Here is a 144,179-nt window from a genome sequence, read left to right on the forward strand (position 1 = left end):
AAAGGGTCACAACCCACAGGTTGAGAACAGCTGTCTTAAGGCAAAGAGCCACAGTCTGAATGAAGCCATAAGATAGTCAGGCTTACCTGTCAGCATCATAGATTAGTGGATGGGAAGGATATTGTTCAGGGATCCTGAGAACATCAGGAGCAGTTAGTTCAAGGATGATGTGCCTAGGGATCAAGAAGCGCCTGTCCAGCTCAGCTACCAGCCAGATCACAAAGGGAGGAAGAAACTCCCAGAAATAATCCACAGTCAAGGGCTTGCATAAAAAGAATGAATTTTATCTCAAAACTACGTATCTTAAGGAGTTCTGTGTGTGGAAGAAATAGTCTTCTCCAGGAAGAGCCCTCAATTGGTTATCCAACACCAAGCGGTCAGTCCTGAAATCATATGCACACAAGACACAAGTAATATTATACAGACTGATCAAGTTGAATTTATATATTTAGGAATAGATATATATGTATACATATATTACATATATCTTCGTGTGTGTGTGTGTGTGTGTGTGTGTGTGTGTGTGTGTGTGTGCAAAACAACAATGAAAGAAAAAGAGGCCTCGAATGTAAGAGAGAGCCAGGGAAGCACCTGAGAACATGAGAGTAGTTAGAAGGAGGAAAAGGAGGGAAGACTTGGTGTGATTACATTATAATTTCACAAATTAGGAAGTCTTTTCTTAACTGGAGTAAAATACAAAATTATTATAAATACATAAAAAGCCTATATATCAAATTCTTGGACTGTCAAATGTTTCTTTTTTCTTTTTTTTCAAAATATGTTCAGAACAACTTTAAACTTTATTAAATAAAAATTGCATAAATACAATTGCAAGATAAAGAACAAAAAAGTTAAATACAATTTATCACATGTAAAATGGATTATTGTATAATAGCAATATCAACCCTAAATCCCCACCTCCACAGTGGGAATGGGATACAGCAATATTAATCTAATTAATTAAGTAAAAAACATCACTTTAAACTGAATAAAACTTTTCAAATAATTCAATATAGCCCTAGCAAAGCTGAGGTTTGGATTCAATGAGACCTGGGATAAAAATGGATATTTACCATTATAGTTACTTTTAATCAACTTCCAAAAACTAAGGCAACTCTCCTTAATTCTGGGAAAGAATGTGTCTTCAAATAACCATGGTGCTTTTCTCAACAGTCCTGGACAGGCAGTCAATAGCTTGGCCACAGTTCTGATCCTATGCAAGTCCAGTAGCGTGTGATGGGTCAGAACAGCATCAGTCTGTGCAGTTCATTGTCCTTTCTTATACTATTTTCAAGTTTTAAAAAATACATTAAAAAAAAAAAACCTCCTGCAGCTTCAATTTAACAGTTACAACTCCAGCATTAGAGAGGCTAGTCAATACTTCCTGCCTCTTCTTGCTGATGTCCCTCCTCATCTTAAGCAGGAAATGACATTGTGATGGGTATTCCTTTCAGGAATAAACAGTTCAAACAAAGAATGGAGTTGGTAATTACAGAATATTGAAAAATGACAATTGCCAAAGTTTGCAAATGAGTTAGTGAAAACATAAACAATCATTGGTACGGGAAGCAGACAAAAATATTCACAAACTAAATCCAACATTAAAACAATTTGTAAACTAAACTCAACATTAAAACAATGTTTTCTGAACATGTGTTCTTGTGTGAGTTGAACAGCGGTTTCTAAGCTTGCAGTAGTTATGTGCAGCCTATAGATGGCACTGGGCAGGACTCCCCAGGTCAGGACTACATTGAAGAGAGTGGGCTTCATCCATGTCAGGCAGTTCAGTATCTGTTTTAAATCTTTTTAACCCATCTTGCTTGAGGTATATAGAAACATTGATGGAAAAGTGCAGGAGTGCCATAGCAACCAGGTGGATGTTGTTACAGTAATTGACTATGCAGGATTTCCCGTACCATCCTCTTCCTAAAGATGGGCATGTGTTCCTGAGAAAAGGTAAGTGATTGGTCTCTAGAAATGTAATCTGCATATTTACAAGTAAAAATTCCACAGTCACTCCCATTCAATTGTTGAGGAAACTCCTTTGTTGTCATACTGTATCACTTCCACTCCAGTGGGTCCAGCTCAATGTTCCTTTTGCTCTCATTTTGTAAATAATCAAAAGATGGTTGCATGAATCCTCTGCCCTGTCTGTCCCACCGAGTCAAGTTATATGATACTCCGTTTTCTTAGGTCAATTTCTATCAGGCTCCAATGTACCTTCTGGTGAATGGGCATGAGAATAATTTCTTTTTCAAACAGTTTCATTCCTTGAGTCCATCCTTTAACAGAACCGTAGCCACCATGCTTTAGTTTGGGATAAAAGAAAGTACTGAACATGTGAAGAGCCGGGTAGCTTTTATTTTTGTTTCTCTCAACCAGAAGATTCATGTAAAAATTGATGACCTCATCATTGAGCCATTGACCATTCTTTAGTGTCTGGATATCTCCTCTAGTAATTTGCAACTTAAATGCACTAGTTAAGATTTCTTCCTGGGGTCCTGGACCTAGTGCATTTTTTATTTCCTTTTCCATGTCCTCTGTAACATCAAGGACTTCTTCCATTCCTTTGCCCTTTTCTTGGTCTACAGCAGGCTTTTTCTCTGCCATAACTATTGGCATCTTGTTGGGGAGTGACCTAATGCTGCCACTATGCAGGAAGACTTGAGCCTCTGCTCCTAGCAAGTCAGGCTCCAAGTGGTGTCCACTTCTTCCTTCAAGGTTTACTGCATCTTTCTTCTGTGTATCAGAAGAGTTCTCTGTACACACCCTCACTCTTTGTCTGGTGAGAGACACTCTTTTGTGGCAACAACAGCAGATTGTTTAGGATCGCACTGAGTTGTTCTGGATCCGTGACTGTGCCCTTCCACACAACCTTTGATCTTCATGGTATCCACAGGGTTGTGTGAGCCCTGTGTGGGTCAGATTTCATATGATCACTGGGTGGAAGGTGCTGTAGTAACCTTTGGCGCTTTTGCCTTTGGTGGTTTTCAGCATATTCCTCCATGACACAACAGGGCAGCTTGTGATCCTTGCCACAATCCCCAGACCTTTTCCCAGGTACAGCCTGATCTGGTGGATCTTTGGCCCACTCTAGGGGCATTAGTTGTCTTAGACTTTCTTGCTGGGATTGCCATAGCTGATCCTTGCATGACTGTAGACTTTGAAGCTCTAGGTCTTGCTGTTCCTGAGGTATCCTCTTCCAAGTTTTGCAGGGCTCTTCAAACTCCAAATGCCTTCCACCATCATCCAGGCATTTTGATTTTTTTCTTGTCCCAAAGCTTCAGACTCAATCTACATCCCACCTTCATCTTGGTATTTCCATTTTTGACCTTGTCCAGAAGCTTCAGGCTTCGTCTCCATCCCACACTGTTTAGGTTGCCACATGGACTCACTTCTGGATTTGCCTTTGCTGGGTGCCGGCTCCCCAGTATGGTATAGCCTTCCTATTTCTAAACGAATGCAACCATCTGCCTGACTATGGCTGGGTATTGTCACCCTGATATCTGAAGAATTACTTATTCCAGTAACGGTATAATCCACAAATTGGTTCAAGGTCAGAAACATTTCAGTCCACAGGATGAAGAGCTCAGAATAGATTTTCTTTATAAACAAGAGTTGACTTTGGACGTCAGGGTAAGTCAGAGTATGAAGCCAATTGAGCTGGCAATGGGAACTGACTGGAAAATAATCAAATGTTGGCAGTTCACTGGGGTCCACTGTGGAAAACCCCATGGAGGTCTAGGATTACTTCCTCAGAAAGATCCTGCAAGGAACTGACTAAAGACCCAGAACTTCGAAATTAGATGGATTGTCCTAGCCACCTTAAGACACCAGGCCTTAACCATGCAGCTAACACATTGGAGGCAAGCCTCACAAGTGATGGCTGACTCCGAGGTTGCCCCATCCATAGCCTTCAAGCTGGTTCCATAGCTGATTGTGATGTGACCTGAAAGAACATATATCAACGTTCTTTGGAGGGTGGCAGCCTTGATCACCCCCAAGTGGGTCCAGGAGTTGGAAGACAGGGTTAGAGTATTGCAAACTAATCATACATATCTCAGTTCCCTTCTTTAGAGCACAGGGTTACCTAGATCATCTCAGCATAATCTAGCTTGTCCTGATTAGTACATTTGTCTTTTAGGAAATAGTCCATCATGGTCAATAATAAAAAACAAAATATAATTGCCCTTCAAAATGACTCCACATGATGTGCTTACTAATTACAAAGAAAAAATAGAATTTTACAGTTATAAAATCTAGTAGGTACTGTTGTGTGACAAAAGTTTTCATGGGGAAATGAAACACACAGGTCTACTCTCCCCAGACAGAGAACCCAGGACAGACCAAAGTACAGATACCACCAAAGTCCAACTTGGTGAACTAATAAGTTTTATTGGGGCTACTTACAGTTACATGGGTGAGGGATTATTTACAAGAGCAGAAATGACACAAAGACAGGTGCCTCATCATAGCCCACCCTCAGCATGAGTGACAGCTCACAAAAGCTGGGAACCTGGAAACACTGCACACCCTGCAGGCAACTCAACAGGCTGGAGAGTGTCCTTTCTGAGTGACTCAGTCGATCTAAACCTCTTTCAAGCAGCTGGCTAGTTTCTGCTTCTTCCAGGTAGCTGGCCTGAGGTGGGCTCTTCTGAGAGTCTTCCTTGCTTCTCAGCTTCCTTCCATCTGAGAGGTTCTCTCAACTTTTACTGCTTATTCTGGCAAGGAGGGGTCTAGTGAATCTTGTCAGTTTCAGGGACTTCCTGAGCTCTTGAGTTGTTTGTCTTCCCACTTAAGGAGCTTTCCATCAGGGTAGAATGTTTCAATCTTGGAGGAAACTGTTGCGCAACAGGTACTAACACACCAAGGATAAGTATCTTGCCATAAGAGAGTAAATAAAATCTCAGCATTGTCAATAGGATTGCTTAAGAAAAAGACACATCATTCCCGTGGTGACAGTCCTGGCAATAACAAGCCCTGAACTAGTCCCTCTTAGTCTAATTGGCTCTGGCAGGCTCCGCCAAATGTTTCTTGAGAAGAGACTAAACATTTTATATATAATCTCAATATATAATAAGTCCTCCATATACTTTCATGGTTTCCTTATCTTTGTGCTGAAAAAAAATTCTCAACTGAATAATATATAGATAAGATCCACTCATTCTTCACAGTTCTAGAGGATGAAAAGTCCAACACCAAGTTACCGGTAGATTCTGCTTCCCAGATGTCTTTACATGGCAGAGGATAGAAGGGGAAAAGGCCATATCTAGTGCTACCCAAGCCTTTTTGTGTGACATTAGTCTCATCTATGAAGGGAGAACCACAGAACTCACCCTATAAAGGCCACACTACTTAATTCTGCTACATCAGGAATCAGGTCCCAGCATTAGTCTGGAGGGTGACACAAACATTTAGAACACAGAAAACAACAGGGTTTTGTAGAGAACAACTGAGATCAGCCCTGAAGAGACACTAGGTGCTCTCTGCACATCTAGGAATTGTGTGAGGGAGTTTCCAGCCACACTTGCTGTGTCGATACGAATTTCTTCATTGCACCATAAGCTCACCAATAAGTAAGTGTCAAAAATCACTTCGTGTGCATATGTCAGAAATTGTTAGTTGAACAATGCTGTATTTTCCACTAAAGGTTCTTTCAAATTTGACTTCTGTGTTTCAAATCTGGCTACCAAAGAAAGGCTTTGGAGCATAGAATTTACCTGTAAACCTTTCATGATGATATGAATGCTTGGCATTCTGGAGCACTGGCCTTATATATGTGGTAAATTGGTAGTCAAAGGCAATGTTTAGATGACTATAATAAGGAGTTCCTTGTATGAATCAAGCCAACAGAAGCATAATTTTTTATATTGACTTTAGTTTTCATGTATAACTATGATATGAATATTTTTCTAAGATTAAACAAAATGATGTTTTCATACCATACAAATATCATTTTTAAATGAAGACATTTAATAGAACCCTCTGTGACAATCAGAGTAACATGTCTAAATTATATACCTATTACAAATACTAATAGTTACATTTTAGTATGAAATACCTGCAAATATTTGTTCAAGTAATAGTCTTTTCTATTTATTTAAAAAGATTAAGTATTACAGTAAAATTTTTATTACACTTTTTTGCTAGAAAAATTGTTGAGGTTTAGCAGTTGTTTTTAAGTCCATCTGCTGTACGTGTGTAGTAGATTAAATAACAAAAAAGAAGAGAGAGAAGTGATCATTCTAGAACACATTTGTAGTAGAACTATTAGCAGAAAACATGAGTGATAGAAAATATATGTATTAGTTTTCAAAATTGGGGTCTATGCTGAGGTACCCAGTTAGTAGCAAGAAGAGAGTAATAATACAAATAATATCAATGCTCAAGAGTATCTCAGAGAACTCAAGGATATTTACCTACTCATTGATAGTGCCATTTATTCTGGTCTTATTTATGTAGCCATTTCTAGGAGAGACGGTTTCACACCAGACTTCCTGGTGTTCTGGCTCTTTCAACCCCTTCTTCTGGGATGTTTCCTGAGCCATTGATGCAGGATCTGTGATGTATCCCTTAGCATGAAATGTGATGGTTAGTGTTAGTTGCCAGTTTGACAAAACCTAAAATCATCTGGGAATGGACCTCAGATCATGTGTATGACAGATTATTCTGATTGTAGTAATGGGGGTGGGAATACTCTCCTACTGTGAGAAGTGCCATTTCTTAGGCAGGAAATCCTGTACTGAGAGTCCAGGGCACATGCTGGGAACTAGCATGCATGCACTAATTCAATACTCTCTGTTCTTGGTTGTGGGTCTAATGTACTGACTACTTCAAGTTCTTGCACATTGATTCTACTACAGAAAGGACTGTCACTTGGGAAGGTGAGCCAAATAAATCCTTTTTGCAAGGGATTTTGTCACAGCCACAGGAAAAGAACATAAGACAGGAAATGTCAATTGTTTCCTGACAGTTTGTATAAATGCCACTAAAAATTATTCATTGTTGTAAAAAATTGGAAGTGAGTACCAGAAGCTCAACTGAGTAAAAACGAAGTAAAATGAAAACTAGAAAGATGATGAGTAAGTGTTAATTCCCACCTAAGTATTATCTGGAAAGGGTGAGATTTAGTTAACAGGTTTTAAGTCGTAAGACTCCAAAACTGAATCATCCTTAGTGGTTTGGTTTGCCATCTAATCTGTTGACTAGGATGTGTTTTACTCAATGTTTACAAAATATCTTATTTTTTAATTATCATGGTATTTCAGTATAATAATTGCTGAGTCTTGGTTCCCATCTCTAAAATGAGGATAAGAAACCATTTAAACCTATTGGAATTCACCAGTCACCTCTAACTTACTTTTAGTGTAGACTCTCAGCATCTTGGCTGGAAGATATTGCTTCCCAAGGAAACAGTACACATTCTGCACAATTAGAGAGTAGTTGGCTTAGCTGATTTCAGTAGGTCCATGGGACTATTACTCAGTTTTGGCCAACAAATGATGGATGCAAGTTTTAGGATGTTTTCCTTCTCAGCAATAAAAAGAAGACTCAAGGTTCTTACAGACTGTCTTTTTCTGGCTGTAGATTCTGTAGAGATATGAGGTCTTGCGCAGCAGATGTACTCTGTAACCATGATGAAGCCAAGGGGGTGCCACGTGGACTGTGGGGGGAATGAACAGTTCTGTCCCTTGAAATCCATGTGTTGAAACTGTAATCCCAAAACAATGGCGTTTGGTGGTGAGGACTTTGGGAAATAACTAGGAGGTCTGTAATTAAATTTGTATTTATTACTAGCCAGAGGACCTAGACAAGATTATATTGAGTGAGGTAACACAGGCTCAGGGAGACAATGGACTATGCTAGAAGACTCAAACATGAGCACTCATAACTACAGCCATGTGATATTTGATGAAGTGGTAAAAATCATTCACTGGAGAAAAGATACCTTCAACAAATGATGCTGAGGAAATTGGATGTTAGATGAAGAAGAATGAGATTAGATTCATACCCATCACTCTGTACAAACAATGGAAACAAATGGACCAAAAATCTCAATTTAAACTTGAAACACTACAGTTCTTTATTATAGCAACCCAAAGTAGGCAGTAAAGCAACATTGTTACACAACTACCTCAAACATGCTTCAGACCTGAAGGCATAGGTCAGCCACAAAGGTCCTTTAGTTTCTAGATGATTTTTCTGTCACTTGCAGGTAGGTGGGCCATATGGATACCGAGAGAGAGAAAGGATCACTAATATTTTAATGCAGTTACCTATGATATAAATAAAGTTTAATATATGAAATTTGGAAATATTGAAAAGTTCCATGACTCCTATGGCTGGTAATAAATACAATTTCAATTACTATTCTCACACCCATCAGGGTGTCTTGGGGGGGTGGATATAAAAATATAGTAAGTTTTTTTTTAATGTAAGTTTAGTTTGCGTGGATGTGATGGCTTGTCATTGTCAGCTTGTCTGAACATAGGACCTCCTAGTAGACACACATTTTGGTGTGCCTATGAGGGCATTTCCAGCCATCTTTAACTGAGCTCAGCTAAATGTACCTATGAAATAGTTATGCCTTCTCTGACAGTAATACATTATTTTAGACGTATACATTGAATAGGACTGTGTCAATGAAAAATTATAACACATGACTCTGATAAAATGGAGGTGGAATTAAACAAACAAAGATTCTAGATTTGTGAAAGGCTCTTTGTGTGAGAAACTGAGGCCCTTCAGATAGGATGGTAGGATGTGGAAAATGCCATTAAAATACCATGAAATGTGAGGACTGTGTGATTTGAGGTTTGATCTTCACATTTGCTGTTTTCTTGCTGCCTGTAATCTCCACAGGTAATGTAACTTCAGGTTGGAGATTCAGTATTTGACAATCTTAACCTTAGAACTAGAAGTGATTCTGGATGAGGCTGTTGTAAGAGTAATTTAGTCAATCCGCCTGTAGCCACACAAATAGCCCATAGGATTCTGACACTTTCACAATGTTTAATAAGATCATTGCTTGCAAAATTCATGACCACCTGCTCAGTGGGCTTGCGGGTATGTCTGAATGTCACTGATTTACTTCACATATTTCAAAATAATTTCTCATAGAATATACCTTCTTAAAAATTTCACACAAATATCTATATGCTGTGCATGTGTCAAATATATGCACACATATATTATTTTATAGTGTATCCTGTATACTATATAGAATACAATCATTGTAGTATTCAGGACCTGCCATGTTCTATTTAGCTTCTGGGAATTCATAGCTCCCACTTCTGAGGATAAATTCCTTCCTCCTCTCCTCCTCCTCCTCTCCTCCTCTTTCTTCTCTGTCTCTCTTTTTTAATGAGTATAGTTTATCTCTGCTCCACTAAACACTAAAAAGGCTTCTGCTAGGTTGCTGGCCAGTCTGTTTTTTTTTTTTTTTTTTTTTTTTTTTTTTTTTTTGCCATAGCTTCTATTTCAAAACACTCTATCCTGAATTTATCTCTCTTAATACTTCTAAGATTACATTATAAAAGACTCATTACTTTCAAACAAGTTGAGAGAGTTAATGTTCTAATCATCTTGAAACCACAGCTGCATAGAAAGACCTCAATAAGCATGTATTGAAAGACTTGTTTTATTGAACAATGTTAGGGATTGTAGTCATTTTGGATGCATCAATAATAATCTGAACCTCCAATAATGCATCAGTGTAGCATTAGAGACAGAAATCAATAAAGCACTCTCCCTTGGTGTCACTTGACCAAGAGTGAGCCAAGATTTGAATTCTTTAGTTTCCTCTCCATGTGTCTTCTCTCCTCTGTCTATTGTATGAATCTAAATTTGTTCGCCTGAACACTGTCTTGTGACCCTGTCTGTGTCTGAGTACCTGTCCCTAACAAAAGGGCTTTGCTCTGTATTTACAGAACAGCACATAAAGCATCACATGAGGGAAGAAATGGCATACTTCACAGATATATTTCATAGAGTTTTACAAGGGATTAAGTCACTGCCTCCAATTGACCTCAGCTGACCCAGATAACAAACAATATTACAAATGTCATTGTTTCTCAAGAAGTATCCATATATCAATTCAACATTTATGGTGTATTTTCATTTTATTGGGTTACTTCCAAATTTTAGTTGCTGTTTTCACCAAAGGATTATTATAACAAACACAAACATATATCCATTACCCTTTTGTCAGGGGCTTGAAAGAGTACATGACTTAAGTACGTAACATACATCTATGCATTAACTTAGGTTGTAAAAGTTGATTACATGGGAAATCCAAGACAAGTAGGGTTGGGTATTACATTGCTATTTAAAGGCAAGTTAAAGAGACAGGCTAAATGCACTGTAGGATAACAGTGTTGTCTTAAATGACCTAAAAAATCTATTATTCACTTTGATTGTGAGGTCCAGCAAAAGTTCCAGTCTCTTAGAACATAAGGGATATTTTTATCATAATGCTTTGGCCCAAGAGTTGATAAATATATACTGTTAGATACAGTTCTTAGGGACTTTCTGAAGGTGATGAGTAGAGCAAAGTAAACTTGGACAAAGCGTCCAAGCACTCAGACCTCCAATGCTGTTGAGTAGATTCTTGATGCTGTCTTCAAACAAGTCCAAGCCTGTAGAGTCATTTGGATCACTGACAGAAATAACTGCAACTCAGTCCACTTTTGTGTGTGTGTTTCTCTAGCACTGAGTGTTGTTAACTGGATCTCTTTTATTGGTCCATTCAACGCCCAGCGTCAAAATATAAAATCAGAGACAAGCAAAGAAATAAGAGGAAAGTCACAGGAAACAGTCAGAAGTGGCAAGGGTAGGTATACCATTCACAGGATCTGGGAAGCACCGTGAGATGTCTTTGGGAGATCATTGTTGTTCTTACTGTAGATAGAGAATTTCATTAGAGAGATTTTATGAAAGACAAATGTCCATTGTCTTTGAAAATAAAAACATTGAAAGTAAAAATGTGCAATAAAAAGAAGGAATTCCTTGATGAACTTATTTGCAGAGAAGTAGAACAGATCACATGGGCCAGAAATCATGCTTGGTGAACTTAGAAGTATTAAAAAAGATACACAGCATCTTCACTGATGTAATGGCATTAAATTCTAAATTAAGGACACTAAAATATATGGAATATTCTAAGATATTTTAAAATAATGAAAGCAGTCCACAGATCAAAGCAGCCACAAAGATAATCAGAACTCAGTTTAGGTTAGAAGTCAATGAAAGCAGTACATACGAATAATGCAACAAAAGTCCTTTGAGAAAAATGCTGTTTTATGTCTATAGTACAGAAAAGAAAAAAAAAAAATAAAGTTTATGCTTTGTGTTACCCAAAGAGGGTTCTGTGGAGTCCCAGGTTGGGAATTTAAAATAACTATGATAGATGTGGTAAGAACTGTCTGGATCTCTTCTCTTCTCTAGTTATGACAGACTAGGTAAGTCTGCATAAATAACACCAAGTGGTAATTATACCTCTCAGTTTAACTGATTAAAAATTAAAGATAGAAGTGGTCACATGAATTGGCCTCTGGTGAGAGTGTTGTGACGAAAACACCACCATGGTAAGATCACAGTAGAAAAGACATCATGGCCAGACATGGAGCCAGAGAATTGGGTTCTCTTCCATAGCAACTCACTCTCATGAGAGATTAATTCTTCAAGATCAACATTGACCCCTCCATGGGCACTCCTCAAAGCCAACTATCAAAGCAGGGTGGTGGTGGTGGCAGCGGCTCACGCCTTTAATCCCAGCACTGGGGAGGCAGAGGCAGGCGGGTCTCTGTGAGTTCAAGGCCAGCCTGGGCTACCAAGTGAGTTCCAGGAAAGGCACAAAGCTACACAGAGAAACCCTGTCTCAAAAAACCAAAAAAAAAAAAAAAAAAAAAAAGCCAACAAAGCCAACTATCATGCTGTAGACACTTTTCTCTTTCCCAAATTGAATTCCAAAAGTAGTCCAGAGAAACCAACATCACTTTCTGAAAGGTCTTTCCTCCTTGACATGACCACACTAGGAATATTTTTCAATATATACACCTTTGGAAGACAAAAACAATATCTTAAGTATTGTAAATCATAGTAGATTTTAATGAAAAAAGTAGAAAAAATCATAATAATGATAGATGCTACAAGTAGAGATAAACAAATTCTAAGAAGATATCAAAAGGAAATGCTAGAAATCAAAACCCTACAAGTGAAGAGTTTCACAGATGGGCATATCAGTAGTCTCACCACAAGGAAAAAACACCAGTGAGTTGGAAGATGTGTTAGCAAAAGTGCAAAGGACTGAAGAAAACAGTTTAAGGAAAAGAGCCAAGTATCCCAATGTGGTGGGAGAATGATGAGAACATGATCTGTGAAAGAAAATATTCAGGACTTAGCAAGCTGCTCAACAGGCCAAGTCAACAGTCTCAGCGCGGCAGCTCCCCGGTCAGCAGTTACTGCTCCTGCGACCTTAGGTCCCTCACTGATCTTTGTTTCAGGTTTCCCAGACATGACATTTATTTTCTTCCTGAGCATCGTCATGTGTTTTCCCCCTCCTCCATGGCAGGAGTCTTTCAGTTCTGAGGAGATTGCTTTACAGTACACGTATGCGTGGGGAAAAGCAAGTAACCCACAGTCCTGTGAGTGGCCTCATGTTTTCAGTGGACATGGGCCTCTGGCTGACAACTATGTCGTGGCTCCTACTTTTCCCACACCTTTCATTTGGATAGGAAGTAATGAAGGCTCAGGCTGCAGATTTTACCCTCCTTAGCTTGGTTATATTCCGACAAGGCCTTTATTTGTGAGTTGTAGTAATATGTAATATTTCTTTTCTTAGAATAATAAAAAAGTAATAATTCTTTTCTTAAAGAAGAGGTTCACTAATGAATACAACATACTCTAGTCATATTTGAAAATATCTTTTTACTTCCCTTACCTGACAGGAGAGGAGGTTTTCCTGTGTTCTCTACCCTGAGAACATGGTTAAGCTTCTATGGCTAAAACTCTTGAAAATGTGAGGTCAACCCCACTATGAGGTTGAACCTCAGCTCTTTTATATCTGTTGACCTTGTTCATAATTAATACCCAGCAATTCATCAGTTACTCTTGAGATGTCTACTGTTCTCTATTTCTGTTCCTGGTAAAGTGTGACTCCATGTCCTCTTGTCTATCCAGTTTAGAGGGAACTTGTCCTTTGACATCTGTTCCCTTGGTTGTTAGGAAGACTTGCTGACCTTTACTTTGACTAGCCATTTTCTTGTTGTGAGGATGACAGTGACAGCTAATTAGTGATTTGCATGTTAGGATGAATTCAGAAAGTCTCTCCTAAGGTGTGTTTATAGCAAAAATTCTTATATTGTACAAACAACATCTCCATCTAGTTCAAAGACAAGTTCGCACAAAATAACACAGTAAAGTCATTAATGAAGGGCTCTAATAGACCTGAGCATGGCAAACATGGCTTTGGCAGACCTTGCCCTTCTCCCTGTTCCCTCTGCCTTGCTAAGAACCATTAGATTACAGTCCGAAAGCTAGCCCCCAAGGTCTGTTCCCTTATTTGGACACTTCTTCCCTATGAGGTTGACTATCAAGGTCCAGCTATCAAAATATTGAAGTCCAGCAATCAAAAGCCCCCTTGTGGCTGCCCTAACTAACCTGTTCAATCAAAATTAAACATGTCATCCTAAGACTGGTTTCCCTTTTTACCTTTATAAACCACATTTGACTATGGGCCACGACTGTCTCCCCCAGGACACATACCCCTTCCCCTTTTCCCTGGAAGAAGGGTTCCCTTCCCCTTCTTCCTGGTCTTCTCTCTCCTGTCTTTATCTCTTATTCCCTGCCCTCTGTCCCTCTGGGGCAAATATATCATATCCTCTGTGCTGAGAACTTGGTCTTGGGGTATCTTGTGCCGACACTGGTCCTTTCCATGAGTTTCCTTCCATCCTTACCTAGAGAATGCAGGCTGCCTGTGTCTGAGCGAGGTTACCACCATTTCATGCATGGTATTCACTGAGAACCCACTACTGTTGCTCACAAGACCAGAGGCCAGAGATCTAATTCAAATATCTTTGTATTAAAGGTGTTTATGGTACTGTGAAGAATAGTGGGTTTGTCCTGGAGAGCTGGCTTAGCAGTTGAGAACACTGGGTAGTTTTACAGACGACCCACAGGGCTCTGTTTCCAGTTGGTGGTGTGGTGGTTCATAGCAATCTGTAACTCCAGGTCCAGGGGATCCAACACTTTCTCTTAACCTCTGTGGGCACTAGGCACACATGTGGTGCACATACATATATGCAGGTAAAATCACTTACACACATAAAATAAAATATAAATATAAAAGAAAAAAGAATAACATGTTTTGCTTCTGACTCAGAAGTCTGAAATCTGCCAAAAACCAAGAAACTATTCCAGGCAAGCTTCTTTGACTGTTAAATAGGATAATCTCCTAGATTTTCTCCATCCTTAAACACACACACACACATACACACACATACACACACACATACACACACACATACACACACACATACACACACACACATACACACACACATACACACACACACATACACACACACATACACACATATACACACACACATACACACACACACATATACACACACATATACACACACATACACACACACATACACACACACATGCACACACACACATACACACACATACACACACACATGCACACACACACATACACACACATATACACACACATACACACACATACACACACATATACACACACATACACACACATACACACATATACACACACACCACACACACACATACACACACACATACACACACATACACACATACACACACACACATACACACACACATACACACACACACATACACACACACATATACACACACACACATACACACACACACACACATACACACACACACATACACACACATACACACACACATACACACACACTGTAGCTGGAGGGCTTCTCTCCAGGTTCCCCAAGCCCCTTAGTCCCACAATCCATTTATAAAATAATCACTCAGACGCTTATATCACTTATAAACTGTATGGCCATGGCAGGCTTTCTGCTAACTGTTCTTTTATCTTAAATTAACCCATTTCTATAAATCTATACCTTGCCACGTGGCTGGTGGCTTCCCGGCGTCTTTACATGCTGTTTCTCCTGCCGGTGGCTGCAGTCTCTCTCTCCCTCAGCCTTCCGCTTCCCAGAATTCTCCTCTCTCCTTGTCCCACCTACCTCCTGCCTGGTCATTGGCCATCAATGTTTTATTTATATAGAACAATATCCACAGCACACACACATACACACACACATACACACACACACACACACACACACACACACACACACACACACACACACACGTTATCATTAAATTCAGCAGCCGCCCCTTAAGCGACTGCTGTCTTATTCAGCAGTTACAGTGCCGCAGCTCCAAGTAGCTGTTCAGCCTCACTGGTCAGAGCCAGGCAGGAATTCTGTTCGCTCCGGCACAGGCTCTATCAAGGCCTCTAGCAGGAACATTATCTAGATCTCTATCCCTCTACAGAACTCAGGATTCAAGGGTGGAGGTGAAATTCTGCTTGCTCGGAGAGGCTGAAGAGCAAGCGGCTCACCTTCTCTCCTAGCTTGCTTCTCCCAAAAGACAGGGTGTCCTTCTGCTCAACCCCCATTGAAGATTCCTAGCTACATTTGGTTCCTCCCTACCACTTCCTGTCAGCTACTTGCTGACTCAGCCTCCTGACTGCAGGTTAATTTTATTTAATCACAATGTAACTTGTCTTTGCATCGTTAAACAGATATTTCAAAGTGTAAACAAATGTAACACATCTTAAATTAATATTCCACCACACACACACACACACACACACACACACACACACACACACACACACCAAGAAAGGCTTATATCAGAATGATTGTTTTTTTATCATAGCTACATTCATAATAACAGCTATTTGGAAACATAATACCCAACCAATTCTGAGATTTCCTGGAATGGGATAGTTTTCAGAAATGTAAGGGAGTATATTATGGATACACACAATGACACATGGGAAAAGTTCTCTGAATTATTCAAACTGAAATAGTAGAGTCAGAGAAGTGTAAATCCCGTGTGTTTTTAGAAATGTGAAACTCTGGAGTCATCATAACTAGTTTAGGGTTAAAGAAATCACAATAGTGTGACCAGAAATTTTGATAGAAATGTAGCTTTAGTGAGTACATTTTCATAACAGATTAGAGATTAAACTGTATAATCAAGGAGTCTATAACTAGCTACTATAGAAATTAGACCTTCACACTTACATAAAAACTAAATTATAACCACTAGAGGAATAAAAATTTAATCTAGACTTTCCAAATTGAAAGAAAATCTAACTCAAGTCACCAATATAAAATAAAGGAATATGTAAAAGAAAAAAATAAGAATATATGTAAACAAGCACAAAGCAGAGGCTTGAAGAGTCCCAACATACCAATGCAATGCTAATTATACAATTGGAACAGACGTTTTCAAACTGTGTAAATAGCAGCATAAATGCAAATATTAAAATCCCAGTCATTAACGCTATGCAAGAGACATCTATGAAATACTAAGAAGCCAAAAGAATCAAGGCTAAAGATTTAAAACAATGTACCAGGCAAATATCTTACCAGAAATAAATTATCAGAAATGCTTCCTGGTAATTGCAGAAAACACGTATTTCCAGTCAGATAAAATAAATACAATGTGACAGTTTTATACATTATGTAAGGCACAATATCCCAACGTACTATTGTTCATGAATTTTATATGCACCTGACACCATGACTTTAACGTAAAAGAAAAGCCATTAGGAATTCAAGAAACACCTGACGAAGAAGGTACAATTGTATTTGGATGATTTAGCACAAAGAATAAAGAAACAATGTTTCTGGATTATTCTATTAACATTGCATAATTTTAAAAAGGTCTTCTGATGTTAATTGAAAAAGGTGAAAATTTCACCCATAATAGGTCACAAGTAAAATCGCAATTATGTCCATGAAAATTGTAGAGAAACTCGAGATTCTACACTGTTGACTGCATAAATGATAATGAGCACTTTGTAAGACAGTTTGGCTGAATCTAGCAGGATTCAGTTTGTATATTTTCCCAATGTACTTTGCTTCTTATGTAACTAAATTATACACGCGCGCGCGCACACACACACACACACACACACACAAACACAAACACACAAATGAATATATGAGGGTGTTACATGGAGTGTCAATGCAATAAAACTTTTGAAAAGACTTATTAAGGCTCATCATTAATCGATTGGGTCATACCTGTCATGCCAGTACTTGGGAGACTGAAGTCTGAAGCCAAATTTGACTTCATAGTGAGTCTCAAGGCCAATTTAAGCTAGAGAGTGAGATTCTGTCCTCCCAAAATGAACAAAAGACATGGGGTAGACACATTATTATGTGTAAAGCTATGAATCAATGAGAAGGATTATGTGTGAATCACAGGTTTCCTAACCAGTGACTGAGGGACAGGCACAGTGGCGCACATCTGTACCTCCAGTGCTTGAGAGACTGAGGGAAGAGTCTTACAAGTTGAAGGCCAGCTTTGGTTCCATGGTAAGAACCTGTCTGCGGAAGAAAAATGAAAAACAAAACAAACAGGAAAACAACCACACACATAAATACACATGACCGAGGAGTGAGCAGAAACCACTGGCTTGTTACAGCAGAATCACAGGGACGGAATGACCCAGTCTGGAGACTGCCAACACCGAGAATAAGAGGAAGAGGTGCCCCACTGAGTAGGCAGGTGTCGCTGCTGAGGAGGAAAGGCTCTGGATGGTAGATGATGATGTTTACTCAGTAGGCACTTGTACACTTTGTATTTATGGGTAGTTTATGGCTTTTCCCAAGACATACAGTCATGTATCAAATGCTTTAAAATATAGTTCAATCTAAAATCACCAACTATAATTTTTAAGACATTGTGACCTGCAGGTTAATAAAGAAAAAAAAAACTGTAAGTTTTTTAATTTCACTTAGAATGTAGTTTTAACAGTGGATTTAAGTTTATAATATAATGCAAGAGCAGCCAGGGTTCTTAACTGCTGAGCCATCTCTCCATCCCCGACAGCTCATTTCTAAAGGAGTTGTGTTCCAATGCGTTCATAATTGGCCGTGTCTTCAAATTCAGTATCCATTTGAAGAAAAGAACGCAGACAATTTGAAATAGAAATCTTAGATATTTTCATTGCTGAAGTATCACAAAGAGTTATCAGTGATGTGGGTGTACTAGCTGGGCGCTGTACAACTTCACAAATCTCTGCATCAGATAGGGCCGTGTCTCCCATCCCCTCCTGGTCCATTGATTATCTGCAGTACCTTCCTGTCATCTCAACCTTGGAAGCTCAACTGGCTTTACAAAACTAATGATGTCCTCTAGTGGGTTTTTAACATTATCTGAAACAGAAAACGCCCTGAGCTAGCATTCGAAACAGTCTGACAGATACCAGATATGAGCATGCTTGTTGGAAGTTTTTAAGTAGTCCTCCCACGCCACCTCGGTGAGTTTGTAGCAATAGACCACATTGGCTCACAGTGTGGGAGCAACAGGGCTGTACGGGTTTGCTCATTCTGATAGGCAACTCTTCTGTCTTGAGGGAGGATCCTTGCATAAGAAATTATCCCCTGTAGCAAGTAGATTTAAAGAATCATTACACTCTTTTTTTTTAAATTTAATTTTATTTTAATTTACAATACTCTTCAATTCTACATAATAGCCACAGATTCCCTCTTTCTCCCCCGTCCTGCCCCCCTCCCCTTCCCCCAGCCCACCCCCATTTCCACCACCTCCAGATCAAGGCCTCCCCGAAGGACTGAGATTGACCTGATAGACTCAGTCCAGGCAGGTCCAGTCCCCTCCTCCCAGATTGAGCCAAGCGTCCCTGTATAAGTCCCAGGTTTCAAACAGCTATCTTATGCAACGAGCCCAGGACCTGGTACCACTGCCTAGATGCCTCCCAAACAGATCAAGCCAATCAACTGTCTCACCTATTCAGAGAGCCTGATACAGTTGGGGGCCCCTCAGCCTTTGGTTCATGGTTCATGTGTTTCCATTAGTTTGGCTATTTGTCCCTGTGCTTTATCCAACCTTGGTTTCAACAAGAATCATTACACTCTTAAGGTCTGTGTTCTTCATAATGGAAGACCCAGCCATCCAAAATTGCAGCGTGAGTAGGGGCGGGGCTCATGACGTGCCACCCACGGCTGAGGAGCTAAAGCCAACTGATGGTTACTAGGGAAGGGCATGCATTCTCTTAGGGGAGGCACCCTGGCAGGTTGCCTGTGTGCCAGTGGATGGCTCTACACCCACACATGTGCTGGAGGCACATAGTCAGCTCAGTGGGTTGAAAACTGTTTACCTTTGGTTGGGAGGGAGAAGTGGTGTAGGGGATGGAGAGAGTAGGAAGGGAGGGAGCGAGGGGGACGGCTTTGATCAAAACCACAGTGTGTAATTGTATGACAGCCCCAAACATGCAAACATATCCACAAAATATTGAAAAGCAACATAGAGAAGAGCAAGTGATTTGAAGTCTGGCACATGTGCATGTCTCCTGCTAAGTCTTAGGGATTGGGAAGACATGTAAATTCCCCGAACCTCATTCTCTCAAGTCTAAAATTCAGCAAGGGCTACCCATGCCTCACTGCCGAGATACCGGATGAGAGCATGTACGGATATTCTGTACCTAGCACATTCCAAATGCTCACTAAACATTTTCTATTAAAATGATGTAATTTTGCCATGAGTTGAGTCTAAAGAAAAGTTTTTAAACTTTATATATGTAAGTATGTATTACAAACCAAGAAGCTCGTAATATCAAGCATGTTAAATTAGGACATTGAGATTTAAATGTTCCAGAACTAATTCAAATTGCTCACAGTCATTTCTGAGTGTTTCCATCTTGTTTAACACAATATAACATGTTTTAAAAAAATAAGCAAGGAGGTGGTGGCACAGGCCTTTAATCCTTTAATCTGCACTTGAGAGGCAGAGCCAGGTGGATCTCTGTGAGTTTAAGGCCAGCCTGGTCTACAGAGCGAGATCTAGGACAGGCACCAAAACGACACAAAGAAACTCTGTCTCAAAAAACAAAAACAAAACAAAAAATAGACATTAACCTATGTTTATTGTACACAAAAGAGATTTTTTTATGTAAACATTTCCAGAAAAGTATGGTCCTAGGAAATTATGAACCACACTGATATCATGTTAACTTCTTAACCATTTTTTAAAAATTCATCTTTATTGTTTTGAGACAGAGTCTCCCTGTGTAGCCTGGACTGGCCTGGTTGTTGTTTCTGCCATCCAAGTTCTGGTATTTATAGGTGTGAGTCATCATACCTGTCTTTAACACTGTACAAAATCCATCTTCTCAAGATAGCTAAATTGTTTGCATATCAGATTGTATTTGGTAAAATTATATTTACTATAGCATTGTACTCACTAATACAAATAGAGGATTCAACCTTTTCTTGAATCTCCTGTACTTTCTGTCTTTATTGAAGTTTCTGGAGCTTTCTTCCCTATGTCTGTCAATTTTTCTTTCATCTCTGAGTGGAATAGCTCTCTAAAACGGTGGCATCCCTCTCGACCTTGCCAAGGCACACCACTCCCTGGGAGAGAGGGAAGAAATGAGCCAGGGAGCCAAAGACAGATTCAGAAGCCAAAGAGCCAACTCGTGCTGTGAGCTTGCCTCGGTGTGAGCTTGCCTCGGTGTGAGCTTGCCTCAGTGTGAGCTTGCCTCGGTGTGAGCTTGCCTCGGTGTGAGCTTTCCTCGTTCTTAGCAGTGAGCAGAGCACCTGTAATGGTGCCCAGAGCACCTGTTATGGTTCCTTGCTCACTAAGTGACTTAAATATTAACCTCGGAGCCTCTTAGTCACCAGTCACAGCTGTGTAAACAGCAGGTCTGACTGGAGGGGAAGGATTAGTGTCAAGTTTGCCTACCCATGGCTGAACAATGGGAACTTACCACACAGTGCTGCTCGATCAATGTTGTTCCTGGCATCTTTGACTTCAGCCAGCTGAGTGACAGGACAGCATTCCAGCAGTCTGGAGTGACAGGGATTGTAGAATCGATGCCACTGAGCAGATGGAAAAGACGCTCTGAAACCGAGTGAAATGAATGGACACACTTTAGTACAGGGAACTGAAAGGTAACAGTAACAGCCCCCCATGCTGGAAAGATAACAGGCAAGTGACTGGACTCCTGTGGGTGAGCTGACACCCTGTTCAAAGACTCATAGCACCATGCTCTATGTCCTGCCCATCTCCCCACCTCCGCCGAGGGCCCACACCGAGCTCTGTGTCCTGCCCATCTCCTCAGCTCTACCGTGGGCCCACAACATGCTGTGTGTCCTGCCATCTCCTCAGCTCTACCGTGGGCCCACAACATGCTGTGTGTCCTGCCCATCTCCCCACTTCCTCTGTGGGCCCATACAGAAACAAGAACCACTTCTCAGAGAGTGGTCAGAAAAGAAAGATTATCACGTTTTCTCACAGAGAATCCTTTTTTTATTTTAATTGAAATTAAATCTGGTTGGGGCTGAAAGAAGGCAGACACAGGGAGGAAATTAGCCTAGGGCAAGGGGTGTGAGATACAATCACAGATCATAGTCTATCAAGAGAGACTTGTGATCCATTGTGGTAGCCAAAATCCTTGCAATAGTCCTGGACTTCATATGCCCATCCACGTGAAAAAGTATCCTAATGGGATGAAAACACCATGGGAATCTGTCATAGCCAAGATGGTAGTAAATATAAAGGCTGTTCGTCTGAGCACCGGAAACTGTGAACAAAATGATAATGCTAAATTGTCACACCAAACCACTGTTTTTAAGCAATGTTAAGAGTGCTACAAGTCGACAAGGAGAGAGGAGAATTCTGGGAAGCGGAAGGCTGAGGCGGAGAGACACCGCCAGCCGCCGCCATGACCAGCAGCATGTGAAGACACCGGTAAGCCACCAGCCACGTGGCAAGGTATAGATTTATGGAAATGGATTAATTTAAGATATAAGAACAGTTAGCAAGAAGCCTGCCACAGCCATACAGTTTGTAAGCAATATAAGTCTCTGTGTTTACTTGGTTGGGTCTGAGCGGCTGTGGGACTGGCGGGTGAGAGAGATTTGTCCCGACTGTGGGCAAAGCAGGAAAACTCTAGCAACAAATTGCGCCCAATGAGAGGGCAAGAGTTTCCACCTAATACCTGAGAAAAGATTCTAAAAAGGATCTAAAAACAGCTTCCTAATTGTCTCTCTCAAATGAGCGGCAGCTGCCGGTTTGAGTTACTGGCGGGTTCCTGGTGTGTGCACTCAATCTGCAGTATAGCGGGAATGAGGCCTCTGCAAGTGGCACATTAAGCTGCGTGGTGGATTTAGCTTTTGCTAGTACAAAACAAAAAAAAGAGGTTTCTGGGCTACACGCTTCTTTGATAAAAGCATAGACCCAGGAGGGCTCCCAGAGCTGGCGGTAAACGTACCACCGCCATGTTGGGAAGCTGAAGTGGGAGGAGCCAGCAGCCACAGCACCGTTTCAGGCTTAGAAGGCTGCAGTTTAAAGCAATAGGCTCAAGGTAATATAAAACATAAGCCACATAGAGATGGCTACCACACAGAGAATCTGGATTATGTTCTCTTTGATATTCGTAACTGAAGAGAAACATTTGATTGCAAAAGCTGTTGAGTTATGCCAAAATGTGTATTTTAAAGGTACCTTAACTTCAAAATTTGGATGTAAGGATATGTTGCTTTGGAAAGGAGGCTCTGCTTTTGTTTCCACAGAAAGCCAGAGGCTATGGATTTGTTCCAGATTAAGATACATCAGGTTTGACCAGCTAAGATCCCCTGAAAGGTCTCTGATGACACCATGGCCCAGATGATCCAACATCCAGAATCGTTTCAAGGCAACTGGCTCAGACGATACGGTCTCACGGACTACTCCATGATCCTAAAATTTTCTTTGTGTCCCCATAAGATACAGCGCCCCCCTCCAGCAGGAAGTAGTAAGAGAAGCTACGCCCAAATTCCCAAATATACCAAGCTGACTTTGGAGATGTGTAAAAGTTAAAACCTTCCTTTTAAAAAAAAAGAAAGGGGAAGTGCTGTGGGACGGTTTGTATGTCAAATTGCTCTGATTGGTCAATAAATAAAACACTGATTGGCCAGTGACCAGGCAGGAAGTAGGTGGGACAAGGAGAGAGGAGAATTCTGGGAAGCGGAAGGCTGAGGTGGAGAGACACCACCAGCCGCCGCCATGACCAGCAGCATGTGAAGACGCCGGTAAGCCACCAGCCACGTGGCAAGGTATAGATTTATGGAAATGGATTGATTTAAGATATAAGAACAGTTAGCAAGAAGCCTGCCACGGCCATACAGTTTGTAAGCAAAAAAAAAAAAAAAAAAGAGTGCTACAAGATTCTTAGGAATTCTATAAGGAATGCCAGAAAGTATTTTGGATGTATGAGATGAAGTTAACAATGTTATAAATTAATGAAATCTGAAGAAGTTAATACAAATTGTCTTAAGTCAAGAAAGGGAGCAGTCTATATATGAATGGTACAGTTGCCCACTGACTTGGATATGTATTTTTGGTAACTTAGAGCTCTCTCTCTCTCAACCTCAAGATTATTCTTCATGCCCTATATAACATGCTTCTTTTTATTACAGTGTTTATTTACTATATGAGAATCTCATACACTGGATGCATTTTGAAGATGTTCATTCTCCTCAACCACTCCCTCACACTGCCATCATCCTTCCATCCCTTCTCACCCAACTTTGAGATTACTTTTTTAATGTCTTCATTCCCCATCATGTCCAGCTTATATTGCCCAGTTAGACTTGGGATTGGTGTCTGCTCTGGGGTGTGACCTCAGTCTACCAGGGGTCACATCATTTAAACATAAAAACAAACAAACCTACTTTTTGTCTCCCAGCAGCCATCACATCCTCATAGCTCCTCAGCTAGTGGTGGGATTTCTTCCTCCCTTCCTTCCTTCCTTCCTTCCTTCCTTCCTTCCTTCCTTCCTTTCTTTTTTGTTGATACATTTTCTGAAAATGTATCAAGAGGCTGGACTTTTGCGGAGCCTTGCAGCCGAGTTAATAATACGACTCGAGATCATTTGAGACGGTGTACGCAGCCCTCTACCCTGCTGTATACTTGGCCTGTTTAAGTTTAACTTGCTTGTAAGAGAACAGTATGACCAACCTCACTGTGCCTTGGATTGCCCATGTCATCAGCTTTACAGCCTAAGCTAAATGCACAGCTTTGATCATATGTTCACGCCTCTGACTCAGAATAGTGTGTGTGTTTGTGTGTGTATGTGTGTGTGTGTGTGTGTGTGTGTGTGTGTGTGTGTGTGTTGTGGAAATCAACTACTGAAAGCAGCCAATAGATTGAAAGGAACCTTAAATTAAATATCCCATAAATGTAATAACATGTGGATATAGTTTGATAACATCTGGGTCTGTTGGAGTCAATCAAGTCACTTCTTCCCTCATAACACTTCATTAAAAATCTCTATAACAACTGTCTTTCATCCCTTTCCTATATCATGTTTCCTGTGCTATCCACTAAATACAGAGCAAAGCCCTTTGTTAGGAACAGACAGATGAGACACAGCTGACAAACAGGTCACTAACTGTGCATTACAGAGAGATGGAAGGCGTGGGAGGAAGACACCTGTGATGTTTGTTAGGCAGAATGTGCCCTGGAGAATACACTTTATAAAGGAGGGTCTGAGACACAGAAAGAAATGATCACTAAACTGGGAAGGGTACAATGGAGCTTCCATGGCCTGGGCAAAGTTAGATCTACTACATAGTTATTTAATAACGTTATGTATGCTACATACATTCATGTGTGTCAAATGCCTCACAAATTTGAAAGAGGATCAGACTCATCTAATGAACTTAGCAAAAAATATAATTTGACATAAAATATTGTAATATAGCTATACAAGCCAAAAAAGATTTACTTATAAATAATCCTGGCCAGGCGGCAGTGGCGCACGCCTTTAAATCCCAGTACTCGGGAGGCAGAGCCAGGCAGATAGATCTCTGTGAGTTGGAGGCCAGCCTGGGCTACAGAGTAAGGTCTAGGACTTGCACCAAAACTACTCAGAGGAACCCTGTCTCAAAAAACAAAAAAACAAAAAAAAAAAAGATAATCTTTGTTGTTGAATGATAAAGACAGTTAACAACTAAATCCCTCTGAAGTTACCTATTTTATTGAAAAGTGTTTATTTCTTTCATATAAAGAGTATTATTTTTCTAACTCACAGTAAAAGCACCGAAGGTTAAAACATCAGAATCACTCTCAATATAAACAATACTCAATAGCGATTATGAAAGTGTTAGCAAATATAATCTATGCAGATGGTATGATACCCATTGATTAAGAACATTTTAATTTAGATGCATAGACTGCTTCACATTTCTGATCATCGGCATGGTACAGGGTTGTGGTGCTCTCATAATAGTATGTAGGTAGTAATTTTTATTTTTTTTTTGAGATTTTATTTATTTCATGTGTTTGCCTGAATACATGTCTATACACCACATGTGCGGAGTGCCCATAGAGGCCAGAAGAAGGTGTCAGATCCCCCAGGACTGGAGTTGTGACCTACCATGTGGGTGCTGGGAATTGAACATGGGTCCTCCAGAAGAAGAGCAGTGGTTTTAACCACTTACTCATCTCTCCAACTCCTATAGGTAAAAAAAATTTTAATAATACTTTGTTAACAACTATGATTATCTTAAAATTAACCAGGTATATGCCAAAATATATAGTCTACAAAGATGGTTGCTATGATGTCAAGTACAAAATATTGCAAAAATGTAGTATGTAGCAGGAATCTTAAAAGTTCTTATTAACAAAATCAAACCCGAGGCCAGTTATTGGGGTGAATACTGGAAGGTCAGAGAGACAGAACAAGCCACAGCTATCTCACCTCATCAACTTCTCAGCTGGTCTTGTTTCCTCAGACTGGAAGCCTCTGAGTCCTCATCCAGAATGAATCTCAGCTGAACTGTGTTGCTCCAAAGCCTGAAAGCTTAACCAGTCAAATGTTTAACCAGGCCAAAATGCTTAACCAGTCAAATGCTGCTAGTTTCTGGTCCTCATGCCTTATATACCTTTCTGCTTTCTACCATCACTCCCTAGGATTAAAGGCTTGCTTCCTGGGATTAAAAGCGTGAGTCACCATACCTGGCTGTTTCCAATGTGGTCTTGAACTCACAGGGATCCCAGATGGATTTCTGCCTCTGGAATGGTAGGATTAAAGGTGTGTGCTATCACTGCCTAACTAGTGGCTTTTCTGTTCTCTGACCCCAGATAAGTTTATTGAGGTACACAATATTTTGGGGAACACAATACCACTACAGTAGTATTTTCAAAATATCTCACAAAATAATACTGTTTATTAAAACATCAAGCATGGATTTTGAAAAATATTGTCTGATATGGGAGTAGAATGTTAATGCTTAGTGAAAAGGATATATATTATTTTTTACTCTGAAAATATAATTTTGTAATGAAATCTAAAATAATGTTTTTAGTATGATCATCACAAGGAAAAATTTTAATTCTCCTCTTAAGATTGATTATCTTCCAGTGCTGAGATTACAGCCTACCTACTTCTATGTCTTTGTGTATTAATTCAATAAGGAGGAAGATGGGAAGAAGTGGGAGAGAAATGGAGAAGAGGGGAGGGAGACAGTCTCTGAGCTTGCCTCACCACGAAATGAAGATATACACATATCTGAAATATCCTGAAAAAAATAATGTATGCCAATTCCAAACCAAGTGTGTTCAAGCAAGAAGGACTCATGGGGAGAAAGATGAGCCATGCCTGAAGCTAGCATGGGAAGTCTCCTTAAAGGAGAGACGTCCTGACGAGAGACAGGAGGACTTGGCTTAATGCATCAGCATGGTAAGAAAGAAAGAAGACTCTGTTCTTGCCTGAAGTCTCAGGAAGCAGACAGCAAGACAGTGAGCTCATTAGGATAATCACAATTATATAAGATAAAAAAATAAAATCTAGTAGATTAGCTAATGAAAATGTCTGAAACAGCTGCCTAAGAGGTCATGGGTGAAATACCATCTTGTCTTCAGGACACGGCATATGACTGCATTCATGAACTCACACCAGCTGTACTGTCCACACAAGGGCGACACTCCAGATCCACCCAGCCTAAATCCCCATAGATGGGAATTCACTTCCCTTACTGTGGGTGGAGCTATTGGTGGCTGATAGGTACTGGGAGAGGAAAAATTCTCCTTCCCTAGTGTAGTCATGGGTAGCTCTCCAGGCACAGCTGATGGCCCCTGACCATCCACGTATGGGCAGGAGAAATTGGACTTAGTGCTTTACAAAAAGAAAAGAGACATGAAGTTGAGAAGGGCAACTTCTCAACTGTTGGGGGTGGGCAGGAAGGGTCGGGGGAGCGGGAGAATGGGGAAAAGGTATGTATATGCATGTGTGAGATTCTCCAAGACTAAGAAGTGGTTAATATAATAGTACATATAGAAAATGTTTTAATGAAAAGATAATCACTGTCCTCACTGTACTTGACAATAAAGCTCAGGGAAATTGCAGATGCAAAAAAAAAAAAAAAATCTTCAAAGATAATGGGGGTAGGTGTCAGATTTTATGGGCAATTCTTTAAAAGTTCAGGTGGACATGACTTTTGGCTTTCCATTAGAAACTGTAGTTTGAGTTCATAAATGATCCAGTAATATAGTTATGAGCTGAATGAACTCTGGGCATCCAGGAGAGAAATGATTCACAATTACTTCTGGGTGCTTTGTCTATGATTGTTAACTAGCACAACCTCCAAGAGAGTCTATAAAAATCTGTGTATTGTAGTGAAACACTAAGTAGAATTTAGGAATTAGTTCTTTATGCTATTTTTCATACACATCTTCATTAAATTCATCTGAGAGTTCAATGAAGATAATAGGTTGTAATTATATGTATAAATAATACTGTGGTGGGGAAATTAAAATAAATAAAAAGGCTATGGGACAATGTCATTGTAAAGAGAGGATTATGCTTCTGCACGTCTGCAGTCTTGGCTAAAGCCTGCCTAGACAGAAGTAGCAAGCAGGAGTGGGTGAAAACATGCTGTGATAACTTCAGTCTGTCCAAGGCCCTTCTCTATGCTGCAGATCTTCTCAAATACGCTTTGCTGTAAATATAAATGAGTGGAGATTTTAAAAGGGAGACCTGGAGACAAATGTGTGAGACAATGTGCAAACCCAACAGCAAGGCTGTTGTTATGACTTCTTTACCCAAGTTTGAACAGTTATGTGTGGACTGAGGTGTCTTCAAATAAAAAGCATGGATTATTATGGCATTTTTTTTTTATGTTTTTACTAGGTTTGAACACAAAAACCAACTTTGTGAACATAAGATTTCATTTTTATGCTCAGTAATCTCATTCCTAATTCATGCTGCAAACACAATAAAAATGTCAGACTTCTACTTTGAAAGCCACTTTTCAGGGGAATGACCACTCAGTGTTTGTGTGAGTTTCTCTTTCTATATACCAACAGTAAAGTTTTTAATGTCTTCCTTTGTTTTCTTGGAAAGTAACACATTTTCTATTTTGTTTGGGTAAGAACTCAAATGCTATATCACCCACCTTCAATTTAACCTGCTGTTTCAACTGTTTCAGAATGATTTTTTTTTTTAAATTCTTAATCGACAACCAGATTTTACAGCGAAGCAATGCTAGTTTCCACCAGCCTTTAGTTCCACATTATTTAATACCCATTTTTGTTAAGTTGCATTAAAAGCTTGTTTTTTATTATCATTGGTGGTGGCTTCTAGTGACAGGGTCTCCCTATGCAGCACACTGGCTGAAACTCAAAATCTCTCAGACGTAAACTTGCAGGTACTGAAATCACAACCAAGTGCCATCATGCTTACTTTTTATTTTTAATTGATACATGCAAATTATACATATCAATAATGTATTGTATGAATTATTCTTCTGTGTTTGTGACAAAATATCATGAGCAGAAGCAACTACGGGGAGAAGGGGTTCGCCTTAGCTCATGGTTCCTGAAGGATAGGCTCTATCATGGGTGGGGAAGGCATGGCCCCCGAACAAGACGGCTGAGTGCATTTCATCTGTCCACAGGAAGCAGGGGTGAGAGCAGTCCATAAATCCTTCAAAGCTCACCCAGGGATATGCTTAATCCTATAAGGCTCCACCTCCTAAAAGTTCCAAAACCTTCCAAATCTTTGCCACCAACTAGGAAGTAAGGGTTCAAATATGCAAACTAATGGGGAATTTAAGCCATTATAGGTGTACCATGTGATGTTTGATATATATACGTGTGTGTGTGTGTGTGTGTGTGTGTGTGTGTGTGTATTCATTACATAATGTTTAAATTAAGTTAAATTTATTAATCTCCTTCCTCAAACCACCATCACTTCTTCATGGTAACAGCATTAAAGTCATCTCTTACCATTTTTAAGTATACATAAATGATGTTCCCATCACCTATAGTCATCACCCCTTATAATGACTCAGAAAGTCTGTCTTCCCTCAAACTGTAACTTCGCATCCATGATTACCTTTTATTTATCCCAGTTTCATCCCCCAACTTCTAGTAACCATCATTTTAATTTCTATTTCTAGATGAGCTTTTTGGACTCCTCATATGAATGACATCAGACATTATTTGTTCTTCTGTGGCTGGCTTATTTTATAGAATGAAATGGATTCTGTTTCTATCCATTTTGTGGCAAATGACAAAGTCTCACACTTGTATAAAGGGTGAATGTTTTCCCATGGTGTCTGCACCACATTTTCTTTACAAATGCATCATTACTTTACTTCTGTCTCTTGGTAATGCCAGCAGTGAGATGAGAAGCTGAAGAGTGTAGACATCTCTTTCTCAGGCTGATTCGGTTTCTCTGTATGCATCCCTGAGCGGGGTTGTTAGGTCATGTGATAGTTCTTTTACATTTTTGAGAAACTTTGGTATTTATTCCACAAAGGCTACAATTCACTTTTACACTTTTAGAGATATAGAGCTTTTTTTGTTTTCAAGTACTTCTTGGCCATTTATTTATCTTCTTTGAAAAAAATGTCTATTCTGATACACATCCATTCAAAGCTAGGAACTTTGATTTCTGATCTATTGATTTTGAGTTGGACATTTGGGTTTCAACCTCTTATAAGATGGCTATTTTGCAAGAATTTTCTCCAAATCTGTGGGTTATCTCTTTACTGTTTTGATTCTCTTTTTCTATGCAGAAGTTGTGAGTTTATTGGAATCTGTTTATATAATTTTGTTTTTGTTTTCTGTGCTCGGGAGAATTGTTCTAAAAAAGCTCTGCCTTGAAGAGTTTCCCTTATGATTTAAAAAAGAATTTCATTGTGATGGTTCATTTTGGTTGTCAGCTTGACTGTATCTGGAGCTGACTCAGAGGCAGGCCTCTGGGCTCCTGTGAGGACTTTCTTGATCAGTGTGGTGGCTGCTCTCCATTATCAAATGGACCACATCTGCAGTTAACTAATACCCAGGCACTGGGCACACCTGTTTTTTGATTGGATCATCTGAGGTGGGGAGACCCATCTTAAATCTGGGCCACACCTTCTGATGGCTGCCTATACAAAGGGCATGGAAGAAGGAAGCTCTTACTCTCTGCCTGCTTGCCCTCATTCTCACTGGAAGTCCATTCCTTCACTGGTATTGTACCAGAATCTTTGAGATTCTGACATATACTGAAAACCAACTGAGACACCCAGACTCCTAGACTGAATGACTATTGGATTCTTGACCTTTCCATTGGGAGAGAGTCATTGTTAGAATAGTTAGACCACAGCCTGTAAGACATTCTATTAAATCCCATATATTTAGAGAAACAGAATCTAAAGTCTAGTTAACCCTGACAAATACAGTCAGATTATAGAAATGGGAGGAGCCACTGTTGTACCCGTTTTGCAAAACCCCCAGAGACCACCAAGGAGCCGGTTTCCGGTGCAAGCACATAAGGGTCCTTTTATTCAGGTTCAACCTGGGCCACCACATGGCAGATGGAAGGAAATGTGGTGGCGGCCACCAGCCCAGATGTAGAGAGTTTTTATAGGGAAAAACTACAAGCTGGGAATTGGCAATTTGGGATTGGGTAGAAGGGATATGGGGCAAGGTGATTATTTTGAAACTATTGGTCTAGACTTTGGGTGCAAAACCACATTTGAAACCATTGGGTTAGACTTTTGGTGGGGAACTACAACCCGATAAGCAGGATTATCTGGACTGTTCAACAGGATTATCTAGATATCTTCAAGGACCATAAACCAAAGACTGGATGTCTGCTGGAGGATACTGCTCTGTATCCGTTGTCATGAGTTGCCATGGCACATTCCTGAGGTCCTTCTTGGAACTGAGTACAGCAGGTGGTCTAAGATGGTGGCCCTTTTCCTAAGATGGAGCCTGTAAAGTCAAGTCTAGGCTTTCACACCACCTGAACATGGCATCTCGTACGAGGGAAAAGCTGCTTTTCATCTGACTGCCTTTACGTTGCTTTCCCATGGTTCTGACAAGTTCATTTACCCAGTTTCTGAGGCTGCTGGTGCAGCTCCTTACTGACTTAAGCACTTAGCTTCTTTGGTCTTTCAACTCTGACTGAAGACCAGTGGCACTCCAGGATCTTCCGGGTCTTAAGAGTCAGACAGGGCCAGCTGAGGCAGACATTCAGCCTAGTAGACTGAGCAGCTACTACCATCTCAGCCTCTGTGATGTGGAGACAGCCTTTGTTGGAGTCATCTCTTGTGTAAGCCAATCTAATCAAGCCTCTTTATATATATATTCTATCCTTTCTGTTCCTCTAGAGCAGCAGTTCTCAACACATGGGTCGTGACCCCTTGGCCAAACCTGTAGCTCCGAAAATATTTACAGTATGATTCGTAACAGTAGCAAAATTATGGTTATAAAGTAGCAACAACGAAAATAATTTTTTGGTTGAGGGTCACCACAACATGAAGGGTTGCAGCATTAGGAAGACTGAGAACCCATTTAGAGAATCTTGACTAATGTGTTTTTAGCTTCAAAAATTTAAAATTTGTATTTCTGCCTTTGATGTATTTCAAGTGGATTTTTATATAGGAAGGGAGGGGAGGGAAGGAGGGCTTGGCTCAGTTTACCTGAATGTAAGGTATTCCTGTGAGCTCTCTGCTGAGAACGCTGTTGACAGGTGAACTGGGCACTGTGACAAGTTGTTCTTTTACTGAGTTCTACATGTGTGCCTGGCATGTGTCCACCCCTCCACCCTCAACTAATAAATAAATGCAACAAAATAAGTCAGACAATAATTTCATGTGTGTTTATCACTGTCAACAAGTGTATGTGGCGCAGAGTATTGAAATGTCAACAATATCAGTTTGCCTCTTTATACGCTCCAGTGAGAAACCTAAGAGAGGCAATGTATGAGGTTTGTATTAGATTCTGATTGAGAAGGTCACTTTTAGAAGCCTATTCAGAATAGGTCTGTTGCCAAATGAATTTGCTTCCTGTTTCTATTTAAACCACTTTTCCCTCCTACCGTGTAGCAATTCATGTAGGTTTACATGAAATATGAAATCCTTTCTTGTGTCTCTCCATCTCCACCTTGAACCAGGTGTCATCTCTTACTTTACCATGTCTACACCCAGATACCACACTTCAACACAGTTGCCCATCTGATTAAGAACTAGCAGTAACCTGTCTGCCATTGACTTTGTGGTTTTGACTTTTCAACAGTTCTCTGCCAGCCTGCTGTCAATCACTTTATTCAAATGACTCACGTTTGTAGCAGGGCTGTAATGGTCAGCATGCTTTCTTTGGGGAAACAAGAGCTCAGCAGGTGGAAATTCAAGGTAAATGGTGAGCATCCTCCCTCCTGGTGGCTAAACTCCTGGAAAGAGCCTCCTCAGGAGCCCTCCATTGTTTTCTGTCCTGTCTGTGTTTCAGAACAGCCTGTGTTTCATAAGCAATGGTGTGTAGTTATCAGTCTAGAAGGAGCAGAGCATAGAGGTCGGTTCTCAAGCTAGACTTAAGTTCAAGACCTTACGCATCAGTCAACTGCCTTGTAACATGAGGTGGATGAAAAAAAAATCCATGTACCCCAACATTCCAAAACAAAAACAAAAAAACTGAGCAAAACGGTGAGAGAGAAACAAAAACAGAATAATCTCCCTCCGCTCCGACTTAACATTTATAAAACTAAGATGGTGTCTTACATACCTTGTAATGCTACTGAGGGCACACATGTGCTAACATCTATGCTGATTCGTATGCATGCATAGAATTTTATAGTGTATGTGCCCCAGCAGTGAGTGAAATCAAACTAAAAATAATTTAAAAAATAACAACATAGGACCAAACCACTGTGTAAGACAGACAGGAGCAATAGTTAGCACAGCTCACTTCTCACAGCCCCCCAAGTTTTGAAAAATGAACCCATCTTACTGCAAGGGAGCAAAGGAGAGGGAGGGGGGAAAAGACCTGATGGGGGGGAGGGAGGGAGAGGGAGGATCAGCGCATCTTTCAAATTTGCACCTTTTCAACATACTGTCAAGGAAACTTGAGGTGGGCTAAGCCTCTTTCCAAAGATACAAAGACCAACATCTTCCTGCCCTGTCACCAACCTACCCTCAGGGGGACTATAAACGAGGCCACTGCTATGCACTGATTCATTAAATCATACGAGCTAACATTTAACTTCTTCCTCTTTTACTCAAAAATCTGTTGAAATAATATTAAATCATTTCTATTCTTTCTTTCTTTTCTTTTTTTTTTTTTTGAGGCAGCCCAGGTAAACACTGAACTTGTGGCTTCAGAATCCTAAGCCCTGGCAGATGAGTATGAACCACCACACCCATCTAGTAATTTATTTTAAAGATGACAATCTTTGGGCAATGATCAGGTATTTTCTTTAACTTATCCAACTCTGACTTCCTTGTTCATCCTCTGAAAATTGCTGTTATGGAGATTGCCATGCACTCCAGTTAGTTGCTTTCAGTTCTTCTCATGTTATAATTGTCAAAGTTCTCTTGCGGCAATTTTAAGATTATTTCATCAATCTTGGTCTTTCCTTTTAATTTATGCAGTGGAATTTACTTGCTCATTGGTGTGAGTAATTTTCAATATCTTGCCAAACAGCCTGTGGCAAGTGAAAATACAAGTTGTATATATTAAAATTTTCTGTTTGAAATGCAACAAAAGCAAATTATGCTGCAAAGTCAATGTCATTGGATTGCAGGCACTCATGAGTAATTAAAAACTTCATTTTTTAAATCTGTAATTAAGAAAACAAATTTGCCCTATGTATTTGAGAGGCACTAGAAGAACACAATGAGTCCTGTGGCTACAATGCTCCATTTGACTTTATTGTTATTGCTGTTACTTTTACCACAAATCTGCATAAACGCTTCATACATCATTCAGCATCTTAGTGCAGAACCTACTCTTATATATCTATGGAGTAGCCATATGTATATGTGTGTATGTGTGTGTGTGTGTGTGTGTGTATGTGTATGTGTGTGTGTGTGTGTGTGTGTGTGTGTAGACAGTAATTATACTCCAGTCTTACTGTTTTTATAGACTGAGAATATTCTTTAAAGTTCAGCTCATGAAGAAGTGCTCACTGGTTTCATAAAGTATTATGGAAATTCTCTATTAGCTCAGAACATTTAACACATGGTGGTGGCTGCCGAGGTTTAAAAGTGTATTGTCAGGCAGGGCTGCCTGATCAGTCCTGGGGACAGCCAGAGTGATCTGAATCCCAGGGCTGGTGAAGTCCTTCTGAAAGCATCTGCCTCAGAGGAGCACATGAACAGAAGAGGACACTTTGGGACCTATTGTATCTTCTGGCGGCAGCAACATCTGGCCCTGCTAAGAGGTACTGGGTGTGGTCCATGAAGTATCTTATTGTTGGCCATGTGACTCCTCTACCAGGTGACCGAGTTGAGGCTTGAGGTATAACCTACTTGTTCACCTCTGTGTAACTCACCTGCTGGGATGTTCACTGCTGTTACATCCCTTGATGGAATTCAGTCCTGCTTCAGGCCCTTCTCAGTGCATGCTCATTTGGCAAAGCAGAGCTTCAACTTACCATGATGGAAATGTGACTGGGCTTGAAACTCATTGGCGTGATTCAAGAAAATTCATTATATTGTTGTGACAAAAATGATTCCTCCATTTCGATTTTTTAATAAATGTATTAGCCTCCCCCTCCAGTGTGTGTGTGTGTGTGTGTGTGTGTGTGTGTGTGTGTGTGTGTGTGTGTGTGTAAGTGCAGGTCCTCAGGAGGCCAGAGCTGTTGTATCCTCTGGAGCAGGAGTTACAGATGTTTGTGTACCATCTCAGGGGGATCCTGGGAATGGAACTTCAGTCTTCTGCAAGAGCAGCAAGCACTCTGAACCGTCAAGGCATTTCTCCAATCAGATTCTTACATTTCTTTAAATATAATTTATAATGATAGCAAAATTTTAAATGGTTGTGAAAATACGTGTTTTCACTTTTGATGATTTTGTAAAGTTTGGAGTGACTGTTAACAAAACGTCTATTAGATTTTGTTTCAAATATAAAACTTGATGTGACACAAGATAAGTTTGTTTTCACAAACTTCAAACTTCTCATAAAATTTTTATGTGGAATGCCATGCACAGTTAATATTTAATTATTTGAATATTTTAGTTTTACCATTTTCTAAAACCATACAAAGAGAACATAGCTGCATTTTCAAATAAGTGCCAGGGTCCTTGTTATTTTCTCCTGGATTTCTGAAAAGCTCTGGGAAACCCAAGCCAGTGGGGCTTTTCAGTGATTCACATGCGCGCTGTTTTCAGAGGTGCTTTGCAAAGCTGGGAACCGGGCTCCCGCTGCCCGAGCTGCCTGAGATGGACATGTAGTTGACTCCTCGTTAATGCAATCATTCCCAATTTAAAGATGCTGCTGTAACCATGTCTTGATAAAGACAAGTGCAATGTTTTATACTGAACTACAAATCAGGCTGGAAAAATAATCCAAGAAGGATCCATTTAGTGGAAGTTTACTCTCCTAGCCCAAAGGTCCCACACAGCTTCTAGTAAGAAGAGTTCAGAAACTTCCCTTTTCCAGACTCTGTAGCCGGTCAAGGGTTGTTCTGGAGGACCGCCCATTCCAGACCCAGTCCTCCTGGTGCAGGCTGAGTCCAGGTCTCCGGGATTTTCTGGGGAAGCCTTCCAGCCTTCCCGCAAGGCCAGTTGCTGTAGATGTATGCAACCTGTGAACTCATGCCAGCTCCTTGAGACTTCACAGAAGGCCAAGGCGTTCCAGGATACACAGAGGCTGTGGCCAACTGCCCAGGGGGCGGGGACTGCTCTCTGCTCTCAGTTGCCCTTCAGGTTCTGAGCCCTGGGGGCCTGGCAGTGGCAGAATCATGTGGGCACCTGGAGCGGTGGCCCAGGAGCTGGTGCGCTTGCCGCAGCCTCCTCCAGGATGTTGATCTCCGCCTCAGCTTGGCTCTTTTTCTTTCACTTTTCTTTTAGATGGGGTTGAGATTCCCTGGCTGGAAAGCACAAGGGGAAACCCCAGCTGATTCCCCCCTGGTACCTCGATTGCTCACACTGGCTACTGCCTGCACCCTGCAGCCAGAACTCCATGGAGGTACAGAATTGGAGGTGGTGGTGCTGGTGGTGGTGGATCAACAATGGAATTTTTCCCGAAAGCCTACGCCCGGGGCCCCTCCCAGCTCTGGCTCTGCTCAGGCACCCTTCTCCCCACCAGCTGCGGGCCAAGCTGCCCCGCCCTCTTGACCGAGACTTCAGTACTCAGTGGCACTATATTCAGAGCGTTTTCCCTTCTGCCCAGACATTCTTCGCCGGGGTTCTCCTGTACATCCCGCCCCCCTGCAGAGTAGGGCAGCTTGCTGGTCCTCCTGCGAGTCTCTCCAGCCGGCTGCGTCCCGCAGCTTGCGGTGCACCTCGCCCGGCACTGCAGGGACCTTGCCAGGGCAGGCCCAGCAGGAGCAACGCGCGTCTGTCTGCCCCCGCCCAGTGGCAGAGTTGGACGAAGACAGGATCCTGCTGCTTGGAAGGCTGAGTTCCACATCTAACCGAGCTCAGAGAGGTCAGGAAAGGTACCAGCGCTTCTCTCCTTGCCACATCCCCCTTGCAAACTTCTGCTGGCCCTGGTGAATGGATGCATGCTCTGGACTCTCTCGCTCTCTCCCTTTGCAAAAACCACCTCTTCCTTGATGAAGATGCGTCTTCTAAGGAAAGAAACATGCAGGGATGGTCACAGGCCTGGGTCTGTATTAGCGACAGCTTAGCTCGAATCACCTAAAGCTTATCATCGCAGTTGTCAGTCTGTAATGCCAGATCACAGGGCAGCGAATTGTCCTAAAATCAAATCTGTACTCATGGGGGCGTTAGATGAAAAACCGGCTAACTTTTCAAGTGGTTTTGAGACTGCAACGCTGCAGGGATGCGAAGCTCAAAAGAATTTCTATAACCCCTGCATTTAAGGCTATGCTAACTCCCAAGGACATGTAAACATGTAAACACTGTAAACAATGCAGGTTCCAGACTCTACCAGAGTCGTCGGAGTGGAAATGGAAACGAAGTGACTGCCTGCATCTATTTTCCACTGGCGATTTTAAATTGATTTCTGATACTCTTATTGGTGTCAGGTCTCTGCCAGTGGCTATCATTCACCCTCACCTTTTTCTGTTGTAGAGGAGGTTATCAAACTGGCTAGGTCCTCCAGTATGATTTGGTAAATAATCAGATGAGTAGGATTGGCTATCTTTCTGTGCAGAGGCTGCAAGTTAGATCCTTATCAACGCTGAATAATTTAGAGGATTTCCTACAGAAAGCTTAGTGGGTATCAGGAGAGAGGAGGCTACTCCGGGAGGACCGTCAATAGAAATAAAGGAAGAGGGACAAAGCGTCTTTTGAGACTTTTAGAGGGAAAAAATAAAACCAAGAGTTTTACTTAACGTCGAAACATCAGGAAGTGCTTCAGGCATATTATAAGTGTGTCTGCACGTCCTGATCTTATGCTTCTCTCTTTTAATTTCTGGGAGTTTGGAGTCGGACTTCCATGGGTCCTTTTGCCTTGTGCTCTGTTTTGCAACCTGACAGTGGGTAGGTTTTCCTTAGCTCAGGTCCATGACAGGCTTTTCATGGCTTTGGATGGTATTGCTGATGGCAGCTTTACAGCGTGATGGGAAGCTAGTTCTGCTTGGAATTTTCCTGTAGATTGCTGGTGGATTAAAGGAAAAATACTATGGTGCTTTCTGGTTTCAATTATAGGAAATGTCCTTGGTTATATTGCATGATAGAAAATTTGTCATTGACACATATTTTTATAAACTAATTTTGTAGATGAGAAAACAATAGCTTAAGGTTGTTGAAACAGAATTTGGAGACTGGAGAATTTTGACCTTGGGAAGCACTCCAGCTAAGGTGTGCTGCCCCTCAGCAATTTCAGGAAAGCTGAAAAAAGAATGCTGCAGATTTGTGGATTTTCCTGTTTGTGACACTAATCAGCTCTAGAAATGGGTGTCTGATCCAAGCCATTTAAAACGTTTTAGATTTTAGACATCTGGCTGGTTTCTCCTAAATTTCTCTGCTTTTGTTTTTTGTGTAACTGTTCTTCTGAACGCTGACTAATGACAACACAGGAAATACTGTCTTCAGCCTACAGCCTGAGTTTTGGGTAGTAACACAGGTAACAGCCAACAACTTAAATTCTAAGCTCCAAATAGTGTTCTAAGCATACACATATTTAGAAAGTGTCATAATGGACATATGTAGCACCCAGTAAATATGAGTAATAGTGCATATGGTAATTAGTGTGTCAACTAACTCAATAACTTATGCAAGGAAACAGGGCTTGGGAGGGTTGACCTCTTCCAACCCAGACAGACCTGTGATTGCAAAGCTGATAAAATAATTAATTATTCCTATTAAACTATTTCCCACAGTTTGACAGTGACCATTACTACTTAGTTTGGGCCAATGTTGTGATGCTAGAGTTTTGGTTTCAAATTAACTTTTGTAGCTAATATTATTAATTATACATTGAAAGATTAATTATCACATAATATCTTTATGTATTTGATCTCTTAGGGAAATTTATGGTCCCTGAATGAAAATATCTGCTTAATGTGTATCAGGTTTTTAATATTTAATGACTCATAACGGGCAAATCTGGATTGGTTTCTTTATTTGAATCCCTCTACTTGTCAATCCATCCGTCCAAGTAGGGAGCTAGCACTCAAAGAGAGATGGGAAAAGAAGATTCTCCTATCACATCCTGAGTGAAGATGTGATAGCTGCTTGGTGAGATGGCTTCTTTAGAGGACTAAGGTGGTAGGTTGGCAAGGAGCCATGGTCCTTCTTCTCTCTGCCCCAACAGCAGCTCGTTCATACCTCTATTCAGTGGTTCCAGCAAGAGCAGGAGATGGCTGCAGCTCAATATTGCTGTGGTTCAGGCTACTTTTGCATTGGTAGGAGGAAAAGTTCTGTAGTGGTGTTGAGAGAAAATTAGTGGGTTTTGGGAGAAGTAGAATGCAATTAATAATTATTTTATATTGTGTTTCAGCTAACTAATATCAAAATTATACATGCATGCATATGTGTACATATTTATATATCATGTAGGTTTGAATATATGTGTGTGTATGTTAGCAGCTGTCAGCAGATAGAAGGGCTATTTTAAATTATATCTGGATTATAGTGAATGGAAAAGCAAGGTTAGCCTAGAAATCCTGATTGAGATACTGAAGTAAAAATTGTTAACAATGTATTCAGAAGGAACCAAATGTGAACGAGAAAGTTACTAACAGGGAGGCTCTGGTGCCTTGGGCACTATGTTGGCATGTCATAGGCACAGCCCCATTGAATTCTAATGCATTACACGTTTATTCCTACTGTACAAAACAGAAAAGAGTAAAAGGTGGCACTACCATGCCCTTCCACGTGGAGTAGGGTCCAGCTGGGGAGGCATTGCCAATGTGGAGTAGGATCCAGCTAGGGAGGCATTGTCAGTGTGGAGTAGGGTCCAGCTGGGGAGGCATTGGCCTTCTTAGGGTCCAGCTAGCCAGACACAGAGGTTAAGATTGATTCTATCAATGTTGCTTTTGTGGGTGTCATGATTTTTGTGTTCAGTGCAGTGAGAAATAATGCCAGGAGGCAGGCATTGGCCATCATTTGAGTGATTACTTTGCTTTATATTAAACAATGTTATCTCTTTCCTAAGTGTTATTTGGGGCCAGCAATGTGGCTTGCTGAATAAAGGATCTGGCTACACAGCAAGCCTGGAGACCTGAGTTCAAACCGTGGAATCCATGTAGAGATGGAACGAGAATTCACTCCATGAAGTTGTCCTCCGACCTTACACAGGTGCCAGGGCACACTCCCACCCCATTTTGCACACACACACAATGATAATGCAAGTTAATTGAAAGTAAGGGATCCAGTGCTGGGGTCAGAACAGGAAGTGAGGTTCCTTGAGCCATTTCTGTTGTCAACGTCTGCACACGTCCTCCTGGAGTGTTTGTGTGCACTGGTTGGAAGTGTTTTATCCCACGGCAGGGGAGAGGCCCCTAGAGAGGCAGTATGATGGGCATCTACGGATCTGTTTGTAAATATGTGTGTTTGCTCCAAACGCTCATTTCTCCTATGTCTGCAGAGGTCGCAGAACACATTAGGAGGATGACAGAGATTATTTTGCCAAATGAAGAAATAGAAACTGAAAGCGATCAAGGGTGGGGCCGGGAGAAGTGATGAACACAGGGTTGGTGGGGGAGGGGAGCTGTAGTCATTGTTGTGACACAGAAAGAGGCACGGAGAAGTCCCTGGTGTCCAATAACACTGAGTCATAGTTCTTGATAGACAGTTTACTCTTGTACTTCCCACCTGAAATGTACAAAACGAAGCAGTGCTTGAGAACTCATGACCAAGCTCTGAGCGGTCAAGGAACTTTCCCTTCGCTGAAAACCTTCATAGTTAAACGTATGTTTTTCCAGTTTTGTTTTGTGTTTATATTGGGTATAGGAGTGTGTGTGTGTGTGTGTGTGTGTGTGTGTGTGTGTGTGTGTGTGTGTTGGAGGAGGATAATTCCTCAAGCATCCATCATTTATTTTCTCTTGAGACAGCATTTCTCATGGGCCTGGAACTTATTAGTAGGGATGGGCTGGTTGGTTGTTAAGCTGTAGAGATGTGTCTGCTTCTGCTTTCCTGGCATCAGTTGGATTGCCGATCTCAGGTCAACATGCCTCATTCTTTCGAAACGTGTATTCTGGTGATCAAACTCTGGTCCTCAGGCCTGTAAAGCAAACACTTAAGAACTGAACTATCCTTTCTCCAACCCTACTGTATTCAACTTTTGTTCTTAGCTCTCTACAACAAAGTAAGTACATAAAATTAAAATGAAATATTATAATTAATACATTTTATTATTCAAGAGTACTCTTGGGTTATTTTTCATATTTAATGCATAACTCAAACAACCTGTGAACTTTTAATAAGTAAGAACTAGGCACAAAACTAAGAGATATTGGAAATGTGTATAAAAGCATCAGAGAAGACAGGAATGTCATTTCTTTGATTAAAGGCATCTCCTATGTGAACATTTTGCCTGTCTGTGGCACCAGGGAAGATCAAGGTATATGGTGAGACTGGGTGGGGGAGGGGAAGGGTAATCATGAGATGGGACAGGGAAAGCAGAACTCAGGCTCATCCATCAGAAGCTCCTCTGCACACACTGGGTGTGGCTTGTCAGTTCCTTTGGAACCTTGCGCTTCCTCCCCTTTGTCAGGTCTTGGGTGCTCAGGAGAGCTCTGACCTAGTTCAGCCTCATCGTCACCCTCCCCCGGGCTTCTGGAAAAGCCACCAGAGTGGGAGCATGAAAGACCCTGGTGTGGCTCCTGTGGAGGGTCCCCAGGGATTGAAAGAACTGAGTGTCTGTATGGCTGGCATACACAATGCTTCCTCACTATATCCTCCAGACCCAGCTCCTGGATGCTGCCTCTTCTTGTCTACGGATTTGTCATTCCATCATGAGTCATGCCTAGGTGAATCTGTAAGATGCTGTTTCACAAAACGAGGTGGAAAGTAATTGAGGAAAATGTCTGATGTTCACCTCTGATTTCCACATACACGTGCATACTCAGGCTTGTATACACACACACACACACACACACACACACACACACACACACACACACACTGATGGGACAGTGTATTCTTTATGCCTAGACAGGAGCTGGTCATAGGGTCGATTTGTATTAACTTCAGTAAAAGCCAACCACATCACCCAGGAGTCTGACAAATGAACAGGGCTGTAAAGGAAGTAGGAGACAGAAGTCACAGGGGGGAAATGTTCAACTAAGGTAATAAGATCAATATTTCAGGAAAATATTTTGGGATAGAATTATTGATGGAAAAGACAAATTAGAACTAAGGAAATCATCTGGAAATTCAAGTGTATAGTCTTCTGCCCGTTTTCACTTAAGGACATAACTCTAGTTACCCTTTCTCGCCATCTTTCCCTGCCCTCTTTCTTCCTACTGGACCTTTCCTGTCACCTACATCCTAATTTCTCCTATAAAGAAAAATTAGCCTAATTTTTTAAAACTTTTTTTGTTGTATTTCTTTCTGCTATATCTGGTTTTTAATCCCACTATATGAAAAATTTTATACTGTTGTGGGAGAAGACTTTTCCTGTGGGGATGAAACACACACACACACACACACACACACACACACACACACACACGCACACGCACGCGCACACACACACACACACACCCTTACTCATCCCAGATATGAGGTACATAACTGACCAAACTATGTATCCCACCAAAGTCCTACTTTTTACTTACAGAAATATGGGTGAGGGGTCACTTATAGGCGCAAAAATGACTCAAAGACAGCTGAGACACCAAAGCTCACTTAACATGGATGACAGCTCACAAAGTTGGACAAAGGGTGACAGCCTGCTGGCAGCTCAAAGGGTTGGAGAGTGCCCTTTGCAGGTGACTCAGTTGGTCTGAGGCGTTCCCAGGCACCACATGGGGCTGCTGCTTCTATCAGGCAGCTGGTCTAGTCTGTTTTGCAACACGTCTGTCTTGACTTTTCTGAGAGTAACTCTCAACCATCTTGATTGGTTATTCTGGGAGGGAAGGGCCTAGTGAATCTGGTGGTTTTCCCGGACTTCCTGAAGCAACTTTGAGTTATTTACTTTTTGTCTTAAGGAGCTTCCCTGGAAGATGGAAAGTTTGGATCTGGGAGGAAACTGCTGCACTCTACATGCCCACTTCTCTGAAAGTGTACTTCTCTTGCTAAAGATTCACTGAATCTAGGTATAGTTAACTCCACAGGCCAGTTCTTGGTTCTCTTTGCATGTGTGTCTCCCTATCCTGTCCCATCTATTACCTCACTAGCAACTATTTCACTCTTGAACTAGTTGTTTATTTCTCAACAAGTAGATATAGGAAAGTCTCAGAGCCAGGTTCTTAAACCTGGTCTCTACTTGGACTTCGTCTCCTGGTGATCTCATCCTGACCCCTGACTCATGGATTTTAGTGCTTTCATGAGCTGATGATTCATAAATTTATGCCTCTAGTCATGATCTCCCACATGAACTCCAGACTCACATTCAAAGTCTGTCCATCATCCTTGATTAGATGTTTAATATATTGAATTCTCAACTTTACTCGTAATCTACCTTCCTATGCTCTTTGGTGATAATTTCATTCTTTAAGTTCTGTAAATAACCAATGAGTAAGTCAGTATGAGTTATTTTTAATTTCTGTTTTTCTCATGCCCACACTGACTTTGCCACCAGATTTCTTAGCCATGCCTTTGAACAGCATTCAGTATCTAAACGACAGTAATGATGGACTTTGACGCTCTTAGCCTCCTCCTGCCTGTGACTTATTATATCACTGTCTATAGCTCAGGCTTCAAGTTTTAAAATTAGATCTTTAAATGATGGATATATATTTTTTCTGATGCTGTTTGTTTCCTGAGTTCTGAGATCTCTGATGTAAAAAGATATCCACTTTCTCCTGCCCCCAGCGCATATGACATAATCAGGACAATGACAATAGATAGTGCCATTTTAAAATGAGACAAAGAATGGCTGTGGTAGCCATCAGTCCATAGCAATTCTAACCCAGCCAGGCCTATTCCCTTATTTCTCTCCACCTTCAAAGCAGAAAATGTGCCCAGTAAAAGCTCAAATTTGTTCCCAGAGTGTCACAGTCCAAGAATGGAGTCCTGTGAAGGGCATTCTGGGTAATTTTGAGAAAACTCCAAAATAATAAGACTCATAATCTCATTTTCTTCAGAACACAGAATTTTTCTTGGAATGTACTTCCATATCCCTCCAAGGTTTAGCTGATAGGAGTGAGTTTGCCTCAGCTCTTCTTATTCATATACCTCTATGGAAAAGCATGCTTTATTCAGGTGACTCTTCTTAACCCTCAGTGTATAAACTGTCCGATGCTCTGAATAAAATTGGCCATTGCACAAGACTTTAGTTCACCTCATATTTAGGCCTTGTTTGCCCAGGTTCAAGCCACCAAATAGAGTGCTAAATACCAGAGAACAGTTCTCTTGGCCTTTTATCTTCATTCTTTGGATATTTGGCTCCTTGGACCTTACTCTTTTTTCCCTAAGAAATAGCTGACATTTTCAATTAAATTGTGTGCTTCTTGCTTTCAGAGTTAGACCGCCTGTGCACTCTTTTATGTATTTGCTGGTATTCTGGTTTTGCTTTTAAGTTTAAATATCTTTAAAAATTTGGGCCTTCCTTTGAGTTTTGTTGAGGTCCATTCTGTTAAGAAAAAATACTAGTACAGTGCTCTCAAGACTGGCCCCTCTTTACTTTGTCTCTGAATCAGAATACTATAGAAAGAGCCTATAAAGTGTTTTAGAGCTCTTTAGACTGACCGGTAAGATCTGCAAGATGTGACCTTAAAACTTTCTCAGGTCTTAACAAGAGGTTCAGCTACCCAAGTGATTGATCTTTAACATGAGAGTACACAGTGCTAATGGACCTCAGATACGATCTTTGCTCCTAGACCATGTGTTTCTTTGAGAATTTGTTGATGTCTAGACAAGCAAGGAGAAAAATCAGTTTTGTTTCTAGCTAGGCATGTACTTTGTTTTTGAGAAAGATTGTCACGTAATCCATGCTGCCTTGGAACTTGCTATGTCTCTAGATTGGCCTTGATTTGTGATGCAGCTGTTCTGCCTCTCCAGGGATGTGATTACAAGGATGGCCCATCACAGCCACCTTGAAGCTCCCATATTTTTCTGCTCCTATATTTGGTCTTAGCAGCTAAATTCAGCCAATTGTCACTTTCATAAGTCCATTTTGTTCCTTCAATATTATTGCAGGCCACAGTGCTACCAATAATGTTCTGCAATGTAATGTGGCATGAATTGTCCTTTCTTTAGATTCCAGGAACAGAACATCACCACCTCACTAGTCTTTACTGATAGTGTCTTTGCCTTTTCTCAGCTCTCTACTGCCTGATCTATTAATTTCAGTATCATTAATTGCTTATCTAAATTGCCACCCTAAACTTAGTGCCATAAACTTTAAAGAAATTGATTTTGGGGGTCTAAAGACTTGGACAAAGAACAATGGTAGTGGTCTTCTCCTCTCCTTCAATACCAGTGTCCATTATGGCTCAAGGCACTGGTGGACACAGGGCTGTCTGTATGGAACATTGTATCTGTTGCTGGTCCTGCTGCTTGACTGGCTTAGTTGTCCTTCACAAGGCTTTTCCTCTTGCTGAGTGAACTTCCTGACAGCACGAGGATTTGAGGATTTCTGGGTGTCAGACTTGGTTTTGTTGTTGTTTTTAGCTGAAAGTAATTTTTTGTACTGTGTATTCTTATCCTGTCCCCCCCCCCTTTGTCTTCCCAGGTCCCCCCACCTCCCTCCCCACCCAACTCTACTCTCCTTCTTTCTTTCCATACAAAGCAAATAGACAGGCAAACAAACAAACAAGCAAAAACACCACAAGTCAGAGGTTTTTTTAAAAGTAAAAACACAAGAAACACACACACACACACACACACACACACACAGACTCACACACAAGACTCATAAAAGCACAACATTGGAAACCATAATATACAAGCAAAAGACCACTAAGACCAAAAAATGCCCAAACAAAGCAATATGAAGCAAAAAGCCTAGAAAAATCTCCCTGAGTTCGCTTTGTGTTGGCCATCTATTGCTGGGCATGTGACCTACTGTTAAGTGTGGTAATCATACACATTGGAGAAAACTAATTTTTCCCTTTGTAAGTTGGTATCAATTGCAGATAGCTTCTTGGTAAGGCGTGGGAGCTCATATCCACTTTACATAACATTCAGCTCCTGTGAGACAGAAGGATAAGCAGCCAACATGTAAGGACTGGGGATTCAGTTCTCACTGCCACACTTGTGCCATTCTTCTGGGAAGGAGAACTTATAAGGCCATCCTCTACTCAGGATTAGAGGGCATAGACATCATTTCTTGATGAGTAGACTGACATGCCTATAGGCTGGAAGCTATTGCTTTATGGTAGCTATTTCTGGAAATTACACTCCACACAGGGTGGTATTATAAAGAAACTACTGAGTCATGCTACCTTCCTCTGCTTTCTCCTCTAACTCCAAGTAAAAACTAAATTCAATTACAATGACTGGTATCCTTAGTATCTCATCTATTCTTCTATTTCTTGCTTCACTGATTGACTAACAGATATCCTTTTATACTTATCAGCCATAATGCTATGTTCTTGCATAAGAACTTTTGAACTTGTTATTACTTTTTGCCCGGAATTCTCTTATCTGAGATATGTCCACTCTCTTTTACCTCCTTTGGGTCTTGACTCAAGTACCCACCAAGGACCCCATTTCCATAGCAGCGTTCTATGGTTGACAGTCTTCTAATTACATGCTCGACAGCAGTCCCTGCCTCACTCCTCTACACCTCTATTGCTATCTAACACAACTTCATTTGCAATACTTCAGAAACTCTATTGGATTTGTTAACACAGAGTTAGTTTCTAGGTTTTTAAAAGTTAGATCATATTTTATGGTACAAGTGGCAACAATAAAACTTATACCAAGTCAGATACCAATTCAAAAGCAATTTAAAAAGAGATGCATATCTGTTCATGTTTGACTAACTGATCAAGTACAGAGAAATATTCGGTTTTCAGAACTTTATTTATGTTCATAAAAAGGAACTCTGGACTTGTATATAAGGTTTATTTAATGACTTGTGAGCATTTTCTTCATTGACATAGTTGTCATTTGTTGGTTTTAGCATATGGTAGTTTCTAGTAGAAACTTGAATGAACATGTGAATGAATGAATGAATGATGTATTGCTACCAAGGAACACAAACCTGTTTAAAATAGGGGAGACTAGGCATGATTGTTCATACCTGGCAATTCTATTCTGTAGTTAGAGTTTTCCTGCCTTGCCCACAGTCAGGACAAATCTGTGTCACCCGCCAGTCCCACAGCTGCTCAGACCCAACCAAGTAAACACAGAGACTTATATTGCTTACAAACTGTATGGCCATGGCAGGCTTCTTGTTAACTGTTCTTATAGCTTAAATTAATCCATTTCCATAAATCTATACCTTGCCACATGGCTTGTGACTTACCGGCATCTTCACATGCTGCTTGTCATGGCGGCAGCTGGCAGTGACTCCTTCTGCCTTCCTGTTCTTTCTTTTCTCCTCTCTGTTAGTCCTGCCTATACTTCCTGCCTAGCCACTGGCCAATCAGTGTTTTATTTATTGACCAATCAGAGCAATTTGACATACAGACCATCCCACAGCACCAGTCCTCAATAGGCAGAGACAGGAAGATGTTGAGTTCAAGGCCAGTCTGAGATGCATTGTGAGACTTTGTTGCCAAACATAAGCAACCAATCAACCAGATAAGCAAACAACCATAATACTACTGGGGAAAAGAAGGAAGAGTTATGTTCAAAGAGAATCTAATCATTGACTTTATCCATCAAATTATTTTCTTCAGTCACCAGGAATGTTGAGTGGCTAGAATGTACAGGCTGTATTCTAAGCACTTGGCAAGTTTTGAGTCAGTGAGAGCAATGAGAGAAGATTTGGGAGGGTTAAGATATCAGTCCTAAGAGATAGAAAAATTAAAGGTACTAGGGATAGATATTATGCCTAAAATAAGAAAAGGAGAAACTGATTTTGGAGTCTCAAGACTGTGATAAAAGTAGGCCATGTAGTTGAAAACATTAGTCATTGGGAGTACTGACATGGAGAGCAGATGACCTACAGCATAGCTTGGAAATTAGCAAGTAAAAAATTATCAGTTGTGGCCAGTTGTGAGACCTTTCTCCAGGAGGCAGAGAGATGCATTGAAGATGCAGGTCACATACACAATGAACTGTCACAGAAGTGGTCACATTGGAAGAAGCAGAGCTCAGTGACAGTCTTCAGGAAAGCCGTGGTCAGTTCCCAGGTCTTCAAGAAAGAAGGTTAAACCTCACACATCCTTGCTTGCCTGTCAAACTTGCTCTGTGTGCCATCTTCTGAAACCCTTTCTATCTACCTGTGCCCATTCTTACATGTCTGTCTTTAAAGAATCACTTTCTCTATGAAGTTTTCCATGCAATTCAAACTTCAACCCAATTTCCTGTCTTGCTCCTGGAAATTTGTTTACACTCTACCTTTGTGAACTTAGCAAGCAATTTCAGCACTTGGTAGGTAGAGGAAGAAAGATGCTGAGTTCAAGACCAGCCTGGGCTACATTGGTAATACTTTGTCTTCAAAAGCCAGATGACCAACCAACCAACCAACCAGTCAGCGAACCAACCAACTAACAAAACAAACACACACAGACACAAACACAAACATCATAAATATAAAACATTTGGGAAGAAAAAAAAGAGCTAGTTCAAGGAGAATTGATTTATTAATACATATTATTTATTTGTTGAACTATATGCTTCAGAACTGCATGCATGGAAAAAAGCTTCAGATAATACTTATTAAATAGAAACATATTCATGTAGTGCCTTCTCTCAGGTACACAGGATGAGCAGAGCTGTGATATGGGGTTGGAAGGGCTGACATTACAGAAACATTGAATCCTTGTGTACCTGCCACCTTGCCTACAAGATAGTGGGGCTTTACCAATGTCGTTTTGTTGCCTCTAAGCCATTCCTTCTTGCTGAGTGATAAGAGAGCTAAGTGTCTGAGAAAGCGTGTTCTGTTAGGTTTGACCCAGTATGAATTACCCTAATCAGATCACATGACTGTTGAGAATTCTTCCCGGTCTACTCCTTATTTTCAGGGTTAAGAAATGAACTGAGATTTCCTGGGAGCCTCATTTGACCCAGGATGCATATAGAATACTTGGATTCATTATTAGAAATGTGAATGTTTTAGAATCAAAGAAACATAATAGAACCAACCCAGGGCTGTTTAATATTTCATGCTTTTTTTATTTTAGAGTGGATACTTTTTCTACTTCAAAGAAAACACGTTCATAAATGAAAGAAAATTGAAATATGTCACACTCTAATCTCTGATTTCACTCAAACAGGAGTCCTTTTGTTTTCTTAATTCTAGTTGCTGAGTATTTTAGAAACAATTTAGCATAAGAGGATGAGAGAAGTTTAAAAATATAGATATAGTGTTAGCATATAATTTATCTAGTGCCTCTTCTTCCAAGAGTACAAAAGATCAAACATGCAGTCTTAGTATTATTATGTCACTTCTAAATGTCAGTCCAATGATTAGATTTACAAATCTGTATTTCATAGCTTTAGATGCTACTCTTGTAAAGCAATGTCCTAGTGGTTGCCTGTGAAGAAACTTGTGACATAGTTTTGCTGATGTCTTGTTTGACTTGGCATGAATATACTTATCTTATTAACCTTGGCCTTTCTTAACCCCAGCTACTGTGATTTACCAAATAGCTCTTCTAAGCCAAGGATTTTAATTCTGGAAGACTAACAGCAGGGCAGAAAGTCTGCTGACAATAGTGCCTGTGTATTGAACACTTTCTTTGTGCACGGTTCTCTGTCAGGCTATCTGAGAGACAGAAGTGATGATGAAACCCTCCAGAGATATATTATCTAATGGAAAAGTTAATAGTTGTATATTTGGAGTAGAGTATCCCATGTGTACAATGCATGGATTTGTATGCATTGTTTTCTTTGACAGCCAGGAGTCAGGACATGCTGCCTTCGTTGGGCATGCACTATTTCATCCAACATCTCCTTCTCCTTGGCATATGTCTGGTTCTTCCTCCTGACACAAACCTAATCCAGTGGTCTTTAGGCTCCCTGTGGGACTATTTCCATAAACCTCCAAGACAGTGTTGTGAATCTTTCATTGTTAAATATTTATACATATTTCTTTCTTCTTCATAGTGCCAAAGACTAAACTTAATCAATTCTTCCAACTTATGAAGGCTAATTTCATATTCAGACACTGAAATGGCATGACCTAAATGACTTGCTGATTGCTCTCAGTGAGAAAGTGGTAGAAATGGGGCTTGAACCTGGGTCTCACTTTAGATTCTATTCTTTTTTTTTTTTTGGTTTTTCGAGACAGGGTTTCTCTGTGTAGCTTTGCGCCTTTCCTGGAACTCACTTGGTAGCCCAGGCTGGCCTCGAACTCACAGAGATCCGCCTGCCTCTGCCTCCCGAGTGCTGGGATTAAAGGCGTGCGCCACCACCTAGATTCTATTCTTAATATGAAGACTATTATTTGCTAGCAGTCTCCACTGGTAACAATTAGTAACAAATATAAAAATGTAATGAAGAAAATATAAAATTTCATAATTTAGAGATGAAACTCATGTAAAATAACAGGCTACTAAATTTTATTAGGGAGTTCAGCAAGTTTACCAGAGAAGTGTAAAAATAGGACATTTTTCAATAGTAGATTATCATTAGCCAGCATAATATATTAGTAAAAGAAATCATACAACTTCCCACAGCTGGAACACATCCTCCACAATAAATTGTGGCATCTTTGAGGGCTGAATAGATGACTTAGAATAAGAAAACATTGCAGTGTATTCTCAGTAGTGCAAAGAAAGCTAATGTCAAACTCTAAGAGGAGTCGGCATGAATGTGGTCCTTCAGAACTGTATGTATAGAAAAACATAGTAAATATTGAATTTAATACAGAAATATGAAAGACTATTCCTGGGACATGATGAGGTGTAGAACATCAGTTCAGCCTTGAAAGGAGTGCTGAAGACCCCGGTAATGGCACTTTGAGACAGAGTACGATGGTGTGCTAAATGCTGCAAAAAGGAGAGTGTAATAACTTTAGTAAAAGTGTCAGGGAGCAAGGGTGATAACTGAGCTATAGTGAGGGAGGAGAAGGATCACTTTGGACCAGTGCCTGGTTCTGATCATCAAGGGAGCTATTTGCATGTAGTAGATTATAGTAACAGCATTGGAGTAGCATTTGGTTCATGGCAGTGATGATATAGGACAGTTAATTCAAAAATGTAAAACAAAAAACTCAAAATCTGTGAATAACTGCCCTTTTATATGTAGCCAATCCACATGGAGTTGCAAACCCAATCATTGTAATTCTGGATAATTAGGACAAGGTGCATCCATCTTGGATTTGAAGTTAATGTGGGCAAACTGGCATATGCTCATATATTCTTGGTAGCAAGTAAACTAGTGAAGGATGATATGTGTGTGTGTGTGCGTGTGTGTGTGTGTGTGTGTGTGTGTGTGTGTGTGTGTGTATGTGTGTGGGTGTGGGTGTGTGTATGTGTGTGTGTCCCAAAACACATTGTTAAATCCAAACTTTACCTCACTGTATAAATCTAGACTGTGCGTTTAAAATCTGTGTATTTTCTCCTCAGGAAAATTAAGGTGATAAGACCAAATTCCTGGGCTGTTAAATCTGACATTCTGAAGAAAGGGAAAACATACCTGGATTCAGTATATGCTGTGATAGTCAACTGTGACCCCATAGGTGGTCCTTAGACATTGACTCACCTCCAATATAATTTCCTTATTTCGAAGATAAGTTGTCCTATGTCATGAAGCCATTCAAAGACAGAACCAAAATTTGCATTCATGTTTCTTGGCTTCCCATCTACTTCATAAGGTAGGGAAGTTTGTTAAAGTTAGAGAATATCCAGATTTCATCAAGAATTCTTCAGCTTCAGTGTGATACCAACTATTATTGTTTTAGCAATTTAATGGAAATGCGGTAGCATGCATGAGAATATACTAGAAGTTTGTAAACCCTCCACCATTGTTCACACAACACATCCAAAGACAGAGAGATTCTGTGTCCTAGAAATGAATACTTGTCACACCATCAAATGCTAGGGATATGCTGAATATTACTCACCTAGAAAGATGTGGTCTGTGCTGTTACATTTTGTATGTTCTGTCTTTGCATGACCCTGCTATAGTTTTTATTGCTGTTGTTGCTATGACAAATAGTGGAGGAGAAGCAAAAGGAAGGATTTACTTTGGCTCACAGTTTAGGTTAAAGTCCACGGTTGGATGGCTGCAGTGTTTCTCAGCCTGTGGTGAAGCAGTGTATGACAGAAGTGACTGGGAGAGCAGAGCTGTTCACACCCTGGCAGCTAGGAGGCAGAGGGCATGACGGAGTAGAAGAGACCCAACGGTCTTTCCAAGGCATTCCCTCAGTCACCCACTGCCCCCACATAGGACCAGCTTCCAAGCGCTACCACCTCCACACAACCTATTCAAATACTGATATCAATAGAATAATCCAATTATTATTATTGAACAACAATAATAATTATTAGCCAGCGCCTCCAAGATCTAAATTCTTCCCCTAAACTCCACCTCCAAACATCATTTGCACAAGGAACCACACCTGGATCGTGTGAGCCTTTTAGGATTTTTTTAATGTAAAAGTTTTTTTTTTTCCATTTTACATACCAACCACAGTTCCCCTTCCCTCCTCTCCTTCCACTCACTCCCCTCAACTTTCAGAATACTTTAAGTCCTAAGTTATAAAAAAGCCTTTTCAGTTGCCTTTGCCCCCAACCTGTGTGTGTTAAAGAATCTGCTTTTCAGTAGTTCAGTTGCTCAGGATTGTAGCCTTCCTTATGTAGAGATGGTCCTGATGCCAGAAGCAAGTTATCCACGTGTATGTGCTAGATCCTTCAGTTCCTCCCTCAACGAGTCAAAGCAAAACCCAAAGCATAACCTTCGAAAGAGACCTGACATCTTAAAAAACAAAATTGTAGCCACCTATAGCATCCTGTGACCAATGCTGGAAGGGGCCGGATCTTAGGGTGTAAGAAACGCAATTCCATGAGGAATGAGGCAGTATTTGCTGATGGCTAGAAACAGCATGTTCTTTACACTGGATCAGAAGACGATGAGAGAAGTGATAGAAAGCAGAGAAAACATCAAAAAGATGAAGGTAAAAATGCCCATTCTTAGTAATGGCCTAATGCATGCTACTTTACTGGAGTGATAGTTGGTCCACGGATAACTACTTGAACAAGAGTAGTTAATGAGGCCAATGGAGAGAAGATATAATTATAAATTAAGTCCTTGTCATGGGGCCAGTGCTCTACAGGCTCTCCGCCAGATAATTGCACACCACCCTTGTAGAGGACAAAGCAGTAACAGTTGACAGTATGGACTCTGCTGTCCAGGTCAGGGAGAGGAGAACCAGCAGCCACATTTGTCACACAGGAGCTCAGCAGTTTACTATGCCAACTAGCAAATAAACTTTGTTAATAGAAACAGCCTGGCTCTCAACAGTTCAGCAAGCTGATGGCTTACTTTAGACGTTCCTTGTCGAGAAGGGGCCCAGCAAGCAGTGCCTTCGACGTAAGATGCCCGGGACCACTCCAGGAATCTGTGACTGCTCTATTGATTCAGACATACAATGTAAACCACTCTCTACAATGCACAAAAGGCCAATATTCAGAATGAGTGGAGTCTGAGGTCTCAGAAACAGGAATAATTAAAGCACAGAAGAAGGGCAGTCAGTCCTGGTGAGACTGTCTATAGACTAGATAGGCATCAAGGGGTTTTGTGGTCAAAAGTACATCAGTGTTTAATGAAAGAATGACTTTGTCCCAGATTGCTTGATTTGATGGCGTTCTTTCTGAGAACCGTGGCGATCCTGCTGCCATGCCTCTGCAGGAGGAGGCAGTAGAAATGGTGGAGTCTGGTTGTTTGCCAGAAGGACCTGTGCTGTGTCATTAAGCTGTCGTTTCTTTTGACGGGATATTATCAGCAGGTAATAGCAAGTCCTCGTCATTACAGTTGTCATGCGATATTTCCTGAGACAAACAGATGAGGTGTCTTCTGCGGCAGTGCTGAGTGATCGCACTGGGATTGGTATCAGCGTGGCTGCTATAAATCACAGCGTACACTTCAACAGTTAAACAATTATCTCTAGTGGCAGCACTGGAAAATTGTTTAGTGATGATTTGCTGATTTATATAATGAAGGATAAATCTTATATGATCTTTTTTTGTAAATACCAGAAGGAATCAAAAACAGAGCCTGTATTTTAAATGCATACCTGGGAACCTTTTGTGTTTATTACATTTCTGTGAACTGGAGGGGAGTAGTTTATCTTTAACAGCAAATCCCCCAAATTCAGGAAACAGCCTTCTGTATCTATTTCTACAATTTAAAGTAGCATACATGTATAACAATTTTATCATATAAAGATAATATGTAAAGGAATGGAGATGCTTAGAACTGACCACTAGTAAAGTCAAGGCTAACCAGACTATTTTGGTGCTGTAATATACAAACAAACCCGATATGGCTTTTTCTGTGGGGTGGAAAGAAAATGGATATTCTTGAGGAGCTAGGACTACAGGGCTTCTTTCTGCCAACATGGCACGACTCCCCTGTCATTCTTCTCTAGTCTTGTTTTTCCATCACTAAGGTCCTTGTGTTATCTGAAACTTAACTTTAAACTCTCTCTCCACCTTTGAAAACCTCCCCATCTCTGCCCTTTGTGTTCTTCTGTGAGGTTTTGGCCATCTCCTGATGACATCTGAGAGTCTTTTTGAGAACTTTTAAAATCCTATCTAGAGATATGTCAACTCAGTAGAACATTGTCTTCTAAGGGACGTATCTACTTGTTCCTATTCTTAGATCTGATTCAGTTTCCTTCAGAGTCAACCAATCACCATTAATATTACAAGAAACAATTATAGAAATAAAAGTATAATATAAACATAATAATGGTTTTGAGTGTTCTCTGTGTGCCAAGGCTTGCTTTATGGAGCTTGCACACATAACCAGAATTGCATAACCATCCTGTGAGGTAGGTATTGGCACTTTCCCAATTCCATGGATGAAAATATTTTGAATTAACTCATCCAGTGATATTGCTAGCTGGTGGCTAAGTGAGGTTTCAAACTTGCATCTGTCTGCAGGCAAGTTCTGCCCTCAGCCTGGACCATCTGTGATGATGTAAGCCACTGACCCTGCAGTGTCCAACATGGAGCTATTTAGCACATGCAGCTTTTTAGCACTTGAGTTAAGATGCAGTGGGCTCCAGTGAGGAAGTGGGTTTCTGGTTTCATGCTATTTCACTTCATTTACTCCCAGATGGTCACATGGGTGTGTGGCTACTGTTTACCACAGCACAGCTCTGTATACTTTCAAGATGTGACTCACTAGATTAGGAACTGGAAAGCCAGACACAGAAAAGATATTAAGAGAAGGTAATAGTCATTCACCATGTCTCGAGTTTTTCTAACAACAACAACAACAAATACAACAAACCCCAAAGCATCTTAACTTGATTACTGTATTAAGAATGATAGTGTTCAGTTAAATATATTTCTAATCTCCTTTGAATGAAAGTGTTAACATTTTCAGAGTGCTAAGTGACAGGCACATGGTTTCCCTTACCAAGCATCCCCTAGCCTAAGTACGTTTATTATACAAAATAAGAATATATTTTACAGTTTTTTGATAAATTATTAACCAGAATATCTAAACCTCTCCTGTCTAATTCTTTTAAATGTCTTGTTATTATTTTCTCACACTTAACACTTGAATGCATAAATGCATTCAAACTGAGATTTTAAACTTTAAAATGTACACAGTGTTTTCTAGTTCCTTTCTGTGGATATACACGGGGCTTTGTTTTCTATATATATTTCTATCATTTATTTTTATTATTTTCTCTTACTCTCACTCTACTAGTCTGATTCTGATGTCTTACACCCATGTTGCCCCAATTCAAGCCAGACCTGTAGATCAGTAAGGGAAAGAGTACAATAAGTATCAGTAAGGTACAGTCTATATACCAGGCTTTCTGGTTTCTAGCCTCCTCTGGTTCTAACTGCTTCAAGCTGGAGAGTGAGGGGCTGGCAGAGGGCTAAGGGGCTGAAGTTCTCCTGGACCATCCTCTGGAGGTAACTGCTTCTCTTTGCTGCTAAACGGGGTTGATGACTTTTGGGTAGTGGGACCTTCCTTAGGGGTGGGTTCTCCTTAATAAGTAGTTTGTCATAGGGTGGCCAGTAGGCCACTTGCTCCCTCTCAGCTCTCAGCTCCTTCCCTTAGTCCTGCAGCTCATCAGATCAGAATATTTGGGTTTCCTGGGGTGCTGGCTAGTTTCTGTCACCTCAACACAAGCCAGGATCATCTGGAAGAACGAATCTCTGTTGAGAAAACACCCCACTGGCCTCCCTACAGGGGCGTCTTCTTGATTAATGATTGATATGGGAGGGCTCAGCCCACTGTGGGTGGTGCCCCACTAGCACAGGAGATATGGGTGGTATAAAAAGCCGGTTGAGCAAGCCATGGAAAAGAGGCAAGTGAGCAGTTTCTCTCCGTGACCTCTGTTCTGTTCCTGCCTTAATTTCCTGTCCTGACTTCTCTTTGCGGTGTACTGTAAACTGAGGGCTGAAATAAACCCTTTCCAATCCAAATTGCTTTTGGTCATGGTGTTTATCACAGCAATAGGAATCACAGTAGGCCATCAAGGGAAATACACAAAGTTTTGCTGAGAAGCCCTGTCGGCAAATCAACTATCCTGACTGGTGAGGATGTGGTATATTAGCCAGCTGTGGGTATTACAACAGAATTCTAGAGGATAGGGGTTTAAACAGATAGAATTTGTTTTTTCCAGTTCTGGAGGCTGGAATTTTAGGGACGAGAAACCAGCTGATTTGTTTTCTAGTGAGAGATGTTTTTTCCTGCCACTGGCTATCCCCTTACATGATGGGGAGGAAGGAGAGAGAAAGGCAGAGAAGCGGGCACAAGAGAAGGAGAGGGAGTAGCTAGCTTCTGTGGGAGCACTGACCCTCTAATAGGGATGTCCTTGATGGTGAGGCCAGTCTGCTTTTCCCTCTTCTCCCTGGTATAGTCTTCCAGAACAGAGATGAGGCCTTGGAGTGGGCTGCTGGTTTTAAATGATAAAGAGGAGAGCTTGCCTATCTATGAGTTAGTTATAGAGCCGGTATCAGAACCCTCTTACAAGACTCGCTTGAGAGTTTTGGGCAACACAGTGCCTCTTTTTTTTTAAAAAAATTTAAAATTTTTACTACCTCAATAATGATCAAAAAGTTTATCTAAGATAATATTGAAGCTATAAATATGATATCCTTCATAGCAATAGTCCTTCTGTAATGTGCCAAAGATGTCTTTTTATTATTTTAAAAGGTAGAATTTATTATTTTACTCTTTTAAAAAGCATAAAACCCTGTGCTTCCCAATATCAAAATAGGATGTAGACTATTTTAAGCTTCTCTAATAGTGTAACCAATCCCCCAAAAGCAGATATACTTTATAAATGACATTTTATATATATTATATTTCTAATTACCTGAGCGGAGAATGTTAGAACAGGTGCATACCACTAACTATTATCATCTTGCTTAGATTTAGTAATTGAATATAAAGCCCACAAGTATTTTTGACATCCTATTTGCTTTGAGTTATTATTAGATTTACAGTCAACATGGGTGTCAATTTTATTACAGGAAATTTTGAAGACTTTAGGGAAGATTTATAAAGAGACAATTCAGACCTACGTTTGACGTTTTCTCCATACAAGTCTTGTCTTTAACAGAATGATCAGCTCTATAGTTAACAATAATCTTGATGAAAGGAGGGTCAGTCAGTATGTAAATTATCTCTTCAAGCCATGCCTTTTGCTCCTGCAGAATCCATCCTGACATACAGCCCTCTGGCTCCTTGAAGCAGTGTCTCTTCATGGTCCATGCTGGTAAGGTCCCTTAGAGCACAAAGCCCCTGTCAGCAGACAACCAGCCTGCAGGAGGTCAAGTAAGCAAAACTGGAAGAGTTGTGTGATGCACTATAGCAATGTAACAAAAACAAATAGGGCATGGCAAACAAGGTGCAGTTGTCTACATTCGAGGCTTGAGAAAATGAGTGTGTTGGTGGAAAAACAGAAGCCAGAGTTTAGAAACATTTGAAGAGGGCAGAGACTATGCTGCATGATCGATGTGGCTGTTTTCCTTTGCCTGGAGTCAGATTGTAAATATTTTAGGTTGTTTGATTTAAAAGATCTCTGTCCAGACAAGTCATCTTCATCAATGGGTGGGTAGGAGCCTTGGTTATTGATGGACATGACTGTCACCAACAGAGCTTCACCCACAAAAACAGGTGTCAGATAAGATTTGGCCTGTGAAGAGTGCTGTTCCAATTCTAGCATCAATGTTGAATAAATTCTGCACCTCACTTTCTGCTCTGTTATTAGGCAATTCTAAAGGAACGGCATGCTTCAGGCTACACACAAAAGCAATTCTGCTATCCATCTCTTCAGGGGGTACCCTGATGCAAGCAGACTAGAAAATGGCATAGGTCTGATTATTTGATGAATAACTGCAACCTTTGGAAACTCTTCGAGAATCATGTCTGGCTAAGTTCAGTTTGTAGGGCTAAATAAAAACATTGAAGCCAAAGAAATAGAAATCCAAGGTCTGGCTTCTTAGTGGCAAATACAGAGATTTCATTTTTATTCTTAGTTGTAATTTCTGTGTTACCTTCAGACAAGATTTGGTAGCATGTGGTCAGGTCAAGATTGACAGTGCAGGAGGCAAGGAGCAGGGTTTATAGACGTGAAAGTCTTTATAGGAATTGGTATAAAGGAAAGGTAATTCTTGTCTTGCTCAGTCATTTTTGCTGCTGGAGAATGATAAAGGTAATAAAAATGGAAAGAAAAAGTGTGAAGAACATGCCCTGGGCACTAATTAACTGTAAACAGAAACTGACTCAGGGCTTCCCAGATTTCCTTGAAAGTGCCCTGTTTCCTAGAAATCTTGTTACAATTTCCCTGAGCTCAAGAACCAATTTCTGCTTAGTGTTTTAGACAACACATTTCAGGACTGCTGCAGGGGTGGTCAAGGAAGAGGCACGTTGACGTCCTGGATGTTGAACTTATAGAACTTGGTGCATTTTTAGCAAAAACACTATAGCTCTGAATTACTTTGTCACTGTGAGATATTGATAAAAATAAGTAATCACTGTGGTTTTTAAAAAATGCCATTGTGATAAACTACAGGACTAATAAACTACGGTGGATGGGTTTTCTTTGAGTCAAACTGCGCCTGAAGGATGTAAGAACGTTAAACAGGACATGCCCTGCCCCATAGTAACCCAATAACAAAGAAGTTTACTGAAAACAGAAGAAAAGTGTCACCTGCCTCCCAATTTTTTTCTTCAACTCATCTGGGCTCCCTAAATAACTCCATTCTGGCTTCCTCGATTTGAACACTTGAAAACAAGGCATTTGACCTGCCTGTATAATGGTGGCCTATCACAGCATTCCAGTGGATGTGAGTGAAAGCTGACAGTTTAGGCTGGGTATAATTAGGGACCTCAGGAATCCCTTTCAATTTGCATCTAAAATGCAGACAACCAAGTCAAATTTGTTCTTTAGTGGCCCTTACTCTTAACTGTAATAAGGACCCAAGGATGCATAATGTGACCAGGATTTTGCCAGGAAGAAACATTCCTTTTGGACACTTGGTGGAGAAGCATCCTAGGCCCTACAGTAAGGAACCCTGGACTGTGGTGATGGTCCTGTAGTCCCAGTCTCACCTGTAGTATTTCTCATGCTCTTTAACTTTTTAACACTCTGAAAAGAAATGCTTGTACAAAGAAGAATTTGTGTCTGCGATACGGTAATCCAGGTCTCTCCTGAATGTGCTTCCACGCTAAGCCTTTTCCTTTGGTATTTCATTTAGGACTACAGTCTATAGTTTCAAAAACCTATGTTAAACCCGATTGGGTTAAAGCTTTAAATTATATTTCTCATTATTGTCCTGGTCATTAATATAATGTGTGTTCACTATAGTAAAAGTGATGCCTACAGAGAAGCATGAAGTGGAAGACATATTACCAGTTACATAATGACTAAGGTAATTTATTACTTGATTCATTCTAGAGTTAGTTGTCTACATGATCCATATAAAAAATGATAAATTTGCTTTGTGATGTTGTGTGCTTAACAGCAATAATGACATTTCCTTGTGGCATTACAGAAGTAAATATTATCTTAATGAACATAGTAATACAATTTAAAATGTATTGAAATCCATAGTTAACTTCCTTAATTTGGGTAGATATTGAAAATACTCAGTGGAATGCATTTTTTTTTATGTGTGACTCTGTGCAGATTTCTAACAGTTTTATTAGAAATACTTCTTTGGGGGTTGGGTGTATTTCTCAGGCTTCTCTAGAGAAACAGAACCAAAGAATATATTATTACAAAAGAGGACTTATTGCCTAACTCAGAGGATTGCAGAGGCTGAAAATTCTGTAACGAATGCTTGCAGGCTGGAGAGCAAAATCTGTCCAGACTGAAAAAGGTGAAAGCCTCATTATGGGAGAAGGTTCAAGGGCAGTCCCAGTCTGAGACCAGAGGCCTGGCTGTCCCTAGAGACCCGCTTGTGCAAGTTTGTGGTCAATAAGTAAGGAACCTGGAGTCTTATGTCCTTAGGCAAAGCAACAAATAAGTGCACTTTCCCAGGAAGGGGAGCATGTGCAGAGGCTAGCACTCTACTTCTGCTTTTGTGTTCCATTTCCCCCATGGCCATTCCCATCCCGGGGATTCCTATCTGCCCAGCTTCTTCACCCAGGAAGCAGTCTTCTCAAAATCCCCTTCACAGATGCTCCTGGAAAGTGTGGATTACCAGTGTTAGGCATCTTCTCAATTCAGCCAAGCTGACAACCCAGTTACCCATCACAGATATCCGAATATGCTGTAGGTGCTCACTAAATAGCCTAGAAAATATATCAAAGTTGGTTTTCATCATCTCCGTGAGCCTTCCTAATGTCACGGCTTCACCAATACTGATATTCCATGAACTCTTCTGGTTCCACCAGGAAGATGGCAAGAGTTAATGCCAAATGTTAAATATCTTTCAGGAAACCATACAGAGGACAAGGAGGTTGGACCTGGTGGCTGGGGTTGGGGGAAAACCACAAATAATTCTATAGCAAAACTTAAGGAATATGAAAGATACTGTGGAATCCAAACTGTGGCATTTGTAGGCCAAGCAACTGAGGCTAGCAAACTTTGTGTGTGAATCTCTCCTGATATAGTAGAGGATGGGAGCATGGAGGAAACACACTGATACCAGTGAACCACCATCAGAGGAGGATTCCAAGAGGCAACATGCCCTGGTGAGTGAGAGGTAAATCAGCGGACACGCTTGCTGGAAGAAATAGAGAAGGATGCTTGAGTTCTGGGCAGCAGATCTCTGAGAGCTCATCTTTGAACAAAGAGATGAAGGCAGGGGAAGGAAATGACCTGTTTCTTGGTGGCATTTTCTCATGATGAAGCTGGAGTTGACAGAACTGGTACCCAAGTGCCCATGAACTTCTCCATATCCGAGCAGGGAGATTCAGCCACTGTCTCCACTGTTTCCCTTTTCCTGTGGAAACTTAAAATGCTGTCCCTCAGTTCTGACTCACAAGGCAGAAGTTACCAGCGCTTTATTCCTGTGAGTGACTTTATTCTTGTGAGTGACTCCTTATAGTGCAGCTTACTGGGCTGTCTGTACTGGGAAATGGCCGGTCAGCTCTGCAGCTCTTTCCAGAACTGACTCCGCTGTTTCCTCTTATTCTCCCAGTTCATAATCTCTGGCTTTCCTAGAAATTCATTTCTTATGTAAATACTCGTGTTTAAAAATGACATCATTTTGTCCTTTGTTGCTCTTGTGGTGTCTCTTGGGACTTCTACACTCAGCCACAGATTATTTAAATCCATGTTGCTTCATTTTCAAACAATTGAAAATTTCTTGTATCATTTTTCTTTGCATTTTTCAAAGCCTGAATTTCTGTCAATTTAATTTTATAATGACTTTCTTAATGGTCCAGCATATGCTTAATTTTCATAATGTTCCAGGAGGACTTGGGAATGATGGAAATGGTGCCTTTGTAGATGAGCCATGCCATTGTTGAGTGCAATGCACCAAACAAATCAGTTGAACTAACTTTAGGAATTGTTCTTAGACCCACACCACAGGTGCTGAAATTTCCTTTTATTGTTTGTTACATTGTTTTTTTTTTTTTTTTTTAATGAAATGCTTAGGAAGTGTCCATAGAGATGGTACATTTGTCTGTTTCTCCTTTCTACATTAAAGCTGTGGTTTTAGGACATATACTGTGCATTGTATTGTCTTCCCTGATATACTGGCCTTTTCAAGTCACTGAAATCCTATACCATTTTCCTCATAAAGCTATTAGAGTTAATGTTGGCTCGTGTTAATATTATGATAGATATCCTGGCTTATTCATTTATGAGCATAAGTTCAAAACACTTTAGTAAATTTAAAAACGTAGATATTCATTGAAAGAATAATATATTATGACCAAATAAGATGGAAAAATTCAGTTGGAAAGTATTCACTAGTCTTTGCAGATGTTTAAAAAAAATAAGGATACTTCAGGGCTGGTGAGATTGCTCGGTAGGTGAGGTCCTGATGCACAAACGTGAGGATCCGGATTTGGATACCTAGCACCAATTTAAAGCTGGATTCTGTGGCTCATACTGATGACACCAGCACTGGGGTGTGGGCAAAGCCAGGGTAACCTGCAGAGCTCTTCAGCTGCTTAGTCTTGCTGAATCATGAGCTCCAGTATCAGAGAGATCCTGTCTCAAAGAAATAGGGTGGAGGATCACCAGAGAACACTGGATGTTGATTTCTGGCCTCCCCGTGCACACTCACACACTTGCATGTTCAGCTGCATGCCCACATATACACACCCAAAATACATGTGTACAGAAACCACACAGGTACATCCACATCCACACAATAATGATGACTCAACAAAGTAGGAGATAAACATTTTATAAACATGGATTATCTCTGTGCATACACCCCCCCCCACAGCTTTAGCCCAAAGAGAATGTCATAACTAATGACAAAATGCTAGAGGCAGTTCTGTTAAAGGGACAAATGAGGTGGCTCTGCCAAAGTCTGGAGTGACCCGGTGATGCTCGACCAGTTTAACTAGCAAAGCAGACAGGGGAAGAGGTTGGACTCAAAAACAAACAGGCTGAAGTAAAGCTGTTACGTTTTGACCACTTGTTACTTAGAAACTCCAAAAGTATCTCCCTAGGAATTTCCAACTATTACTCAGTTCAACTTCTAAACCAGGCATCAATCAGAACTTAAGTCTGACTCATTGAAAAAATTCCCTTGGTTGGGAAAAAGACCAATCTGGAAAAATTGAAAACGAAAATGAGGAGCTGGGGGTGGAGTGGATAGGTAGGAATCTTTTCTCTAATATAAACCGTGGAAATATGAATGGGGAAGGACGGGTACAAGCCCTCTAAGTGTGGAAAAAGAACATGAATAGACATTTTGCATAAAAGGAAATACAAAAAGCATTTCAGCTCATTAAAAGGTATTCAAACTCACATAAAATGCTACTTATTATCTAGTGTTTATTGAAGAAAGGAGGGATTGAAAGTTGGTTCTAAACTTGCTTGTATTCTATACGGAGATTTATCAGGATGGACAGGAACTGCTGGTAAAGGCTGTCTAAAGACCTGGGGTAGAGCAGAATGCAGTTGACAGGCAGGATTTGGGGCGATTTTTATGAGTATCATTTCATTGCATCTTTCTTTCTTTTTCTCTCATTTTCTCACCTTTTACCTGTGCAATGTAGACTGACCTTAGATATGCTCCCTATTTAGAGTGACTGGCTATGGACTCCTGATCTTCTTGCCTCTACCTCTCATGTGCAAGGGTTGAGGGTCCGAGGTCAGAGTCATCACATCTCCTTAGTTCTTCCGTCACATTCATATATTGCCTTCAGAGAAAACTGAAGTAGAATGCAAATTTGTCATTTAAAATTTTGCACCCATTTATTATTTGTTGGAGTCAAGGAGCACACACCTGTATGAAGAACAGAGAATGGCCCTCGAATCATCTCTTCTTTTTCACCGTGTAAGTTCCAGACATGGACCTCAAGCCATTATTGGTCTTGGCTGGGGGCAAGTGCCTTTATCCACTGAAACATTCCATTACCTCACAAAGCTTTAGTTTCTGACAACTTTTTAAAATTTAAATATTATATCACTTTTGAATACTATAGAGACTGAGTTCCATAGTGTATTCATTCATTGTTTGTTTTTTCATACTTTGAAACTGTCTGCTTAATTTCTTTATAGTTAAAAATATTTGTATTTTTAATTTTTATAATCACTTCATATATTAGGAAACCATTTTGTAATATATTTATTTTACTTTATAGAGTTATTAATCCTATAATTTTTACTATGTATTAATTTATAGAACTTAATTGCTTTTATGTCATCAGATCTGATTTTCTTCCTTTTCTAAAAGTTAATATCATTAGTCAGATATCAGACACGTTTTCTCTGGATAGCTTTGTTTAAAAAAATCCTCATTTCTCACAATGCAAGTTGAGACTACATGCTTTCTCTGAAAGAGCTGATGAATTGTTTCATGGACTTGGCTAAGTTATTCCTCTTACCTGCTGCATCAATATGCAGCTTTGAAGGTTTCAGAGCTAGAACCATTTCAGTGCTGAGGAACCACATTCTTTTCACCAATCAGTCCATTGTGAGTTCCACTAAGTCTGCTTCCTCTTTATTTTTTATTTTCACTATTTAAAAAGTGTTCGTAGCAATGGATTCTTCTAGATGAACTTAGGAACACACTGCAATACAGTTTCACTTCCTCTTGTATGCAAATTTTGCTTTCAATTTCATTTCTTAGGAAATAATTTGGGAAAATGTGATATTTTTGATAATGTGTAGTATTTCCATTCAAGGGGTAAGTCTGTACTTGAAATTATTTTTAACTATCTATCTGTTTCCCAGTCTGCTCTTGTTTGCTTCTGAGGTAATAGCAACCTTGTCATTATCATAACCATTCCTAAGTACTGTGTAATCTAGTGGCTACTGAGAGTTAGGTATTTCTCCTACATAGAGGTGGGATATGGAATAGTATGTAAGAAAGTCATTGGTTACTAAGTTTTTATCTATCATTGGTCTTTCTCCAGATACATCATAGATGCCAACACTAATTTCTGTGGTATCTCAGGTGTTTGCTAAGCTTTGTTTATTGCATGATCATAGAAGTCATGGCCATTAGATTTTCTCCTTTGAAATACTGATAACTGTATTTCCATAACCCTCTAAGTATTTAGTCCTCACAGTATTTAGCTGAGTGGAATTTAGATCTGAGATCTGCCACTTAGTTTTGTATTACAACCTCCTACAAGTCCCCAGTCCGTTTATTTTCACTCATAAAATGGGGACTGCCATCATGTCTGCCTCATAGATGCCCCGGGCATATGTAGATCCATGGTCCTTAACACAGCTTGCATGGCACTTGACTTGTATCCGGATGCTTTAGAAGCCATAGTACATTTGTTACCATCAGTTGAGATAATAGCGTGCTTATCCAGTGAAAACATGAAATGACTGAAGAGTGTGAGCAAGTCTACCTTGAACCATGCAGGGACTTTCTGTAAGGAGAACATGTCTGTCCACCTGTGGCTTAACTCAGACCTGCCTTTTTTCCACTCTCACACTCTACTTACCTTTTAAAAAAGATATATTTTGTTCAGCCGGCAAGATGAAGAAACAGAACGGCTTCTGCTTTTGAGGGCTTCTATTAGAGGAAGGAAGGGTGGAGTTGAATCACATACAGTTTTTTAAAAAGTTGGCCTTTTTGTTAAATTCTCTTGAGTGTTTTGATAATGTGAGTGTGTTTCGTTTTCTCTTAATGCACAGAACACGTTGTTAGAACACTGGGGGTTACTCAGCTCTAATGGATATGTGAGAATTATCTTCATCACTATTGTCAACTCTTAATGAGCTTATTTATTTAATCTCATCATTTTAATTTTCTGGTACAATAGGTTATTTTACTATTCTGTAATCTGGCATTGTTAACATTTTTAGTATGGGACATTAAGCTTTGTCTGCAGTCACATTTAGTAAAGCTCACTTTACCAGGAATATAATTTGAGCACTAAAAGGTTGTGGAGTGAACATATTATATAGTTGTATTTATACCATTTTGTAATTTTACTAATGTGTTAGATGGCTGTTTCTGCACTAATGCCACATGTACCTAGACTATATGACCACCCTTGTTTTCCTCAAGATGGGGGGCTCTTTGAAAGAAAACCCTGGTGCTCATGAACCTGTCTGTCCCCCAAGCTGTGTGGCTGCATTCTCTCTGACTTGCCAGGTTCAACCTCCCATAACTTATCTTACCACTGCTACTCCAGTACAAACGCTCCTCAGCTACTATTCAAGTTCCCTGTGAGTTTTGGCCAGAACTTCCCGGTTCTCTCCAGAGAGGAGGTTTCAGTGTGTTGACTCTGGCCTTCTTTCTGCCTGAGTAACTCTCCCCCTTGTTACACTGTCACATTTGGTGGCTTCTGGACTGGGATGGCTTTCATGCTGGTATTTCTGGATGCATAGTACTAAGTCCGCCACCAGTGATCTTCAGTCCATGAGTGTCAGCTCTGGCATGAGGAGTTAGTCTGTGCATGGTGGCTTCTGCTTTGTTTTGCTTTGCTGTTGCACCCTCTTGGAAGAATAGTGGAATGTATCACATCCTTCTCTGTAGGACATCCTCATGCTGAGCCTTCACTGACAGGATTTCTTTTCTTTATATGGAGAAACCAGATCTAGACCAAATTTCATGTTCAAGGTTGAATCCTGAGAAGCCTACCTAGTGGGGACTCTGTATTAGAGATGACGCTGGCTTAATTCTAAAATGAGGCTGCCTGAGTTCCTGTTCTGGTCCTGCTATGATCTGGGTAATCTTGCATAAAGATGCATGCTGGCTGGTTTTATGTCAACTTGACACAAACTAGAGTCATCTGAGAGGAGGAAGCTTTGGTTGAGAAAATGCCTCCAGAAGACCAGGCTGTATGTGAGCATGTAGAGCATTTTCTTAATTAGCAATTAGTAGAGGAGGGCACAGCCCATTATAGGTGGTGACACTCCTGGGCTAGCAGTTCGGCACTCTATAAGAAAATAGGCTGAGCAAGCCGTGAGGACCAAGCCAATAAGCAGCACCTCTCCATGACCTCAGCATCAGCTCTTGCCTCCAGGTTCCTGCCCTGCTGGAATTCCTGTTCTGACTTTCTTCAATGATAAACAGTGATGTGGAAGGGTAAGCCAAATAAACCCTTTCCTCCCTAAGGTGCTTTACACTATTGCAGCAAAGACAATTTGTAACTTCTTTATACCTCAGCTATATTATATTTAAAATTATGATATGCCCTCCTTTCCAAGTTGTTGTAACATGAAATAGATGAGAATAGTGATCTGTCACTAGTAAGCCCTTGATCATCCTCAGCTACTGTTCAAGTCATCATTGATAGTAAAATATCCTGTTTTGATGTTTGAAGATGCAGAATATAAGTAGAATATGGCAATGTCATCGTCATAGTCAAAGTAAAAAGGTAATAGGTCTTCCTCTTGGAAACTAAATGGGAAACAAAGTCAGAAATACAGAGCAGGACTTTGCAAGTGCATTTGAATGCAAGAGTTAGGAAGAGGACTTGATGCATTACAGTACTTACTTAACTAAGTGATGCTAACTGAAGCCCACCATTGGGAGTACACAGCATAATCAAAATATGAGCAAAAGACAGATGCAGGGAGCTTACCCCAAGATGCACTCAGCTCAGGCTCTGTGTCTTCCAATGTCATGGTGATAAGGGAGAGTAGAGAAGGCTGAGATCAAAGAGGTCTCCTGCCCAGGACACTTCTGGGTGATGACTGACTGTATTCTGTTGTCTTTAGGAGAAATGGAGAGTTGCAAGAACAGGGTGTTGTAGCTGATGATATATTTTTATTTCAGATTTTTTACATTTGAGAGTATAGTAGTGGGTTATTCAAGTAGAAATATCCCAAAAGCCAGGGACTGACAAGCCCTTTTGGAAATGAAAGGCCACAGTTTAACATTTTAGTATTTATAGATATGAGACTTGTGTTTTGATTCTCATTCTTTGTATACTCATAGAATGTATACATATTAACATATATAATGTAGACATATTAACATATTTGTACTTCACTCCTACCTTTTAAATCATGAGTATAATTTAAATTGTATTATATATAATTTTAAGTGAAATAATAATTTTAAAAGTAAAAACATAGTGTATTTAATACATATGTTGATATATTCAATACTATAAATATAACATGTATTTAAAATACAAGTATATATAATGTTAAAAGTATATAATATATAATTTCAAATATAATATAAATTATACATAAGTTAAGATGCAATTTTATAAATGTGTGTAATTAAGAAATAAAAATATGGAACACAACAAGGTAAATAGTCTCTGACCCAGTTTGGCCCAGGGAACCATAGTTTCTCGTCTTCTTCTGTGTCTGTTGCAGGAGGGCAGGTGCTTGGTGGGATGGTAGACGTCAGGGTCTGGGTTAATGTCTGCACAGAGGTGACTTAAACGCCTATTTCTCTATGGTTACTGGATAGGCAGGCCCGGCATTTGCTGCCACATGAGGACAATGTGAGGGCAGGTTTGGCCGCTCTGCTGAGAGAGCTTTCCTGGCTGGGAGAGCAGGACTCAACCAGTGGCTCCCCCATTCCCACCTCTTGCCCTTTCTTCACCTGTTCCCCTGCTCTCCCAATGCGGAAGCTTTCTTCTTAAATGGAGAACATAGAAATTAAAGATATCCTCACCCTTTTCTTCCTCGTTACTATCATAGTTACTAAAACAGTTGCCAGCTTCCCCATTCTACTCTCTTCTTGCAGTTGGCCTTAGAGAAATTCTCTTTCCCGCTTTGTGGAATGGAGCCACCAACCTATCAGACCTGACACTGTCTCAGGTAGGCAGCCTCCGAAGTGTACTGGGTTAGCAGGGAGTCAACTGGTGTCTCCTGTGGAATTGCTTGCTTGTAATGATGGGGAGAAATATGCATATGTTTGTGACCGAGAAATGATCTGTGTTGTAAGCACACAGTAACAGAAACTGAATTTAAGTATTAAAATATTAAAATTATATAAAATATAATTCATATATTTTACAGTAGTATATAAAATAAATATATGTGAATTATATAAATATTTAAGTTGAAAAATTTGTGTCAATTATTTTTGACAATTACATACATGTATATGATACATTGTAATCGTATTTATCTCCTACTATTCTCTCTTATCCTGTTCTGCTCCCACCGATCTTCTCAGCCAGTTGCCTCCTGCTTTCATGTCTTTCTGTACAGGTCTGTGCAGACAGCCGCAGACACTGTTTGCTCATGTTTGCAACAACCATGTTGTGTCCTCCCCTCCCCCCAACTCCTACAGTCTTTCCATCCCCTCTTGGGCAGTGTCAGCTGGGCCTGGGTGGGGGGAGTAAAGGTGTCCCATTTAGGGAAGAGCACACAACAGTCACTGGTGTCTTCTTTCCCTAAGGCTGTCCAAAAATAGACTCTAAATCATCTCTTCCTTCTTGTTAGCACCTTGAAGCACCTTCTCAGCGTGTCTATAAAAGTAGGTCAAAAAAATTAATCCAGAGTTCTTAAATGATGATTTTATTTTAACAGAATAATATCAGAAAATTCCTAATATTTTCGGCCTATGGGATTAATGCAGAATAATGTTTGACTTCCTGGGTGTTGAGGAAACGAAAAGCGATGCCTTTGGCTCACACAAGCATTGCAATATGAGCTAGAACTAAACAGGCTGCACGAAGCAGAATCTGGTACCAACACGTTGGGTTGCTTCTTCTTTGGCTATCGAAGGGATGGCATTGCATTTTTTTGAATATTAACCAAACAAATGCATTTTTCATAGTATTTAAATAAAAACAATTTGAGTTCTGGAATTCTATCCACTCTAACCAAGAAGTTTCTTAAACTAGCCATGAATAATGAGTCTATTTATTTATTCCCTTAATTTACAGAGATATTAGAGATTAATTGTATTTTATTAACATGATTTTATTGATTGCAAGGTTAGCTAAGGTATATTTCTTTTGCAAGAGTTTTCTATAGAGATCAAATTTTTCCAAATACAACCTAGAAATTTTCTTATTTCTTTTAAGATAATATTTTATTTCAGATAAGTCTATAAAATCTACAGTACATTATTTTTGTACATATAGACACCCACTTTAAATCTTAGAGAGTAATTATATATATATATATATTATTTCTCATAATTTTGTTGGTTGATAGCATGATTTGTTCTTCTTACTTGTGCTTATTCCAGAATTTTTCATTTTCATCTGGGCTCTTGGAAGTGGCAATAATCGGAAGTTCTGTGTTGCTCAATCTTCAATGTCCCATCTGAGTTTTCTTGCATGCAGACAGGGAGAGAGAGGCCAGACCCTTTAGGTCCTTGCCTCAGAAGTCACATACAATTTTGGTCATAGCTAGTCATGTAGGGAGAGGACATAGGACGATTTGAGTAGAGAAATAGAAAGCCCACCTCAGTAAAGAGACTTTGGAAAAGGCATACAAAATAAGTGGGATTGTTGTGACCATCTCAGCCCACATACATTGTGGGGCAGGTTTTAATTTCCCACATAATGAAGGGTAAATTTATTTTCTCTTTATGATGGCCAACAATTGGATTTTTTATATTGCATGACCACAAGTAGCAAATAGTAATAAGAAACTAGGCTACCATTTCAGTTCAGTCTGGATGAGGTTCCTGCTGACTGGTGTTTGTAATTGACAGCTGTCTGATGTGTCAGGAGGAAGGACTCACCTCTGTGAGAAAGTCCAGCCGTCTGAGAGTCTCAGAGTCCAGACCATTGTGCTGTTTCCAGTGTTAGTGGGAGTTAGTAAATTTTGTCTCTCGGTAGCTGCCACTTTCTCACCTCTAGGACAAGAGCAGCACAGCAGTTCAGCTCTGCTCTTGTTTCCGTGTGTAACCCAAGCGGAGGGGGGGGGGTTGCCCCTCTGCTCCATCCTCTTGTTTGATTTTTGTAGCAGGAATCTTAAAAGTTCTTATTAATAAAATCAAACCCGAGGCGAGTTATTGGGGTCCATGCTGGTAGATCAGAGAGACAGAACAAGCCACAGCTATCTCACCTCGCCGGATCCTCAGCTGGTCTTGTCTCCTCAGACTGGAGGCCTCTGAGTCCTCATCCGGAATGGGTCTCAGCTGAATTACTGCTCAAAAGCCTGAATGCTTAACCAGCCAAAATCTTCTAGTTTCTGGTCCTCACGCCTTATATATCTTTCTGCTTTCTACCACCACTCCCTGGGATTAAAGGCTGGCTTTCTGGGATTAAAGGCATGTGTCACCATGCTTGGCTATATACAATGTGGCCTTGAACTCACAGAGATCCAGAGGGATTTCTATCTCTGGAATGCTAGGATTAAAGGTGTGAGTGCCACCATTTTCTAGCCTTTGTATTTAGTGGCTGTCTGTTCTCTGACCCCAGATAAATTTATTAGAGTACACAATATTTTGGGGAACACAATACCACCACATTTCCTCTCTTTTTGTCTAAAATTAAAAAAGCTTATAACTAATACAAGAAAAACTATCTTCAATAAGTATATGCAATATACAGTCAAGATTACATTAACAATGTCTAGTCCATTAACATTTGACAGATCCAGACAAAAAACTCCATTATATATATTAACAATGTCCAGTCCAGTAACATCTGATAAATTCAGACCAAAAAATTTTCATTACTTATCTTATTTAAAACAAGTAGTTCCTTTTTAAAAGTAGATTCTATAATCTTCCTTTTTATTTTATCATATCCATATTCTTTCTCTTTTCTTTTCATAATAGATTTATTAGTCTATCTTTTGTCATTTTTATATCTTCCCCTTTTTCTTCAGTGTAGATTCAGTGATCTACCTATTTATCCTATTATTTCTTTATCTTTTTTCTCAGAGTAGATTCAATGATCTATCTCATATCTATATTCTCTTTTTCTTTTTGCTTTCTAGGGGTGAAGATATCTTTAGGGAATCTTGAAAAGAAAATTTTTGGGTTAATCGTCAAGTCCTGTATCATTTGTCCATTCTCTGCATAAAAGGAAAGTTCAGGGCTTGTTTCAAGTCCTTGTTCAAGTAGTCTGTCAGGCTGTATCATCTCAGCTAGTCCTCTCGAAATTGTCCTGACCAGTTTGTAGTCCAAAGTCGATTTTTCCATGGTGTTAATCGGCTTAATGGCTTTATCATAGTCCATGTGGAATCATCATTGTAGGATCCTGTCATCTTTTTGAAGATTTCAAAGTCACTGTTAGGCGTAGTCATGGTTTCCTGCGGATTTTTTTTTTTTTTTTTTGCCTCCTCTGTGGTTTGGAGCAATCACAGTCTGATAAATGTCTGTCTCTCGGAACCATGAACATTCTTCCCTAGAACAGAAAATCTTCACAACAATTTCTCCCCACCATTTGTCTTGCCAAACTTTTCCAAACTGACCTTTGCCAATGCTTTCTTGTAACACGATGGTCCTGGCAATTCTTCTCTGAACCAGCAGCAGTAAACCCTTCATCCCAGGTAGCAGCATCTCTACAGTGACCAACACGATAAGAAGGAGCTGGCAACGTGGAGCAGTAGCCACTGCTTCCATGGTCCCACCACTGTTTGTGGCTCAGTCCAGGCCAAAGCTTCTCCCAAGCCTCCTAGGCCGGCCTCAAACTCGGGATCTTCCTGCCTCTGCCTCCTTCAGCAAATCCTACCGGCATGTGCCACCACAACCGGCTGAGTGTAGCTTGGGCCTGAGCTGGGACTCACAAGGCCACAGGCAAACAGCTTTTTCATGAATTCGTAACACGAATGTTGGGCGCCAGATTTTTAGCAGTGCTGGCCATGAAATCTAGGGCCTTGAACATGCTAAGCAAGTGCTCTGACCACTAAAAGATACGTATAGTTCTTTTTTTCCTTTAAGCAAGTAGTTTTTTTGTTTTTTGTTTTTTTTTTTACATCATTTATAACTAGATATCACTTTTTAAGCTTTCATGACAGAAGGCTGCTTGGTTATGCTGACACATCTTTCCTGTTTATAGTTTTAGTGACTTTATAACTTATGGTTCTTGAGATATGTGTGACAAAATTGAAAACACAATGTTGTCCATTTGATAAAAACAGAATTTCTAACATTTACATAAGAACAGGGACAGTTATCAAAACATTCTTGTGTATCAACTATTATGTATGTCAGTCATAGCCTGTGGCTATATCAAATATAGTTTCATATCTTTTGACCTTTGGATGTGCTTCCAGCTCAGCTTGAACCCCGCTCAATGAGAGTCTTGTTGCCCCGAAGGTCTCAGCTCCACTCACATGCTTCTCGCAGAAAGCCTTCCCAACCCGAGCTCTTCCCACACAGTTGCACACATTACCTTCCTCTATTATATACCACTATATAACAGCAGTTGCTGGGCGCTTGTCTGTCTTCCCTAGAGTGTGAGCTCAGTGAAGATAATATGACATCATCTTTGCTCATGGTTGTATCATTTGCTCCCATGGTTATTGGAGCGTTGCAGTGGGCGATAGTAGTAAAATTACCCTCTTCCTTTGACAGTAGAACCCCTCTTTGTGGGTCAGTACTGATGAGTTTGGGCATTGAAAACAAGAAGCATGCAATGATTTCGTGTGTTTGCAATTGATGAAGTGTTCTGCTTCATAATATGTAACATAGATAACACTGTCTTAGGAGAGCAATATTCACAAGGTCAGTTCTCAGGTTGTAGCTATATAACCAAGGGCACAATTTTTCATGATTTTATATATGATTTTACATTTACTTAGAATATCGGGCAACCACAGTCACCCAAATTAGATACTTCCCTTATGGTTTTGGTATGTTACCTCATCACCATACTACCTGCTTTGATCATGACCGTCTGCTTCCTCCAGCCTTTCTGTGGCCTCCTTTCATCCGTTAGTGTGATTATAAGCCAGTGGCCTACAGCTTCCAGTGCTTTCCTGCATCGGACACCCAGTCTCTGACTATGTTTGCCTCTTGTAACACACTTGGGAGATAATGAGTTTGCCTTTCACATCAGCGCTCCTTCTAGAGTTCTGCGTCATTTCCTTTTGTTTTCCTGTTTTTGGAGCACCCAGACAGATAGATAAGCAAACTGAGGCATCAGAAAGAATTTGGTCTTTCTGGCTGGGTTCTGAAATGTGGACATTTTAGACAATTCATTATAGGTTTGTGGGTTTCAGACAACTCTTCAACTGGTATTCATTTTAATATCCAGAATACTTGTGGCTACTGCTTCATTATCATTATCCCCATATATTTAAAGGGTCTTTTTTTGAGATCTTGTATTTGTTTTGCTTGTTATAATCTATTTCTTACACTTAACTGAAGTGTATTGCAGGTAGGGTGCAAATTCAGATGACTAACTTTGATGGGTTTTGTAGGGTTACTTGATAATATTATTGTGAATCTCATATGAAGCTTTAATTTAAGTCACATAAACCATAGCATATCTAGAATATGGAGTTCCCAGCCATATGAAATGCCAGAACAGTTTTTCTTCAGAAGTGCTGATTTATAAAATAAGTCTATAACTCTGAGTTTTTGTAAAACATTTGACGTTACTATAATCACATATTACAGCCTTACCGTGTGTTTGGCTCAGGGAACATTGTGTAAGAAGGGGCAGAAATATTGTAAGAGCCAGAGGTTTCCTGTGAGATTGTGTCTCCTAATAATGTAAAAATTACACCCATAAAATGTCCTTGACTTGACTGCTCTAACATGCGCTGAACAAGGACAACAGTAGTAGACATGCCACGGTGGCAGGGGGAAAGCCATGAGACAGCCCTACTCAAAGAACTACAGACAGCCAAGGAATGTTGATGGTGGGAGCCATAGTCTATTCTGGGGAAGTGCACACCAATGGTTATCCAGTGCCAGATTGTCAGTCTTAAAACACACATGCAAGTAGTGTTATACAGACTGAGTAGATTGTATTTAGCAATATATGTATATACATATATTCATGCTATGGCAATTAATGAAAAAAGAGGGCATACATTTGAAAGAGAGTAAGGAGAAGTATGCAGAAGGGTTGAGGGAGAACAGGGAAAGGAGAAATGATGTAATTGTCATATAATCTCAAAAATAAAAGAGAAAATAACTTGTAAATAAAGAAAACTATTACCCAAAAAACTACTCTAGATGCATTGCATGTAGTCTTACTAGTTCTTATTAAATCATTTAATATTTCTCCATAATAAATACATGGAAATACATATTTATTATGTATGTTGTATATTATATATACTCATGTGCAAAACTAAATAACTATAACAGTTATTATATATCAATTTTCTGAAAAACTTGTAGTGAAATACATTGCTATATATATTGCCTTTCTATTGTTGTGTAAGAAATCATGACCATCGAGGCTTAAAACAATATCACAATGTTTTAAATAATATCACAGTTACATGGGTTCCAAGATATTCTCTCCAGAGTCCCTTGAGGTAGAAAGCAATGTGTTGGCCAGGCAAGCTCTTGTCTGGAGACACTGGAAGCAGTCCATCGTCCAGCTCATTGCAGTTTGTTGGCAGAATTCAGCCCTTATGGTTTAGGAGTGAGGTTGATATTTCCACACTGTCAATCAGCAATGCTGCTTGCCAAGCTGGGAGCTTGTATTTCATGACACTCCTCTGTCTCAGATAATCAATACTATACAATGTATATAATTTTATGTCTAATTTTTCAAAAAATTTCTATCTCTCTGGCTTCCTTCCTTTCACACCATCTAGAAGACATCTTCCTTCCTTCCCTCTTTCCTCTTTCTTTCTTTCTTTCTTTCTTTCTTCCTTCTTCCTTCCTTCCTTCCTTCCTTCCTTCCTTCCTTCCTTCCTTTCTTTCCTTCTTTCTTTCTTCCTTTCTTCTTTCCTCCCTCCCTCTCCCCCTCCCTCCTCCCCTCTCTCCCCCCTCATCTCTCTTTCTCTCTTCTTTTTTGTCATTCATGGCTGATGTAATTATGCCCCAATCAGCTATATCTCCAGTAAACTGTTCAGTATGACATGATGTAGTCATGTGACCCACCACACACTGTGGGATGATATCTATCACACCATACGCCCACCTCCCATAATTCTCCCACTTTCTAGGGGAAGCATAAATCTGTGAACCACAAAGAATTGGCAGAATTAATGGCACTAAGCCTACAGCAGGCTGAACTCCAGGGCTTTGTCCTTACACAACATTCATTGCAGGGCTTGATTTTTATTGATGGGCCTTATGGAAAGCAGCCATATCATTGTACAGCCAGTCTGTGTGGGTCGCAAATACCGCTGTAAAAAGTACCACCTCAGAGGGCTCCAGTGCAAGCTTCACACTCCCTCATCCCATAAAACAGCAGGTCCAGATGGTCGAGCATCACATAAATGATGCTTCGTTATGCTCTACATATTTTTTGATTTGTTTGTTAACTTGTGTTTGTTAGTGTAATCTGCCCTCTTCTATCTCTCACCCTGACGCTGCCTTCTATCCTCCGTCTCGTGAGCACACTGAAGAAATTTGGCTAACCAGTGTCATGTCCAAATACCCATGGAAATTACAGTTTTTCTACTTCTTTGCGTTTTTCTCAGTTAATTGAGTTAAATGGCTGTGAGTCTCATAATGAGGCACTAAGGGAACTGCAGAAGATGCAAAATCAATTGAGGAAAAGTCAGTCAGGCATGGTGGCTCTTGCCTGTAATACCAGAACTTGGCTTTCTGAGGCAGGAGGGTTGCTGTGAGTTTTAGCTTCTTAGTGAGTTATAGGGCAGCTTGATTACAGAATGAGAACCCCCCTCCCTCTCTCCCCCCCCCCCCCCCTCTCCTCTCTCTCTCTCTTCTCTCTCTCACACACACACACAAGTTAAAAGAAAGATAAAGAAAAGAAAAATCATGTCCATGATAATAAAATACATGCAGATAATTAACTAGAGATCACAACAATCCACATGAACAAAAATGATCTAGTGCCACCATGAAAGAAGAGATGGATACAAGGGTTGTTCCACTGATCTTAAATAGAGTAAACATGCCATGCATTTCTTGGGCAGTAGGGTATAACACTTTTTGATAGTACCATTGCTTTCTTTTTAACAGCTTGTCTCCATGCTGACCAAATAGGAAGTTACCTCTCCTCCTGGCATTCGCCAGGCCAGAGGTGAACTCACAGTCAACTCACAGACTACAATCACTTCCAGTGTGTTTTAAATAGTGTGGATGATGGGTTAAACTGCTTAAATCTAGTTTACTTGCTCACTCTTTAGGGAGAGGTCACTGCACACCACTGGGTTGCAGCTTTCACACTTACAATTCCAAAATTACTATAAATGATACAAGTATAATTTATGTTGTACTTAAGTCAATATCTCAGTTGTTGGAAACAATCTGGGCTTGACTAATGAGAAATCTTTTCCTGGGTCTTGTAAAGATAGGAAAATCCAGGTGTGTGTACTTGTGTCCATGTTCAAGCAAAACCTGGTGGAGATCATATGGGACTTGCTATGTGGGAAGGGCTGAGTTCTTCCTTTAGAAGGCTTTTCTTAAAAGATTTTTGCTGGGGATGTCTTTCTGTATGCTGTGAATGTGTTGCTCTGATTGATTGATAAATAAAATGCTGATTGGCCAGTAGCTAAGCAGGAAGTATAGTATAGGCAGGATAATGAGAGAGAAGAATTCAGGGAAATGAAAGGCTGAGTCAGGAGACGCTGCCAGCCCTGCTGCCATGAAAAGTAAGATGTAAAGATACCTGTAAGCCACAAGCCATGTGACAAGGTATAGCTTTATAGAAATGGGTTAATTTAAGATATAAGAACTAAATAGCAAGAAGCCTGCCACAGCCATACAGTTTATAAGTAATATAAGTTTCTGTGTGTTACTTGGATCTGAGTGGCTGCAGGAGCCAGGTGAACACAGGACAACTCCAACTACAGATTTTTGTATTCTCAGATACATGGCTCTTTAGTCTCTTGGGCCAGAAATATATTTATCTTGAATGCTACTTCTCCTTTAATGTTGTACTTGATTGCATTTTAAATGAGATGTAGATATTTCTGCTATCCAAGATAGATGACTAAAATACTAAATGAATGCCAAATATAACACTGCAGAGCACAATTAGTGTGGACACACATTGTCTTCTAAAAAGTTGGGTTTGCCATTTCCTCTGTTCTATATTGTGAGAAACACTGATGCTGTCTGTCATTTTGATGGGTTCTGCCTGAGATGGATGGCTCAGTTTTGACAAGTCAAAGCCTTCATATGACATTTTAAAGTGTTAAAGTAAATTAAATGAACAGTAAAATTATAAATGGGGCCTACGCTATAACTTCTCTCACTGGAAGGGAAGATATTAGGGATAACATGCGCATAGGGAAATATTTTTCCTGCTAATAAAATTAGGACAATAACAACCAACACAGAATGAATCTATTTGCATTGCCATTTGGCCTAAGAAGGACAAGAGGGGCCTCCACCATGGAGGCACCTCTGCTGCTGTGTGTTTTCAATGCTGCCATCGTGCAAGGGAAGCAGCTGTTTATCTGTTTTCATTTTGTTTTGTTTTCCATCTCTATTGCCATTCTGTCAGTGCGTGGCTCCATAAAGCTGTAGGCTTCTGTTAGAGAGACTGCCGAGGCCATGTGCTTTGGAAGCTAGTGTGCTGATTGTCTAGCTTGATAGTGTGATGTTTTATTGTAGCTGGAGGGAGAAGTATGACTATGTATGTGAGAGACAGGGAGGAATATGCCACCAGTACCGTGTCCCAGAGTCTGCTCTCCTCGGTCTATGTGTTTCCTTCTGTGGGATCAATGTTATGCCACTGTTTCCATTCCATTTCCATCTGAAACTCATCAGATGGCAGCTTCTGTCAGGCGTTGATGGAAAGCATTGTTGTAAAGCTGCTTCCTGGAGAGGGCTTTATGTCTCGGTTATAAAGTAAACTTCCATAAAAGTTGATCAGAAAGCATCTTTATGTGTTGCCATCCTGCTTGCTTTAACAGCTCAGCACTGAGTGTTGGTTTTACTTAGGGCTGTGTCTGTCTTGGGTGTTTGGACATATCCTTTGTCTTAGTACTGACTCTTCTCTTTCAGAACAGCTTTTCCACCAGCCTTCTGTAGGGAGGAGCTGCACAGTTTGCCCAACTCACTTCCCTGTGCATGGACACCGAGCCTTTTGGGTATCTTTTTCGACATTTGAAACAATAAGGAAGCTGCTGAGACATGCTTCATATGAGTTGGTCCTCACTATCATTGAAGAGTTTGGAGATTATTTCACTGCAGCAAATATACTTTCATTTCAGTTCTGCCTTGTTAGAAATTCTTGTTTCAACTTTTTCTTTCTTTTAAAGAAATGCATTACCTTTCCAGTTTCACCATATGGGTTCAGAGGACTGAACTCAGGTCCCCAGACATGGCTGCAAGTGCCCTTACCCACTGATTCATCTCGCAGGCCCTCTCTTTACTACCATGGTCATGGATTTGTACTCTTACATGCTGAAATCTGTGATATTTGGTGGTGCCAGTTCACACCTGACGTGTCTTGTAGTTCAGTGACATAGCAGTTCTGTTCTGTATTAACTGAATGATGTAAGACAGAGTGCCTATACCCCATTACAACATGGTTTCCCTCCTCCTCTTTCCCTTCCTCTCTTCCTTCCTCTCTTCGTCAAACACTTTTGGATTGTTGCTTTGAATTCTTTTGTGAGATGAGTCATGAAAATCTTGATTCCTTTCAGTTTTTCTTAGGAGTTGGCATGTGTGATTAGCATCCACAACAAGGGGCAGCAACTTTTTTAAGGGTAATGAAAGTCTCAGTAATCTTCTATTTGGTCTGGAAACAGGTTTCTTGGTGTCTTAGTTATTGTTACTGTTTCTGGGATGTTACATGATGAGGAAAAGCAACTCATAGAGGAAAGGGTTTATTTGTCTCACATAACCTGAATCACAGTTCATTGATGGAAATCAGTGCCTAAGCTCAAAACCAGGCAGGAACCCGGAGGCAGGAGCTGATGCAGAGGCCATGGAGGGTGCTGCTTATGGCTGCTCACCCTGCTTTCTCATAGAGCCCAAGACCACAGCCCAGGAGGAGCACCACCCACAATGAACTGGACTCTATCCCATCAATCACTAATTAAGAAAATGCCCTAGAGGTTTGCCTACCTCCCAATTTATGGAAGCGTTTTCTCCGTTGAGGTTCCTTCCTCTCTGATGACTCTAGCTTGTGTCAAGTTGATATAAAACTAGCCAGGAGACTTGGTGTTCAAAAGGAAACTGAACAACAAAGGCATTTCTCTACAATTCTCTTTAAAAATAAGAAAATAAATAAAAGAGTAATTAGTGATCCCAACTAGCTGTGTATTTGTGAGTTATACCATGAGCAGTATTGATGCCAAAATGCTGTCTGTGATCAGGAAACACATTTTCTTTTCTTTTCGTGCCTTTTGCTTGATAAGATTCCATTCTAGCACAGTCCTGAGTGGCTGAAGGAGCTAGACTGAGGCAACTGGATTCTTCACACACCTTTCAATGCTTTCTAAGTTACGTGTTTTCTGTTTCTACTGAAATCTGAGAAAACCCTTCGCCCCAAGAGAAGCACTTGACTGGTTTCCGAAGTGCAAGAAGACTCTTTTTCAGCTAGATGTGTACAGTATTTCTGTGGGTGCCCAAGCTAAGCCATTTGTTGGCTTGACTAAGGGGCTGTTTCTGCAGGGAGTTTTCTCCGTAAGCTGTGTATAATTCTCAGATACTTAATGATCCATTTTGTAGATTTTGAGGCCAAGTGCCATTGTTTTTTTGCTGGTAGTATACTGTCTATAGACTACAATTTAGCATACAAATTTATTGAAGTAATATCAGCTGAGATATGAGTCTTGTAAACAATATTTCTAGTTCTAAATAGTCTGCATTGGAACAACTGAACTGCTCTTGTATACAGAAGAAATTATTAATGTGGAACTTGCTCTTATGTGTACTTTCCACTTTCAAAACCATTTTGGTGAGCTGTATTTTTTTCTAAACATTTGCTCAGATACCAGCAAAAATAAGCTTAACCATTACCATCACATACAAGTTACTAATAAACCAACACCCGAATTTGCTGCCTCCTTATGTACTTCTGAAGTTATGGTATTTGTGTGTGTGTGTGTGTGTGTGTGTGTGTGTGTGTGTGTGTGTGTGTGTGTGTGGCGGCAGGGTGCTGGAGAGATGGTTCAGCAGCCTAGAGTGCTTTCTGCTCTTGTGGAATACCCAAGTTTGGTTCGCAACACCCACCTAGGTCAGGTGCCTCACAACCACCTGTAACTTAGATTTTAGGGGACCAGATGTCATTTCTGGCATCTCCGGCTACTTCACTCATGTACACATGTGTATAATTAAAACTAAAGTAAAAAATTTAAATTATAATATGATTTTAAGAGAAAATTGCAGATCTAGGAAATATTTAATAATGATGATTTTTTCTAATTTTATTAGGCAGTATAACTGTGGGAGATATTGATAACTGAGTTCTTTGTATAAAGTTTTATCATGAATTATATATTTTCAGCATTAAACATTTGATCAAAGCCATTTTAATCATAAATTTCTGGTTAGAATATATTTTTTCAGAAGTGCCTTTTGAATCTGTGGGTCAGTAATGCAAGATGTGTAGTTTCATATATAGGCTCTGAGTGCTGAGCAATGTGACTCCTTTCTTCTGCACAGTAGCCCATACAGAGTGGAGAGACAGTCTCTGAAAGTTCTGAGATGTTAGGGGGTGGTAAACAACGTGGTGTAATAAACTGTTGTTAGAGTGGATTGCAGATGGCCTCTCCTCTTGGCTGTTCATCACTGTGGCAAGCTGGAGCACGTCATTCAAGTCCTTTAACAACTCCTGGCTCACTTCCCTCTTGCCATGGAAAGTTGACCCTTTCCTGGGCTCAACACCAGGATCCAATAATCACAGATCAAAAAGGTTTGGGGAAAACATCCGACCCTGGGCAGACTTTTGTTCTTGTCATTATTTCTTAAACACTTTAGTGTGTTCATCTCCATAGTGCTGAAGTTGCATTCAGCTCAGCATTATGGGTAATCTAGAGATTCTTTAAAATGTGAGCAAGTACCCTGCCATCTGGTAAAAGAAACTTGAGTATCAGTATGGTTTGGCATCAAGGGTGAGGGGTCTTGAAATCAGTCTGCAAGAAGAGGAAAGTAGAGGATCCCATTCCAGGTTTTTCTTTTTTCGGTCTTAGAAAAACAGTTGTATAAACATGAGAAGGTAACATTAAAGAGACAGAAGCGAGCTATAGGTGGAAGAAATGGTTTATAAGACATTTTCAGACAAATCTTTTCTATTTTTTTTTCTTTACTGAGATCTCTATAGGCGACATGAGCAAGAAATACCAAGAACAGATTTGCAGTGAGATTAATGTTTAGCTTCTATATGGAGGTCAAATGAAGAAAAACATGACACAGCAGATACTTGAAAATTCAGATATTGAGGCAACAACCCAAAGCCATCCTGATAGGAGCTTCTGTTGAACTTATGTGTTGGGGAAACAGAGAGAATTCATGTGAAGGTCTTAATTGGTAGTGACCAGAACTGTACTTACAGAGTGAGCTGTCAACCTGTACCTTCCACATGCAATCAATTCAGTTCTCATACTTTCAGCACTGACAGCCTCTCATTCCCTGTAAAGAATGAGCACAGATGACCAGGAGATGTAAAACAATTCATTCAAGCAGGACTGTTTATTATGCTTGAGCCACAGTTTATCTGAGAAGTAAACTCCTGGGCTGAGTTTTCATAGTGACTGAATTTTTAAAATACCACATGAATTCCTATCAAATTAAACTGTTGCTCAACATCACTGTCTAAAGAGACTAGAATGTCTAGAATATTCAGTCAGATTTTTCAGTTTGGTTGTGAAGGTCACAGCTAGCCTGGCTCCATGCTTCTTGTCCACACATGTATCTCTTGACTTCCTGCAGAGCTTCTTCAGACAGTGGCGTCATTAAAAGAGTCTGATGAGACAGTGGTTTCAGGCACTAACCTCCTCCCTAGTCAAAGTTATCCACTTTTAATACCTACCTCCATTGCCACCTGATTCCAAAGCTGCCTCTATTTTGGGAAATGTGTGTTTGATATTACTTATTACCCACATACCCGTGATACAGATGTTTCTCCCTCCCATCAGGAGATTTTATCACATGTGTATTCATAGCTAATTTATGTAGTGTATGCATTTTATTATTCTCTTCATGATAAAACTGAGCCCACCATGGTAGTGATTATGTCTTCATTTCCTCCCTGAAAAGAAACAGGGAAACAGCATAAGATCAGATGAGGCAGAGAGCTGGGAGACAGATATTCACCTGGCTGTTTGGAAACATATCTAGGTATTAGCTTGCGGGGATCGGGTTCATGGACCTGAACTTCTGTAGCGTTTGGGCTCTGTATTCATCTGGTTTCTCCACAGAACAGAACCGATAGAATGACTCACTATTACAATGTGGCGTTATCAGCTTGGCTTACACAGTTAGAGCGCGGGAGTTTAATGGACTCCGCACACTGGAGAGAGAACTGCTCAGTCCACATGCCTCAGTGCCAGCCTGAGGGTGAAGGCATGAAGGTTCCTTTTACGTCCATGCTGGGAGACTGAAGATGTGGGGTCCAACGTCACTGAAGATGGCAGCATCAGAGGAGATGCATTCAGCAGCACAGAGAGAAGAACAGCCAACAGGAACTTTACCTCATGCCACCAGAGGGAGGCCTCGCCTACACCAGGGGAGGGTCTCCCCTCCCCTACACGGGGGGTGGGGGGGTGGGGGGGTGGGGGGGTGGGGGGGTGGGGGTGGTTCTCCCCTCCCCTAGACCGGTAGGGGGGGTTCTCCCCTCCCCTACATGGGGGGTGTTCTCCCCTCCCCTACACTGGGGAGGGGTCTCCCCTCCCCTGCACCAGGGGAGGGTCTTCCCTCCCCACTACTCCTTAAAGGAACGAACCTTTCTGACCCTTCCATAGGCATTCCTCTTAATTTATTGCAGGCTAAACAAGGTGACAACCAAGACTGAACTGTACAAGCTCTCTAAGAAAGTAAATCCCAAGTTAAGGGTAAAATGAGAACACTTTAATACATTTCTTTAGAAACAAAAAAAAAATATTCACAAATGCCAAGCATTAAAGGTCTGAAAAATACCAATTAACAAAGAACCCTATTACATTTAACTTCCCAATTGATCTTTATAATACTTCCTTTTCTGCCATTTTAAAGACTTCTTACTATTTTTAGACAATGTATGTAATATATGTCTGCATGGGGTTTGTACACATGAGTACAGGTGCTAGTGGACAGAAGAGAGCATCAGATCCCTTGGAGCTGGAGATGTAATGGCTATGAGTTCCCAACATAGGTCCTGGGAAGCAAACTTGGGTCCTTTACAAAAGTAGTAAGTACTTTTCATCACTAAACCATCTCTCCAGCCCCATATCATTTTTAAATACACTCCGTTTTTCATATTTCATGTGTTAATGATTTTTCTCCTTTTTACTGCATGAATAAGATGTATTTCTTTAGAAAGGTACGTCAGTATTTTTCTTCTAATGACTGATGGTTTTAGAAAGTAGCTGGTATTAGGAATGACACATTTCTCACTTCCTCCCCATTTCCGACCCAGACAGTCTGGTGGAAGTCAGGCTTAAGGAAGCCAAGCCTTTGGGTCACAGCTGCCCTGCTTGCTAAGACCCTCTGCATCACCTGCTGAGCAGTCCTACTGTGAGACATGGCGGGAGGGTATGGAATAGGAGGGCTTAGCAAGTTTTGTCCTGGAAGCCTGGTGTTTATATCCTTATGGTTACTAGCCAGTCTGGATCCTTCCTGAGGTGAAGTAGGGTCAGTTTGTCATTGGGAAGCAGACAGACAGAAGGAAATGTTGATTGCATGCTTGCTACTAACTCAGGATGACTTTTAGGCAAAATACGAGCATCACTGTGGGTAACTTGCACACGTCTGCAAGGCCTTCGCGGGACTTTCTCAGGGAAACAGCTGCAGCCTGCAGTCCAGGATGCCCTGCTGAATCTGTCTGTCTGAAGGGCACAGTGAATGTATACTTCTCATTTTGCTTTTTTATTGACAGATTGTTTTGAAGTCAGTCTCAGGAACTAATTGTAAATGTCTTCTTTTGGCATATGGACTTTGGCCCAGGAGTAATTCTGTGTCTACTTTACTTCAATCCTTTGCCCTAAATTGTGCTGAAGGGGACTTTTAAATGTGTCTCACCCAAGTAAATTTATACTTAACGTTTTATAATTATATTAGGATCAGATTGTATTGAGGTAAAAATGCCCATTTCCTCCATTTGTGAATGTAGCTGTGTGGTTGTTTTCCCCCAGGAATAAAGACCATTTTATACCAGTTGTTGGGCCTAAGGGTTGCTAATCTCAAAATGATAGCCCTCCAGAGATTTCTCTTCCCTCATTCCCAAGAAGACACACACACTTCTCAGGGCTCACTGTCCTCCAATGCACCTTGAGCAGGAGTGAGGGAAGAGGGCGGATACTTGCAAACTTTTTGATCCCTGTCTCCTAAAGGGAAGAACACTCGAGGACCATCTCAGCTTCAGAGCGCTGCCAAGGCCCTGCAATAGTGTCCAGATTCCTACGACATGCTTGACTCTTTTAGTTTTAATCTCTTCGCTGCCAGGAACTATCCTGAAGGCATGTTGCGTTGTACTGCATGTGCAAATATGTGCTCTGGAGACCTGAAATGCCATCCATTTTGTAAAAAGCACAAACAAATCTTTTTAATAATAGCTTTTCTGGGAATGAGGGTGTAGGTCATTTAGAATATGTGACCCTCTTTCAGAAACATCCAGACCAAAGTGCAAAATGCTGCTTGCTTTCACAGAGCAGGTTTTCAGTGTGCACAGGAATGGCTGTGATTGCTTGCTGTAGGGTCATGTTAGCTGTGACTAACAAGCCAAAGCAGTCAGAATCCTTTCAGGAAGCCCTTCTGTAAGGACAGGAGGGTGTTGTTCTCTCCTGTGCTCCCTGCCATTTCCCCTTTCGGGGTCTCCCTGGCTTAGTCTTTTTTGAACTCATGTTTTTAGGCCATTGTGTTATGTTTTCAATCTTTCCATCCCTTAAGCTTCTGATACATATTTATGTCTGCCAGAACCTGTTCTTTTGTATCCTAGTGGCCTTCTTCAGAGCATATTTTGACTGTTATTTTTAGTGATTTATGCTAATTTATGAAGTATTTTCTTTACCTGCAAGGTAAATAAATGGCTTTTCTCCTTTTGTCTATGAGTATGGCTGATGGAATGAGAGCTTCTCTGGTCCTGATCATATTCACTTCAAAGATAAACATCTATTTCGTCCTTTTACATTATTCTCTTGACATACTCCTGGGTGAAACCTGTTGTATTTTATTTTGGGGATTCACATCTATTTCCATATAATAAGTAGTAATTTCTTTGGGGGAGATATTATATCATAATTTTGATACCAGATTTTGATGCCCCAGAATTAGAGTAATCTTACATTACTACACCAATACACAGACTTTTTGAGTTTTTGAAAAAACTTGTGTTAAGAACTTAGAAACTTCCTTTTAATAAATTTTATCTAGATTTTAGTGTATTCTGAGGATGTTAATATAATCAGATTTACTTCATTTTCTTGGGAGGCTGCTTTGTATTTACTTAGAATTTAATCAGTGTTCAGATTAATTTTCAAAACTATATTATTTATTCAAATTAAATTCATACTGGCCATTTTTATTCTTAATATGTGTATACTTGAATTTTTATTTTAGTTTTTAACATACTTTTTTCAAGGAACTTTCTGTTTTATTAATCATTTTTTCCTATGTCAGTGACTTATTGGTTTATCTTATTAATACTTTATTCTATTTTTTCATGTGTTCGTTGCATTTTTAACTCCTTGTAATTAATGCATAATAAAATAAATATATTTTATTCAATGTATGTCCTATGAAAACATGTAATAATTTTCATTATTATGCTTTCACGGGCATTTAAATTAAATAAAATGTCCATAATAACTTTTTTTCACATCAAGATAACTAAATGATCACTTTGTAGTTATAACAGTATTTAAGTCATTTTTTTGCTATTGATTTATAATAAATATTACTGGAAACAGTGTAATTAATATTCACTAGCTCAATTTTATTAACTCACAATCCTAGTTTCTCAGATGTAATTTGAGGATTTTCTAGTTGTTGAGACTATAGTTTGTACTGAGAATAAAGACTTTGAATCCCACACCAGCCTTATGAATGCTGTTTGTGTTTCCCTTGCTTTGAAACTTGTTATTTCTGAAAAACAGAACTCTCTCTCTCTCTCTCTCTCTCTCTCTCTCTCTCTCTCTCTCTATCTCTATCTCTATCTCTATCTCTATCTCTATCTCTATCTATCTATCTATCTCTCTATCTCTTAGTGCCACAAGGGATCAATGGTCAACAATCAGGACAGTTCTGATCTGGTTGATAAACCATAAACCATTAGGAACTTGAAATCAGCTGGGCCCAGTGTTGGTAGAACAGAAATTGGAAAATTTTACTGACATGACACTAATTGTCCTACTGATCTTTATGTTGAAATTTCCTGAGGACATGACCACTAACCTAACATACTTTTTTTCCTGTTACTTTTCAGCATATAATTGAGGTTATTCTGTTCCCTGGGTATACATTCATACTCGGTCTGTCTTCTCATGGGTTTTATTTTCTACTCTATGTCACCTGAATTCCCAGTACTATCCCAGTACACATGTTTACAATACTTCCTTTCTGTTCTATTCAACTACTTATAAACATATTTTGCAATTTATCTTTCCCATACTAATCTTAATATTTGTTTTTTAAGCAAATTACTGTTTATTATATTTTCATGTGTACTGAATGTTACTGGTTTGTATGGTCTCAGTATTGCCACTTTCCATGAATAAGTTTTCCTGCTCTCTCTCTCTCTCTCTCTCTCTCTCTCTCTCTCTCTCTCTCTCTCTCTCTCTCTCTCTCTGTGTGTGTGTGTGTGTGTGTGTTTCTTTTCTGCCTACTGTGACCATCACTTTCTGTAAGAGTATTCCAATTGTCTTTGCATCATTTGCCTTTTAATGAATTTGAAAATTACATGTTATCTGGCTTGCTTTTCCCCTCAACAGTTAAGTTTTCTCTTGAGTGTTTCAATGGGTCAACATGAATATATGCTTAAAATACCCCAAATAAAAATGGTAATTTTAGAATGAACTTACACCTTCTTTTCTCCATACTTTGTCTCCCAAGGCAACCATCCATGCCCTTTGCTTCCTGTTACTGTATGGAAATGTTCCCGAATAAGTCAGTAGTTGCCTCGCATTAGAGTTAAGGATGGAGCACATGAGAGATAAATATGGTGCATGTCATGGTGGCTGTGATGATTTCATGAGTGTATATAATTACCAGAATTCTGCAAAGGCATGCTGACAGTTCAAGTGCTCTCAACCTCTGCACCATCTCCCCAGGCCCAGTTCTTATGTTTTCTAAGATCTGGTGGGAGAGAGCTTTGCTTGCTGTGTCCAGTGCAGACAGGTTAAAGTGGTCTTCTGTTAGGATGTGGAAGCGGAGTTTCCTGGCCTTGTACAACATCATTAGATCTGTCTGACTCTTGCTGTGAGCATGTCAATCCTTTACATTGCTTATTTTATTTTTACCCTCTTTATCTTCCTTCAGTGTGAATGCTTGTGTTTTTCTTTGCTTCCTTGAAGTTTCCTTTTGGGGATTTTTGGTTACTTAATCTTTTCCATTCTCTTTTCTGTTTCCTTCTGGAACCCCTTTTAGATGATATATTGTCATTTTTAGCTCTCTGCCATAATTTCCAGCTTTCTTCCCATGCAAAATGCCTGAGCAGAACTTCTTCCTTCATGAGTGTTGGAGTAATGTGCTTTTAGTGTATCTCTGGACTGAAATAGCCTAATGACTGATTGCTTTTGGACAGTGGGTTCAGTTTTGGTGTTATGTTTTTCAAAGAAGCTGTCCAGGATGTCTGTCCCACAGGGCTGGTTAGTCTAGAATTTTTCAAGAACACTTATGAAAATAGCCTTTAGAAACATTTCTACTAAGTATCAAATATAAAATAAAATAAACCTAGAAAAGCCCACCTAGCATAGCCTCCTGTGTGTGCTCTTCATCTATTGTAAATGACAAACTAGATTTTTTTCTGTTTATTTTACATCAATTTTAAGTTAATTTTTGTTTAGTTAATGTTTCTTGATAGTGCTTGCATATTGGCCCAAACCTTATGCTCAGTACCTGGCAGTTCAGTTATAATTCCACGGGTGATGTCTATTCTGGGAATAGTTTTGTTAACTGAGCAACTGATCTCATTTTCATCATTCCCAAGAACATTAACTTATTTCATATGTATGCCTGTATATCTTTATGTGAGGTAATTTATTTTTTTATTTTTTTTTAATTTTTATTTATTTATTTATTTATTTATTTATTTTGGCTTTTCAATATAAGGTTTCCTCTGGGTAGTTTTGCTCCTTTCCTGGATCTTGCTCTGTAGACCAGGCTGGCCTTGAACTCACAAAGATCTGCCTGCCTCTGCCTCCCAAGTGCTGGGATTAAAGGCGTGTACCACCACCGCCTGGTGTGAGGTGATATTTTCAAAGCATGAAGCATCCTAACTGGGCACTGTTTTATGGTGGATGGTAAGCTTTAGAGTCATGTGCCAATCTATTGCCTGTTGCTGTTATAAATTCCCTGAGGCAGGCCACTTCTAAAGAAAAGAGGTGTGTTGAACTCATTGCTCTGGAGAGAAAGGGCAAAACCAAGTAGCCTTATCAGTTTGGCCTTGGTGACAGTGTCACTTGGGGTTGTGCGTGGCTTCACCATGGTGAAAGTGCACACAAGAAGGACAGAGCACATGGAGAAACTGTGAGCCAGACTGACTTTTCCCTAACAACTTGTTCTAATGGAAACTAGGTGGGATTCCTGTAGAATTCCACTCACCCCCTCCAGGAGCAGCCTGACAATGATTACTGAAAAACTGCCAGTATGAGGTGCAAGACATTAATGATATGACTTTCTCAGCTGTGCTTAAATGAGGCTGGAGTAAGGGATCCCCAGGAGGCAGGCATTGTTAGCAAAACAAATATTTATTTATCAAGAGATGTTTGGTGAGTCCCAAGCACCAGCCACCTATTTTGATAATGAAGCTGAATTGGGATGCAGCCAACCCCATTCATTATCTGCAGCTACTTTCAAACTGTAGTGGATGTTGATGTAATTATGAGCAAAACTACAAAACTTTTCAAGTTTGAACCACTAATTGCCTGGCTCTAGGTAGAAAATGATTCTGCTTTGGACAGTAGTGGCACACACCCACTGTATTGCCCTCTTTCATGCTGTTAAGAAAATGACTCACCACTCTCTAAACACACTGCTCAGGTACACAAGTCCTTTCTCGGGTGCTGAACCCAGTGTCACACGATTTCAGTCATCACTCATAGCTAACATCTGCCCATTTGTCAAGCTAGGATTAGAATAACACTTTGCTCTGAAGACTTGCAACATGGAAAGGAAATACGCCACACGGATTGTTCTGCAGCCCTCAACACATTCCCATTCCCCACTCCCCTCTGCTCAGTTCTAAATCCAGTTCTCTGCCTCCTCTAAGTGGCCTGTCCCTTGCAGTTTACCATGCCAGGAGCACAGGCAGATACACTGTAAGAAGCTCCTGTTCCTGGTGAGCTGGAAAGTCGTTGTCCTTAGTAAAAAGGCTCCAATCAGAACACTTTCCCAGACAAAGGGCATCAGGAGACCGGAGGAAAAGTTAATCAAGCATTACTGAGGTGTAGGTCAGAAAGTAAAGAGAAACCGTACAAAGGTCAGCTGAGGCTGACTGGGAAGACCAAGCTGCCTCTGAGTCTTCCCTGCTGCTTGCGCTTTCCATTGTGGGTCAGGTGACTTAGGCTTTGGGTGCAAACATCAGCCATAGGTGTAAACAAGGCTCAGCCTTTCTGGTCCTTGTAATTGCAAGGTTAGTATATGAACTGCTGCTGGAAGGGCAAGTCCAATGCCAGAGCCACGCGGGGGAACACGGGGTGAAGACCGCACAGGAGCACGGCACTGCCCACGTACCTCTAGCATCTTGTTTTATACCCGATAAATGTTAGCTTTCCCCCCTTTTAAGAATTACATGTATACAGAATGACAAGATGGCTCAGTAGTTAATGATACTTGCTGACAAGCCTGATGACCTAAGTTTGATCCCAGAAACCCACATGGTAGGAGAGAGGAACACCCGCCCCCCAGTTTGTTCTCTAACTTCTACACATGCACTATGATATATGCATCAGACACACACAGATACAGACACAGACACACACACAGATGCACAGACACACACACAGTCACACACACAGACACAGACATAGTCACACAAGACACACACAGAGTCACACAGACACAGACATAGTCACACACACACAGACACACACACAGTCACACACACAGACACACACAGACACAGACATAGTCACACAAGACACACACAGAGTCACACAGACACAGACATAGTCACACACACAGACACACACACAAGGATGCACAGACACATGGACACATACAGACACACATAGACATACATAGACACAGACACATATATAGTCCCATATACATGCACACAATGTAAAATTAAGGTAACATAATTTACAGCAAATATTTATAAATTAGAAAGCATCTTAAAAGTGTAAAAAATTAAGATAATTAATTGTGATAAATTATATGAGTGAAGCAAAAGATATTAATATTTTTGTTGGTAAGTTCAATTAATACATATCATTTTTATGTCTAGGAAAACTGTCCATATTTCACACATTTTGAGTTTACATATTTTAATGAAATGAAGTTTAATGGGAGTGTTTAATCATTACATGTTCCTCTACTTTGAGTTAGAAAAAACATAATTTTGTTATTGAGGAAATTCTTGAATGGCGTTCTAATTTATTATTTTGAAGAGCAGACCTAAAATGTTTCTCTGAAGCCTGTAGATATAGCTGTTACTATAAGTTAGACCATAAGTTGGTGGTTATTTGAGTCTATGTATTTGAATACCTCTAACTCTGATTGATAGGGCCTGGAATCTCTTAGATCTGGGACACAGTGGGGAGAAGGAAAGGCTTTGTTCTTTGTACCCAGCAAACCTGGTTCTAGTTTTGGCAGTCATAAGGCCAGAGCAGGTTTCCAAATGTTCTCAGGGGTGTTTGATGTGATGCATGTGTCAAGGAGCATGTGGGGTCCCCTTGGGGAGCAGATGCTTCTTCCCTGTCTGCCCCTCACTTGCCCATTTGTGATGCTGATTGTCATCATTTACTGTTTGTTGTCTTCCAGGAGGTGTTCTGGATGGATGGCTGCTGGAAGCCCGTCACCATAGCCAGCTATTCAACACTTATGCATTTATCTGGGCGTTAAGTAATGAAAATTTTGGTAAGGAAAAAGCAAACAAAAATAGCATATTGCGTTTCTTATAAGGTCACCTTAATCTCAGCTCTAGTTTATAATAAGTGGCACGAAAATTCTCTAAACATTTTTGGCTGTGACAGACATCTGTTTTCCCAAGGTTTGTCTTTATTTTAATGTGGGTTTTTGAAAACAAGACTAACAGTCTGCCCGTTCTCCCCATGCCATTGGTAATGCATTATCTTACTTAGCTCAGTTTCCCTTGTTCTCTAAATGTCTATCTACCACATAAAGTATGCCTCTGAGGGCAAGGTCTGGTGTTATGCATCTTTTCTGTGGAGACTAAATAGAACACCCACTTCTGGTGGTTGAGGTATTGGCTGACATTGCTCTCTGTAACTATAAAAACTTTGAAAACACCAAAGCATCAGGTCAAAGAATCAAATCTGGGTTTGTCTCAGACAAATAAGGTTCTAAATAACCAGGAAAAGCTATCACATCATGGCTGATTGAATGGGAAAGTATATACTTCTTGAGACTATACACTTCTTGAGACAGGGTCTCTTCACTATGTAGCCCTGGGTAGCCTGGAACTCACCATATAGATCAGCCTTAACCTCACAGAATTTCACTTGTCTCTGCCTCTCTAGTGCCAGGAGTTATGGCATGCACTATCTGGCCCAAATACCTTTATCGGTTAAATTTTTATCCATTTTCTCCATGTGATAATAATGTGTTTTAATTTCCATATACTCACATGAAATTAAGTACAATTAGTTGCTTGTTATTGTTTCCCATTACTAATCTGTGCTGTATATAATGTGTGATCTATTAAAAAGGATGGGGGGGTGAGAGGAAGCCAGTGAGAACAGAAAGAGCTGACTACTCACTCCTAAGGGCATGCATGTCAACTGCTAGGAAAGTCAGTTTATCATTGACCTTGACCTGGAGAAATGTCTACTGGAGAATTTGTTCAATGAGACACTTGGAGATTAGAGTAAAACAAAACAGAAGAATCACTGAAATTTTACTGTTTTTGATAAAGACTATTGATTGTGAAATAACATCTTTACAATTTTGGACCTAAAATATAATGAAATGAAGACTTACATGTTTTCAACTAGAGATATTCTATCATCGTGTCTATGATTATGTTTTCCAGAAACCATATATGAGGAATACATCCATCTCGTGCTACTTGTGTTTCCTTCTAAACAGTCATTTTTTAACTGAGGTTGGCATTCATGTCTTCATTTGGGGGTAATTTAATCTTTAATTATAACTATTATCATGTTAATAGTCACGATCATTTGTCCTTGAATTTCTTCTGGATGAAACTGCACTATGTTTAGTTTACTTGTGTGTAGGTCTTCAGTCTTCAGGGTAGGACATGCAGGTGACCGTGGAGAAGCTCAGGGGACTTGGTGAATACCTAACTGAGGGTTTCTGTACCTTGGTAGTATTCCATATGTGTATTCTATCCCCCAAAGCAATCGAGCTTCTTGCTATAAGTATCCCATTTACTGATATCTTGCATGTAAATTATTCTCCTTAGGCGGATTGTCATTGGCTGATATGCTCTGCTCATGACCCTTCTGAGAATAATTGTTTTCCTTGCGGCTATAAGAATCACTCCACAGTCACGTGATCAATGTGTCTTTTATTCTGAATATTAAATTTCAGTTTTAACCAAAGTGAATAAATTTGTGATCATCCATCTTGTATTGAGCTAAGTCTTCAGTGTTCATGAAATAGTCCTTAGCATTAGAATAGTGGAACATCATGAAAGGGGCATGTTTAACATACTGTAAGGGACACTTATTCTCACAGTTGTCAAGATTTGTGCTTAATCTTTACACTTGCTAGCCCTGAAAGTCTTGTGGAACCTGTGCTTCAAGGAAACTAATAATTCAAGAATGTTTATTGAGTGCGCCACACATCAGACGCTATTCCGGTTTCACTGTGACAAACTGCATGCGGTTACTTAACAAACGATCTGATTAACCTTTCTCCAATCCTCAAGGTTGGACAGTCTGCCTCGATTAGCTCAGAAGTATCAAGTTGTACTGTATATTTGACATTTCTACTCACCCATTGGGCTGTTGGATCACAGAGACAGAATGAGACTAGACTTGTCCCGTAGTGAGAATGGAACGAACTTGCTTGTCCCTGCTTATGTACGCAATTAGACAGCAGCCCTCTTTCAAGTGTTTGTCTCTGGGTTGTCTTTCAGCTGTGTCGGGGTAGGTCTCCCCAAGACAGAGGCCAACTGGGAAGATGTGTTAGCTGATCTAAATATTATTAAATCTGATATTCAAGTGAGTACTCATTTTTTGTTTTTCTTTTCTTTTTGTTTAAAGTTCATATTTGATATATTTTATTTGTATAGTAATTTTTATTCTGAGAATTTCATACATGAATATAGGAAAATATGATCATATCTGCTTCTCATTTCACTCCTCTTAAGTCCCCTTTTCTGTTTCCCCATTGTATCCACTCCCAACTTCGTATCTTTTTTTTTTCCTTTGCTTTTTTGATAACCCACTAAATCCAATTAGTGTTACCAGTATGTACATGGCGATGTGGCTATCCACAGGAACATGGGAAAATCAGAGTGGGAACACCATCAAAAGAGAATAATTCTCCCTCTCCCAGTAGCTCTCAAGTGCCAATAGCTCCTTATGGGGTCAGGGCCAAGAGAGCACATTCAGTCTCTACTGACGTTTTGGCAGACTGGTAGTTCCCGTGTAAGTAACAAAGAGCTGTGAGTTCATGCATGTGACAGCCACCTCACCCAGAAGACAGCATCTAACTGCACTCTTCCCCACCCTCTGGCTTTTACATTTCTCCACTTCCTTTTCCTCAGTATTCCCTGAGCCTTGGCAGGACAGGGAGTAGGTTGATTAAGATATTTCACTTAGTGCAGAGAAGTCAATCTCTTCTTGGTAGCACTTTGACTAATTATGCCTCAGCACTGATTGCTTCACACTGAAATAAAAAAAGTTTCTGTGACCAAGGCTGATAAGATACCAGGTCTGTGGACACAACCATAAATATATAGAAGGTAATTTGACAGCATGGCCATTAAAAAAATATCAGTAGCAGATTCTACCCTAGAGTATACGACCTCCTGGCTATGGGCTTTTGATCAGGATTATCGTTCTCAGCATGAAGTTTCTTAAAATCAGTTAGTTATCCAAAACAATCATGCCAATAGCCACATCTTGCATGATAGGTTGGTATTGTAGTATGTAGGAGCCAGTGCTTGGTAAGATAATTGATGTCATTTTTTAATAGAATAATATATGATAGCTATGAAGTATAGTGTGCATTTCATATTTTTCTGTAAGCTCCCATGAAATACCATTTGAAACAATAATATTTGTGAAGAAATATATGAACTTTGCAAAGCCTCATAAGACATTGCTTTCAAATTCTAATTATTGTTAAAACTTACACCTTTATCAGAGCTAAGAACTTGTGGCTAGACAGGTCCTATGTGCTAGTGGAGAATTTACTATTATTCTGCTAAATGTATAGCATAAAAGTGACTCTTAATGTCTTATCACTATACCCATAGATTAGTGCATATCCCAATCCTCATCAGAGAACCTTTTTTTTGCAGTAGATGGTGATTACACAGAGATTCACAAGTATCAAGTTGCAGAGAATAAAACACTGCAGAATACTCAGCCCTAAATGAGACATCTATATCATATTCCCTCTTCCCAAGACTCATGGATCTTTGTAGAAGAGATGTTAGAAAAATCCTAAGAGTCTGAGGCAGTAGATGACACAACATGGCAGCTGTACATATGAACTGATAGACCCACACAATCTCAAGCCAAATAAAATCCCAGCATGAAGTGCAGAGGTTGACATGAAGTTCACTCCCAGTTGAGGCAATATTAGCAATTAATAGTTGCTGGGAGAGGGAGAGTAAGTTTTCCTTAAGGGGGTCACCCCTGTTAGGTTATCTATATCCAGTGGAGGGCCACACATCTAATAAGATATGTGGGCTGCACTTCATGGACTTAAGAAAAAAGAAAAGAACAGGAAGACACAAAGCTGGATGGGTAGGGAAGGGGTGTGGACATGGAAAGAGTTATAAGAAGAGTAATATCAAAAAAAAGTGAACAAAAATTTTCAAGGAACTATGCAATTTCTAAGAAATGTAGACCAAGGAGCCCCACTCCTCACAAATCAGAAACTGATTTTCTTATCTGGAAAACAGACTCCATGAAGGAGACCCACTGTGACATTATCTCTAGAATGAGATACCTTTGCCGAGTCTTGTAGATCATCTTGTCCTGCCTAGAAGAACCAGATGTCCTAGGAGCAGGTCCTGCTGACTCTAGTCAAGAAAGCTGTCATTCTAAATGACAGTCCTGGAAGGCATGTTTTGTCCCCACAGACCATTGTCTTCTGTCACCTACTGAAGAAGTCAAGGAGCCTGGTCTGAAGAAGTGATTCTTACCCAATCAGTGAGGATTATAATGGAAGGTCCATCGAGGTCCTGAAAACTAAGCTGCTATTAGGGTCACAGCACACAATAGCAAGTCAGGCTTCAGGCAAAACATTTCAACAGGTGATTGACTGCATATTACAACAGAATCCTAACATAATAGCTATCATACCCAGATACAAGGGAAAATCATCAATCATACCAAGAAGAGGGAAGTCACAATCAAGACCATGATTTGCAGCTGGAAGTTTTCCTGTGTCCTGCCCAGTCCTGTAGCCACTCAGACCCAAGTAAATACACAGAGGCTTATATCACTTATAAACTGTATGACCATTAGCTTAGGATTATTACTGATTAGCTCTTACACTTAAATTAACCATAGTTCTTATCTATGTTTAACCACGTAGCTTGGTACCTTTTCTCAGTTCTGCCTTCACATCTTGCTTCCTCTGTGTCTGGCTGGTGACTTCTGACTGAGCCCTTCTCCTTCCCAGAATTCTCCTTGTCTGCTCACTCCACCTATACTTCCTGCCTGGCTACTGACCAATCAGTGTTGTATTAAAACCTGTGTACAAGGACATTATTCCTCAGCATTTCCCATTTTCTGTCTAATCAAAAAGGAAGGTTTTAACTTTAACATAATAAAATTACATATAATAGAACAGTTATCAAGTAAGAATTATAGTTACAATATCTAGTCTATTTTTATTTGGCAAAATTAAAGAAAATATTCTATTTATCCTATATTTAATTTATCTTTTATCATAACCAAAGAAAAATATAACTATAACTATCTAGTCTTCAACTACATCAAAGACCCCAGATGGATAAAATATTACCTAAGTAAGCAGGAAGTGCATTGTAAGCAACTTCCTAAAATCTAGAATGACAGAGACAGCTAGCTACCTAGACAGTCACCCAAAGTTCTTCTGCAATGTTGGGGCATCCATTTTTCAGCCCACAGACCTAAAGTCTCTCAGTAACTTTTCTCTGTGTCCTGCAGAATGTCTGGCAGTTTCTTCTGCAAAACAGGAACCTGAAGGACCATTTTGCCTTGCAAAGTTCAGTGGTCACCTTCCTATGGGTCCTGCATGTTCAGTGGATAAAATGTTCTGTCAAGTAGTCCAGGCAAGAACAGTTTCTTGCCCAAATGTCTATTTTTGCCAAGAAGAAGATAAACTCCATATGGAGTGTCTTCAATGCCCATCCTCCTCTCTGAAATAAATTGGTCCTGCCAGGAGTAGACATGTCTCACTAGCCAGAAAAGTCTAAGTTTTAAAAACATTTTAAATGCCATATTCTGTAGGTCTTTGAAGTGTTTGAATATTACCTACCTAACTGAATTATATCTATGTATATCTAGAAAACTTAACATGACTATAAGTTTGACTATCATAGAAGGCTAATTATTAATCTGTATTTCTCAAGTATACACTACAATTTCAAATGAGTTGCATAAACAAAATACTTTAAACAAGAGTAGAAATATACACACAGTATAACAAAATTAAATTTAAATTTGTATCAATAAAGTAAAATCCATAGCATTGAAAAATATTTTAAACAAGTTGTTACTCTTTACCTATCATATATATTTCCTTTTATTCTTTAGAAAGATATTGCATTTATAATCAACTCACTTTAAATAAAAATAAATGTTTATAAACAATACTTTGGGAATTTGGGCGTGCTTCTCATACTACTTCATGTTGGATGAGGGCACTGGCAATCTTATGGGGATCCTGAGAAAATTAAGAATTATGGTCAAGTCCTGACTGGAGTAGTCTGTGGGGCTGCATTTGTGAACCAGTTATCTTGAAGCTGTATTTGGGTGTATCAGGATCATCTGAGCCATGGTGTCATCGGAGACCTTTTAGGGGTTCTTGGCTGGTCAAATATATTAGCCTAGAAGCAATCCATAGGTTCTCATCTTCTGTGGAAACAAAAGCAGAACCTCTTTTCCAAAGCAATGTATCCTTAGACATAAATTTTGATATTGAGATAACTTTAAAATATACATATTGATTTAACTCAGCAACTTTTACAATCAAATGTGTCTCTGCACTTAAAATTCCCCAAGACGATATAACCCAGATTCTCTGTGTGATTTCCACCTTAATGTGGCTTATTTTATATTACTTTTACTTTCTCTTTAAAGACTTTATTTTTTAAAACTTTCTATTTCTTTATATAACTGCCTATATTTATTTTTCTCCATCTTTCAAGCCTACATATATTTTTATACACATTGTAAACCATTTAGAGGTTTATTTCATCTGAATCTGTTTTATTGGGAATCTATTTCTTTAAACTACAGCATTACTAGGACTGAAATAGCAGCTTTGGCTGCTGGCTCCACCTACCTCGGATTTCCAACATGGTGGAACTACATTTACCGCCAGCTTTGGGGGAACCATGCTCACCACCAGACTCTGGAGGCAGTGGGTCTATGCCTCCATCTCACAGTGGGTCACTGGCGAATCGGCATTTTATTAAACCAGTGTACAAGGGCATTATCCCACAGCAATGATTAGTCATATATTAGTATCAAATAAAGCCAGTATGATGGCTAATGCCAACAGCAATATTAATGACAGAAGAAAATTCATGAGGAAGAAATATTGATTCTTAATATATATATGCACTGAGCAACAAAGTCTCAAAATTCATGACACAAAAATCAAGCTCAAAGGAGAAACAGACAAATTTAAGATTTCAGTTGTAGATTTCACTGTCTCAGGTCCAATAACTAACTAAACTATTAAGTGAAAATTCCAGAAAGAGAGAAACCATGACAAAACCAACTAATGCGATTTACTTTATGCATGAAGCATTCTACCCCATACCATCAGAACAAACTTTTTTTTTTAAAAAGATTTATTTATTTATTATGTATACAGCATGTATGACTGCAGGCCAGAAGAGGGCACCAGATCTAATTACAGATGGCTGTGAGCCACCATGTGGTTGCTGGGAATTGAACTCATGACCTCTGGAAGAACAGCAAGTGCTCTTAACCTCTGAGCCATCTCTCCAGCCCCAGAACAAACTTTTAAAGACTCTCAGAACAACAGTTACCAAGACTAAATATATCCTGAGCCACAAAATAAGGTTCATGAAAGTTACCAAACTTTGATCGTTTAGAAAGTATGTTTAGAACACAACAGAACCAAACTGGAGATGAAAATAATACAACAGGAAAGTCCCCCAAATTTACAAGTTAAATAATATATTTCTAAATAATTCATGGGTTAAAGGTTGACTCTCTAATATATGGGGAAAAACCCATATAGAACTGAATAAAATGAAACCCAGTATGTTAAGATGTGAACTGCTAAGGATGAGTAAACTTTAAAAATTAAATCAATGCATTAGAAAAGAGGGAAAGTTGCTAAGATCAAACCAGTAAACTAAGTTACATCTCACTAAATTAGACCAATCACAAAATAAGTTCAACATAAAGAGAGGGAGGAAAAGAATAGATCTCAGAGCAGAAATTAGTGAAGGTAAAATCAGGAGAGAGGTGGGCAAATCACTGAAACATAAAGGTACTAATTTGAGAAAACAATCAATGAAATTAATAACCATTAGTACCATGGATGATTGGTGGCTATTGGCACAGATTCTGTAGGGATAAAAAATTCATCGTGGTTTCTGCCAGTGTAACTTCACATTTTGCACCAATGACTTAAGGAAATCAGCAAATTCTTCAAAGACCACAAACTCCCCAAACATAACAATGATGAAATCGAGGGTTCAAGTACCACTCTAACCAATGAAACCATTAAATTCACCGTACAGAATCTCCTAGAAGAACCTTCATAACAGCTGGCTTAGCTCCAGCATCTTAGAAGTTATTGGAGCATTGTGAATGATGTTCCTAGCCTCTTCCAGGGAATGGGAGGAAGGAAGTCCCTCCTCCCCAGTTTAGGAGATTGATTGTAGCTTGATGTGAAATATGAAACCAAGACAAGCAATTCTCATGAACTTAGTATAAAATTGTTCACTTATGCTATTTCCAATCAGATCTATCAGTGTAATATATAAAAATAATTATATATCAATAACATATGGGATCTATTCTAAGTATGCAAATATTTTTATTATTTTAAGATCAATCAATCAATCCATTCTGACATATCAGGAGCTTAAAAAGAAAATCATATCAATTGATTTAGAAAAGATGTGATAAATACAGCACCTCTTATACATGAGGGATTTTCCTTTCTAAGTTACTGTCCATACCCCATAATGTGATTATGTTTTGATACAGGATATTTAAAGAGCAATTTTAATTAAAACAGGGTCATTAGGATGATTTGAATCCAATATAGCCAATGCCCTTAGAAGGACAGAAATCAATCCTACAGGTATTCTTTCACAGGAGGAAGAATCCCCGAGACGAAGACAAGATGGACATTGATAAAAGCAAAGAGAGAAGTCTTAGGAGACCATTGCTGGCACATCTTTCTGAGACAGATTGCTTTCAGAATTTGAGAAAATTACATGTCTTTATTTAAGCCATCCAGCTCATATAAAATTATAGTAGCTTCAGCAAACTGCTGTAGATCTAGTTCAAGACAAAATACCTCAGCAAAGGAGAAACAGAGAGCAACTTCTTCAACTTAATATAAAATATGTACTAGAATACCTCAAACTACTACTCTTGCTAGTGAGTGAAAGACAGCTTCTCCCAGGGACTGAAAACAAATCTCTTACCACTTTTATGCACCATGACCTTCATTTTGGTATATCCACACAGTAGAGCATTATCCAGGGACAGGAAGAAATAGGTGGGCAGGCCAAGGAAACAAACACCTTGAACGCATGCCATACAGTGAAAGAACTGTGTCTACAAAGGCTTCGTGCTGTGGGATTCCAGCTATTTGTCCTTGTACAGAAGACAACGTCGGAGAACAAATACAAAGATGGATGGTTGGCAGCGCTTAGAAAGCAGGAAAGGATGAGCAGGAAAGGATGGGTGCCTGTAACACAGTGCAACTACAATGTGTGCTGTGACAATGGGGGATACATGCCATTGCATACCTTTCAAAGCCCGTTATAAATATCATAAAAACTAAACCTTGATGTTCTATCTTTTTTTCTGTTGCAATGATATTCATCAGCTCTCCACAACTATAGCAAAATACCTGAGATAATTAACTTTAACAGGTAAAGGCTGTATTTTGACTGATGGCTTTAAACTAATGATTTGGGGTCTCTGGTGGGGCTGCCAGCTTCTAATGGCAAAGCAAGTTGCTCACAATTTGTCTAGAAAGCAAAATAAGGAAAAATGAAGAGGTGAAAGTCCTACAATGCCCTTCAGGTCACATCCCAGTGACCTGTGGCCCTCTCCTGGATCCTTTTGCCAGAGCTGTCACCATTTCCACCCTGGAACCAAGAGTTTGGGGCACTAAACACCCAAACTGTAGCTCTATGCGCATGTCCACTAATCAGGTAGACAAATGTACATAGTATATGCAGGATATTAACAACGGAGGGAACTGGAATCAGATAAAGCTCAAGTCATTTTGCTGCTTCCCTCCCCACCCCGCCCTATAATACAACTGCTCAAAGTGTTATTTTTTAAAAAGCCAAACATAAAAGGTTGCATTCTCTATGGTTCTAGTTCTTTCATATTCTAGAAATGATAAGAGTATAGGATTGGACAAGGGCGGGGGGGGGGAACTGGTAAATTCTGGAGAAAGGAGAAACATTACATTGACATGAATTTTGCTGTTAGAAAACTGTTGTGTCTAAGCAAGTGTCAGCAAGCTAACACAGAGAAGGGAGTACAGCAGCTCGCTGTATGTTCTCTCACAACTGCTGGAACTTAAAATCATTGCAAAATTCAAAGTTAATTTAGGGGCCTAAATATGTTTACAGGAAGTTGTTATCATATCTAAATTTTTCATATTGCTTTGTTTTCTCTTTTCAGTCTATTCATATTGATGTTACTTTGTACACTGACAGTGACTTTCATGTGAGTATAGTTCATTTTTCAGAATTGCTATTTTCCAATTTTTCAGCCATATTACCATAACTTCACTGAAATAGTTACAGTTTTAAAATCTAACTTATGGTGGGTCCTCATAGTGTTTGGCTCATGACATTTCTAAGGGATCATTGAATTTGTTTGACTTAGGACAAAGAGCTACATAAATGCTACTTTTGTAATGGTGCCAAATCAAAATGGAAAAAAAATTACTTTTCCATCAATGTCATGTGAAATCTCGTACATGTTTCTGTGATGGAGCTTGATCATCATGGCATTAGATGCTAGAATTACGTTAAATGGTTCAATCTAAATGTCTGTAACGTACCCATTATTCCTAGTGCTATACTGTGTTACCATCTTCAATAATGTTTACTGCAAATGACTTATGGGCATCCATGTTTTGTGTTTTGCATGGATCACTACACTTGTAAGAAGTCCTTTCACTAATCTCTTTGTGATAAAAACATAATCCAAACAATGTATTAGAATTTCTAAATGACAAACTAGCTTCATTATAATGATGGCTGTAGGCATTTGGTCACGTGGTTCCTTCTTTGACGCTAGACTGTCACTAAAGCCAAAGGATAAATCTCCAATGCCACTGCTTGGAAAATGTGACGGTTAATTTAATTTGAATTGTTAACATGTCACAATTTAAAATAGCCTCCTAAGGATGGCAGTGAGTTTTGCCTGAGGCTATGTCTGAGGGGTATTTTTCTCAATCTGGTTAACTGTGGTGATGATCCATTCCAAATGTGGGCAGCCCAACTTCACAGGCTGAACCCAGGACTGAGAATAGAGAAGACTACATGGGCACAGCTGCACACCTCTCTCTGTTCAGGACTGCGGTTCTGAGCAGCTGTCTTAAGTTCCCCATGCCTTACCTCCCGGCTATACTGGGCCATAACTTGGAATTGTGAACAAAAAAGACATCCTCTTTCCCTGAAGTCTTTGCTCTTTGTCGGAGTATTTTGCCATAGTGACAGAGACAGAAGCAAAAGTAGAACCCAAACCAAACTGCCTATTGTGTGTTCAAAACTGCCAAGGGCAACTTCTCCAGGTGGAAGATTTGTGCACTCTACTACTGATGTGGAGAGGAGAAGGCAGAGCCTGGAACTCAGACAATGAGATGTTCACCAAACACATGGGTGTGCTCTCCTATGATTTTAGTGTATTTTCTGTTTTTCTCTGCTCTTTTTTTCCTAATCAGAAAGCACTCAACAAACTATTTTGACTAGACTTTAGATTCAGGCATGTCCTAATTTTAATTATGGATGAGTCCCATTAAGTGTTTTCCTTTCTTGTCTTCTTCTTTTTATTTATTTATTTTTAACGTTGAGGGTTTTGTAAAGTAACTGTTACAATCTATTCTCCTGTCACTCACAATCCCTTCCTGGCTTGGCCAGCCCATAATGTCCAGTCACTTTGAGACTGCGGTACCACCACCAGAGTGGAAGAGGCATGCTCAGTGAGGAATGGTAGCCTTTGACACCCGTTCCCTTCTGTACGTTAGTGCCACCCTCCTTCACTGTTGTTGGTTTTAGTTTTGATTTCAAAGCCATATGGGAAATAAAAGTGGCTTCCTACATAGATAAAATCCCTTAGGAGTACACAGGCAGGAAACAATTTGGGGAAGCGAGTCTTTATTTGGCTTACAATTCCAAGTCACAGTCCATAATGGAAAGTCAGGTAAGGAACATAAAGCATCCAGTTGACAGTCGAAACAGAGATGGAGAACTGCAAGAACTTGCTTGCCTGCTTGCTGTCAGCTGTCTCCCTATACCACTCAGGACCTCCTGCCTAGGGAATGGTGGCACCACCCACAGTAGTTTGGGTCTTCCTCCATTAATTAAGAATGAAGATAAGCCTCGAGGGACATGCCTACAGGTTAACCTGATAGATAATTCCTCATTAAGATGATCTTCTAGGTTGTGTCAAGTTGACAGCTGAAACTAAGCAGTATGGGTATTATGTTTCTTTGTAAGATAACTAGAGGAGATTGGTTGATATTTTCTTTTTTTAAAAAGATCAAAGACTTATCAATGTGAAAATGAAGAATGGGAAAAAAATTTGTTTGTTTGTCTCAAACTGGCTCTTTGAAACTCTTATTTTTAGCCTGGTTGCAAATTTACTGCAATGAAGTGCTTTCTGCTGGAATTACAGGTTATTTTACATGAGTACAGCCACACACGCCTCAATGCAACAGTAAACAACATGATGCTCCTAATAAAGAGCAATCTGGCTTCCACCCAGGTGAGTGACCCAACAGCCGTAGTGAGTGGCATCGGATGTTTTGGCTTACTTGGGATAAGGCATTCATACATAAGCAGATTCTCCTATGGGGCACACAGGAAAGAATTTGGTTCCAGTAGAGTGGCATTCAAAGGTATACCAGAGCTGGCATGCACAGATTCCTAAGCTCATTGATTCCCTTGGCAAACAGACATTTCTGAATAGTGTCAGCCAGTGTGCTTTAGTGGGAGAATTGTATGGGAAAGACAAGCAGGTGCATAGGTGCTGTGGATAGACATTGATGCGGCCAGTGTCTAACAGCAGAAATGGTAGCTCACATTTGGGTTAGTCCTTAGTGTCACACACTGCTCTTTATGCTTTAGATTGATAAGGCACTAACTCCTAAAAATCAGTCTTTGAGACTAATCTCTTCTTTCTTTGCATCTAGTTGTCTTTATTTCTGTTTGAATGTTGACGCACTTGGAAAACCCAGAGCTAATCACATGGTCCCATTTGTACAGCTAACGGCACAAGAGCCGTAGTAGATCTACTCCACCTTCTGTCTTCCCACCTTCTAAAATATTAAATCATGAAAAATCATAATAAGCAGAAGTGTTAATGAGTCAAGTATTATTTGGAACATCCTAGAAAGCAAGAGCAGGGGAGGGTTAGGAGAAAGCAGATAGTAGTGACTCCTGTGGTCAGCTGAGGAATGAGCTGCACAAAGGGTCCTGAAGTACATGGAGTTAATTGTGGCTTGAATGGCACAGCCATAGGGTGAAACAAGTTAGAAACAAAGGAACGTTGCCACCAGAGGAGGCACAGTAAAGTTATTTCATTTAATAAGTACTTCAGCATGCTGTGTTAAAGTCCCCTGTTATAAAGGAAGTTAGTTAATAGTCCCTGTTATAAAGGAAGGCGGAAACGTGAATTTACCAGTCAGTGAATGTGTGAACATCCAGTTAGTCATTAAGCACAATAGGAACAGAGGAGGCAGTATGGGGGATCTAAGATTCCGGGGTAGAGAAGGGTTAGCCAACAAGCTGGTATGTTACAAGAGGTCAGGGAATGAGTGTCGTGACACTTGGGGGTGTCTTTAGGCAGACTCAACTGGAAGTGCAATGACCTTGAGATGCCTTAGCTTCTCCTCACAAATGGCAGGCTGCCTTGGGTTCTGCTCAGATGTCACCTTCTCACGGATGTCAACTATGTACATTCTCCGTGCTTTCCCCACGTCATTGTCTCCACATGTCCCACACTCTGATTTAGAAGCAGCAATTGCCTATTTGTCACCAAGAGAAAGTCAGCTTCGGAGCGTAGACACTTTAGAGTTTTTTTTTTTTTTTTAATATTTTATTACAATTCCCAGAGCATACACTTCTTACAGGTATTCATCACTTGGGATACTTACCAAGTAAATCTATTCATGGTTAAATTACTTCTGTGCTACGTTATTGCCATTTATTAATGGTGAGAAATTCAACAGATAACTCATGACAGTATCAATGCTGAGCTTTAGGCTGCATATAGGTGCCACCCCAAGGTGACAGTTTGGCGTAAGTGCTAGAAAAGTGATCAGGACTGCAGGGTAGGGGATCTGTGTAGAGTTCAGTTGACTATCAGTGGGGATGAGCTGCTTAGGAGCTTTGCTTTCCTCTCTGCTGTTGTTTTCAGGACCAAGTGGAGAGCAGTGGAAGCATTATGAGAACGCCTGCCATACAGTGTGTGCCTGATGAACACTGGGGAATCTGAATTCCAAGTGCCTAATGGATGTGAAATCTAATTTTGATTTCTTCTGGCACAGACTTCATAGTTTAGAAGATCTCTAAAATGTTTACCCATGATTGCTGCACTTGAAATAGTCTAGTTATCCCCGAAGTTATGTTTATGGCATTTGCCTAAGAGGTTGAAATCAACCAAAAACCTTCAAGTAGCTACTGTTTGCCAGGCCTTGTACTTAATGCTGGGAAACGAAAATATATGGTTATGCTTCTTAGGAATGAGTAGACAACAGTAGTGTAAAAATGTTAAAAGTATATGTTTATACATACATACATACATACATACATACATATATACATAAGTGTGTGTGTCTGTGTGTGTGTAACAGAAAGGCACGTGCTCTCTTGGTGTCTCAAGGTCATGGCACTCAAGGCCATGGAAAGATGAAATAGGCAAGGACACCTCACAGAGGCCGTGGAACATTCAGGGAAGTATGGGCTTCAAGAGAGAAACAGAATCCCTTGACGGGCTTTCAGCGGGAAGAACAGTCTAACATGCATAGCCTGTGCATTTGCAGAGATCTTAACCCAACGTGAGAAAAACCAACTCCTGTCAGATCTCTTGATTCTTTCTCATAGTTTTTCTTACCATGTTATTAATTTGCCAATGTTTTTATGTCTGAAGACCCACCATGTGTTTCAAACAGTAAAATAACCCCAACAAAGAAGTACATTCTGCTTACAGATCTAATTCTCCCTTCTTGATCACAGAATATAACAGAATCCGGCTGCAAGGAATGTGAGGAACTGGAGGAGAAAAACATCAGGGAATTTGTGCAGAGCTTTATCCATATTGTACAAATGTTCATCAACACTTCTTGATGGCAGGTGGTCCTCATCAGGGTCTCCATTGTTACCACACCTCTGCCTGCTGTACAGAGGCAGCACAGCCCTGTGCAGTTGAGATCTGCTGGGAAAACAAAGCTGCCTAGGCAGAAGCTAATGAGCCACTTGGATCAGATGAACTCTGGGAGATGAAGAGGTGGGGGAGAGCTCTTCTCAGGCCTGTTCTGCTTGCTTATTTTTAATTTATTACTGCAGTTGTACATATTTGTAATATAACAGAAGATGTTAAATAAAGTTGTTCGTACGTTTTATCAATTGAGCCTTAACTCTTTACCTTTTTTTTTTATTAGTTTGTGTTTGGCTGCATGTGATGTTTGTGTGTGTACACATTTGTGTGTATGTGTGTGTGTGTGTGTGTGTGTGTGTGTGTGTGTGTGTGTGTAGTGCAGTGCACGTATGTGCAAGTGTGTGGAAGCCAGAGGTTGACCTCGGTGCCTTGCACATTATTTTCTACCTTGTTTGTTTCTTTTGTCTTTAAGGCTGTGACTCTTCCTGGACCTGAAACCCAGTAGTTCAGTCAGACTAACTGGCCAGTGAACCCTAGAGATCCTCCTGTCTTTTCCACCTCAAAGTGGGATTACAGGTACCTGCCACATCCCTGACATTTTTTTACATGAGCACTGATGATCCGAACCCAAATTCTCACACTTGTGTGACATGCACTTTCCCAACTGAGGCATCTCCCCACTCCCTAATTTATCTGTTGTAGAAAACTAAGGGCTCTGTTGTATTTGTTGTTGTTTGTTTGTTTGAGGTGATCGTTCTTCAAGGAAAGTACAAGGGTACACAGAAAAATGATGTTTATGTTAGTGTTTCACATTTTCCCAAATAGTGCTGTTTTAGTCTCACAATTTTAAAGCTGTACTTGTGGAAGTTTTAAAAGGGCCAATTTGTTAGACTTTATTTGGTATGATGAAAATGCAATTGTTCATAGGTGCTGAGAAGATAGCTCAGGGGTAAGAACACTTCCTGAACAAGCATGAGGATCTGAGATTTGCATCCCCAGCATTCTTGGAAAGCTGTCTGTGGCCATGCCTACCCTGTACTACATGGAGGAACAGGGTTACTAGGGCTTGCTGGCCATCAGCTTAACTCCAGGTTCAGTGCAGTACACTGTCTTAAAAGGATGTGGAGGCCCCCTTTCCCCTACCACGTATGGTTAGTGAGGAAGTTGGCCCTCCCCCAATCAGCTGCAGCACTTAGGAAAGCAGGCCCTGCACCTCACCTGAGCAGCCCAGCAGAGCTGACCCTGTTGACATAGGTACAGGTGAAATGGACTTGAGAGCATCAGAGTATGGAAGATCTGACCCTGCCCCTATCCGCCATATGGTGGTGTGGGAGGGGGGCATGGCCTCCTCCACTGCCCCTTGCCACCTGTGGTGGATGAGAGAGCTGGCCCTGAGATCATAAGAGCAGGAAAACTGTCCCTGCCCCTCACCAGCTGCAGCACTCTGGAGAGTGGCCCCTGTACCTTGCTAGGGCAACACAGCAGAGCTAGCCCTGATGGTCCAGGTGTGGGAGAGCCGACCCTGAGGGAATGAAAGAAGAACTGGCCCAGCCCCTTGCTCACTGCAGCAAGGGATGAACTAGCTGAGGCAATGCTGGAGAGCTCACCCTGGTGGTGAGGAAGAGGGGGAGCTGGCAGCCTGACCAACCCTGCAACTATCCAGGCCCAGAACCAGGGTTATGTGTTGACCCACCCCAACATCATCGAATCTATGATCTGCTGGAGCATGTGAAGGCAACCAGTCCTGCAGACTCAAAGCTGCAGGATCTTCAAGACACAGCAATAACAGAATATCCAAGAGGATTCCGATAAGGGCCCAGCATCGATAGTGTAGCAGAAACCAGAGGTCTCAACCATATCAATGACTCTTTGCAATGAACACTTGCAAGTAAAGATATATGGACAAAAGGGTATATACTAGGTGATTCACTGTGTCACACTACAGCTTCCATGACGAGATTTTTCCTTCTTTTTTTTTTCTCTTAAATTTTATTTTATTGGGGGGGGGAGTTACAAGAGCAAAGGGCAGATATGAAGAGATAGGGAAATGAATGGGATCGACCTGCATGATGTGAAAGACACAAAGAATAAATAAAAAGAAAGTTTAACAAATAGAAAAAAAGAGAAAGCATGTGGAGAGGAGAGATAGAGCAGGGTACTCCACACACATGTATACCCACATGCATTCAACACTCACATGCAACTAAAAAAACTGTTAATAAACTTTTATCATTCTTACCTATATTTTTCATTATACTGTCTAAAGTTACTAAGCTTTCTAGCATTTCTATTGCTAAAAATTTGGAAATATATACTATTTTTAACTTTAATTTTCCAATCTAATTGTTAAAGAGAAATTGGTCCCTCTCCAACATTTATTTGTCCGAGGAAAGGGAGATCAAGATGCCAGTCACATTACTGATGGTATTTTATAGTGACTAATTGCCCGCCTGCATCATATAAAGAAATACAAGATGATTTTAAAATCTGGAATGTTTCAGGACTCAAAGTTACTGTCCCTGAAATGAGATAGCACAGCTGGTTTTAGAAAACTCAAGTCTATACTTATTAAAATCCTTTAACTTGACATAAAAGATGAAGTGGTCATATACAACCATCTTCTAGTTAACATACAAGATCAAGTGACTATGTACCACCATCTAAATTTAGCCTTTCATGTTCCTGCTCTTAAGGTCAATCCTTTATCTCTCTTTCAAAATTGACATTTCCTACACTCTTCCATTGGCCAGCCAGTATTATTTTCTTGGGGGATACCATGTTTACATATTACCTACTGCCCTAACTGCTGAAAATATTTGCCATATATTACTTATAATGAAAGAAGCACAAAATCATATATCAATGGCAAATGGACAAGGTAAGGGTAAGCCAAATAAAAATTAGATTGATAGACAACATCCCATTGACAGATATGTACTTGCTTTTCTTTTATGATTATTTCAAGTAAAGAAAAGATGTATGAAAGGATATTATATGCACATTCTCTCTGGCAGTAAAGTAAAAGGACTATGAGGTGGAGCCATGGAAACACAAGCAGAACTAGTAAGTAATTTGTGAGCCAAGAGACATTTATAACCCAATTACAAGTCTATTTTATATAATCTCGTTCTTTATCTGGGAAGAGTGAATCAATAGAATTACCTGCTTCTGCTGTTGTTGCTCTAGTTGTAAAGAGGGAATTATATGTTTTGATGTTGTAGTTTATGGCTGTCAAATTCAATAACATATAAAATCAAACCAACATACGCAAAATGAAAATCAAGTAATGTGCTGCTCTCTCCTTTCTGTCCCCAAGCAACAAGAAATCCTAGAGAGTATACCACTCTTCTTCTCTTCTGTGACTTTGTACTATGACTGAAGCCATCTGCACTTGCAGGCAAATCACACTCAACATATGCCTGCCATGGATAAATATTTTGCCCAGAGGAAATCCTATTTCCAAGAGATTTGGTTCAATATTCCTTAATGTGTCTAGTGACTGAATTATGTTCTCCCTAAGGAATGTGTTATGTAAGGTGTTTAGCGAAGAGTCCCTTGGTCCTAATTGTGGACTCTAACTGATACAATGCAGAAGAAAACTTAATGAAACAGAGATGTGCTTTTTTCCTATAATTTACTTCTTCATCCCAGAATTTTGAAACAGGAATTAAAGGAAACAAGGAGACAGTTGTAACACAGAAGCAGATTTGAAAACTGCTAAATTTAGCCTTTGGGAATAACGTCACACTTTTTGACTATTGTCATGGAATACAGCATCCCTGCCCAAGTCATTTACCTTTATTGTCGTGATCACCTCTTTTCACTAAGAATTCACATGCCAGTCACACTGGAACCTTAGCTATTGGAAATCAACTCTGTGTGAATGTTTTGACAAATGCTGTAAGAAAGCCACAGTGTCAGCCTTCAGGAGCTTTGCAACCAGCAAAGGCATCTCATTATCAAACCCATCATCTGAGGTCTTATTTGGTCTCCATCAATTCTATGAAGGATATCAGGGAACACAGGTGTGTTCAAGGTGTCCATTCATACATCACCTCTTGGAGAAAGCAGCAGGTGAACTGAGCTGTCAATGACTAGAGATTGGGTCAGGGAAGTGCAAAGAGTGATGGGCAACACTTCAGTCAGCAAGGACAGAAATATTCTTAGGGCAAAAGAAAATCCAGAATGGCCAGTGTGGTGAAAGATGGAAAGCAAAGTGTGGTAATGGAGAGTTAAGTCTCTGTGGGCTGTGCTGATGACTTTTCTGTCTTTCTAGGAAAAGTGAAGTCATATTGCAACAGAAAACAATTAGATGTGTTATTCTTATTTTGAAAGAAAGACTGTAAGTCAAAGCCTCCTTACAGATAAATATCAGGTTCATAAAATCCATCACTGTCCGGGAGCGTTATTGCTGTCATTTTGATGAGTCCTTGAAACACCGAATGGACAGTATCAGCACGTAATCACCCAAGGTGAGATCTTGCATCCAGCATGTGGGTCCTGTAAGTCACAGGGGTGTAGCTGGAGAGTTTTCTCTCTGGGTCCCGCCAAGTCCCAGCAGTCCCTTAGTCCACTTATAAAATAAACATACAAATGCTTATATTATTTAAACTGCTTGGCCATTAGCTCAGGCCTATCATTGTCTAGCTCTTACTCTTATATTTAGCCCATTTCTATTAATCTACACTTTGCCATGTGGCTCGTGGCTTATTGGTACCTTACATCTTCCTTGTCCTGGTGGCGGCTGCAGTCTTCCACTCTGCCTTCCTGTTCCCTCAATTCTCCTCTCTCTTAGTCCCACCTATATTTCCTGTCTGGCTACTGGCCAATCAGTGTTTTATTTACTGACGAATCAGAGCAACACATTTGCCATACAGAACATTCCATAGCACTTCCCCTTTTTTTTTAAAGGAAGGTTTTAACTTTTACATAGTAAAATCACAGATAACAAAACAATTATCAAGCAAGAATTACAGTTATAATATCTAGTCTATTTATAATAACTAGTCTAACCTAATGGGTCATCATGAAAAAATCTACCCTCCTCATGCCAATGGAGATTGAGAGCCCAATATGGCCAGCTTTGGCAAGCATTAATGTAAGCCTAGGAACTGTAGCCATGAGATTGGATTCTCCAGAAGAGCTGCCAGCCAAAGTCATGCTCGGATCAAGAAAAATGGCCCTTGGCAGTCCGTGTTACTGGAGGGATATCCATGCCGGTGGATGTCCACACAATCCAGAAGAGAATTTGACATTGCTGCTGCCGCTGTTGCTGTTATAACAATGGTGCACACCGCTGCTACTGTTTCTGAGATTACCATTTCATAATTTCTTACTACAGCTAGCACAGTGGAGACCCTGGCAACAAAAGTAGCTACTACAGTTAATTAATCTTTCATTCTATTGGGCATGATAAATTTAATAAAGTAGTTATATACATCTCTATTGGCTTTGAAAATTATAAATTTATAAACTCAAGTTCCAGTTGCTTTTGGGATTCTATCTTACAAGGACTCCAATGTACAGTGTGGCTTGTTAAGGAAGGGAATGGCTCAGTTGCCTTTAGCCTACTGGCTATGGGTGAGATGGGATCTCTGTTGGTCTTTTCTGTATCGAACACACAGATTGCAAGCCCAGTGCCACTTTGAGATCTTTGGCAGCAATTAACCATGCAGCTCACACACTATTGAGCCAGTATGATAATGAGTATTCAGAGAAGGGTAATGCCTGGGGGGCACTCACCAACCTAAGACAGAGCACCTGTGTGGCCTGGGCAGGTGTCTCCATGACAGGTAAGGTGACCTGCTGACGTTCCACACAACCCAAGTCAGAAGCTCATTTTTTAATAAAAGGGGGACCTGCAGGGCCCTGGCTCCCATTTTGGGTAACTGTTGCCTTGCTTGCAGACCATGACCTTGATATCCTCCCAATGCTAATTCCCTGCCTCCTGAATGCTTAAGGGAAGTTCCTTTTCTGTGTATCCTAAATAATGGGCGTTAACAGCTTAGATGCAAGATTGTAAATCATCAGTAGCAAACTTCTGCCCTTTGGGGTCCTCCCATTGTGCTGTAATCCTGTAATTAAGACCTCCTACCCCCTTCAAGAAATGACATTCGACATTTAGTATATATATATATATATATATATATATATATATATATATATATATAATGAATACTGCGAATGTAATCTATGAATACCACAAATGTGATTAATATCATGAGTGTAATTTAAAAAATAAATAAATAAATAAAAACTAGTCTATTTGGCAAAATTAAAGAAGATATCATATCTATCTTATATTTGTGAGTCTAAGGTTTCATATCTAACTTATCTTTTATCATAACTAAGGAAAATTGTAAGTATCTAGTTTCAACTACATCAAAGACCTAAGAAGGATATAATATTACCTGAGAAATGGGAAAAAGATGTAAGCTACTTTTGGGAGTCTTGCAAGAGTAGACAGAGACAGGTAGCAGCCTGGACAGTCATCCAAAGTCCCTCTGTAAAGTTGGGGCATCTGTCTTCAGCCCACAGGCCTTGAGTCTCTCAGTCATTTTTCTCTGTGTCCTGTAGAACGTCTGGCAGTTTCCTCTGTAAAGCAGGAACCTGAAGGACCATTTTGCCAAGCAAAGTTCAGTGGTCACCTTCCTATGGGTCCAGTTGATCAAGCAGTTCAGGCAAGAACAGTTTCTTGCCCAAATGGCTATTTTTGCCAAGGTGAAGATAAACTCCATATGGCATGTCTTTGATGCCCATCCTTCTCTCTGAAGTAAATCAGTGCTGTCAGGAGCACTGGACATGTCTCACTGTCTTGAAAGTCTAAATTTTTAAAATATTTTAAATACCATATTCTGTAGGTCTTTGAAGTATTTGAAGATTACCTATCTATCTGAAATATATCTATGTATACCTAGAAGACTTAACTAATACGTCTACAAGTATGATTATCATAGATGACTAATTGTTAATCTATTTTTTAATTATCTATTACAATTTTAAATGAGCTGTACAAACATAACACCTTAAACAAGAGTAGAAATATATATACTGTATAACAAAATTAACTTTAAGTTTGTATCAATAAACTAAAATCTATACCAATGTAAAACATTTCAAACAAGTTGTTGCTCTTTAAAATAGGTTCAGCAATTTTATCCTATCATATCTATATCATATCCCTTTTTCTTCTTCAGAAAGAGATCACATTTATAATCAACCTGATTTAAATAAAAATACTGCTTTTTCTCTTTCCCACACCAGAGGGCTCTTTTGATCTGGGACACAAGAATCTCTTAACCTTTTTTTTTTTTTTTTTTTTTTTTTTTTTTTTTTTTAAGCAATATGCCTGGATTTAGAGAAGGAATTAGCCAATTCCATCTCCAAAGCCAGCTTGGTATATTTGGGAATTTGGGCATAGCTTCTCTTACTACTTCCTGCTGGAGAGGGGCACTGTATCTTATGGGAACACAAAGAAAATTTTAGGATTATGGAGCAGTCTATGAGGGTGTATTGTCTGAGCCAGTTGCCTTAAAACCATTCTGGATGCTGGATCATCTGGGCCATGGTGTCTGTCATTGGAGACCTTTCAGGGGGTGTTGGCTGGTCAAACCTGATGTATCTTAATCTGGAACAAATCCATAGCCTCTGGCTTTCTGTGGAAACAAAAGCAGAGCCTCCTTTTCAAAGCAACATATCCTTACATCCAAATTTTGAAGTCAAGGTACCTTTAAAGTATACATATTTGTTTACCTCAACAGCTTTTATAATCAAATGTTTTTCTTCAGTTACGAATATCAAAGAGAACATAATCCAGATTTTTTGTGTGATAGCCATCTTACATGGCTTATTTTTTTTATATTACCTTGAACCTATTGCATTAAACTGCAGCATTCTAAGACTCAACCGGCGCTGTGGCTGCTGGCTCCACCTACTTCAGCTTCCCAACATGGTGGTGGTACGTTTTCTGCCAGCTCTGGGAGCCATCAACTCTCAGAAATAGTGGGTCTATGGTTCTATCAAAGCAGCATGTAGCCCAGAAACCTCTTTTTTAAAAAAAAAAACTAGTAAAAGCTATATCCAACTCACAGCATAGTGTGCAGCTTGGCGACACCTCTGTGTAACATAGCCTAGGTCAAGCCCTCACACATGCCACGAACCCACCATAGCTCAAACCTGGTTGTTGCAGCGTCTAGCCACCCGAATGAGCCATGAAGCAGGAACCTGGTTTTGGCTCTGTTTAGACTTGGTTATTAAATATTCTCAGGTTTAAGGTGGAAACTTGAGCTGTTGGGCTCCATTTGACGCTGGAGAGTTTTCTCTCTGGGTCCCACCAAGCCCCGGCAGTCCCTTAGTCCACTTATAAAATAAACATACAAATGCTTATATTATTTAAACTGCTTGGCCATTAGCTCAGGCCTATCATTGTCTAGCTCTTACTCTTATATTTAGCCCATTTCTATTAATCTACACTTTGCCACGTGGCTCGTGGCTTATTGGTACCTTACATCTTCCTTGTCCTGGTGGCGGCTGCAGTCTTCCACTCTGCCTTCCTGTTCCCTCAATTCTCCTCTCTCTTAGTCCCGCCTATACTTCCTGTCTGGCTACTGGCCAATCAGTGTTTTATTTACTGATGAATCAGAGCAACACATTTGCCCTACAGAACATCCCACAGCACAGGGGCACCTGTGGAGTGGAGCACTGGGCTCTACAGAGTCAGAAAAATTATATGGAAAAATCTTTGGACAAAGAAGCCTTTTTGAAAGGAAGATTTTCTAAATTACACTTCACTGAACGCTGTTTGGTATAAGGGAAACTAGTTATTCTGATCAAGATAAACCAAGTCGAGGAAGTCCTATGGAGTGGCAACTAGGAACAGTTGCATTGAGAAGTGAGAGGGGGTGACATGTGACGGGGAGAGAGAGAGCATCTGAAGTAAAATTATCAGTACACAAGACTGAGGACAGCTACAGAAAGGCTTAGGAGAAGTATAATGTGATAGGCTTAAGGTGAGGCCAAGGAAGGAAAAAATGATCTCTCAGTATGTGACGGTACAGAGCCCGCAGAGAAATGAAGATGCCAGAGCAGTGATGGTTCTCTATGGCAGGCAACATCGTTTTCAAAGGATTTAAAAATCACTGGTCCTCAGCCAAGTTCAGTTTCCTGAGATGAATTAATAAAGTGAAGCTCCCGGTGTGTCTGTAAGCCATCCTCTCAGGATGCACCAGGCAGAGGGTAATAATAATACTTCTTTTATACATGTATAATTCTTTAAAGTTCACAGAGCACTTCCATCTATGTTATTTTATTTGGTGAGAGTGTTTGTCTCTCTTGGGCACTGATTCAAAAAGAAACAGTCTTGGAAATATTTGACTTTCGTCAGAGATATGTAAAAACAAACAAACAAACAAACAAAAAACCAATTCACCAAGAAACTCCCTGGTATTTTGTCTGAACTCAGCTGTGCATGTACTTATCTTATTGCCACTTGTATTCCTTTTTAAATAAACACGAGTTTAATACCTGGGGGGTGGGAAATTGTGTCTGATTCAAGAGATCAAAATAACTTTTAAGTTCATATTTTTGTTCATATTTTGATATTATTTCTTCATATAATTCTATTCTGGTGTTTTCTTTGCTCTTACCACATGGTAAATGCACCATTAAGATTATCCAGCCTGAATTAATTACCTTTTTATAGTAAAAGAAAAAATTCTTTCCATTGACAAGGACTATGTTAGAACTATATTTATGAATAAATAAAGGCAGCTGCTAGACACAGCATTATTAATAGCATGGCTTCCAACATTTCATCTGAAAAGACTTCCACTCTATATTTCACAAGAACACCAGCCGTTGATGTCCCTGGAGTTGTCAAGGCGTGAACACCAGAGAGTAGTACAACTTTTATGAAGCACTCAGTTCAGAACAGCAAGCAAAAGGCATATGCTTGATGGTCATTCTCTTTGGGGGTCACTTGGCCTGGTTCTTCAGTGCTTTACTGGGAAGAGTAAGCCAGCCACATACCTCTCCCCCATAACATGCTGGCAGGCACAGGCTTCTGTTTAAATGGCTACAGGGACACTGGTCACTGGCTCTTCAGCTGAATGGCTTTTGATAGATTCTTTGCTTTGGTCAGAGAGTGTATTTGCCAAACAGAACACCCCTTGTTAGCAATGACTTCTAACTGTGGATCCAAGAAAGTCTCATTTCCTACTAATCTTGATATCATAGCCATCTGAGGCATCTGATTGGCATTCAGAAGGAAATTGGCATTCCAGAGGGTTCTCTGGTCCCTGGGTATTCACTTCCTATCTTGGTCATGTTGACTTTACTTTTAAAAAAGAACATAGGGAATGCTCTGTTGAATTAATATTTACAAACTGTGGCCACAAGGACCAGAGACATCAGCTTCAGGTGTAGGATTCAGGGCAGCACACTGTCAAGAAGTTAGGAACAGTTATAAAACTAACTCAAAGTCCATCTGTCTTTCTGATGGTTGTGTACCAATAATCATTATGTAGAAACAATCCTAGTACTAACATTTCCTCCCCATCCCCCACACATACTTGATTTGCCTAAATTTAACCAATTACTCTGATTTCCATTTATAAAAGAGTTTACATGTAATACATTTTCCATGCTGGTTTTGAGTTCTCTGCCTTCATCATTTCTCAAGAAGCATGTTAGCATGGAGACAACACATGGCTAGATTGACCATGAATAGGATTTAGGAGGTCACCCCCTCTCAGAGAGTAATATAACTGTGCATAGCAATGTGCAGATGCTCATGAAGTCCTTTTCAGAAATGAGTCCATAGCCTCATTTGATCCTTAGCCTTTCCCATGACTCAGCAGAGTTTAAGAGTACCTCTGGGAGGGCTGGAGAGATGGCCCAGGGGTTCAATGCATGCACTGCTCTTGTTGGGGATCTGAGTTTAGTTCCAAGAACCGAGCTCACAAGTGCCTGTAATTTCTGCTCCAGGGCTTTCGACACCCGCTTCTAGCCTCTGTGAGCAACTGCATTCAAGCATACAAACCCATACCCATGCATTTACACCCACATATCCACACAGGAAATAATTAATAAAATAAAATATGTCTAAAGAAAAGAATGCCTCTAGGAATTCCTAGACCTTCAAATTAAGCCAAGGAGTCAGGTAACAGTGCCTTTGTAAAATTCACTTGTATAATGTGTGACTAAGGATCCTATTAAAATTCACAATCTTAACAATTTCCTGTAGGCATAGTGCTGGTAGCAGGTTCTGAGGTTACACTTTTAAGAAGAAAGGGTATCATGAAATTTGACATCAAAGAGTATTTGCCTCTTGAGTTGCTTCAGGAAGCCATAGCTATGTCTAGACAGATGTCATCCAGGGAGACGGGAGTAGATGTGATCTTAGTCACCTTATTCTGGCTAAGTCACTTAACCATCTTGACCCATGCATTTTAACATATCACAAAGTGCTATGAAATTACTGACAAGCAAGACTGTTTGAGTTAAGTTAGTTGTGAGGTACAGGTCTTGAGCAGGAGACTTCTTTCTCAACCCTGTCCTTGACTCAACTTTTGTATTTTCTGTGGCTCTAGTGTAGGATTTAGACTTTGTCTTCCTGGGGCTAGCCTCAGGTTGAAAACCAGTACAGTGCCATGATGTCCAGAATTTCCTTAGAGAAATTGTTTTAGTACTGCTTGGTTCTAAGTAGGGTCAGAGTGGTAAACTTTCCTCCTTTTCAGTGTTCACTGACAGTCTTCCTTAACAAGTAACTAAACTATATCGAGTAAATATGGGGAGAGTGGACAGCCTTTCCTTGTTCCTGATTTTAGTGGAATTGCTTTGAGTTTCTCTCCATTTAATTCGATGTTGGCTGTTGGCTTGCTGTAAATTGCCTTTATTATGTTTAGGTATGTTCCCTGTATTCCTGATCGCTCCAAGACTTTTATCATGAAGGGGTGTTAGATTTTGTCAAATGCCTTTTCTTCATCTAATGAGATGATCATGTGGTTTTTTTCTTTGAGTTTGTTTATATGGTGTATTACATTGACGGACTTTCGTAAGTTGAACCACTCTTGCATCCCTGGGATGAAGCCTACTTGATCATGGTTCTGATGTGTTCTTGGAGTCTGTTTGCCAGTATTTTATTGAGTATTTTTGCATCAATGTTCATGAGGGAGATGGATCTGTAGTTCCCTTTCTTTGTTGTATCCTTGGACTGCTGGCAATGGTCGAGAGACAGCCAGAACTGACCTACTCTGGTGATGGGATGGCCAAACACCCTAATAGTTGTGCCAGAAACCCCATCCAAGGACTGAGGAATCTGGATGCAGAGATCCACGGCTAGGCCCCTGGTGGAGCTCTGGGAGTCTAATTAGTGAGAAAGAGAAGGGTTTATATGAGCGAGAATTATTGAAACCAAGGTTGGATAAAGCACAGGGACAAATAACCAAATGAATGGAAACACATGAACTATGAACCAAAGGCTGAGGAGCCCCCAACTGGATCAGGCCCTCTGAATAGGTGAGACAGTCGATTGGCTTGATCTGTTTGGGAGGCTTCTAGGCAGTGGTACCGCTTCCTGTGCTCATTGCAATGAGTTGGCTGTTTGAAACCTGGGACTTATGCAGGGACGCTTGGCTCAGTCTGGGAGGAGGAGACTGGACCTGCTTGGACTGAGTCTACCAGGTCGATCTCAGTCCTCCGGGGAGGCTTTGTCCTGGAGGAGGTGGGAATGGGGGGGTGGGTTGGGGGGAAGGGGAGGAGGGCAGGAAGGGGGAGAACAAGGGAATCCGTGGCTGATATGTAGAATTGAATTGAATATGTAGAATTAAAATAAAATAAAAGGAAAAAAAAAAACAAGTAACTAAACTCTGTTCTTTTTGGTGCATTTGCTGACTGCCTAGCAGAATACTGCCTTTAAGCCAACCTGGCCCCTGCCTCTTCTCTCACCCATTCCTCCTTCAATACTTTCTTGCACTAGCTATATCGATTGTCATCTTCTACTGTGAATACAATATTCTCCAAGTCCTGTTCTCCCTCCCTACTCATTTTAAAGCTATACTGTATGCTGGAGTTTGTTCATGTCCTTTTAATGATAACCACAATATTTTTACCCTGCAACTACTGCAGAATTTAACTGCTTACATTGGTCATACCAATTATTGAATGGCAGTATGACCCCCGGCACCTCTCATTTCATTGTGACCTTCTCACATCAGTCAGAAATCAAATATGTTGGGGCTGCATTGTGGTCAAGTTCAACCAAATGGCTTCCTTTGCATTGGAGCTCGTTAAGTGTCGGGAAAGCACGGACACTGCATGCTTTGGAATATGTCATGGTTTAGATTATTTCTTCATTCTGTTTATTTTACTGAGCTGGCTAATGAAAGAGTGCATGTTCTTATCATTGAGTCACAAAGGCAGGGCCACTTGTTAGCTGTTGTTTTGAATTAAGAAAACACTAAGGTCACAGCTAGCACAGAATATTAATCTGATTCTTCTATAACATTTTCACCAGTGACAAAGTCTTAGCAGATGATAGCAAACAAAGAAAGATATAAAACAGTGGTGCTGATTTATAAATTTCAATTCCGAAACGTGTTACTTGAGTGAATAGATCACGATGTAAAAAGAATTGGAAAGAGGTGGTTGTGCCTTTCTTCAAAACGGTTAGCCTAAGGTTACCAGCCAAGTATAATTCTTGTTTAACTCTCCCATTACCATCCAATCCTGTTTGTGCCAGGAGCACCTTTAATAGGATGTCACTTCGAATCACAGAGTTACACACAGGCACCGTAATTTACATTAGTTACAAAATGGCTGCTCTTCCCGAGCACTCCTGAGCTTGAGCATACATCGAGAGGTGGTGATGCATGGAGTCTCCAAGCTCTCTCTGGAATTCACAGCTATGTCGTGATGGGTACCAGCCAAAACCTGCAACTTCCTTCAAATGCTGTGGGTGACCACTGAAAGCAAAGTACCACAGATTCCAAGCCATCTGAGAACACATATCCTGAAGTACACTTCCCATAGTGTACTTCCCAATCATTGTTGTTGTTATAGTAAATGTGTCATTGGTGAAGCAAGAACACAAGGGTTGACGGAGCCGTTGGACGGCAACGATGAAGCCATTGATTGCTCATTAGTCATACATTTGGGCAGCAGAGTAAACTTTGATTCCAGAAATAACTGAACTCTACAGAAACCATTGCTGGAATGACTAACAATTTACTGCATTTACAACAAATCCAGACAATAAATTTACCATCGTAGGGGTAACTCACCATGGGAGAAGCTTTGTAAATTTAAAAGAAGAAACTGCCCCCTCTGTAAATATGATGTGCACTATGAATATGTCAGAGTTCAAGGACACAGTGGGAGTGAGGCAGCAGAGTCATATGTAAAGCGTGCGTCTAATAGGACTGCAGGGCGCCATGGGAGATGGCATAGAAGTTGGCTCTACTCCAGGCTTTGCAGTCTCTTTTTGCATCATACCACACCCCAGCTTCCCCCTTTACAGGTCACTTGGTCTACTGTGGTGGCTCAAAACTGCTAGGAAGTTGGATTGCTGGACTCCAGTTTCAGACGTGTGCTTTGTTGAATCTGAAGAGGACAAACTGTAGTTTGCATCTCTGACTACACTCTGTGGGTACCTTGGTTTATCATAAACATATTTGGACCAATTTCCTCTAGGGCTCTCATCACAGCATCTTCCCTGTTTTATAACTGTCCTCCCTTCTGAGGCAGACCATCTACTCCATGACAGTAACAACTGTGCTTGCAATTATACATGACAGAGGAAGAGCATAAGCTAACATCTAGTTTATAGAGTGGTACATCACATCGCACCGGTAGACCTGTGTTCACGGGCTTGTTAGAGAGGCCATAAAGAGCCAATGGAAGACAGAACACGGCTCCTGAAGGAGGTAACACAAGTGGGTGCCAAGTATTAGCCCATGAACTTTATGCGGAGCTCTGGAATTCTCTTCTTAGCAATTGCACCTGCCCTCGATTTCCCTTCCTGGGCACTGTGCCTTTGTACCGTGACCATCTCACTCACCCCCTCGTGCAGAGGAAAAGAAAAATGGAAGCTTCCTGCTCAGTGCTTAGTGTTCTCATCTAGGTTCGCTCTGTAGAAAAAAAAAAAATATGATCTTTGACCTCAAGTACCTCACGTACTGCTTTCTCCCAGAGAAAGAGCAAAATTACTTATTATTCTCCCCATCACCACTTTCCTTAAAACAGAGTAAATTGACATTTTCTGTGTAGTGTTTCCACAAGTAACTTAGTAACAAAATTGTTACTTCAGGTGATTTTTCTTTAGGGCCCCAGAAGTTACATCCTGAAGAGCTATCAAAGGTGACAGCTGGTGTCTAAAAAGGAGAGCAGTGTCCACATGGATTGGTCTCCAGCAATCTTCCAGGGAATTTTTCAGCTCAAAGTGAAGGTTGTGTCTGAGAGGAATTATCAAGAGGGCATTACTATGGACATGCCAGGTAGTCTCTGAGTGTAGCTTAGATTCTTTCTGACACTGCACACACAGTTCTGAACGATTCGAATGACATTTTTAGGCCACACTGGTCTTTTATAAAATACTCAGCCTAACCCAGTTTTTCTAAGTCAATATGAAAGGACCTGTGTAGTCGCGGGTCTTGTCGCCCCACAGAGTTGGGTCACTCTAGCTATGGCAGCCATTTCCTGTACAACCACCGGATGTCTGTGCTACCTGCACTTCCTCTGAAGGGTCCTGTCAGAAATGCTGGATTTACCACAGAAGTTCCAGCCAGTGTTCTCTCACCCAAAGGGGTTTCTGAAAAAAATGTGTGTCTGAGGAAGACAGTGGACAGCAACATCATATTAACAGATTTTCTGTCACGAATCTGGCTCCCCTGGGACTCAGTGTAGCACTTTGTGTGGTGAGCTATGCTCTCTGGTCCTTCTGATTTGAATGTTTTAATTCAACTCATCTTCTGAATCCCAGTCACTGTCAAGGCCAATGGAAAGAGGAAATCTCCCTGTTAAGATAAAAGACATGACAGAATATTCCATTAAGCCATAGAGTATGGAAAAAATATATATTTAATGGTCCATGCATGCCTGGAGTGTCTACATAGTGCTTATATTACCATCCCAAAGAAAAGAGAAGGGTCTGGAAAGAAAAGAGAGTCCAAACACACACACACACACACACACACACACACACACACACACACACACACACACACAACACACACACACACACACATTCACAGACACACACACACACACATAGACACCCACACATAGACACACGCCCCCATAGACACACAAAGACACACATATACATGCACATACACACAGACACTCACACACAGACACCCCCACAAACACACACAGACACATAGACACACACAGACACAGACACAGAGACACAAATACACAGACACAGACACACACTCAGATCTCCATTTTTATCCTTATCACATAAATCTATCCATTTTTTTATCACTATGCTCTAGTACAACATCCTTGAATAAAGGCATATTTTACCTTGGTGTTTCTGGAATGTTATTGCATATCTAAGAAAAGATATTTGATTATACCTTATGCAGTTCTAATTAGTAGTTCTAAAGGTGATTTATATTACCTAGAAATGGACAAATGGGTCAGCTTTAAGCTGCACTAGAATAGCAAACAATGAACATCATAGGAAAAATCAGGAAGAATTATAAGGACTTGAATTATTGAAACAAATTTAGAAACTTAAGACTGGCTTGGAAATGGAATGGCAATGTAGTCAGTCTGGATCTGAAAGCGTCAGTGTCCAACTTGAGCTTGTTAACCTCATCTCTCCATTTCTCTATGGCTTCTCTGCACTCCAGATCTCATTAGCTCCATTCTTTCCCCTTTACAGCATCAAATTTTGTTTACTCAAGAAAAATAGGTCTAAGACATATCTGCTCTGAGTGTCTCCAAGAACCTTCTCCCCTTGTAAGAACTGGTCCCCCATTCTCCCTAGTCAATGGCAAAAACACTCCAGGTGCCACATTATCATGTAACCCGAAAAGATGATCGAGTCATTTCAAGCAGGCATAATTTGTTTTCCCAAACACATCGAGTTTTTAGGAAGGTGGTCTCAGGGAAATCTCTCTTTGGCATCCCGTTGCTCTTGTAACTAAAGGAGCAGATAATGAATCCATAAATCTCCAACCTTATTTGAAGGTTGTGATAAACAGCACAGGATCAAAATGAGAAGCGTTAAAGTAGGAAATATACACTTTAAAAGAAATGTACTTCAGACTCACAAAAGGCTCACTGACTGGGGTGTTAGGGAGTGCAAACCCACATTTTCCTTGTTCTCTGATTTTAGACACGGCTATGCTCATCATCATCACTGACATAATAATTTTCTTCTTTAAAATTGTCCTTAACTTTTATAGAAACGCTATATGTTTGTGATTCGAGATTAGATAATTCCATGTCTAATGAATAAAACCCTCAATATTGTACACATAGAGTTATCTCCTAGAGATAAACACTAATCAACTTTTAGCACATCTTTTCACTATTTTCTAAATAAAATTTTAAACATGAAATATTTTGATATTTTAAATGTTTTGTGAGCCATAGATTACTATAGTTTATCATATCAATAAAATATACTTTATTACTAAAATGTTCTTTTAATATCATTGTACCCTATTTTATACTTGTAGCTATGAAGTGTATAACTGAGTGAGTACCCTGAGGTAAGACATTCCTAAAGACACATGTCTCTCTAAAAAAAAGGTATATATTTAAGGACACATCAGTGTTGAGTGGGACCTTTCTTGTCTTCTTATATTTCTGAAGGTCTATACCTCCCCTGGCTTTATATTTAGAAAATGTTAGAGTGTTGTCTTTCTTTCCACTAGAGTGAGATAGCCCCACCCCTCCACTAGATCAACTAGCCTAATCCACACTTGTGTCTGTTAATTTTAGGATATTTGTAGTCAGCATCTGTTTAGAGTGGGTCACATGTTCTTTGTCTAAGGCTTACAACACCCTCTGTTTCTGTCTGAGGCATATTCCAAAGCTTTCCACCCCTTTCTCAGCTAGGAATCCTCTGTACACTTAGCTTTGAGTGTAACTGAGTTAGATGTTAATTGACATCTTAGCTAGAGAGATGCTCAGAGGTTAGGATCACTTGCTGCTCTTGCAGAGGACTTGGGTTTGGGTCTCAGCATCCACATAATGACTCACATCATCTTCCGAGCAGAGATAACAATATTTAGTTAAGTAGAAGATATTCAGACCTGGTCTTAAGAGCACCAAATACTCCAGATACCTACAAACTCAGTCTCTATAGCCAAGGTTTGGGGTTTAATTTCCCTTTTTTTGTATTCTAAATGGAAAGAGGATGCAGTTCCTTGGACCCTCATTTAATAATGGCATACGGCTCTAAGGAAAATTTAAGACTAGGGTTCGCATATAAGTTACCCTCCAAGAAATCATGCTCAAGTGGAAAAATGTATTAACTTCTCTTAGAAAGAAATTTACCCAAAACCAGGAGCTTCTGGTCATGACTTTCATTGTATCAGCCCCAAGTGGTCTCCATGTGTAAAGAAAGTTATGTACTGAGTAGAAAGGAAAAGTTAGCAACAGGTACGTAGGAAAATCCTGAAAAGTAAATAAGGCATCTCATTTCTTACAAATTTCCTCTGAACTATGAAGAGGTAAGAAGGAATTGAATGGAATTAAGGGGTGGATCTGTTTCATTTATGCCTGAAAGGAGAACAGCTAACAAGTATTTGCTTTTTCTAAATCACTTCTGCATGTGATCCAGCAAATGGGGAGATTATTTTTTAAAGTTTTAAAAAGTAATGTGGGGCTGATGACATGGTTCAGTGGGAGAAACTCTTACTCTGCAAGCATTGTCCCCAAACCCAGGATATCTAGACATGGCAGTGCACACATGTAATCCCAGCACTCCTATGGCAAGATGGGAGGCACGGCCAGGAGAAGCCCCAGAAACTCGTGGACCCGCTCACCTGGCATCCAAAGCGGTTCGCAAGGGCCCTTGTCCCAAACAAGATGTAACGTGAGGACTTCCTCTACTGGAGATTGCCCCCTAATCTCCATCTGTGTGCTTTAGTGTGCACATGGCTGCACACACACACACACACACACACACACACACACACACACACACAGAGAGAGAGAGAGAGAGAGAGAGAGAGAGAGAGAGAGAGAGAAAGTGTCCATCTTTCATTGTATTTTTGTTGAAAAATGGATTGTCTCATACAATCCACCTCAACCACAGTTTCTTCTCCCTCTGCTCCTCCACTCTTCCCCTCCGCCCTGCTCCCCCTCCTATCCTCTCCCCCAGATCCCCCCTGCCTTTTTCTCTTCAGAAAAGAGCAGGTCTCCAAAAAATGACAGACAAACAGGGCAAAACAAGGTGCAATAAGAAAAATAAAAATTCTCATATCAAGGCTGGACAAGGCAACCCAATAGAAGTGTGGGAATCTCAAGAGCAGGCAAAAGAATCAGAGCTACATCTGCTCCCACTGTTCGGAGTCCCACAATAAAGCTAACGGTCATAAAACATACTCAGAGGACCTGGTGCAGACCTATGCGGGCCCTATGCTTGCCACTTCAGTCTCTATGAGTCCATGAGAGCCTTGCTCAGTTGATTCAGTGGACCATGTTCTCCTGGTGTCTTCCAGGCTGATGCTAGGACACAGGGTTGCTTTCTGATAACTGAAAGCAGGGCTGCATTGTCAACGACGACTTCCACACAGCTCATTGAAGGGAGAGAAGTTGAGCTTGTGCTGGCTTGGAGTCTTCACCCCTAAGTTCTAGTCTCTTTGGTGTGGGAAGATACTCTGCAGACTATGGACAAAGAAACCTGGACACCAACCCAGCCACAAAACCCTCGATCTACAACCTGTCCTGTCGGCAAGATGCGCTGGGGCAATGTTGGCACAGTACCTGTGGGAGTGGCCAACCAATGTTTGGTTTAACTCAAGAGGGAGCCCATGGCCTGCACTGCTTGGATGGCCAGGAACCAGAGGCTGGATAACCCAGAGACCTAGGGTAGAACCAAACATGCTTGGAAAGAAAGAAAGAAAGAAAGAAAGAAAGAAAGAAAGAAAGAAAGAAAGAAAGAAAGAAAGAAAGAAAGAAAGAAAGAAGAAAAGAAAGAAGAAAGAAAGAAAGAAAGAAAGAAAGAAAGAAAGAAAGAAAGAAAGAAAGAAAGAAAGAGAGAAAGAAAGAATTCCTAATATGTTTTACTATTCATAGATCAGTGCCTTGTCCACTCGTCATCAGAGAAGATTCCTCCAGCAGCAGATGGGAGGGGGTACAGAGACCCTCAGCTAGACATTATGCAGAAAAAGAGTCTAAACCAGAGGTCTCCATCAGGTCCCTCCCTTGGAAACTGGAGTACCCAATGGAAGAAGAGGAGGAAAGACTAGCAGTCTTTTACTCTTATAAATTGAAATTAGGGAGAAATAGAGCTTTACTAAAGCTTGGCTATACCAGAAGACCCCAAGTAAGTCCATCTAATAAACTACCCTACCTTCGCCTTAGTCTTCTCATTTTTCACAACCCATTCAGAGCCCATTTCCAGTAACCCATACAGGTCTGAGCTGTCCTCTCCCTTCACTGTGTGCCTTTCCCTCTAACATTATGACTTATTTCCTTTGGAAATGTTGCTTTTAATGCTGTTTTTACCTGTGTCTTGTATTAGAGAGAAAGAGCATTTATTTGGTGCAATCTGTTGCTGTGATTATGTAAACTTTGTGAGCTGCTATTACAAAAAGAAGTACATTTCAGTCTATTCATGAGGCTGTTTTCTCCCTGCAGATGGCTCTCCCTCCCTTACTTAAAATGGAAGTGCTAACATCTCACCATTATTCAAAATTGAGAAATTATGTTTTGGTACAAAATGCATCCAGGAGAAAAAAAGACAGTGCAACAACTCAGAGGACACACACACACACACACACACACACACACACACACACACCTGTTCTACTCTGTTAAATGTGTCCTGATTTTAACCAAAATCCTTCATATGAATGATTTTATTTCATGAGACAAGTGCAATGCCCTGACCTATGCTTGATCCATCTGTCTTTATTGATTTTTTAATTCTAGACTTTCTCTATTGATTATTTTTACCAGTGGATGAGAAATTTGCATCTTATTTGACCCCGATCCCACCATATACTCTGCCCTACCAATGCATCTGCACTACATTGTTGTTTGAATTAGTACACCACATGTGATGGTTGAGGCTATGTCCACTGTCCACTGGTGAACCCCTAGTGTCGTGTCCAGCAGGCTCCTACTGATTGGCAGTCACATAGCTAAGAGAACAAGGCTAACACAGTGCAGCTGTCAGATTGTTACTCTGGGCATTTCTTTCATAGCACACAACTCTTTTAGCGTGTTTGTCACGTGGAACCAGCACCTACTTCCATCTTCTGTAAAACGGCAGGGGAAAAGCTGCCACACACAACAGCAAAAAAAAAAAAAAAAAAAAAAAAAAAAAAAAAAAAAAAAAAAAAAACTGGACTTCTAAGTATTACTTTTTAAGTAAGTAAACCTGGAAAATTCTTTAGAAACCCCAAGCATTCAGTATACAGGGGGCACTATGCTTTTGACCATGTTAATACAGGACTTCACTAAGCCCTCCCTGGGAAGCCTAAGGACAAGTCAGGGAACTGTGAGAGCTCTGTGAAGAGACTCCTGTCTGAGGCAGTCTGATGTCAGCAGAAAAGAGCTGAGAGGCGCTCTCCCATGATCCAGGCCTGACACCAAAGTGGAGATAGCAGTAGTCTGGATTTGCTATGAGACAGAACAGTCAACAAGGCTCTTCTGTGGCATGGACATATGTGACCTGCTGAGATGTGATGGTGTCAGAGAGGATTGAGACAGGTCTTGAGAAGGGTAAACAGCAAGTGATGACAGTCATCCACCAGCCATCAGAGTACAGAAGCCACAGAGGAGAAAACTTCAGGAAACCATACATGCCCAGGCCTTGCACTGGAGACAAGGTCGTGGCTTCAAACTTTCTGAAGAATGAGGAAATAGACTTGCATTTGCCAAAGCAAACGGCTTTAGACTGGAATAGCAAGGCAATTCAGTGAAGAAATCAACACATTTTCAATAATAGTGCTCAAAATACCTTTTATTCTTATTTATAAAGAAATGAGCATCTCATATTATAAACAAAGAGCACTTTGAGATGGATTATAGTCTTGGATGTAAAGCTAGAATTAAAAGAAAAAACTTCCAGAGGTATTATAGTAAAATATTCACTACTTTTGTTGAGCAAAGCTTTCTGAAGTGACTCAGAAAGTATTGACTGTAAAACAAAAACCTTCCAACTAAAATTCAACAAAAGTAAAATGTGTTCTCATGAGAGTTAAGAAAATAAATTAAGAAAATAAATAGAAGCCAGGCATCATGGCTCAGGCCTCTAATCCCAGCACAGGGGAGGCAGAGTCAGGCAGATCTCTGTGAGTTTGAGGCCAGCTTGGTTATATAGTGAATGAGTTCCAGGACAGCCAGGGAACCTATCTCAACACAAAACATAACATAACAAAACAAACAAACAAACAAACATAAAACACCAAACCAAAACAAAGGAAATAAAAAAGATGTAGACAAGCTACTGGAAAAAAAAGAATCTTAACATAAATATTTGACAAATATAGTTTTCTTCAGAACGTAAGTTTTATAATTTAAATAAAAAGAGAAAAAAAAAGCCAGTGGGCATAAGAGAACTACTTCCCCACAGAAGGTACACAAATGGCTAATAAGTAAGTGAATGGGGCTGAACATTTAACTTTCAGGGAAATGTGGAGATCTGCCCTGCAGCAACTAAAAGGATTACCACAGCAAAGATTTATATCACCAGTCCGTTGGTTAGTTATCTGTGGTTGTCCGCTTGAGTGGATTTGAGTCACCCAGGAGCGAAGTCCCGCTCTAAATGTGAGTGGGTGTGGGGGCTGATCAAAGGACTGACAGGGGCAGGAGAGCCCGACACCCACCCACATTCACCTCTGCTGCTTCCTGAGTCTGGCTGGGATACTTCTTGCCATGACAGACTGTATTCCCCCCAAACCAGAAGCCAAAATAAACTCCTTCTTCCCTAAGGCAGAAAAGTAACCAATTTAGATGTAGAGATACTTGACTTCTCATTTGTTCTTTCTGGAATGCCAAATACTATAAGAACTTGGGATGCAGTAGGGAAATGTCTTCAGCTCAGGTATGCTTAGATACAGCACAGCAGCTGCACTCAGAGCTACAGTGATTTTATTTTATTTTTTTAGCTTTAAAGTTGGATTTTTCATCATCTCCCCAGACTGGAAACAAACTGCAATTTAAAAAAAATTGGAATTAAACACTCACACTAATAAAACGTGCAACTACAGGTAAGTTTTAATATCAACTGGAAATTTACCAATATCATAATGTTCAGTGAACAAAGAAACTCAACATGCCTGCTGTAAAATTCCATTTACATAGGAATCAGGAACATGGAAAACAAATCTTGGGTGTTTTCTCTAGATCAGGGTTTACTTGGCACAAGGGAAATTCCTATGGTGATGATACATTCTGTACCAAACAGAACTGCCACTTATACCTAATTCCATGTTTACTGAGATCTTCAATATGTTCTTGTGAAATTTCTGTTGGCACCGCATATACATTACATTCAACAAAAACATATTTATGAATTTTTAATTATTTTTTTTTATCAAATATACATGTTACAATATTTTTTCCTTCTACATGAAGTTAATGTTATGAAGTCAGATTTTAATCATCTCTGAAAGGAAATTTGAAGAATGTCTTTTGACTGTCAGCGTCTTTGGGTATTTAAATGGGTTATATCCACAGGTTTGAGCCCGATTTTAAACTGGACTAACACACAGTGAATGAGGCCCATGTACTAGGAAGAATAAAGCAGTTGTTTAGCTGGGAAGTGTATGAACATTGCAAGATGAGTCACTGTCTGACAGAGCAGTTTAAACATGCTGAAAATACATCAAGCTGAGTAAGCTGCGAGACTTAATATCTATTTGCCATGATGTTTTAAGAAAGTGGAATATTAAAAAATATTTAATGAACATATGTTTAGTATATCCTCACATAAGACAGAGATGAACCAGAGTGCTTCCTAGAAGCCAATAAATAATTAATTACTTGTTAAAAACCATATCAATCTCATTGCCTAAGTCACTGTTGTCTTTGAAAGTACTTGGAAGTAGAACTTCACTTAAATCACATACTTTTTGCTTAAAAATTTAAGAGCTAATTTTAAAAATCACAAGACAAAATACTTGTAATTTTTGAGAAATTGGCTTAATCAAGTTCTTTATTCAAAAATAGTTCCAAATTACACTTGATTATTAGTTTTTGAAATCTTCCTTCTTTAGATGGTAATTTATTCTCATTAAGAATACTTAAAAGCTTCATTAATAGGATCCTGCTTTTTTTTTTTTTTTTTTTTTTTAAGACTGCATCTTGTCAACCTTGAGGAAACTTGGTTTATGATGGATGTCAGGACAAAGTTTATGTTGGCCAAAGTGAAAATGACCATCCAAGAACCTTGTATGCTAGTTACCCAGAATGCATTGTGTGAAGAGGCAGCTGACGGTTGGGCTTTGCACATTGAAAGAAGCATGTGACGGGTCGTAGAGCTGGGTCGCCGCGCACTGGCTGTCAGGAGGGGTTGCTGCTTGACTGTGGCTGTGGTACACTGTCCATCCCGGGAGAGGACTGCAGTGAGAGGAGGGGCCTTTGCCAGGTTACCGACCATCTTATGGGGTCAGAGAGTCACAGTCTGCAGAAACTTGCCTCTGAGAGCACAATGACCTAGATTATGCAGTCACAAACCCAATGGTTCCCTTGGATTTTATAACTTCCCTTGGGACAAATTAAATTCTTTCTTAATCTTTAACTTAGTTGAAAAATATTAAAAGTGTGTACTCAAAGTAATTGATATGAAAGGCATGCAAGTTTCTGTCCAAACTTTAGGAACCCAAAGAATACCCAGCACAAATACCTTTTAATAGGTCAATATTAGACTTAAATAAAAAAGATGCAATGTGGTCAATAAAACAGCAAATGTTTTCATCTGGAATAAGGTATATAGGTTTGGCAACAAAGAAAGAATATGAGATTGGAAGGTTAAAAAGGGCTGGAAGACTCCCTCCAATCGACACAAAGGTACATGTGTTGTCATGGAGGTGCTTGGCCAAGAAGACACGTGCTGACTTTAGAAGCTTGAAAATTTTCAAACCTGTCTGAGTGAGGTGCCATTCAAAAGGGGTCATGGTATCTGAAAGTAAGATCCCTAATAGGAAAAACTGGAAATTTTGATTTTATTCTATATGTGAATAAGAGTCTTGGCATTTTAGGGAGTCCCTCTGCTAATAGTAACTTAGATGACATAATTTGCTTGGCTATATTTTAGGATAGTTTTTTCCCTGTTATAATGTGGGCATGGATGTTGCCCAAATATCCATGTGACAAAGGCTTACTTCCTAGCATGGATGAACTGGAAAAGAGGGAAACATTATCATATTAAGAAATTAGAATAGGAAAAATACAAGCAACATTTAGAGGGTGCAGTCTACAGAACTTAGTAAGCATGAATTTGTAGTGATAAGAATATAGAGTGATTCTAAGATTTTAGCAAGAACTAAATCTGTGCCTGTGAAACCTCTGCTATAGGTCTCAGATGCTATCTGGTAGCTTCCTTAGCTTTGGGGGGAAACTAAAGCTCTGTTCCTACAGTCCAAAGGATTTACTTAATAGTCACATACAGAGAGAGACCATAAGTGGCCATTGAGAGAGAAATTAAGCTGGAACTGGGTAGCAGAGTAGAAGTTTCCTCTCTGATGGATAGCTTTCATAGTGCTGGAAGGTGCTCTGTAAGCTACTGGAGAACATAAAGTATTAACAGTGGTACCTAGCTGTGAACTCTGAAAACTACAGGAACAATCTACCAGGGAAAAGTGCCACTAATGTAGTAGTAGCGCAACTATTATGGGGCTAACCAATGACTTTCAGACGATATTCTAGGCTTGCTTTATATGTGGAATATATGCTGGGTACTGTAACCCAGCTGAAACCCCATGGCTGGGGATGTAACAGGCTCTAGAATGGAATCCTATTTCAGATACTTATCTAAATTAACATTATAGCAAACACAGTCTAAATATTAATGCTTGTACCCATAGACAAGAGCGACTCTCATGCTTAATTAGAAGAGATTCTCTTTGCAATGAGTGCTGATGCTTACACAGACTCACAACTGCTCAAGGTACTGAGACTAAAGGGCAGCTGAGTGCTCACCCCTAAATAGGATGTTTGTACACACCACTCTAAAGCTCGGGGAACACTGCAGAAAAGGAAGAAGAAGGCATGCAAGAACCAGAAGACAGGGGTGAGGGATGTGGACTCCTATCTTCAGGGCATGGCATCCATTGCAAATGTGAACTCAGAAGCAGTGGTTGCTAGCACAGAGTCTGAATAAGACTGTTCTCGTTCACAGTCAATCATGGATCAAGGATGGGCTTTTGGGACCCAGATTTTTCCAATAAACTATTGGTAACTGATAGATTCTGGAAGGGGGAGAAACCTTGGGTGGGAGGGAGATGTGGGAGAAAGAGGAGGAGAGTGACAGTTGGGAGGGAGAGAGTAAACAATGAACTCAATCCATGCATGACATTGTCAAAGAAAAAGTTAGAGGTGTCTTGATAGAGGGAACCATTAGGGGTCAGGGAGAATCCAGGCACTAGGGAAATCCCCAGGAATCCACAGGGTGACACCAGTTAAGACTCCTAGCAATAATGGAAGGGTGCCTGAACTTACCTTCCCCATAATCAAATTAGTGACTACCCTAATTGTCATCACAGAACATACGTCCAGTGACTGATGGAAGCAGATGCAGTGATCCACAGCCGAGCACTGGGCTGAGCTCCTAGATTCATTTGAAGAAAGGAAGGAGGGATCACGGGAGCAAATGAGGTCAAGATCATGATGGGGAAAACCACAGAGACAGCTGACCCAAACTGGTGGGAGCTCAGGGACTCTGGCCTGTCAGCTAGGGAACATGCATGGGACCAAACCAGGCCCTCTGAATGTGGGTGACAACGTGGCTTGATCTGTTTGGGAAGCCCTGGGCGGTGGGACCAGGAATTATCCCAGGTGCATAAATGGCTTTTTGGAACACATTCCCTAGGGTGGGATACCTTGCTCAGCCTCGACACAGAGGGAAGGGGCTTGGTCCTGCCTCGACTTAGTATGCCAGACTTTGTTGAGTCCCCAAGGGAGGCCTTACCCTCTCGGAAGAGAGGATGGGGGTTGGAATGAGGGGAGGTGGGGAGTAGGAGAAGTGGGGGGAACTGGAATTGGTATGTAAAACAAAAACAAACTTTTTTTAAGTTTAAAAAAAAAACTATTAGAGTTAAAGATGGGCAAAGATTTATTTTTCTGTATCTGCAACATTCCATTCTCTCATATCATTGAACTTCTAATCAATCATCCTTATCAGGTGTGGCTTCTTGTCAGGGACTTTGCTTCACAACATGGAAGTAGAAGTAAAACTATGTGGGGATCAAAGGGGGGTAATAGGAGAGGGATGGGTGAAGTGCAAGGGGCTGGAGGAATAGTATGCCCAAAGTATATTATATAGTTGCATAAAATGGCCCTATATAACCCTTTATAATACTAAAAACATTAAAGTGTCCAAAATGGAGATTTACAAGCACAGTTTTCTCATGCTAGTTTTCTAGTTGATATATGATTCCTGTATACTACATATCTCATACAATTCTTACAGACATTGAAGGGACCATCTTAAAAAAAATAATATAGCAATAGGTAATCTTGACACACTGGATCTTCAGGAAAATAAAGGAAGCCCCTCACATAATTCTCCCTCTCAGTGCACACCATGAATTCTTATAAATATGTCACTGGTTGCTGATGGATATTTTGGGATAGAACCCCCTACCTGACTTCTGCACTGATCCAGATGATCTAAACACTTATATTATTTGATTAAATTTAATGCAGGAGCCAATTGCTCATTAGAGAATATTGGCAAATAATAGCATTGAACAGATTTTGATTTTCTGCATATTGCAAGCAAAACATAAAATCCTGTCTCCAGGGCCACTGTCTTATTCCATCAACAGAAGGTGTCACAGTCGATTGCCATGTTCTTGTACCAGCATATCAACTGACGCAGTGATCCAAGGGGCATTAAATATAGAATGGCTGAGTCATTCTGCCTCACAAGGAAACATATGGGCATCTTTGTTTCCTAATAAAGAAAACAATGGGGAGGAGGCAGCCACCATGGGATTAATATGCTTCACAGAGCTTCATCATTCAGAAAACAGCTTGAAATGTGCAACAGTTTTAGGTTGTTAACTTTCAAATATAGAAGCACCTTGAAGGAGAAGATGCATTCTATAAGTATTTCCAGTACACTCACTTCTTCATTGGCCTCCAAATCTCCCCTGAGTCCTTAGAGGGACTATTTCATTTTCTTTGTCTGACAGAAAGTTTAGTCCTCTACACACCACTCTTGTTTACTCCAACACAGAATATGCCTGATCTCAGCACCTCTTCTGAGGTTCCAGCTGACCTGATGCCATTTGGGCTCTTATACTGAATTGAACTTCTTTTGGAATTAGGCACATGAGGATGAAAGAAGTACATGACGAAGCCATGAGGAAGAAATCCCTGGGTCATATAAATTTATTAGTTATTACTAAAACAGAATAAAGAAAGGGTATGGAAAGGTGAAATTAAAAATGGCTAAATCATACACAAAAGCAAGCCAATCAGAAAAACATCTGATTATCCAATAGAAGCTGAGGGATTGAAAAGATATATTTCAAGTTCTGAAAGACCACAGCTGCCAACCCATTAGTACACCAGGAAAACTATACAGTTGAAGAAAAAATATAAAATTGCCATAATAGGAACAGGCTAAAGAAATTTTTGATCATTAAGATAGTTTCTTAGTTCCCTAACTGTACTAAAACTCCATGACCAAAAGCAACTTGGGGGGGAAGGAGTTTATTTTGTTGACACTTTGATATCACAGTCCATCATTGAAAGAAGTAAGGGCAGGAACTCAACCAGAGCAGGGACTGATGCAGAGACCATGGGGGAATGCTTTATATTGGCTTGCTCATCATGGCTTGCTTAGCCTTTCTTATGGCACCGAGAGCCACCAACCCGGGGATGACAATGCCCACAGTCAGCTGGGCCCTCCCACATCAACTATTAATCAAGAAAACACATCATATGTTTGCCCACAGTCCAGTCTGGTGGGGCATCTTCTCAGTGGATGTTCCCTTCTGCAAGTGTCAAGTTGATGTAAAAGTTATGCACAGATAACTCTAAGGAGGGTCTGGAAGGAAAAGGTCAAACTTTAAAGACAGGTGTTAGCTAGAAAGTCGGATTAACCCAGACAGAGTAACAGTGGTTGCTTTAAACACTCTACCCTCACTGATGGGCAAGTCATCCAGATAAAAAAATAGAGAAAGTCTATTATGGAGATTAAAAATAGCTCAAACGAATCCACCAGACATCTGTAGAGCACTCCACCCAAAGAATCAAGAGTACACATGCTTCTCAGCAGCTCATGGAACTTTCCCCCCTAAAATGAATCAGACATTCGGATGTAGGACAAGTCTCAGCAAAAGAAAATTGAAACAGCTCCTCATAATCCATCTGACCACAAAAAATGAAGCTGGAAATAGATACCAAGAGAAACTACAGAAAATGCATAATCTTACAGAGAATGAGAAGATAAGGAAGAAAGAAGAAATAAGGTCAGAACAGTAGAGGTGCGTGCCCGAAGCTGAGTAAACCGAGAGTCCTCCGAATTTGTTTGGTTCTGACACACTCTCTAAAATTTTAAAAATATGCTCTGTTCCTTAATATCTTTATTTTAAAAATTTGATAATTAAAAATGTGAATAATACTGAATATCTACACACTTCTTATAAATTATGAATTTCATAACTTCTTTTTTTAGATTAAAATATTACTTTATCTATTGACTTATGTGTGAGAGAGAGAGAGAGTGTATGTGGGTGTGTGGTGCATCATACATGTGAATGCCAGAGGACAAGGTGCCCGAGGGTGAGGGTGGGGAGGAGAAGGGGTTCAGGTCCTCTCTTTCTCTGTGGGTCATGGGGCTTAATATTGTAAACCTTGGCAGTGAACACCTTTACCTGCTAAGACATCTCACTGCCATTATCTTAGATGTTTTAAAATTCCAATTAAAATAGGCTGCCAATTGAGTTCTGTCACCTAACATTTTTAGTTTATTGTGTGAGAAAAAATATTCAGGGAATTTCAAACATTCCTTCTTCTCTTGTCATATGTAAGTTGAATTACCATATTTGTCAAGCATAAACTAGCTAAATACCACGTGGTTGTTCTCCAAAATCTTTCTCTTTCTTTAACTTTCTGTTTCCCATTTTGGTGCCTTTTCCTTTACCAACATCTGTTAGTGGAAGGGATTTGCGCTTCCTTTTGAACTTACGTGCTGCTTACAGGAGTAGCCCTCTTGGAAGTTATCCAGAAGTCAGTTCCTTCCATTGTCTCGGGTTTGTCCTGGCCATTTATAGGAATATGAAGATGATATAGATCATGGGTTATGATGATTTATGGGTGTCTTCCTGCATAGTTCAGTAAGGATCTTTAGAATGTAGGAGTGGAGTACAATGCTTTAGGCTTCTGTATGAGGCTGTCCTGTGTTTTTTGGAGTCCCCGACCTCACCCCAGATACTCCCACCCTGCTTAGCTAGGGGTTCTAGGAGTCTCTTCCCTCCAGAATCTTTATAGTCAGGTGTTTATAGACTTTCTAACCTAAAGGGGCAAGGTTTATAAGCAGGAGAGAACATGGAAAGAACTACAGCATTAAATACTGAAAGAATGGCAGGAGAAAATGGGGAAACGTAGCAAATAAACAAATGCTCTGACCAAATGGCCTGAAACATGCCCCCCCCCCCAAATTCAATGTTGTCAATCAAAACAAGAGAGCAGTGAACACCAGCTCAAAATAAAACCAAAGGGAGATAGGCCCCATAGAAAATAACTCCTTAATATTCAAATGTGGAGGCTACATGGATGCTTGGGTACAAGGGCCTTTAGGACCTACTGGCAATGAAGGTTACTTATCTGGTAAGAGGGGAGCAGCCTTGGAGCTCCCTATTCAAGTGCCACAGCTAGTATACTGACATAACTCTTACCCCAAGAGGAGTGAGAGTATATTCTCGAGACAAATATGAGACTAAGGCTTGAGACTATTGTTCAGGATGTCCCAAATAACATGTTACACTATGGAAATTATTTCATGAATCTATTACATTTATAGTAAAAAATGTCAGAAGAAAGCATATTTTAGTACATGGGTGGCAATATCAGAGGTGTGTTAAGCAAAGGAGGGAAATCTATTGTCAGATGCTAGCTGATGACATTAGATATTTGGAAAGTGGAAACTAGAGATGAAGTTAATACATTCAAAAGGCTTTACCTGGTAGTGACAAGGATGTTAGATGAAACAAGGATGAGCAATGCAAGTGTTATGGAGATTAAAGGTAGCTCAAGATAGTTTGGATCTGGTCTTCAACAACTAGGTTCTAATCAGCCAGTCAACCACATAGAATCGATAACACAGGTGCGGTTTGTCTTTTTACCATAAAACTCCTTTCTCCCTCCTTCCCTCCCTCCCCTCTTCTTTTCCTTCCCTCCCTTTCTCCTTCCCTTCCCTCTCTTCCCTCCCTCCCTCTCTCCTTCCTTCTTTCCTTCCTTCATTTCTTGCTCCCTCCCTTATTTTTTCATCTGTCTCTAATTTCACTTGGCTTTTTTTCCCTGTTGAGTGGTTAGAAACTACTGTTTGATGATGGTTAGCAGATCATGGATGGTTTTCAAACTGTTCCAACCTAATATACTAAAAATTCCATGTCTCTTTAAAGCCAAGTTAAGCTGCAAATATTTAAGGGTTCTTGCTGAAAGCCCTGTGAATGAAGATAGATATACCACATTGGTAGTATTATCCCTTATGGTCTAAAGCACTGAGATGCATTTTATTTTTGTGTCAGTAGGCACATAACAAGTACCTTTTAATGAATAGACAATACTTTTTTCCCCTTCACTGTTCAAGATCACAATTCGAAATAACAGGATCCCAGACAACTAGACCAAAAGAACATAGATCCTAAAATGGAGAAGGAATGTGCAATTCTAAGCTGGAATATAGAGAATGGTTGTTAAAATGGAAATGATCACAAAGTTTCACTTTCCTGATGGCATACTCACCAATCTGAACACTCATAACTGTCTGCCTTTTCCAGATCATCCACACCAATCCTCCGCTGTAACAGCATCCCAGCTCAGTTCCCAATGAGGAATGTGGACGGAAGAGGTCTAAGTCATGCACACTGGGAGAAGAAACCAAACCTCACTCACAGTGGACTTTTGAGACCTGGGTCTGCAACATATTCCTGATCTAACAATTGATTCCCTTTATTCTCGTGGGGCTTACTGCTCAGTGGCCCAAAGTCCGTTTTTCTCTCTACTTCAGGTAGACAAATGTCAAGGCCTCCTTTCAAAGCAGATGATTAACTAGTGGTTAGCCTCTTCTGAGTGGCTTGAAGGGAGTAAAATGAATATTTTTTTAGCTTTATGGGGAGGTCTAGCCAGTAAGAAGGGCAAGTTGTTTGGTAGATACTAGATCTTATCAAACTGATAAGCCTACTTCTTAATGGTTGACCCCTGTGCTGGAGTATAGAGCACAATGTATAACTAATCAATATCATCATAAACCAATTTAATACTTTACATTGTAAACTAGCCACAAACAAACTCTTTGAAGTTAAATTTTCACTTTTTATTTTATTTTATGGATAGTTTGCCCATGTGTATGTGCACCACATGCATGCCTTGTGTCCACTGAGGCCAGAAGAGGAATCATATAAGCAATAAGTGGGTTTACAGAGGTTGTGAGTCACCATGTGGATGCTAGGAACTGAACTCTGGTCCTCTGGAAGAACAGTACATACCCTTAACTGGTGAGCCATCTCTTCAGCCTCTACAAATGAACTCTATATGTCAACATGGATGTCAGTTTCTATAAGAAGCTGAAAAGATGCCAAAGCACCTTCTCTTGGAGAATTTTGCTTTTGAGAAAAGCAGCAAGTTAGATAAAATATGAATCTTGAGGAGAACAGTAGTATTACTGACTTTCATTGGCATTTAGCTCATGTATGGAAAACCATTTTTTTCCGGGGAAGGGCAATTATATTAAAGGGGACAATAACATAACTATAGTTCAGAGGCAGTATCCATATGCTTAATCTCCTTCAAGTTAGTGCTATCTATTTGTATAATAATATTATAATATTTTTAATCTTCCAAATGCAAATAGTCCAATCATTGTTGAAGGCTTTGGAAGAATGTCATCATGTGCTTGAGAGATGGTTTGGTGGGCATGGGCTTGCTACTTAAGCATAAGCCTGTGGATTTGGATTCCCAACACTTGTCCAGGCATTGAGGAGTAATTGTGTAACCACAGTGCTGAGGAGTAGAGACAGGCTGACTTTGGGCAGATCTCTGGGCAGCTAGTATAGCCAAAATGGCAAAATTGAAAATTCTAAGTCCAATGAGAGACTATATTTAAAAAAAATAAGGAGGACATTGCAGTGTCAACCTCTGGCTATCCACATAACAAGGGCATGAGTGAATGCATCCTCTCTCATACACAGACACACACACACACACACACACACACAAACAGCATTTCAACCTTATTTTAATGCTACAATTGTAGATTTTATAATCATTGCTGTGTGTAGAGAATTCAATGTTTTTGTTTAAAAGTATTTTTGGTTGAATGTATGTATATTTATGTTCATGTTTTAATATTAACAAGGATTTATAATTGAGAAGTTATTGATCAAGACTTGTTGATTACGATCACAGAGAAATTTTTGAAAATTCTAAGATATTAATGTTAAGGAAAAAACCCCGACTATGTGGAGACAAACTGCATACGATCTATACCAATATCTTTAAGCGGATAGATGAAAAGACCTCAAAAATGAACAAAAAGAGGTTTACAGGAAGGACAGAATAAGTAGTTGTGCTCTCAATCAAAGGCAGTCTATGGTTTTACATATTGTAAAAGTGCATGGAGAGATCTTTTTCTGTTCCAATGTTAGAAAGAGAGAGAGAGAGACATAGACAGAGAGAGAGAGAGAAAGACAGAGACAGAGATAGACAGACAGAGACAGAAAGAAAGAGAGAGAGAAAGGAAGGAAGGAAGGAAAGAAAAGAAAGGAAAGGAAAAGAAGAGAAGAGGAAAGAAAAGAAAAGGAAAGGAAAGAAAGACATGGGGCAGGAGGAATATTCTAATCTGGACTAAGAGAACCAAAACACACATGCCAGCAAGTCTCCCCTTGTCTTCCCCTCCCCTTACCTCCCCTTCTCTTCCTCCTTTTTTCTCCCTTCTTGCACACATTCCTCTTCACACTTTTTAAACATACAAACCAAGGGCCTACAAAACTGTGCCTGACTATTACCGCTGTTCTAGCTATGAGGAGAGAATGGCACTAGCATGAGCAAGAGGCACAGATCCAGAGAAAGCCCAGCTGAAGTTCCACAGCACTCAGGGTAATAACTGACATCATCTCACTGTCTAAGCCCTCCACCTGCTTTGCTCTGTAAACCACTTGTGTTGGACAAAGTCTCAAAACTTCTGCATTAGCTAGCTCTTTATAAATACAACAAAATGCCTGAGGTACTTCAAGAGATATCATTTTATTCAGATGACAATTTGGAGGTTTAAATTCAAGATTCAGCTGGCCACTGTGCTAATGTCCCATGAAAGCATAGGGTAGCAGGGTTAGAAGCACAGTCAACAAGCAGCCACATCACCAGACAAGAATGAGACTGAGGGATGGGAGCCCACCTTCCTCTTAAGAGGTATGCCTTCAATGGCCTGAGGATATTCCATTATCCTTGTAAAAGGTCCACACTACTGAATTTCCCAGAGCCTTGCAGATCAAACTCCCTATAAATGGACCTTCGAAGAGGAAATTTGTTAACCATATTCAAATGATTTAGTGTGAGTCCCATGTAATACTTTTTCATATTGTTTGCAGAATTGTTATTTGAGTCCTTGATTAGTGAAAATTAATGAAAACACACAATGAAGCTGAAAGAAATGTGATTTTGCAACTTCTTTGGAGTATCAAAGAATGAGAGGTATACAGACATATCTAAAGATGATTTGATCTTATAGTGTGTGTGTGTGTGTGTGTGTGTGTGTTTATGTATTTGTGCGGGAGTCCAGAAGAAAAAGCAATGGATCTCCTGGAGCCGGAGTGACAGATAGTTGGAATCACTGATATGGGTGCAGAAAACCTAACTTGGGTCCTCTGTAAGGCTAACACAGCCCCTTAGCAGCTGACCATCTCTAGCCCTGAGGTATATAGTTTATAAAAACGATAAACTCTGTCTGCTAATATAACTTGAATTCAGTCTCCAGAATCCACATGATATAAAAAAAAAACTGACTCCCACAAGTTGTCTTTTGATCTATGCACTTGTTGTGGCAGATGCATATCCCTAACACAATCAATCAAGCAATCAACCAATCAATCAATAGGATACAAACTCAGAAAAATAAAAATTATAAACTCAAAGACTTAAGGAGTGTGCTTTTCTTAGATCCAGTAAAAATAAATAAAAATAAACTTCTTGCTTATTGACACACATGTTAACAGTCATATTTGGCATAATCAAAACAGCACTTAGTGTGCTGTATAAAGTTAGATGTTTGTAAAGGAAAACATGGC

General features: G+C 40.1%; 1 protein-coding gene and 1 pseudogene across 9 annotated transcripts; one reads left to right on the forward strand and one right to left on the reverse strand.

Annotated features, from left to right (window-relative positions):
- Positions 1 to 1,883: 1,883 nt before the first annotated feature.
- LOC114701637 lies at positions 1,884 to 3,387 on the reverse strand (annotated as a pseudogene).
- A 32,857-nt stretch (positions 3,388 to 36,244) lies between these two features.
- Positions 36,245 to 108,561, forward strand: Il15 (interleukin 15). Of its 9 annotated transcripts, XM_028881798.2 has the most exons (9): positions 57,737 to 58,370; positions 60,406 to 60,469; positions 61,656 to 61,736; positions 92,912 to 93,007; positions 94,143 to 94,240; positions 95,214 to 95,298; positions 103,384 to 103,428; positions 105,559 to 105,696; positions 108,168 to 108,561. In XM_028881798.2, exons 4-9 carry the CDS (start codon positions 92,996 to 92,998, stop codon positions 108,276 to 108,278), a joined length of 489 nt encoding a protein of 162 aa, XP_028737631.1. In that variant the 5' UTR covers positions 57,737 to 58,370; positions 60,406 to 60,469; positions 61,656 to 61,736; positions 92,912 to 92,995; the 3' UTR covers positions 108,279 to 108,561. The 9 variants fall into 9 exon arrangements, with proteins under 9 accessions (XP_037062030.1, XP_037062029.1, XP_037062024.1 ...); XM_037206134.1 differs by lacking the exons at positions 57,737 to 58,370; positions 60,406 to 60,469; positions 61,656 to 61,736 and adding exons at positions 36,455 to 36,729; positions 36,934 to 37,201 and having other exon boundaries at positions 105,607 to 105,696; XM_037206129.1 differs by lacking the exons at positions 57,737 to 58,370; positions 60,406 to 60,469; positions 61,656 to 61,736 and adding exons at positions 36,459 to 36,729; positions 36,934 to 37,201.
- Positions 108,562 to 144,179: the final 35,618 nt, after the last annotated feature.

Source organism: Peromyscus leucopus, chromosome 5, assembly GCF_004664715.2.
Source record: "Peromyscus leucopus breed LL Stock chromosome 5, UCI_PerLeu_2.1, whole genome shotgun sequence".
Taxonomy (NCBI): Eukaryota; Metazoa; Chordata; class Mammalia; order Rodentia; family Cricetidae; genus Peromyscus; species Peromyscus leucopus.

Bases quoted from the DNA above. Each gene is read 5' to 3' on its own strand.
- Il15 (XM_037206129.1), top strand. The intron at 94,241-95,213 runs GTAATTTAATCT...GTTGTCTTTCAG, and splicing joins ATTCATGTCTTCATTTGGGG to CTGTGTCGGGGTAGGTCTCC. The intron at 95,299-103,383 runs GTGAGTACTCAT...TTCTCTTTTCAG, and splicing joins TTATTAAATCTGATATTCAA to TCTATTCATATTGATGTTAC.